The sequence below is a fragment of the Manis javanica genome, chromosome 10 (genome assembly GCF_040802235.1).
Source record: "Manis javanica isolate MJ-LG chromosome 10, MJ_LKY, whole genome shotgun sequence".
Lineage (NCBI taxonomy): Eukaryota > Metazoa > Chordata > Mammalia > Pholidota > Manidae > Manis > Manis javanica.
This window is the reverse complement of record NC_133165.1, coordinates 85,384,618-85,493,851: the sequence shown is the minus strand read 5'-3', so window position 1 is coordinate 85,493,851 and position 109,234 is coordinate 85,384,618. Positions and strand designations below refer to the sequence as shown.

General features: G+C 50.6%; 4 protein-coding genes and 1 long non-coding RNA gene across 5 annotated transcripts; 1 reads left to right on the top strand and 4 right to left on the bottom strand.

Annotated features, from left to right (window-relative positions):
- Positions 1-23,031: 23,031 nt before the first annotated feature.
- Positions 23,032-31,231, bottom strand: KRT71 (keratin 71). Its single transcript, XM_017669827.3, has 9 exons — positions 30,696-31,231; positions 28,983-29,197; positions 28,252-28,312; positions 27,642-27,737; positions 27,129-27,293; positions 26,809-26,934; positions 25,319-25,539; positions 24,624-24,658; positions 23,032-23,836 (listed from the first exon to the last, which is right to left on the bottom strand). The coding sequence occupies exons 1-9, from the start codon at positions 31,140-31,142 to the stop codon at positions 23,628-23,630; spliced, it is 1,575 nt and encodes a 524-aa protein (XP_017525316.3). The 5' UTR covers positions 31,143-31,231; the 3' UTR covers positions 23,032-23,627.
- Positions 31,232-54,358: 23,127 nt separating this feature from the next.
- Positions 54,359-68,614, bottom strand: LOC108402967 (keratin, type II cytoskeletal 72-like). The gene is given in 12 exon segments (XM_073214299.1): positions 54,359-54,909; positions 55,665-55,699; positions 56,334-56,557; positions 58,120-58,187; positions 58,190-58,241; positions 58,870-59,034; positions 59,793-59,888; positions 60,271-60,331; positions 62,904-63,020; positions 63,022-63,092; positions 64,360-64,879; positions 68,592-68,614. Coding segments are annotated over 12 exon segments (1,599 nt in total). The 3' UTR covers positions 54,359-54,742.
- Positions 68,615-69,276: 662 nt separating this feature from the next.
- Positions 69,277-88,095, bottom strand: LOC140843604 (keratin, type II cytoskeletal 73-like). Its single transcript, XM_073213491.1, is given in 11 exon segments — positions 69,277-70,117; positions 70,869-70,903; positions 71,441-71,661; positions 72,028-72,153; positions 74,595-74,759; positions 75,469-75,564; positions 76,211-76,234; positions 85,073-85,112; positions 85,947-86,004; positions 86,007-86,160; positions 87,649-88,095. Coding segments are annotated over 11 exon segments (1,617 nt in total). The 3' UTR covers positions 69,277-69,866.
- On the top strand, positions 76,244-84,984 carry LOC140843605 (uncharacterized). The gene is made up of 2 exons (XR_012121484.1): positions 76,244-84,508; positions 84,587-84,984. It is a non-coding gene; the product is annotated as an uncharacterized lncRNA (long non-coding RNA).
- A 5,270-nt stretch (positions 88,096-93,365) lies between the features above and the next one.
- KRT2 (keratin 2) lies at positions 93,366-100,803 on the bottom strand. The gene is made up of 9 exons (XM_017669853.3): positions 100,217-100,803; positions 98,995-99,209; positions 98,577-98,637; positions 97,705-97,800; positions 96,865-97,029; positions 96,424-96,549; positions 95,417-95,637; positions 94,297-94,331; positions 93,366-94,201 (listed from the first exon to the last, which is right to left on the bottom strand). The coding sequence occupies exons 1-9, from the start codon at positions 100,751-100,753 to the stop codon at positions 93,861-93,863; spliced, it is 1,797 nt and encodes a 598-aa protein (XP_017525342.3). The 5' UTR covers positions 100,754-100,803; the 3' UTR covers positions 93,366-93,860.
- Positions 100,804-109,234: the final 8,431 nt, after the last annotated feature.

Here is a 109,234-nt window from a genome sequence, read left to right as displayed (position 1 = left end):
GAGCAGCCCGATGACACCAGGAAGCAAGGGGAGTTTGGCCAGTGTCCTGAGGGATCCTTTTAGGACCGGGGATATTGCCAACCATCCCAGTACGGAGTACACTGGCCACAAATGGGGAGCAAAGTGAGTCCCCCACTGGCTGTGATCTGCTCTTCTCACTCTTCCAGGCAGGAGATTCAGCACTTGGAAAGGCAACCCTGGCCAGGTATCTCAGCTGTGTGCTGGAGGAGAAAATAGACTTCTGTCCTTTACTGCAAAATTCCCTTTCTTGGGGGTCGTATGTAGTTATCCCAGAGCCCAGTGGGCAGATTCTGCAAGACTCAGTCCAGATGGGCTTCCCAAGCCCAGGCTTCAGAAACAGAGAATGTGGGACACACTCAGCCACAGGAATATTCCACTTGGCTCTCTGCAGGGAGAGAACTCTAAAGCTCCTCCTAATTCTGCATTTTCTGTGACTTTGACCTTTTCCCTTGCTCGATGTTTGGTCTGGGCAGGACCTTGCAGGGGCTCAGCAAACCCAGGGGTCCCCTGCGATCCCTCACAGAAAGTCCTGAGGCTCAGCCTGGCAGTCACGTCTCTCTTCATGGGGAGCTGCTCTGCCCCCTGAGGTGTGTTCCAGCAAGCCCTCAGTTATTCCACTAGGGAAGAAATGAGTCATTGTATCTGTTGATACAGGCTGAAAGCCGTCACAAACACATACCTGCAGGAGCTTCTAATCTCATCAGAAACATGTTGAGGATCCGCCGGCCTGTTATAACGGTGACCCGCCCATTCCAAGCAGCGGGAATTGCCATGCTGTCTCTAAGCTCCAGCCTGAGCTAGAGGAAAACAACTCAGGGCCAGGGAAATGGAAAACAGAAATCTAATTTGCAATTCGATTCTGGACTGTCCTGCCAGATAGCCTAGACAGAGCAAGTCTGGGGGACCAGGCAGCTGGCACAACAATCTGCCACATCAGGGAGGACCCCCATGAGATCCCTTTGCCTGTCCAGGTGGGCTGCGGCCCCAGGTGGAGGAGAGGGGCTCTGGCTAGGTGTTAGCAAGTGTCTGCACTAAACCACACCCCCATTTTTTGCCTGCAGACCTGAGGGGAGCCGCCTCTCTGCCTCCTGAAAACAGAAGCAAGGCTCTAAGTCAGCACAGTGTTAAGAGACGTCAGGGGCACCCCTGGGCTGGGGCTGGAGGTAGAGGTGGGTGGGGATGGGTTTGAAACCTTAGGCCTGAGGGGCTATCTTCTCAAGAGTAAAGAATGAGGGCAGAGCCTGGGCTCAGGAACCTCTACTCAGGGCCTGCAGTTGGCCGTGAGGGAGCCTTGGCTGTCAGGAGACGACTCTGGGATGGTGGGGATCAGAGGAGATGTGCTTGCTCACCAGAGGACTGTGATGAGCAAGCAGGGGATAGGTAAATCCAGACAGATGGATGGATGGCCAGAGCTGGCTTCCCAGGTCTTGGGCAAGGGGGTTGGGGCTGCCTCCCTTTTGAAGCACTCCTGAGACTCTCAGAGATGAATTTTACTGGGTTCACTGATTTCACACCATTTTGCCTCTCAGGGAACAGATGTGAGTGCCTTGGGGACACTGAGACATATTGGGGGACCTTCAGCCCCTGACCGAACAGATCAAAGCTTGCAGCAGATGTCTGGGGACCCCTAGCATGAGCCCTCCATCTCCTCTGGAAGACCACCATCAGGGTATGCCCCCACCCAACACATCCTGGGTGTGGTCCCTGCTGTCCTCAGGGGAACCCCACCCCTTCTGATATGCCAGGACATTCTTCTCCCCATTCCTCCTCCTTCCAGCTGTGCTATGAAAGGAGAAGGGCTCAGGGGAACAGGAATGCATTCTGGCCACTCTGACAATTGCTAGAATGTGCTAAGCTTGGATGGTGTCAAGGACCAAGGTATGTGGGTGGTGAGTAACTGTGGCAGGAAGCATTTGGGTGCCTGACTCAGGTGACACCCTTCTGTCCAAAGTTTGTGGGAACCCTCCTTCAAGCAGGCAGGGTAACCCCTCCCATGGTGCCAGATCTGGACAGGTATAAATAATGGGGAGCCAGGCACCAGCACCACAAGAGTGTGGGAGCGTCCCACCCCTGCCTGGAATTTCATGTGGCATGACACAGAGCTCACAGAACTTCTCTGCTGAGCAGCCAGAGAGGCAGTTACCACGACTTGGCAGGACATGTTAATTAGCTTCTCCAGGCATCTTTTTTCCCATCAGCAAAAGACAGACACAGGGGTAAGTGAGTTACAGTGGCTGGCCCTGCTGGTCTCCCTGGTGGAGGGGGATAAGGACAACTGCCCTGGCCTCCATCGCAGAGGTGTGCAGGGACATGCCTTGCAGACCAGCAAAGGGCAGGATTGGTCTGGTGTCCATGGGGCAAGGATTAGGCAAATCGTGCAATACCAGCCCAGGTCTCCTTCCCAGGAGCCCCCGCCACAATCCGTACGCTTTCAATAGACGTGTGGAATAGCACATGTTCAACATAACACATATTTAACAGAAGATGGTTTTTCACACGTCCCCTTCTAAGTAGGTCTCACCAGGTAGTACACACTCCAAAGATAGAGAACACAGCTGGCTCCACTTTGCACGCTCAGCCCAGCCTGACAAACTGCAAGTGCTCAGCAAACATTTTCTGAATTGACTCGACAGATGTAAGGTCATCTCCCTCTACCTCCTCCCCAGATCTTTGTGTGAGGTCCAGCCCCATGCCAAGCCCCTGTCCTGTCCACCTGCTTCTGTTCTCAGCTTCCTGTCCAGAGAGTGGGTGTCTTGTCCCCTTCACCTTGAGCACCCTCTGAAGACAAGAGTTCAAAGACTTTGGTATGTCATTGACCCTTCTTTCCTTCCTTAGACTTCCCTCCACTCCTCTCTCCCCACCCTGGGCCCTGAAAGTACTGTATGCCTGAGCCCACCTGTAGCTCCCATGTCCTGTCCCAGCCCCCTCCAGGAGAGAAAGAGAGCTGTAGTGTCCTCATCTTTGCAGACCTCTTTCCCATGTGTATTCAGCACAAAACATGGGGAGCAATAGTTGAGGCATGAGTCACCTCTTCACTGGGCCATGGTTGGCAGCCCCATCTGGGGACGCGGGGCCAGCTTCGGCAGGGTGGGGAGGGCAGGTAGAGTGCTGCACCAGCCCCAGCAGCTCCTCGCAGAGCCCTTGCCTCAGGCAGGAACTGAGGGAAGAATTTTCTTGTCTCCACCCAAAGTCAGTGGGCATCCTGCCCGCACCCCAACTCTGGGTCCCAGCTTTGATGTCAGTTGGATTCCCAGGTTGCAGGGGCAGAGAAGAGACTGGCCTCTCTGTGGAAAGGGGAGCTAGATACCCCACCCCTCCCTCATGTGGGGCTGTCTGGCTGAGGCTGCCCCGCCTGGCCTCTCTAGGACTTCAGACCCCGTATCTTAGAATAGGCCTGGCTAGAAATGCAAATGTGTACAGGTAGAGCAACCATCCAGCGAAGGCTGGGGCGGGTTTCAGAGCCAGCGTCCTGCTGCCATTTTTTGGGTCATGGTGACAAGGGGGCCCTTGGACTTGAGTTAGCTTGTGCAAGGGAATCACACATATTGTGGTTCACAGCAACAGTACTGAAGTTCATGGCCCCACCAGGTCTACCTCTTGGTCCTAATCCAGCCATTGACCTGTTGGGACCCTGGACACATGGCCCAGCCTTTTACTGCGGTTTTCCTCATGGGTGCTGGGGGATAAGCAGTCCGCAGATACAGAAGGCAAGGGGCCTGAGCTCCCTGGAGGGCCATGCAAGCTGGACTTGTAATTGTGAGCTGGCTAGAGATAGCAGGAAGGGTGTTGCAGTACACAGGGGGCTGTGGGGCGAAGCCTCGGCTCCCACCCCTCAGATTTAGTAGGCAATTGGTGCTTGTGGGGCGAGAGCTACAGAGTGGAGCTCTCGCTTCCCTCCAACAGGTCTCTGCAAGTCTGGGGAATGTTCTTCCCTCATAGAAGGGTGTTTTGCCAATGACATACCAGTCTTTGAAAATCCCCCTCAGTTGATTGAAACTACCGGCGGGAGATCAACAAATACTTTAATTAGTCAGAAGTATTAAAAAAAGGATATACAGCAAAACCCTCCGAGCTTTGCTTTCTCATGAGGGTGGTTTTATTTTTTTAATAAATGCTCTCATAGGACTTACCATCTGCCAGGCTTTGTCCTACAAACTCTGCATCCATATTTACCATTTTCTTGGTATTTGCTTTGGTCCTTATGCATGGCTGTGAGTGTGCCTGGCCCTTGGAGAATCTGCAGCCTTTCCCTCCAACAGAGAGGCAGGGACGCAATGCATTTATACCAAGCTTCCCTGCTTCTGGGGTTGGAGGCAGGCAAAGAAGCTTTTTTATTTTATCAACCTGCCCATGTTTTCTCCCTGCTCCTCTCTGTTCCCGCCACAGTAGCCACAACTAGGGAAGGAAAATGGAGGTAGAGGCTGCAGCTACCTTCTTGCGATTTCTGCCTAGTATGTCATTGATGCCATCCTGCAGATGCCATCCTGGGGAGGTAGGGCAAGGCGCAGGGGACAGAGCCTTGTTCCCATCTGGCTTTCCCTTTGCTTTGGATGAGCTCCCATCACAGGGGTAAGTCAGTACAGACATGATAATACAATGGGGAAGAAAGGAAAGCAGACCATGGCACTGAGGCTGGTGATGTTACCTTTCCAGGGCCAGCCTGGGGAAACACATTTGGAGTTTGAACAGCCCAGAGGCAAAGGGACGCTTTCCTGGCCCCTCTGCATACATTCATAGTGCCTGTCTTCTCATCCCAAAGGCACAGAGACCACTGTCCTTGCTTGCTCTCCACTGGGCTCAACAGCCACCGTCAAGGGCTCATGAACATAAGTCAGCTCTTTGCAAGGGAGCCACGTCAAAAACAAGTGAGAAAACCCCTGTGTCAATCTTGTAATCATTCCTTCATCAATACGTATGTTTTGAGCAATTGTGGGATGTGATGCGCTGGGCCACCACAATGGGGGTACAGCAGTGAACAGGACAGGCCTGTGGCAGAGATGCAGGGTCTGAGGACAAGCCTGGGTCTCCTGCCTGATCTTGCCAGGCCCAGGACAGTAGCCCATACCCCTCACCTGGTGACGGGAGGGCTGTGCAAAGGCCAGGTAAGGGAATCCTGCCTGACTTGGTTTCAGGAAAAACTCAGTTCCCACAAGCCATCCAAGACAAGCCTTGGCCAGACATTCCAATGGGAATCTTCTGACTCTGATTCTGCCCCAACCTCTCCCAGCAATGCCCAGATGTCCCTTACTGATTCGTTCATAGAGGAGAAGGCTAAGTTCAAAGAAGTAAAGAACTAACCCTCAGCAAGGTGGGCTCAGAGCCAGGGCTAGGGCTGGGCCTGTGCACTGCCCTGCTTTCATGCCAAGAGAGGCAGTTACACGGAGTGCTGCTCTGGCTCTGGCTCTCTGGCTCTTTCCTTCTCTCGCTGTCTCTCTGACTCTTTCTCTCTCTCTCTGTCTTGGCTACTAACACAAAGCATTAGGCAAAGACCCAGATGCTTTCTTGGACATTGTCTTCCAAATGTGTGAGACGTGTCTGATGACCGCTACATAGTGCATCTCTCTAAAATTCTGATCTTTCCATGATCCCAAAACAGCTCACGGCACAGGATGGGGCAGTGCCCAGGCTGTGCTCCGTGGCACAGTAGAAGACAGTAACAAGAGCTGCGCTTCTGTAGCACCAACTGTGTGCCAGGCGTGATTCTGCATTACTGACTCATTTACTCCTCACAACCTCATGAGGCGGGCCTGTTATTACCCCCATTTTACAGATGAGGAAACTGAGTCCCAGACAGGTTGAGTTGCTGTTAAGTGACAGCCTAGATATGAATCCAAGCAAGTGTGACTCCAAAAGCCTTTGTTTTCACCATTGTTGGTGCTCAGGTTGTCAGCACCTGACCCCGACTCGACTCTGAAGAGGACTCCAATAGCAGCTCTGGGCTCCAGCCAACCTGGGAGGGCAGCAAATGCTGAGGGCTGCAGATGCCACCCGGCTATCAGTGTGTCTCAGCATTTTCCAGCAACCCTGAGGGACAGGAAACTCTATCCTTGAGGATAGATAGTGGGGTAGATCCTTGGGGAGACCCTCCCCCCTCCAGAGTGCCAGGACCAGGCGTGGGGCAGCTGAGACTCTGGGGCAGGATTCCAGTGGTTTGACTCACCCTATACAGTATCTCTGAGGATGACGCTTGGGGATATCCTACTGCCCCTCTTCTCCCTACTTCCCTGGCACCAGACGCAGGGCACAAGCCCAGGTGCCTCTGGGGCAGTCCCTTCCAGATGGCCGAGATGTGTCTGACACACCAGTTCCCCAGCACCACAGGTGTGGCCTGGAGTCCTGGTGCAGCTTTCAGCTTTTCCTTCTATTTCTCATCTCTCCCTAGCAACTTCCTAGGGCCTCGGCACCCAGACAGGCCCCACAGAACTTTGCTCCAGATAAGCGGAGACTCTGAACAGGAGGGGATGGAATGGGATGACCCAGCCTGGGGGTTATTAGGCATTTTTGATTCCTGGGATTGGCCAGGCTACCCAGGGGCCTCCTAGGGATTAGACCAACTCTAGACACGAGACTGCCCCACTCAGAAAGGAAATTAACCCTGTTTCTCTCAGATTCATAGTGTCGTTTCTTTTGGTGATTGGGCCTGATTTCCTCCAGCTCTTACTTGAAATGAGCAGCGACTGGAGTCCCACTGTGTGCCTGACACGGTGCTGAGAGTCCACATGCCTGATTTTCTGTACTACTCACATTATCCACAGGCAGTACAGCACTTCTATTATCCCTGTTTTCTGAACCTCAGAAAAGAAATGTGTCTTATCTAAGGTCACCCAGCTTGTAAGTGTCAAACCCGAGATTTGAGCCCAGGTCTGGCTGTTCTTATAACCTATTGTCTCAACCAGCACCTGAGTGGTGGTGCCTAGGCGACCATGAGGAGCCCAGCACCCCCTTACTTCCCATGAGCAGCCCATATACCAGAGCCTCCTCAAATACACGGGCCACCTAAACAAAAATGTGTGCCGCTCTGCAAACTAGCTTTGGGACAGCTGTGCCACACCATCTCCTCTTTCCACCTAGACCACAGCCCCTACACCCCAAGCCCTGTCCATGAAGAAATTCTGGAGGCACCACAAGGACCATCAGCACTGTGATGCCCCTGTGGTGGGACTTCCAACTCTCAGGATCCGTGAGGCCTGAGGGCACTCTCCTCACCCATCAGCTTTCCCAGGCAGGGTGTGTGCCAAGAAACAAACATGTGAACAAAAGCTCCATTTATGATGACCCCCACCCTGCCCCCACTGGGCCCTGCTTCCCTCCTCAGTGGCCCAGGAGTCCCGACTGGTTTTGGAGTCTGCCCCAAGGGCTTGTCCCACCCATCAGCCTCCTCAATTTCCAGGCCTCCCCAGAAAGGACAGGGAGTCACTCGGTGGCTATCAATGCCTTGCAGCCAGAATGTCCTGACCCACCCAGCCTCTTGGGCAGTCTCCAGCCGCCAGGTGTCCTGGGCATCCCTGAGGACTGGGCCCTCTCACTTGGTGCCAGCCAAGGCCTCCTGCAGGTTGGCACACTGCCCTCAGTGGAGAACAATAGCACGTTATGGTCTGTAAAACCTCAGGCAGAACCTGGCTCCATTGTTCTACGTCTGGAAAATGATCTCAGTAACCCTGAGAAGCGGACTTACCCCCAGTCCCTTGGTGCAGTGTGGTCCTGCTTTGTTCAGGGACACACAGTAGCCTCCTGTGGGCCTTGTACTCACCTCCTCATCCCCTCTGGGTCCCTCCTACCATCTCTGGTGGGCAGAATAACGGCCCCCAGAGATGTGCACACTCTAATCCGCAGAACCTGTGGGTATGTTATGCTACAACACAAAGGGAAATTGAGGCTGCAGAAGGAATTCAAGGTCATTATCCTAAAATCCACCTTAAAACCAGGACATTTTATTCTATATTATCTAGGTAGGTCCAATGTAATCCCAAGGGTCCTTAAATGTGGAGGAGGGAGGCAGAAGGTCAGAGTGACATCAAATGAGAAGAACTTGACCACTGTTGCCGACTCAGAAGAAGGAAGGAAGGGGGCCGTGAGCCACGGAGTGTGGGCAGCCTCCAGGAGCTGGTAAAGGCAAGGGGCGGGTTCCCCCAAGCGCCTCCAGAAGGGATGCCAACACCTTGATTTCAGCCCAGTTAGACCCATTTCAGACCCTGACCTCCAGAACTATGAGGTAATAAGTTTGTGTTGTTTCACCGCTAAGGTTTTGGTAATTTGTTACGGCAGTGACAGAAAACAAATACAGAGTGCCCACCCAGATTCTGCGCTGGGCCTGGGAATCTGCTGTGACACTCCACGCCACACCCACTTTACCACTCCCAACTCTAAGACCTCTTCCCTGCCCCTCTACCAAGCCTGCCCCTCCCTCTTTCTGAACCCGGTTCCTCACAGCTCACCTTCAAAAGCGTCGCACTGCAGAGGATCGCTTTTCATCTCCTTTATGCAACTATTCCACATGCTGGACCAGGCCCAGACCAGGTTATGGAACAACCTACATCCACTGTCTCCTGGGGGCCCCTGCTGGATGCGTGTTTTCTGCCTCATGGGATGCATGCATTCTGGGTTTTTGTCCACTGGTCTCAGTTGGAGATTCTCTATGGATTGGGTCCCTCAGTGCCTTCCTCAGGGCTGATCTTTCCCTCCAGACTCTGCCTCATTTCCTGGCACCAAGGCTCAGCCAGGAGCAGTTCCCAGGCTGCTTGGTGAAGAGCTCCACACTTTACCAGGCTTCATTTTTTGTTTTTTTCTTGAAGGGATAGGTCTCTCGGCAGCTCAGGGACCACATTTCCTGGCCACTGACTTCTCCCACCGCCGTTTCTGTCCACCTTGGTCCCCCCCCACCGTTGCCTGCCACCAGCTATGGGTCTTCACACTGGTGAGGCCAAGAAAGGCAGGAGGGCAGTTTGAAGGGAAGAATCTGTCAGCTGGTGAAGAATGTGCCTGTCCTGGAATAGGACACCACAGCTGGCATCTCCTTGAGGTCCTGGGCCTGGTGACAAACGCTGACATTTAGTGGTCCAGCTCCTTGTGAGGGAGGCAGCCCCACCCTTTTCCCAGGCAGTCCCCAGAGAGCTTACCCAGAACAGAATGGGCTCAATCTTCCTTCCCAAAGACCTATAGCCTTTTGGGTGGCGGCACCCTTTGTATTAGAATTCTGACAGAGGTTCTACTCCTTGAGGAGAACAAGGACATGCCTGACAGGCTTATCTCACAATGACCTCAGCTGGGAGCACAGGCTAAAGGCAGCCCTTCACCTGAAAGTAGCTGTGTGCTGCTCAGGAATTCTGCCCTCCCTGTCACCCTGCACCCCCGTGCAGTTCCCCACGGCCTGTGCCCTCTCCACACCCCTCCTGGAATGAGCGCGGCTGGGTTAGGCTCTTGCACTGCTGGAGGACAACCCCAGATGGATGTGGAAGGAGCAGAGTAAGTGACATCTGGGGTTTGTGCCCTGAGGCACCCAGAGCAGCATGGATGGTCTAACACCCAACGGCCAGCTCAAGTTGGTCCCACCTCAGGAGTCAGCCGGGCAGGCACCTCCGAAGGCTTCCAGCACTGTTAATTATCGGCCTCTGTCTTGTACTGGGTTCACGTTGGGCCTTAGGCTGGGCAGCAGATTGGCCACATTCTCCATTCTGATATGCTCAGATCCAGGCTGCGTTTTTTTTTTCCATGGACAAGGATCTTGAGATGTCTGAGGCAGTGTCTGCATGCAAAAATCTGAGGGGTGAGGGAAGGAGTACCTTTGATAGGTTTCACAGATCCCTCTCCATTCTCATTCATGCCACTCCCAACCACCAGAAGAGGCCTTAACCAGTCTGCTAAGCATCTCCCCTCAGGCACATACTGGGTCTGGGGACACCGGCCACCAGCCAACTGGTCGCAGACCCTCTCCTCAGTCTGCTGGCAAGGACGTGGTGGTTGGCTCCCTCCTACCTTCCCTCACTGTGGAAGGTCACACTGAACCTGCTGGGAGGGACCAGAGAGGGCATCCTTCCCAGATCTGCTGCAGGTTCCTGAGGGCAACCCTCTCCTCAGACCCATCTTTTCAGGGCTTCTCCCCTTCGAAGAAAAAGTTCTTCCTCATTGTGAGTTGAAAATGGCCTTCCTCCAACATCACTTCTCAGTCATGGTTCTGCTCGGTTGAACAGCCATGCAGAAAAGGATCAGTTCCTCTTTCCCTTTGCCAAATTTTTCTGTTTGGGACATTTCTAGTTGCTTTTCCCTCTGACTTGGAGGGCACTGACTCCCAGGAGAAAGGGTGGTTATATCCCAAGCTACCTTCACTGTGTAGTTTGGGGTACCTGCACTTCTCACAGCCCCGAGGAGCTGGCCACAGCCTCACAGCCAGCCCGCCCTGCTGGGCTGGGATTTCTGGCCCCTCCAGCTGGTGCTGTTTGCCCCTCTCTAATGTATGTATGACCCAACCTTAGCTCCCAAACTACCATCATTCAAGTGCCACTGTCAGGATTTTGCCCATTTCCACAAACCACGTGTGTTGTTATTTTCCTTACTATTCTTGCTTTAAATCGCCTTGTTTATGTAATATACTTATTTTATAATGCAATACTGTTAACTACTAAAAGGCTTCTTTTCTAATATATATCAGAATAATGCCAGACTAGGAGACAGGCTAGGACACAGCCTGAAGTGACTTGTGTGTGGGCAGTGCTAGTGTTTCTGCTTTCAAACAAACAAGGTAAACGTCTGCAGGGAGGGAGCTGAGATCCTGGGTCCCTACTCACTCCCCTCATCCCCAGGCTCAAGCCTCTGCCCCAGACGTCTTCCTTACGTGCCTCCAGTTTTTCCAGGAGCCTCCAAAATAGGAATAGACCCTCCCGTCTGTTCCCCGGTTCCCTGGCCAGGCTTTGCTCTCTGCTCTCAGGCCTCATCTTGCACCCAGCGAGGAAGCCCCTTGGTGGCACTTAGGAGACAGCTGGGACAGGGGCAACACCTGGTTGGCTTCCCACCTTCAGAATGTCCAGCTGTGAACCCAGACCAGTGTGTACACCTGACCCAGAGTCAGGGAGGTGGTGAAGCCATTTCTGTAATTATACCACTGAGTGCCTGGAAACCACAAATGAGCGCTTAGAAAGCCAAATTACAGTCCTTAGAGGATGACAGGGTGAGTGTAGCAAGTGGCAGTTTCTGACCAGGCAGTCAAACACGTGGGGCTCTGTGCTGTTTGGCCCAGCTGTGTTTCAGGGAAGAGGGAGGGTGGCTGAGGCACCTGCCCACCCCACCTGTGAGAGGTGCTGAGGACCACTCTCACTGACCTCAGGAGAAATCCCAGAAAAGCTTTTCACCACAGGGCCTTTGCCCCCTTCCCAGAACTCTGGGCTCATGACCATGACCGCAGTGGTCACCTGTAACTCCGGGGAGGGGAAATCCCAGGGCAAAATACCTAGCTGAAACAAAAATCAGTCAAGGGGAGAAATAAAGTTCAAAACCTGTTTGTTGCTTATAAGCAGTCATTCCCTGTCTCTCTCTCCTGGAGTGGCTGAAGCCAGCAAATCCTCCTCCCAACCTCTGTGGTCCAGATAAGCCCTTGCTCGCCTAGGCAATTACTCGCTATATGGAGATGGACTACTTCTCTCCACCCCTTGGAAACACCTGTTGATATGGAGATTAATTAAAGCCAGATGAGAGACTCTGGGAATACTGCGATTTTACCCATACCACCCCCTAAGGACGGCCCTGACCATGTGTGCAGCCCAGCCCTTTCATGGCCCTGACCATGTCTGGCAGTCCTGCCCAGTCCACAGTGCTGGCTCTAGCCTCACCTTCTGCCCTCCCAGATCGTTGGTCCCACACAAAGTCCCCAACTTCTCTGGAACCCCTCCCCTAATTCCACTATCTCAGATCTCCTAAAGACAGAGCTAAGCCCTGGAGCAGACACCAGAGGGGGCAGTGGGATTTCCTCTTCCCTACCTCCAGCACACTGCACACCATCAGGGTGGGAAAGAGCACGGGGTCACTTCTGATTGTTGGACCAAAGCACTTTTCATTGTCTTTCTGGCCCTAAGTTCCCTTCTTTCTATATAAAAGGGGGGCTAACGGGATTTTTGATGAAGATTTAATAAGACAACACCCTTAAAGAACCGAGCCCATGTTCTGGCACATGGGATGCAGTCTTCCTTATCCCACGTGTCAAGTTTTGCTCTGTACTTACTTCCCATGTCCTTGTCGGGCTTGGCACTGCCCCTTTGCCTATTCCATCCTCCTGCCATCTGACATCGAGAGCTTGGCCTGGGAGCCTAGTTCCACTCCAGTTGGCATCCTGAGTGTGGGTCCTGTGTCCAGGAGCACCCATATACTTAGTACAAGGGGGCCCTGCTCTGGCTGCTTTCATCTGCCCTCTCCTCAGGAGCAAGGAAACTGCAGGGCCGTGGGGACTGGCTCATCTGGAGCCACATTCCTCTTCTACATCAGTGTAGGTAACTAAAACCCTGGAATTCCTTGTCCAGTGGCCGAGGCACCCCCAGGGTTTTACAGGCCTCTCCCTGGGTCCATCCTCCGGAGCGCAGACTACCTTGCTGGCAGACAATCTTCTAAGCTGTCTGCAGTTGGAGTTGGAGTTTGGAAATGTAGCCTGGGGTTTGCATGAGGTCCCTGCAGTGAGGAGGGAGTCAGGTATAGGAAGGGCAAGGGGCAGGCTGCAGGCCGGGTGTTGCTTGGAACTCTGAAGAGTCCAGGAATACTCCCTTCGAGCCCGGCCTTCCAGTCAGCCTTCTGGGGACTCAAAGCATTCAGCTCCCAGTAGGAACAAGATCATCTCCACCAGCTCCAATAACACCAGCCTGGAGGACTTTGCGGGTGGAGCTTTTGGGCTCAGTGTATGGAGGGCATGGGGGCCTGAGGTGCTGGGGAAGCCTCTGGGGCTCTCAAAAGGTCAGGTGACACAGCCTGCTGACTCTTCTCCTTGACAGTTCAGATCTGTGGGCTCAGGGTTGGGATGCAGACAGGAAGCTGCTGGGGCCTCACCCAATGAGAACAGATGCAAAGCTGAAGTATCCAAAAACCCAGACCCTTTCCCAGAGGCTAATGCAAGCTAATTATTTTATCAGATGTTTTCATTGATTTTTCTCAAGCATTTCATAGTATTCTCCCCCTATTCCATACCATTTTTTGAGGATATCTTTTTGGAAGTCCTGGGCCCAAGGACCTTTGTACAAAGTAAAAGATTTTATGTTTGTATTCATCAGTGGTTATCCTAGACCCAAATATCTGGACATAAGTTGCTGACTGAGATAATTACCTGAGTGTGTGATTTGGGGTGTGAATGCATAAATTACATGTATATTTATCTATGTAGAGTCAAGTAGACATGATTTTTCCACCTTGGGCAGCTGCTTAATCCGTCTAAGCCTCAGGGTCTTCAGCTAGGAGATCTCTAGACAAACTCTTAAGAACACTTCCAGCTCTAAAACTTGGTCCTCACCCTCTTTGCTCTTCCTTACATAGGGAATATAGTCAACAATATTGTAATACTTTGTATGGTGACAGATGGTAACTACACTTATCTTGGTGGGCATTTGGTAATACGTGTAATTGTCAAATCACTATGTTGTACACTTGAAACCAATATAGTACTGTATATCCACTATACTACCATTAAAAAATAAAACAAAACAGTTATCAAATTGAAAATCAGGCAATTTGATGTGTATGGGCTACTTCCCCCACTGCTGGGGAAAAAAAAGAAAAGAAAAATGTAAATGATATATTTGACTTGCATTGAACTTCTGTTGGACAGCCCTGGTCTAGATTTAAGTAAGTGATGGAGAAAATGTTAAGCAGATTACATTTAAAAGTGTGTCATGTCTATAGCCATTACATTAGAAAGATCTAAATATGGACAAAATAATCTTCCAGTATTCAAAAACTATCTGATTCAGCAAAGAAGTCACTCACATCATAGAGGAACTATAGACATTCCAACAGCCATCTTCACTGTTCATTTTCAACTTAATTGTTAGAAGGAAAATATGCACCCACATTCGTGTTGGAGCTATCTAGGCTTATTTGGTGATTGCACCCATAGGCTCGCTATGGATAGGAAAGCTTAGCAAAAATCAACTGAAGGATTTTGTAAGACTCAGTTGGCTTTAGAATTAACAATAAAGACTTATAGAATTTACAATAGAGAGTTTTGTGTATTTTATTATTTGTAAACTGTGCAAATTGGGCAAATAAGCACCAGGCTTATTTCAAAATGAAGTATCAGCAAAACAATAAACTTGTAAAGTATATACATATCTGTACATAGGCATATGTATGTATGTGTGTGTCTGTATATTTATATCTACATTTTTTTCAGAGAACTGGTTGTTAAGTGTTTAGCAACATACCACTGTCTCTGACCTTCCTGCTACCCCCAGCCCACCCCCAGGCCTGGCCCTTTGTGGCACTGACAGACTGTCCCTCTCCATCCTTCACTTCTCAGATCTGCAGGCCTCAGAGGTGTAGACTAGAGGCTCTGCCTTCCTCTTCTAGACACCAACTACCCCCTGCTCTGTCCCTCTTTCTTCTACATGATACCTTTCTTCAGTCTGTTATTCTCCCACCATCCTGGTCCTGGCTCCCATCCCAGCTTCCAGACACCAGCCCTGAACCGTCTGCCACAGTGCCAAGGTGATTCCATTCCCAGGCCTGGCTACTAGACAGCCCTGCCAGACCACTCTTGTCCTGAGACCCTCATGGCTGGAAGTGGGCTGTGGCAGTGACTTGCTGTCACACCTGGCCCTCAGGGATGTCAGGTGGCCATTCACAGCCCCATCAAAAACAGGTCTGAAAGGAGGCAGAGGGGTGGCTGAGCCACAGAGAGGGGTGCATGAAGAGTGCTGTTGAGAGCACAGGGGACACAAATCTGTAGTTTCATGTACCCATCATCATCAAAAACAGTGAGTTCAGCATGTGGCAGTTCTGTCCTGAACACGGCATGTAAAACATCGCACCCCCCAGGCACTGCCCACCAGGGACTCCCAGAGGAAATGTACTATTGGCTGAGACTACAGGAACACTTATGGGTAAAACTAGCAATCCTGTTTAAAGTTAACCTTTAAAAAGGTAAAGTAAACTAAGCAACATACACACGTCAGGAGCAAGGTCTGGTTTTAGGAGGAGATTCCAGGCTTCGATTCAGGGAAAAGTCCAAAGACAAAAGCTTTATTATGGTGGGGAAAGATTGAATAGGCAGCTGTGGGCTCTTAGTTCCCCAGAGGAGGCCAAGTTCAGAAACACGGGCTCAAGTACATCAATCTGGGATACAAGATAAAGAAAAGGAGGAGACGAGCCCTCTTCACACTGGGAAATCAAATCAGGATTGGAAAGAACCCCTAAAAATTACCATGGTTTCTTAAGTCACTATCATTGTCTCTAATAATAGTAATAATAACAATAACAATAACAATACTAGCTGATACTTATTGTGGGCCTGACACTTGATGTCTCAAGTACAACAATGCTAGGAGATAGCTGTTACGATTATTATTACTCCCATTTTCGCAGAAGAGGAAACATATGCAGAGGATAATGACCTCGCTACAAGGCGCAGTCCTGCCCGAGAGGGTCTGGGGCCAGAGCCTTTGCCCTCGACTTTCCTGGTGCCTCGGCAAGATCGTCCTTGTTATCGCTCTTTATGCTGTTTTTCTACAGGCTTGCCCTTCCTAGTCTTTTTGATGATTTTCTCTCTGTTGTGTAGTTGACGGAGTGCATTTATTCTCATTGCTCATATGAGGACCCTGAAATACAAAGAGGTCCCACAGTAAGTGCTGAGACAGGGCCCGCACTGGAAGCAGTCCTCCCTAGTCTGGAGCTAATGGAGCAAAATAAGTGGAATGCAGTCTTTCCTGAGGTTGACCATTTAGTCTAAAAGACTGACCCTATTCTGAGAGTGTATCTTTCCACCTGTTAAGTTCTTTTATGAAATGGAGAAAGCAATAGATTGCTGCTTTTTTACATCCCATTTTGGCAAAAGGAAAGGCTGGCAGCCCTAGCATCTGATTTGGTTTCCTAGCTTTGTTTATTTTATTTTATGCTCTTATTTTTTATTGAGGTGTATACAATACAGCGCATAAATCTTAGTGTACAAGATGAACTTTGATGTGTGTATACACTCATGTCCTCTGATCTGAAATCCCAGTTGATTGCGGACACCCCACACATCCCACCCTGTGGGCCTGGATCACGGAGCTGGCCCAGAGCTTTCTCAAGGCACACCTCTTCATACTCTGGGCATTGGTCTATGCTGCTGAGAATGCAGGAAGGACACTGAAAGGGTAGGGCCCAACCTACTTCCCACCAAGGCCAGAAGATGGTCCCCTTACCCCTGCCTGTGGAGGAAGGAGGCTCAGAGAGAGCCCTGGGCCGAGGCTGACCTCCCCGCTGAGGCTGTGCGGCGGGAACCCTGGTCTTTCTGGCTTCAGAGGGTGCAGTGTCCCCACAACCCTTTTTCAACTTGCCTCAGCCTGCTTGGGGCCACTTTCCCTGACACTCCACTTGCTTGCTTGGGGGAAGAAAATCAAACAAGAGCCTCCCACCACCCATCCTGTCCTATCCAGCCCTCAGGCAATCAAAAGCTGATTCATTCACCTTTTATTTGTTTTGAGGAGTTTCCACCACAACCTAGAGGCCCCTCACTCCTGATCAGGCTGGATTCCAAGACTGTTAAAGAGCTATTCAAACCAACAACAAAAAAAATCGGGACTAAGTGAGGGAGCTAGCTCCTAGGGTAGTAGATGCTTTCTGTTTCTTGCAGATGGAAAGAATCCTTGGATCATCTATGCTTCTGTATTTCTGTTTCAAGGCCTATCCTTCATTTGGGCTAGTTTTTTCTCCCTCTTCCACTAGTCCTGGCAATGGACAGCAATTGCTTATCAGTCTAGAATGGAGTGCAGGGGGGAGTGGGGAGGAGCAATAAGGCAGAGAGAGGAAGAAACTTAGACTTGAAAAACATCTCTGCTCAAGCTGGTGTGGTGATAAGCTCAAGTTAAATGAGGGATGGTTAGAGAACTGGGCCAGGGAGCCCAGGCTACAGGACCTGAGAACCTCTGAGAAGCCCCTGAGAAACCCCTGAGCAGGCTGATGGGTGAGCAAGCCTGATGAGGAACAATGTTTACTGCTGGGCAAGGTAATGCTTATGTGACAGGGTATCAAGGTCCTGTATTGCTGGAGGGGTGGTGGTCAGACACGAAGCAGAACTTTTCTAAGACAAGGTTGTGAAACACGAGGATGCTGGAGTCTCCTCAGAAGGTGCTCGGGAAAAACAGAAATGGTTCTGTCAGGAGTAGTTGCAAAGGTGGTGGCCGTCTTCAACTGACTGGACTGGCTACCACTCTGATGTCTGGGCAAAGGGCAGTGCCCAGAACGGCCCATCAGCATGACCTGAGCCATCTCATTCATGCTTCTCCAAATTCCTCTTCCTGGTCTGGGATTTGATTGATGCTTCTGCTCTCAGAGCAGCAAACCTACTCATACCCTGGCTCTGCGCCCCAGCCAGCTCACCAGCTCATTTGCCTCCATCCTCTTCACCCCCTCCTGGTGCTGCTCCAGGGCCAACACCACTCCACTGTCCCAGTCACCTCTGGCAGGGCTACAAGGGGAGCTTGATCTAGGGGCTGCCTTGTCACCCCCCAGTAACTGAGGAGATCAGCTTCTCTAACTGCCAGGGTATAAGGGGAGGCCTTGGCAGGGAAACACGGTTGGGAGATGAGATGGCTTACATGGCAATCGGTAGGCATAAAGGGAACCCAGCCCAGTGCCCAGGACCCAGAGACATCAGGCTCCAGATGATGAAGTACAAAGGGAGTTCCAAAAGAGGGTGGGCTGGGAGCCAGGAGGACATCAGGGGAGGGTGGGAGCGCACAGCATCTGAGTGGGCAGAGGCAGACGGTTTCCATACTAGCAGGCAGGGCGATGATGATGTGGAAAGAGTGTGGGCTTTGCAGAGACAGACCTCACAGAATCCTGGCTCCATGTATAGCTCCATGTCCCTGGATTTAGCATGTCACTGATTTAGGAATAAAAACACCCACCTCAGAGAGGTGGCACAGGTGATGTGCCCAGCCCAAGGGGATTCTGGCCCATAGTAGGTACTCCATAGACATCAGTTTCCACCCCTCTCCTCAGACCCCACCTGGTTCTCTGGTGCTGGAGTGTAAGAAAGGGCCACATGGATGAGGCTTCACAGATGGAGCAAAGCAGCTGAACAGCAAAGTCAGGAGGCCTTGCCCCTCCTGGCAGAACCCCCAGATGCAAATTGGGGCCCCTTTTGTTCTCCTCGTCTGCCAGAGATGTCCCAAGGGTGCCAGCCTCCACCCTCTAAGGCCAGCTTGATCCTCCCAATAGTCCCCCAACCGGGCTGTTGTGTGGCTCGGCCTGCTGCACGGTCCCCTTCAGCAGGGTGTCCCAAGGGCTGGCTCCTGTCAGCAGCCACCACAATAGCCTGGAGTCAGACCCCATAGGGCTCATCAGCCCACCAGCTTGTGCTGAGTGCAAATGGTGTACCAGGCACAGGAGTTCAAAGGTGAAGATCACTCAGCCCCCATCACTGGCGTCAGGGCAAGTGAGAGAAAGGATGAGAAAGACAGGTTGGGGAGCAGACAAGGGGTCTCAGAAAGCAAGGGGCACTTGCCAGGCATCAAGAGGCTTCATTACCTGCATCTGAGGAAAGTGAGCACACTCTGGCTCCCCTCTCCTCTTCTCCCATAGTCATGGCCAACCACGGCCCCTCACTCCTGGGATGCACCCCTAGACCTGCCCTTGCCCTCAGCTCCACTTCAGCAACCTTTTGTACAAGCCATCTAACCCAGACCACTGAAGCTGTCCAGCTGCTGCTAGTATGTTCTAAGACCAGCCCCCAGCCCAAGATGTCCCCAGATCCTCATCACACCCAGTGGCTGACCCCTGGCGGCTCCTCTCTGCAGCCTCAGAGATCAGGTGGGAGGTGTCAGGTGGACCCCACTTAGTCTCCTTCCCACTGTGGGAGCTCATTTATAGTGTCCTGGGCCCTGAAGTTGGCCCTTTGGTCAGGCTGTGGTACAGCTCTATACCCTGAATCATTCCCCCTCTGTGGCTCCCACTCTGAATTCAACTTCAAAAATACATCTCCTATACTTTATTCATGTGTACCAGTGTTTCCTCCTGCATCATTCGTGGGTGGCTCAAACTGCCCATAGGACCAGTAGCTACCAGAGTGCAGGGGTTATACCTTGCTTTCTCTTTCTCTGCATCCATGCCACAGAGCATCACTTGGCTGTGAGTGGGGAAGGCAGCACAGTGGGACAGATGTGGAGGCAGGACTTGAGGCCCATCACAATGCTTGTACACTGGAAGCTAGGATCAGCTTCCTGTCCTGCCCCTCACCCTCTGCTCATGTCCCTTACACTGTCCTCAGCACATGGCCATGCCTTTCACCTGGCACAAAAGTCTAAGCTATTAGGTACCAGTTTTCTCAACGTTCCACCCGCTGTGTCCCTTTCAGAGCTTGTCCTGCCATCTGCAGTCCCTTAATCCCATCTCCACTGCCTTATTCCAAGACCTGCTACATTTATAGAGCTTTGCGTGCTTGTGCTCCACTCGGCACACCCCTGGTAAACATGCAGTGTGTTCTCACTACCCTCCTCCTCCAAGCTCGCTTTCCTTCATAGCTGAGTTGACTGTGTGCCCCTCTGCCCACTCACACGTCAACAGGCCTTCTGCCCAGTTCTCCTCCCCTAAACCCACCTGGGCAAAAGTCCTCCACCCACCCCCATCACTAGATCCAAAGCCATCTTTGACTCTTGCCCTTTCTTGACTTTGCTGCAATGTTTGCCCATATTGAGCCTTTTCTTCTCCCTGAGCATTTTTTTCTTTCTGGATTCCTGAGAACCTCCTGGTTCCCCACCCACCTCTCCCGTCACTCCTTCTCAGACTCCTCTGCTGGATCCTCTCCCTCCCTCTGCCGTTGCCCCAGGGCTCCGTCCTAGGACTTCTAATTACCTCTCTGTGTATACTCTCTGCCCCCAAATTCTGACACCTCCCACGTTTGAATCCCAGCCCAGACTTTTTTTATTCAGTCATGTACTGGACATCTGACTGTACACAGGCGCCTCCAACTCAGCTTATCCAAAACTGAGCTCCACGGCTTCCTTCAGAACATGACCCTCTTACTCCCTCTCCCCATGAGTGGTATGACTGCCCAGTCAATTAAGCTAGAAACTTCAATATCTGCCTAGATTTTTATCCCCACACCAGCCACAGCAACCGTGGCGGCCAGCCTCTGCTCGCAGCCCCTCCCTCCACCCAAAGGCCAAAGGAAGATTTTATAAAACAAGAATCTAATTAGATTCAAAGCTGTTCTCTACCTCCCCATTTCACAGAATCAAGTTCAAACTTACCGCTGGGTAGCATTCCGTCTGTGAACTAGCCCCATCTCTCTTCCCAGACTTATTTCTTACCAAAGGTCATGCAAGCTCCCTTCTCCAGTCATTGCCGACTGTTTTAAGCCTGTTTAAGCTGTTTTAAGCCTCCTTGCCTTCGTTCCTGCTGTTTCCTCTGCCAGGAATGCCCTCTCTCTTCTCCCTGGGAAGAGTCCCAGCCCCTTGAGAAAATGCCCAACTACCAACATGGGGTGGTTCCACCCTGCAGAAACTTTGTTTCCAGTGATGAAGCTGAAAGGAACCCAAATCTGAAAATGCTGCTCTGGGTGCAAACACCCTACATTTCCTCTATTCTGGTCTTGGCTGCCACAGTGAAATCTCCTGCTGGGACTTGGCTGCCAAGTTAAGGCACAAACAGTTCAGTTACTAAAGTGTTTAATGCTCTCAGGCTGGAAGGGGCCTTGCATCTCATTGAGTCTTTGCTACTCAAAGGGAGGTTCAAGGACCAGCAGCATGAGCACCACCTGGGAGCTTGTTAAAATACAGACTCTTAGGCCCCAGCTGGACCTGATGAAGCATAAGGTGCATTTTAACAAGGTGCCCAGCAGGCTGATGTGCAAATTACAGTTTGAGAGGCACTGGTCTGGCCAAACCATTCATGCAGTTCTGGAGTCCCCCACAATACCCACCAGGAGCTGCTGAGACTGCTCTTGCACACCCTGCCTCTTAAAGCGGTCCATTCCACCTGGGGTACGGGTCCCGGCAGTCCCTCAGCACAAGGTCTCCCACTTCACCCTTGTGTCCTCAGCTCTCCCACTTCCCACCCCTTCCTTTCAGCCAACCACAGCTCCAGGGACTCAATACCCAGGGCAAGCACTCCAGGAATGTACTCCAACCCCAAGTCCCACAGACAGGTACTCAGAAGGTCAAGATCCTGTTTCTGTGAATCAGGCCTCCATCTCCAGCTTCCTACTGAAGGCCCCTCCAAACCCTGAGGGGGCTGAAGGACCAGGGGCCTCAGCCCTACTACAGTGTGAATCTGAACCTTTTTTCCTCTGCCTCAGATGTCTCTGGAGACCCTGTTCCTTCCCTCTGCTCCTCCCGGGCTTCAGGGAGCCAAAGGCTTGGGAGAAGGAGCCGACTGGCTGGGCCTGGTGCACCGTCTGCTTCCCCAGACAGCCTCTCCCCTGCACCTACCCTCGCGCCACCTACCCCTCCAGCCTCCTGACTGGCCTCAGGCACTGCCTGTACTCCCTCCTCCGCCCCACTGAAAGCCACTGAACACCGAACACTGGACCCTTTTGGTGCGCCCCACTCCCTCTGCTCCTGAGGTTACCCTCACCCCTGATGCTCCTGCCCACCTCAGGGACAGGACCCTGTCACCCATGTTGGAGGCCAGGGCCACCCTCCTATGGGTGTGTTGGAAAGAGCACGGGCTCTAGGGCCCGAGCCTGGCTTTGCCCCTGACTACTCTGTTGCCTCAGATGAGGCCCCTGCCTCTCCCCCGGTCTCAGTTCCTTCACTGGTGAAAACACAGAGCAGTTGCTGCCATGCGTGCAGAGGGCCCCCACGTCAGGACATCGGGGCCTTGCCTGTTGCCCAGGGAAGCTAACTTGTTGCTGAGTCCTGCCTGATCTGCTCACTCTCTCCCCGTTCCTGCTGAATGGTGTTAGACTTCCAGGTCAAGGGCAGCCGGGAGGCTCTGGCTGATGATGGGGGTGGGGGAGTGGGCTCCTGGGTGGTGGGGGCCCAAGCTCAGCCCTGTGGCCTTGCCCCAAGCCCCAACCACTGCTCTGAGACTCCGTCTGTCATCCCACCCTCCAACCCCTCTTCCTTCTGTTGGAAACCCCTCAGGCCCCCAAGGACTTCCTGGTGGAGGTTTGCCTGCCTTCACTGGCTGCAGGGGAATCTGTCTGTCCTTCTTATACCCTTCCTCGCCACAGGGCAGGACTGGCCACCACCACAGTGGTTCCAGGGTGCAGGTGTCTGAGGAGGTGCCCAGTCACTGAAATTCACAGCCTATCCTGACCTCCAACTCCCTCCATCCCAGTCCAGCCTCAGGCTCTGAGAATGTGTCCCCTATCTTAGCATTGTGGCAGACAGGCCCAAAGTGTGGGCTCCCCACCAGCTCCACTCATCCTGGTGACACCCCAGGTGTCCAGGCTTCTGAGAAAAGGGTTGAATAAACATAGATATGTGTCTGCCAAGTCCCCACCTTCCCTCTAGGAAAGATCCAGTCCTTAGAAAGAGGCCAGGGTCCCTGTCAGGAGCAGGACCACTTCTGTCAGTGATACCTGTGTTGCAAGCCACAAACCAGGCGGCACATACCCACTTCCTCCGCTTGTCCGTCCTTCTCTCCCAGACTCCTCCCTCCCCCCTCCCAGACTCCGCCCCACGTTCATCTCCCTGCTGTCCTGGTGGTGCTCGTGGCCCCCCTGTCATGTGTGCCCTGAGAGCTTCTTTATCTGTTCTATAGACAAATTAACTAGAAATATGGGCCCCACAGGTGATACATAGAGGTGCATCATGTGTGTCTGTGGGTGTGAGGTGCCTGCTCACATGGGCATCTGGACTGAGTATGTGTCCACACTTTGACTACTCAGAGACCAAGCCATCAGATTGTGCTGTTTATTGAGGATGCAGTGGCAGGGGCTTTAAGAAGAAAGGAGCCATGAACGAGCCTCTTCTTCTCTGCTCTGGATGCAGGAGAGCAAAGCAAGAGATCCTGAGTTGTACTTGGTCCCACCCAGAATGAGCTGTGAGCCTAGCCAGGCTGGGGCAGGGACTGGCTTCTCTTGGCTGTTTGTCCTTCAGTCCTCCTTTTCTTGACCACAGAGCCAGCTCCCAGCATAGGTAGGAGCTAGGCAAAGGCCCCAGTGTGGAGCAGGCCTCTGTCTGAAACCCAGGGAGCCAGACAGAGTAGTTAGTGCTGAGCCAAAGGCTGTACTGCGAGGGAAGGCCAGGAGCCAGGGGCTGCAGCCAATGAAGTGAACGACAGGTGTGTGCAGGGAGGAATTTCACCACGTGTAGGAGTCCACACCTGTCCAGGCTCAGGAAGACAGGCTAGGAAAGGTGGGGTGGCCAAGGCCAGTCCAGAGGTATGAGAGCAGGGCCAGCAGGGTGGAGAGGGGTTGACAGTGGGCTGGGGAGGGTGCATGTGAGAGCCAGAGGGGGCACATAGGGTGGTGCCAGGGCATGGGGCAGCCCTCTCTACCTACTGGCTTTCTTGGAGGGGGCATGCAGGCTGGAGCCCTTCCCCAGCGTATCCTTGTAGTCGCTGGTGCTGCTTCTGCTCCGGGCCTCCCCACCACGGACACTGCAAACCCCAGAGATGCAGCTGCCACTGTTGGCTACGTAGCCGCCACTGACCGAGCTGGGCCGGAAGCCATAGCTGCCGCCGCTGGTGGTGCTGATAATGGCTGCAGAGGGACAGGGGGGTCAGTGCCCTCTAGCCCAGCAGGAGGCTGCTTTTCCCCAGGATGGATGGGGCTCTGCTTGAAGCAACAGGTTGGGTGGGGTTTCCAGTCACAGTTGCACCCCCACTGGGGGAAAACATTTCAGAAACAGCTTCCCTCGTGTCCTGCCCTTGGCTTGCCCAGTTTACACCCAATCTGGATGATTCCTAACTCTCAGAGGCCCGTCTCTTTGATTCAGGTACCAGTGCCCCTAGCTGTCTTTCTGTGAGCCTTTTTGCTGAACTTCCCAGCCTCCAGACTCCAACTGGCCAGCTGCCCCACAGATGGCATCTTTTAAACGCTCTGGTTTAACTCTCTCAGTGCTGTGGAGAAATCCAGAGGTCCAGCCTTGTCAGCTTGGCCTCCGAGGTCCCCCATTCATGAATTCCCTTAGCCCCCCTCTAATTGCCCAGCCCAGGCCTGACCACAGCTGGCACACCTGGCTCCCCAAGCCTCACACACAGCCATACTCTTCCCTCAAAACATGTCCTTCATTTCCCCATTGCCTCAGCAATTGCTTTCCTAGCTGCCATCCCCTGGGAATGGGGGACTGTGATAGAGGGAGGAGCTCTGGGCTGGGAGTCAGGCAGCGTGATTGCTGGCCATGCCTCTGCTATCTTGCTGTGTGATCTCAGGCAAGGTTTTTCCCTCTCTGATCCTTAGATTGCACATCTTCACACAGAGGGTGTGACTGAGGTCCTTTCTGGTCCACAGATTCTACAATTTTAGGAACAAGCATACAAATACTTACAGATGCTAACAGGGGAGGGAAATTCTCCTGACATCCTGTTAGGGAGAGAAATAAAATAAGAACAAACAGTCATCCAACCCACAGTCTACTAACCTCAAAGCTAGTGCCCTCACAGCCCCATTGTGGGTTTCCAAACCCAATGGCACCTGTGGAAATTCCAGGGCTTCTTTGGCACAAGTAGAGCCTGAGAAGCTATGGGGGCCACCCGTGAATCTTTGGGGTAACAGGCTACAACCCAAGTCAAGCAGTAGTTCCATGGAGGGACGGCATACACGCCTCCCAAGGGTCAGGCCTGGGCACTGAGCCTCTCCATCTCTCCAGAACAATGGGGAAACTGGAATGGCAGCCCTGGAACGTCTCTAACAAGCTCTTCTTGTACCTGGACAGGTAAGGAAGGTAGTACAAGAAGGCCTAACATAGTAGTGAGGTTTTATTTGGGGTGGAGGGGAGTGGGGAGTATGTCTAGGAACACCCCTAGAAGTGGTGAGGATTGAATGAGTTAATCCGCCAGCTCAGGGCCAGTGCCTGGTCTGAAGTAAGCACTCACACCTGGGTAGGTATTAATTGCTACTATTATTCCATCATTATCAGCCCTTCACTCCCTAAGAACTCTTTTCTGAATTAGGGCGTGTTAGGCTTTCGCCTTTGGTCCTTCCCCAGCCCTTGGGGTCTTCCGGCCACAGTGTCCCCCTCACCGGCACTCCTCGCCCTCCAGCAGCTTGCGGTAGGTGGCGATCTCCATGTCCAGGGCCAGCTTCAGACTCATGAGCTCCTGGTACTCGCGCAGCATCCGGGCCAGCTCCTCCTTGGCCTGGTGCAGGGCAGCCTCCAGCTCATCCAGCTTGGCCCGGGCATCCTTCAGGGCATTGTCTCCCCGCTGCTCAGCATCAGCAATGGCCATCTCCAGGTTGGAAGCCTAAATAGGGAATTGAAAAAGTTGGAAAACTGGAAGGGGTCATTGGAGTCATCATGACTAAGTCCTTCTTGTTCTTTCAGATTCTGGGACAGAGAAGCCCACCTCCACCCTTCCCAGCCCCTGCTCCTCTTCTGGGTTGGAGCCCTTCTCAGGCTGTCAGGTCCTTCCTGAGTTCTATCTCTGCTCCCTTGTGTTTCAACATTGGTGATGATGAGAAACACTACATCCCGCCCTCCTGAACTGATGGCCAGTTCAGCACTTCAGTTCATTGCAAAGACATTAACTTGGCCACCCTGTGCTGAGGATATGAAATGAGCAAGAGTAAGATCAGCTCTTGAGGTGTTTAAAGATTGGAAGGCAAGATCATTGGAATATGGTGTTGCAGGTACAATGACAGTGGCTGCCCAGATGCATGGGACCATAGGTGAGGGCGCCAGGACCCAGGACCGAGTGCTTACTGTATGCCTGGCACTACATGCAGCTCTTCACCTGCCTTTTACATACTTTAACGCACTTAGTCCTTCCACCACCCTCTGAGTGAGGACAAGTAACTTGCCCAATGTCACGGGGCTACTAAGGGTTAAAGCCCATAGGAGAGTGGAAAGAGCACTGACTGGGAGTCAGGAAACCTTGGTTCAGATCACAGCACTGCTGTGATAAAATGATAGGATCGTCATTACAGATGTGCATCTGGTCTCCCCACCTACTAAAGCTGAGACTGCAGCCTATATTTCTGGGAGCAGCTCTGAGAAAGGTCTTAATAAATATCTGTAGAAGGCACTTTAATGGTGCTTTCAGAGGCCACTTCTCCTCAATCATTTAGTCAACAAAGTTTATTGAGCTGTTGGTATGTGCCAGGCACTGTGCTAGATGCTGGGCAAAACAATGGGGACAAAGCAGCCACTCCCTGCCTCCCTCCAGCCCAGTGGAAAAAGAGACACACAGGTGTGGGGCAATTAGAGATGTGACAAATGCAGAGGACGCACAGGGAGAGCACCCTGACTGTGGTGGAGGGGATGAGGAATGTGGTCCTCGCCCAGCCCGGGGCATGAGAGAAGGCTTCCAGGGGGTTACTTTTCAAAGCAAGGTGCTTGGGGTAAGTAGGAGATGAGTGCCCCAGGGATGTCTGCTCTAACTGTTTGTGCCAGTGACTTCCTTGGCCTCTTTCCTCTCGTGGGCAGAGATTTAGGAGGCTGACATCCTCAGCCAACTCACCCCCGGTCCAAAGGCATTTGTCTGCCCCAGACCACAGGCGGTTGGTCCCCTCACCTGCTTCTTCACATTCTCAATCTCTGAGCGGATCCTCTGGATGAGCCTGGTGAGCTCCGAGATCTCATTCTTGGTGTTTTTGAGGTCATCCCCATGCCGGCCAGCTGCCAGCTGCAGCTCCTGGAACTAGGGACCCCAAAATACGCAGCCATCGGTGAGCATGGTGACAAGTCGTGGGAGCACATGTCTTGGGGTTGGTGATGTCGTGGGACAAGGCATTGCACACTTAAGTGGACATGGCCTCTGGTCTGGGAACGATCAGACGCAGCCCTCATGCCCACTGGCATCACCCTCCCCGGCCCTGCCTCAGCCCAGCTCACCTTGGTCTGGTACAGTGCCTCGGCCTCGGCCTTGCTCTTCAGGGCAATCTCCTCATACTGGGTGCGGACCTCATCAATGATGCTGTCCAGGTTCAGCTCCCGGTTGTTGTCCATGGACAGGATGACAGACATGTCACTGATGTGGGACTGGATCTGAGCAATCTCCTGCAGGGAAGCAGGGATGGGCTCAGGAGTTGACCAGCAGAGGCCAGCAACCTTCTCCAAGCAAAGCGAGCAAGTCCCCATGACACCAGGGCAGAGGCTCTGGATCAAGGCTAGTGCTCTTGGGCAAAGCGAGCTCCCTCTGGGCCCCAAACAGATTCCATGAAGCCAGGGCCTGGTCCATTTCCTTCCCTCCCAGAGGGTAGAGGTTGAGGAGTCTCTCAGAGCTGAGATGGGAGATGAATGGCTAAGCAGGGGGGCCTCCCTGACAGTGGCAGGCTCTCCCAGCCCCTGGAATAGAATCATACCCACTGGCTGTCCTCAGAGGGTGGAGAGGAGAGACAGACTTACAGCTTCAAAGAGACACTTGAAGAACTTGATGTCCTGGTCCATGGAGTCCACTTTGGTCTGCAGCTCCACCTTATTGGCATAAGCCACATCCACGTCCTGAAAGATGCCCCAGCCATCCCTGGGTCACTGCTGGTGCAGCCAAGGAGGCAATGCCCACCCGAGCTGGGTGCCCTTCGTGGGGAAATGGCCAGCCTTTTCTCTTTGGGAGGGTCATAGAAAGGAGGGGAGGGGCAAAAGGCCCAGCCCTGCCCCATCCTCAGCAGCAATGGGGTGCTCCACTAAGGAAAGAGCCCTAGCCAGGTGGCTGTCAGTCACCCCATGACCTGTGAGCCAGGCCCTGCGGCCTCAGGGAGCCCCTGTGTGTCATCCTCTGCACCCATCATTGTGGACAGACCCATCCACACTAAACTCTCAAGAGGTCCCTCAGCCTCCCTTCCTTTCTATCCCCTTTTCTGGATGGTGGCTCATCCTTCCCATCATGGTTTTCCCTAGCCTTTACCTCACTATTTCTGAACCAGTTTGCTTTCTCTAGGAGCAGAGCACACTGGCAGGCTCAGCTCCACCTGCTCCCAGGCCAGCCCCGGATCAGGGCCCACCTTCCCCTCCTCACCTTCTTGAGTAGCACAAACTCGTTCTCTGCTGCTGTCCGCCTGTTGATTTCTTCCTCATACCTGTGAGAATGCCAGGGCTTGGTCTGTGAATATGTCTAACTGAGAACCCTCATTTGCCCAGAGAAGACCCTGAGTGAGGGCAGTGTGCTCATCAGAGGGCACAGATGTTGAGGGGCTGCTGAGTACTGGGCCAGTGGGGCTAGCTGGCCAAGCCAAGAAGGCTTTCTGGAGGACAGGATGTGGTAAGCAAGTTTGAAAGATTATTGAAGATCCAGTTTTGAAAATGAGGAAGGAACATATGGAGTAAACACACTGTGGGAAATCTCAGAGCAAACAAGAAACAATCTCCTCCCTCAAAATTTGAATGAAGCCTAACAGATTGATGGGCACATTTCCATAGTTACTTCTCATAGTAGTTCTGGAGATAGATTAATTTAAGCCCTCTTTACTGATGAGGACACAGCTCTGGGAGAACAGGAGTGGTTTACTCAAGGATTCCCTCACCCCAGAGCCATAGATAATCCTCGAGTCACTGTCCAGCTAACTGGACATTTGTCCCAAGTGCCAGACCAGAGGCTGGAAGAGCATGGAGCAAGTTCCAGGTTTTGTTGGGGTGATTCTGCTCAAAGCTTTAAGCTGGGATGGCTGCCAGGCCCCAAGCAGCCCACTCCTGCAGGACGAGCTCAGAGGGGCAGTTGTCTAGCTGCAGAGGGACCCCCTCCTCACTCACCGCTTCTTGTAGTCCTCCACCACGTCCCGCACGCTCCTCAGCTCCGAGTCTAACCTCACCCTGTCCCCGGACAGCGTTTCCAGCTGCTTCCGCAGGTTGCTGATGTAGCCCTCAAGGATGGGCTCCAGGTTGTTCTTGCAGTTGTTCAGGTCCAGCTGCTGCAGCAGCTCCCACTTGGTCTCCAGCACCTGATTCTGCTGCTCCAGGAACCGCACCTGGAGCCCAAAGCCCAGAAACGCTTGAGGACCCATGGAAATAGTCACGCCTGTCCCTTACCAGGCACTGTGCAAAGTGCTGCACCTACATTTACTCCTTTACCTGTTGTAATAGCTGCCTGAGTTGGTAGAATCACTAACCCTAGCACGTGGAAAGAAGACTGAGGCATAGAGAGGTTTAGCCTCTTTCCAAGGTTCAACAGTTTAATAAGGGGTAGAGCCCAGAACTGAACCCAGACATGTGTCCCTGTAACCCATGCATCTTGTCACTCAGAACCCGCCATGGCCAGACCAACTCAGGCAGGGTGTGCCTGAAAATACTGGGACAGAGTCCAGCTGGGTCCATCTTTTGAAAGGCTGACCATTCTAAAGAAGGGATGGTTATCCAATCAGCATTTTATAACATATCAGACTCAACAAGGTTCAATGGGCCAAGAGCTACTGGGTATTCCAAATTCCTGCTCAGGCCCCAGCTGCAGCTTCCCTCTCCCAAGTGTCCAGCCGCAGCTTCCCTCCCCCAGCCAGATGCTATACCGTGGACACAGCATTTAACTCCATGCTTTTGCTAACTTGCAAAATGGGAACTATAATTTCCTATCTCTCAGAAGTCAGGGGCCTGTCTGGACTGGATGATCCCTAGAGGCCTCTTCCAGACCCTTGATTCCTCTCTTTCTCAACAACTCTCTGGAGATAAAAATGATAGTAACAATAATCACCATTTGAGGAGTACTTAGTATGTGTCAGGCACTGTGCCAAGATCTTCATGTGCATTTGCTTTTATAAACGTGACAACAACCCCAAGAGGTAGGTTATATCTCCATTGAAAAGATGAGGAAATAGACAGGATAAATAAGTCTCCACATATCCACATAGCTGTCTCTGTGGCTGACTTAGCCACATTAAGTCACACAGCTGTTAAATGACGGGCCAGGGTTGAAGCCAGGTCAGACTTCAGAGCACTGTAGACTTCTTCCCCACTGCACTATTCTGCCTCTCAAGAGAGTCCTTAGCTGACCAAAACAAATATCCACCACTGAGCCACCTGTGCATGACCACGCACTGAATCTCCTGATTCATCAGTCAGATGACAGGTGGACGAGATCAGCTCGCAATGGAAGGGAGGAAGACAGCCTCCTTGGTTACTCTGGGGCAGATTCCCTCTCGCTGGCTTTTTTTGCACACAGCTTGCCAAGCACAGTCTTAGCAGTGACACCACACTGACCCTTGAGAGTAAGAAGCAGGGGTTTTCCCTTTAGAGCTCCTGCCAGTAGCCCTGATAAGCCTGTACCAGTGGAAACTAACCTACCTCTGTGTTCTTTCAGGAAAGACTACACAGGGACTCTTATGTAAGTCACACTGATGATAGAAATGCCTGCCTTGTCCATGGTAAGTGCCTCCTCATATCTAACTTCAGTCCTTCCTGCTGTAACAAAAGCTCAGGTTCCAAGAAAAGACCAGAAAAGCTGTTCACAGGTTCCCCAGGTCCTAGAAGACCCACCTTGTCGATGAAGGTGGCAAACTTGTTGTTCAGAGCCTTGATCTGCTCCCGCTCCTGGGCTCGTACTTTCTGGATCTCAGGATCCAGCTCCACGTTGAGGGGAGCCAGGAGGCTCTCATTGACGGTGACCTGGTGGATGCCCCCCGGTGGGCACACAGTCGGGCACACAGGACCCAGGGCCACACTGCCGAACATGCTTCCAGCAAAGCCACTGGCCCGGCCCCGGCCAAATCCATAGCCGCCTGCCCGTCCACTGCCACAGGCCATATTGAGGGAGATGCTCCGGGTGCCCCCCAGGTTATAGAGGCTCCGACTTCCAAAGCCCCCGCTGTGCCCTTTGCCCACTGCCCGGTAGGAGGATGAGCTGCCCCCTGAGAGGACTGCCGAGCAGCCACTGAAGCTCCCCTTGGCAGCAGTCCCCGACTTGCAGGTGAATTGACGGCTCATGATGCTGGTAGAGATAGAGCTCAGATTCAGGAGGGACGAAGGCAAAATCCCACTCGGGTTCTGCAGGTTGCAGTGAGGACTGGCAGGTGCCCTTTCTTATATGTGCTTGGCACTGGGGCTCTTGGATGGGCTGTCAAGAGCTTAATTTGTGGGTTTGGCTTGCCTGGAAGCAAGAAGTCATTTTCTCTATGCTGAGCTAGAGATCAGCCCTCCCCACCTCTAAAACAACATGAAACCTTCAAATTGCTGGGCTTGCAAGCCTTGCTCATGTAATTTGGGTCTTATCTAATTAACCTGCTGTTACAGGGTAATTTGCCCCAGGCCCCAGCCTCTCCAGGGGTATGTCACTGACACTTTACCGTCCCTATCTTGATTAATCTTCTCTGAGTTGTGGGCTTCCTCTTGGGATCTCAAAGGGCTTGGAGGCGATGGATTTCCCTAGACAGGCCAGGCAACTGGGTAGAGTATCTGAGAGCTCCAACCATAGCTGTGTCCTCCTCTTTCTCAAAAAGGGACCATTCGTACAGGCATATCCTCTCCCCTAGGCCTGCTGGAGACACACTCCACTGATGGTCTCTTCACTAACCCACAAAAGACCACAAAGGACAGCAATCTCTCTGCTGGGGTTTTAGGGGAGGAATGCCCCTCTCTCTGGCATGGGACATGAGCAGCCCAGGCCAGAGCAACCATAGACGCAGGTGGCTGCATCCTTCTGCAACTTCTCTGGAAATGGACTCTCCACACTCTGCCTCTCTCAGACTCCCATAATAAGGCAGGCTAGAGGCTGTGCAAGGGACGACAGGCATCCAGGTCTCTTAAGTACTGGATTAAATGAAGAAGAGGAGAAGGGAATGGAGTGAAAGGCTGACCATTCTAAAGAAGGGATGGTCATCCAATCATTATTTTATAACATAACAGACTTATATCAGAGGCAAGTAGCTGAGAAATTCAGGAAGTCAACTGGGAGGAGGAATGGAGACAACAGAAAGAGGCTTGCCCAGGGCCTGGAGTTTGCAAGGACAGACTCCTGGGTGGTCCATTTCATCATTTCTGCCTTTCTTCCAGTGTATGTCTGCTAGTAAGACTAGGAGCAACTTGCAGGCAGGAATCATCTGTTTAGAATTCAAATAAAGAAGCTGCTGCCAAGATGAGACTAAACTCCTGTTGCATCTCTCCAGACCATGCAAACCAAGAATGCAGACCAGTTGGGGCCCTCCCAGGAGTGTGGGCCTCCCTGAGAGGGGTGGCCCACTGAGCTCAGTACCATTCCGTCCTGTGATCCCTGCCCCACACTCTGCCTGCTGTCCTCTCCATCCTGGGTCCCTGGCTCCTACAATGGGCCCCAGTCCTGTCCCATGACTGTCGTTGTTGCTGTGGCTCCTATTCTGCCCATGACTGGCTCTGCCCCTGGAGATTGCTCGTGTCCAAAGAACACAGAACCAGGGGCTCCACAGTGGACTGTGACTCTTGCTGGTGTGGCCGTAGGAGGGAGAAGAATCTAGAGCCAGGCAGTGTGGGGTCTCTAACTTTATTCAGAGGGTTGATCTGGAATTCTCTCCCTCTCCCCACTCTGCACTCCTCTCCACCCATTCCCCTGCCATTTTATCTTCACGGGTCACCAACAATTCCTCTTTCCCTCCCTCTTTCGCACCCTCTCCCTCCATACCTCTTCATCCATCCTCTCCATCTTTCATCCATCCTTCTTTACCTTTCGCCGCCTCTTGCTCTGCCACACCCCCAGCCTGCCCTCTTCCCAGAGGTCTTTCTGGCCAGTGCAGCCCGTGAACTGCATGAGCGCCCCTCAACTCCCTCAGCCCTTAGCATGTTTTCAGCAGAAACTGCAAGTACAGAGACCCTGTGGGCAGCTCCCACGAGGTTCTTCTGAAGGCTGTGGCGCATGGCATCTCAGTTCTGCTTTGTAAGGAGAGCAGAAGGTTCTCCAGATCACAGACCACCTGGTATATTCCTCCCTCGCTCCCTCTCTCCTTCTGGTAAACCTCTATTGAGCGCTTACTGGTGTCAGACACTGTGCCCTGTGCTGGGGACCCGGGAGCTTGGTGTGTAACACTAAAGGCCTTTCACAGCTCTTGGAGCGCAGGCCTTGCACGTGGCCCCCTCGATGGCCGTGCAGGCTGTATGTCTCTCTGACATGCATGGCAGCTCCCCAGCCCAGCCTTTGACATTCCTGCGGCCTCTGCTCTGCCCCTGCCCCACAACCTCCTCCCTTGCTGTTCCTTGCCATCCTTCCTCCACAGATGGACCCAGGAAATGAGTATGTTGTCTGTGAATCCCCCCCAAGTCCCCCACATCCTCCTATAGTTGTGGGCAGGGCACTCAGCCCCAGGCAAGCTGGTTGGAGCACAGTCCCTGGGGAACTTGGCCACAATCAGAGCTCCTCATCTGGGGGGTGGGGGGGCACAGCTATTCAACAGGTTTGCAGCTGGCAAGGCCAAAGGTAAGCTCACCCCAGAGGAACTGGGTTATAAAAGACAGAGGAGGGCTATCCTGCCAGGCACTCAGATCCGCCCCTATCCTGCCAAGTGGGTCCTAGAGAGACCCACTGTGCCTTCCAGGGCAGCTGCATCCCCTCTCTTTCTCCTTGCTCAGCCCCGTGGCTGGTAGCATCTCCTTTGAGCTTTGCTGGCCATCTCCATCCTCCAGCCCCACCCCAAAGCTCTGGCAAAGTGTATGGACCTGAGACTCTGAGGGCCCAGTCCCGGTCCTGCCATGTGACCATGAGCAGGTCTCGCAACTTGCTAAACCTCTGTATCCATACCTCTAAAAAGAGGACACTAATGCCTGCTCTACCTGCAAACCAAGGTGGTTGGGAGGCACCTTGTAAATAATGATGATGATGATGATGATGATAGTTAACACTTCACAGTGTGAGCTCTGCCAGGCACCACTCTGAGCACTTCGTGTCTAATAACTCATTTAATTCTCACAACAGCCTAAGAGGCTGGTACTATTATCATTTCCATTTTGTAGATGAAGATACTGAGGCACACGAAGTTAAGTAACTTACAGAAGGTTGCACAGCTAGTGAGTAGCTGAGTCAGGATTTGAACCAGGTTTCAGCCCAAGTAGCCTGGCCGCAGTCTATGCTCTCAGCCTCTCTGCTGTCTGATTTTCTCATGTACAAACATCCAGCACAGGTGCCTGCCCTATACCAGGCGCATAAGCCCTAGTTCCTAGTCCCTGCTGTCCATCCCACATCTGAACCACAGTGTGAAAGACTGAGCTTACCAGGACTGTCTCCTCCTGCACTTTTCTTCCTGTCACAGACCCTCTAGCCAGCCGGATCTGACACCCTGCTCCCCTCTCAGGCTTCTTTCCTCTATAAAGAAAATTAATGTAATTTCCGGACTTGGATGAAGATGGGTGCTTATGAGATGGCTACATGTTTCTCACAGCATCACGCTCTTCCCTGATGTCACGTTCTGGGCTGTTCTCTCAGCCTCCTGCTGACCAGGTTAGGCATGTCCTCTCCTTTAAGATATAAAAGCAAGACACACCTCCTCTCAGATGCCTCCCCCGGTTCTACCTGACTGCCCTGGATTCCACGCCCTCCCTGTCAGGGTCAGCTGCTCCTTTCTGTGCACAGCCTATTGCCCAGGTGCTTTGTGACTCCCTCCAGCCTAAAATTATCTCATGGGTCCCTCCAAGGTCAGGCAGTACTCTCTGCTCCTGTGGTCCCAGGCTCCAGGGCTTGTGGCATGAATTGTGAGTGCTGCTTGCCAGTTGACAGGTGAGCTCCAACAAATGTCAGAGAACGTGGGTGGGTGCACATCTGTGTGGGGGTGGTCATGAACATGGACGTGATCAGAATGGGTGTCCAGCCAGCAGAGACTGACCTGTCTGGCCCTATTGTCTGTGGCTGACATCCCTACAACCACCATATCCCTATATGGTACCATGGTTGTGCCAGTTGTTAAATATTTGCAGTATCTTCCATAGATGTGAGCCTGTAAGCTGATGAGCACACATCTCTGTGTGTGTATACAGGTTTCTGATGGCAGTCCACCCAATGATGGGCCCCATCTTGGATTAGCTATAGCTTTCAGACCTCCATGCCTCCATTCCTTTCCATTAGTAGCACACAAGCGAGAGCCGATTGTCCCATTTCCATCACATTCTTTGTCAGTAATAGTCCTGGGGGAAAGTGGTGACTCCCAGCTGGTAACTGATTGAGGGAATCAAATTCATTCATTCATTCATTCATTCACTCAATATCCTTGAGTCCATGAGAGCAGAGGAGGCGCTAACTAGTTGGGCCTGAAAAAGCATCCCTTCCCAAGGGCAAGGAGGACGAACAAGGTGACTCCTCAAGGTCACAGAGCATCTTCCTCACGAGACTTCCTTGACCAGTGAACATGGACAAATCAGTTAAAGGCTTTCTCTACACCAAGTCTGGAAGCTAGGGAGAACATTTATAAAGATTGGAAAATGGGACAGTCCAAGGCAGAGGGAAAGACACAGGGAGGAGCAGCAGAAAAGAATGGGTGAGGCTCCAGCAGACAGGGCATAGACATGAAGACTCCTGTCTGCTTTGCATTCTGTGATTCATTCTCCAATTACTGAGCAACCACTCTGCCAGGCATTTGCTACATATTGGGGATAGGGGAAGACAGAGGCCCCCAAGTCCCCTAGGCTTGCCCTTGGCCAATCAAAAGGAAGGTCTTTTATCACTGTCTTCCTGCTGACCCCAACTGCTCTCTTGCTCTGTATTCCAGGTTTCTATTTGCATATGGTGGGAGAGGCAGGGAGCAAAGTCCAGGGACATGATTTTCCTGGCCTCTTCTCTGCTTCCTACCCAACCCCAAATTTTATTTTTTATTTGGGTGAGATAACATAAAATTAACTATGTTAAAGTGAATAATTCAGTAGCAATTAGAATATTCACAATGTTGGAAAACTACCACCTCTATCTAGTTCCAAACGTTTTCATCACCCCAAAAGGAAATGCAGCACCATTTGGCAGGCACTCCTCATTCTGCCTACCCCTGTCCTTACAACCATCAAATCTCTATGGATTTACCCATTCTGGACATTTCGGATGAATGGAATCATACAATATGTGCCTTTTTTGTGTCTGGCTTCTTTAATGCAGCAGAATGTTTTCAAGGCTCATCCACACTGTAGCATGTTATCAGTACTTCACTCCTTTTTATTGCTGAGTAATATTCCATTGTAAAGTACATAGCACTTTTTTTTGATCCATTCATTCACTGATGAACATTTGGGCCATGTCATAGTACTTTCAGGCTGCTCTCACAAATACCACAGGCTGGTAGCTTATAAACAACAGAACTTTATTTCTCACAGTTCTGGAACCCAGAAGTTCAAGGTCAAGGAACCAGCATGGTCACTTTCTGGAGAGGGCCCTCTTCCTCATTCACAGCCAGCACCTTCTCACTATGTCCTCAATGATGGAAAGGGCTAGGGGGCTCTGTGGGGTCGCCACTATTAGAGCACTGATCCCATTCATGGGGGCTTTACCCTCATAACTGAAGCATCTCACAGAGCCCCACCTCCTAATATCACCATCTCTGGGGCTTAGGATTTTCACACATGAATTTGGGGGAGACACAGATATTCAAACCATAGAAGCCTGTTTCCACCTTTGGCTATAATAAACATTGCTATGGACAAGCATGTACATGTATTTGTTAAAGCACCCATTTTCAATCTTTTGGATGTATGTATATAGGAGTAGAACCACTTAGTCATATGACAGTCCCGTGTTTAGCTTTATGAGGAACAGCCCAACTGTTTTCCACAGTGGCTGAACCATTTTACATCTCCACCAGCGATGTCAAAGGTCCCAATTTGCCCATATCCTTGCCAACACTTTTTATTTTCCTTTTTTTATTACTACTGCCACCCCAGTGGGTGCAAATGGCACCTCATTGTGGTTTGGATCTGCATTTCCCAGATGACTTAATCACACTGAGCATCTATTTATGTGCCTATTGTCTATTTGCATATCTTCTTTGAGGTAAGGCCCATTAAAGTCTTTGCTCACTTTTCATTAGGGTTGTCTTTTTGTTGTTGAGCTTTAAGAATTCTTTATATGTTCTGGATACTAGAGCCTTATCAGATACATGATTTGCAAATACTCCCATTCTTTACATTGTCTTTTCACTTTTTTGATCATGTCCTTTGATGTACAGAAGTTTTTAATTTTGATGAAGTCCAATTTGTCTACTTTCTCTTTTGTTGTTTGTGGTTTTTAATGTCATATCTAAGAATCCTTTGCCAAATCCAAGCTCATGAATATTTACCTCTATATTTCCTCTAAGACTTTTGTGGTTTTAACTCTTATATTTAGGTTGTGGTCCATTTTGAGTTAATTTTTGTGTATGGTGAGAAAAGGGGTCCAACTTCATGGTTTCTCACATGCATATCCAACTGCACCATTACAATTTCTTGAAGAGACTGTTTTTTTCTTCATGGATGGTCTTAGCATCCTTGTCAAAACAGCCAGAGATATATGGGTTTTACCTCCAAAAATTTTTTAAACATAACTTAGCTAAATAGGAAGATCCTAGGAACATCATCCTCTGGGTTTCTCTGGGTGAAGCTCCCTTATGTGTCTACTAATTGCAAAGCCCAGAAAAGAATAAGGCCAGTCCTTGCTGTTGGAGCTCCCATGTCTGGTTGTGATGGAATTAATCACACAAAGAGCTCATCTCAATCACATGTGGAAATATCATGGTCAGGGTGAGCACTGGGTACTGAAAGTTCCTAGAAAATAGGCACTCAGCCAGTGTGTTCATGAAGATTTCTAGAAGGAGTGGATACCTGAAAGGGATCTCAAAGGGGCAGGAACAATTCCCCAACTGGTGAATGACAATCCATGTACAGGGACCATGTGAGCAGGGCATCTCCCAGCCAGATGACTCAGCCCTTAAAGGGCCTTCACCGGAGCCAGTGAACCAGATACGTACCACCTATACAATGTGGTTACTCCTTCATTCCCCTGGCCTGCTCTCCAACCAAAACCCCACAACACACCCATTCTTTCTGGTCTCGTTGCCCTGTGTACCTATGGAATTGAAGCTGGTCCGTCCCCATGATTTCCCCTCTTGGGTTTCAAAGGAATCTCTGAACTGAAGCTAGAGCACAGTCACCCCTGTGTACTTCTCAGGATCTTAATTAAGTTTCAGATGGCAGAGACTCTCAGGTGGATAAGCTGAAGTTGTCACTCTGCCCTCCTCAACACCCCAGCACAGAACATGTGGCCTCCGCCCTGCAGGATCACGTCTGCTGAGCCTCTGGGTTCTCTGCCGTGCATCCAGGGCACTCAGACCCTACAGCCAGCAGTCAGCCCAGCCTGCCCCATGACTCCAGAGGAAGCAATTCCACTGGTGGTCCATGGATTCCTCTAAAAGCTATTTTAGGTTGTGGGTCCCATGCAGCCCCTTGCTCCAGTCCCTCTTCCTGGGTCACTGGGAATTTGGTCAAAAAAGCAGAGCATTAGTACTGGGAAAAGCCTGACGAGTATCTGGTTCTGGGGTTCATGACTCAGGGAGTCCATGGATGGGCTTCAAGGGTCTGCATACCTCTGAACATGCAGACATATTCTACACATTTTCCAGGGGAAAAGGTCCACATCATTTGTCAGATCTTGAGGGGGCCCAGACCCACAGGTTAAGAATCACATTTGGTCTGAGTGTAACAGGTGACTGCTTAGTGGCTGAGCTGGACAGAATCTTCATAACTCCTGCAGCGCTATTCCCAATACCCACACAATGTCAACAGAAGGAAGGCATTTGGTCAGAGAGCCCAGAAACTCCTGGGCTTTTGTGCTTCCTAAGGTTTCTTGCATCATGGTACACACAGGTAAGGGCCTTCTTAATGCATGAAAGGCACCGTGAGGTCATGGGGGCAGCAGCTGGGACCAGAGGCCCTGCCCTCACAAGGCCCTGACCTGTTGTTCTGAACGCTTGAAGGAGACACATCTCCACATACCTATAACACAAGATGAATTCAAAAGCTGATCAGAGGGGAAAATGCTGCAGGCCAAAGCTGAGGGCCTCAGAAACGTATCCAGCCTCACTATTGACTTAAAAAATCTAAGCCCTCCCACCCTACACCAAAACAAGCACACAAAATCTGTGCCCAAACCTACTATGATGGCATAATACAAGTCGTCTCTCCAGGAATCTATGTGCCCATCTTTCTGGTTATTTGATCAAACTCTCCTCTGCCTCCAGGAAGCTTTCTTGCTTAGCGTCTTCATTTCAGCCACTTCTAGGCATGGCTGTGCTGGGCTGCCATGTGCACGAGGGCGTGGCACTGTATGTGTAGGTCTGTCTCTCCCATCAGCCTGAGGTCACCTCTTGAGTAGCCTGCTCTGGCCCCCCTCCAGGCTCCTGAAAGGCTTATGCCCATGTGCTGGATGGGGCACGTCATTGGCAGAGGTGGGCAATTTGGAAAGACTGACTCACTGACAGGAGTGCCCCACTGACATGACTCAAGGACAGTTTATTGAATATACAGCAGAAATTCAGTGTCCTTAATTGGAGCCAAAGAAGAACTGGTGTCACCATAAGAATATTTACATCAAGAGTCACACAACTTCTGGGCTGCATGGTGCCACCAGAAACAGATCAAATTCTCCTCACTGCACACAGCTCATGGCAGCAGGAATTGAGAATCAGAAGGCACTGCAGAACACAGCCCCAGGGGAGACCAGAGATGAATACCCCCATCCTTGCCCAAAAGGCAGCCTAATTATGCTGCCCTCAATAAAAGAACCATGAATCTGACATTCCCTTTGTTAAAGAGGTAGTAATATGCCATGGAAAAAACACAGTCCCTGGACTCAGCCAGGCTTGGGCTCAAGTCCTGACTCTGGCACTTAGTGGGAGGCAGGGGCAAGTTCTGCAGCCTCTCAGAGGACACGGCTCCTTGTCTGTCCCAAGGGTGCTGATTATATTTACCTGGCAATTTGGGTGCGAATCTGAGGCAATGCATACAGGGAGCATAGCACATGCTTAACACATGGTAGTAGCTATTGCCTACAATCAAAGAGGCGGGTGGATGACACAAGGTGGCAGAAAATTCCCAATTCTCCCTCACTTGGCTCTATGAACGTGGGTATAGCCAGTGGTCTGACAGTATATACATGTTCTCCTAAATGACGGAGCCCTTCCACAAAGACCTTTTGGAGGGGGCAGGTGGCTGTCTAACTGCTCACCTCCCGGTTGCACATCTCCATGTCCACCCCATATGCTGGCCTACTGGCCCAGGAAGTAAACCTCCCAGACAAGTGACTTGGGCTAAGGGCAGAGCAAGACCATGTCCCTTTCCTTCCCCTCCCTCCCCACTCCCCATCTCCTCCTTCTCTCAGGAGGATCAGAGCTTTCCAGGGACACAAAGGTCATGCTAGCTTGTGCCCCAAAGCCTCCTCCCTGCTGAAGGAAGCAGGGAGAAAGAGAAGTCTGCACGGGACTGGCACTGAGGAAACAGGATGGTACTAGCATCAAGCAGAGCGTGACAGTAAGAGAAGCCATAGTGCCGATGGCAGGTGCACCACAGACAGTCCTAGGGCTCAAGGGTGCAAGATCGGGGTTTTGAGGGCACCTTTGGGCAGGGCAGCTGCAAGGGTATCTCTTCTCTCGGGGCGGAGGTGAGCAAGGCTGGGGGGCTCATCAGGTGGCTTTCCTGGCTGGGGCCCTGACTGGGGAGCTGTTGCCTTGGGAGTCCTTGGGTTCCCCCGCTTGTGCCCCTTTGGTCCTGGCCTGTCTGCCTGGGGTGGTGCTGGAGCTGCTGTCACTGCTGCTGATGACGGCTGAGGCGAAGGGCCAAGAGGAGGGGACAGAGGGCAGCCAGCAAGTGAGCCGCCACCCCCATTCCCCCTCACCACCCAATCCACCACAACCCTCAGCCTCAAGAAACGCCCAGAGAGGAATGGAGCCCCTGTTGTGCGCCAGGCTGCATGCGGGATGAGGAGCACATGGTACACACACGGTCTCTACCCTCCTGGAGATTCTAGAGCCTTGGCTCCCAAGGCCATGCTTTCAACCCTTCCTCCAGATGACAATACCACAGGAGAGAGACAGGAAGAAAGTGGGGTGGGCATGACTTCAGTCACTTTCCAGGGGGACAAAAGGGAAACAGTTTTCCTTGGAAGCTGGAGAACCTCCCCCAGATGGTAACAGAACCTCCCAGATGGGGGCGACAATGAGTAGAAGTGGCGTTCATTCTGCCGTGCCCAGCTTTCCCCAGCCCAGCCCGTCAGAGGGGTACTCGCAGATGCTCTCAGAGGACGGGTTCTCACCAGACGGCCTGGGAGACACAAAGGTGCCGGAGCATAAAACCTCAGGGAAGAGTCTAAGTTCAGCTGAGCCCTGAGGGGTTCCTGCTCTTATATGTATATCATTTTAGTTCATCTTTATAACAACCTGTGAGATGGAGATTGTTGTCCCCATTTTACAGATGAGAAAATAGAGAAGCAGAGGCAGTAAATGATTTGCCAGGACCATACAGTTAGTATGGGGCAAAACCAGCAATTCAACCTGGGTCTGTTGGACCCCACTGGCCTTCTTTAAAACACCCACCATGGTTCATGGTTCACATCTAACCTCCCCTTGCAGGAAACTCCAGCTGAGCTCACCAGTCAAACCACCACCTTCTGCTTTCATGTCATTGGCGCTGCTGTCTTTCATCTTCCCTACCCTGTGTGGCCCCCAGCTCGGCGAGGAGCTATCCACAGCCCCTTGCCCCTTGGCACCACGGCATTCCCCTCCACCCTCACCGGCTCTCCTCGCCCTCCAGCAGCTTGTGGTAAGTAGCCATCTCCATGTCCAGGTCCAGCTTCAGGCTCATGAGCTTCTGGTACTTGTGCAGCATCTGGGCCAGCTCCTCCTTGGCCCAGTGCAGGGAAGCCTCCAGCTTGTCCAGCTTGTCCTGGAAATCCTCTGGACACTGTCCCCCTGCTGCTGCTTGGCATTGGCAATGGCTGCCTCCAGGTTGGTGCATTGAGTGTCAAATCATCAGAACACAAAATAACTTGAGGTCTTGTAGGTTAGGTAGCATGACCCCCTCATTTTACAGACAAGGCCCAAGGTGACAGCAAGTAACAGCTTCAGAGCCAGCACCAGAACATGTGTTGCCTCTGTTTTCTATTGGAGACATTAAAGGAGTTCTGAAAATCTCTCGGAGCAATTGCATTTCATGAATGCAGGAAGAAAATTCAATGTTTGTAAACTTGTCTAGTGCCTGGGGCTGGAGGCCCCAATGGCTATAGGTTCAAAGGAGGCCAGGTACACGCTAAGATTCCAGCCAGGATGCCTCTAAGGACCAGACAGAGTGCCAAGGTGCCACTGTGATCAGATTCCTGCCTGCAGGACATCTCGCAGTAGGGCCCCTTCTACTTGTGAGCACCAAGAGTGAGTGTTTCTGGATTATTCCAGCAACTCTGCAGGGAGGCTCTATCTGAATGCCCCCCAAGTCTGGCCTGAATGGGGGGCCTGAAATTATGTGCACACCCTTAGATACTGGGCCCTGACAAACATCTAGAAGCACTGTGATGCCAAGCACCGATGGGAGGAAGGGTCCTCATGGAGTCTGTGAATCAGCTGCAGGCAGAGTCAGAGAGCTGTCTCCCAGTTCCCCACATTGCCAGGCATGGAGGTACGGGGGCAGCTGGGCAATTCTATCACTAGCAGAGTTGGCCTGGTTCTTTAGAGAAGATACAAGAAGTAGTCCCCACCCTCTAAGAGCAGCTAACATGGTGTTTAAGGTGTGTTGTTTTCAGGTAAGACAGCATCCCCCATGGCACAGGGCAAGGGACCCAGGAGGGCTTCATCTGCTGCCATCACTGCTGGTCACCAGGACCACGCCCCATGCTGAGGGCAGGGACTTCAGGTAGCCCTCTAATGGCATTCGGCCCGTCATGACTCTCCACTCAGAAAATCCCATGTAAACTAGACGCTTCACAAGTGTTTATCCCATAGCTTGCTGGACAAAGCCAGTCACCCACAACTCACTGAAGGAGAGTCTACGGCTTTTTCCTGTGGCCCGTCCCAGCACCCGGAGTTGCTCAGGCTTGTGCTTCAGGTGTTCCTCAGGCAAGTGTTTCTACTGTACCATGAGCCCTTCCCTCTGAGTAGTGCTGATTCTAGCTACTTGTCTTCTTTTAAAAGCTAGAGATCCATCCAGTTGTCCTCCAGAAGTCCATCACTTCTTGCTCAAAGTAGGGCTACCCTTGACCCCACTTCCAATCCTTCTCTGTAAAATCCTCAAAGAAAACAACATTCATTCATTCATTTATTATACATTTATTTATTCCTTTGTGCTACCTAGCTTATAAGTTATGATCCTGAGGCCCAGTGGCAACCTTTCCAGCCACAATGACCTGTCCACCCCCAGGCAGCAGGGAATTGCTTAAATCTCCCTGGACTGATTTGCCCTTCTTCCATGAGACCCACCTGGTCAATGAAGGACACAAACTTGTCATTCAGAGCCTTGTTCTGCTTGCTCTCCAGGGTGTGCACTCTGTGTGTCAGGGTCCAGCTCCACATTGAGGGTGGCCAGGAGGCTTTTGCTGACAGTGACCTGGTGGATGCCCCCTGGTGGGCACACAGGGCCACACTGCCAAACTAGCCACTGGCCCAGCCCACTTCATACCCAGAGCTGGGCTCGAAGCTGTAACCGCCACTCCAGACACCACCACCAGCCATGTTAAGGGAAACACACCGATTCCCTCCAAGACGATAGAGGCTTCGACAGCCAAAGTCAGCCCCAGATCCTTTGGCAGCTGCACTGCCCACAGCCTTCCTCAGCACTGCTGCTGAGTGCCCACTGAAGCCATCCTCGTCACCAACAGCCTTGACATTCAGTTGCCGACTCATGGTGGGAAAGATGGAGTTGACAGAACTGGAGAAAAGCTGTCACTGACAGAGAACACTCTAATGGGGCACCCAGAGTGGCAACTCCTTTTATCCTGGCAAGCCCAGGACACCAGAAAAGGGCGTCTCTCTGCCATCTCCCTTTCTTGCATTGAAGGGCCAGGGGCCGTGGCAGTTCTTAGAGCAGAGATCACCAGAACCTCTGCAGGAACAAAGTGCCCCTGATAGTGAGCAGAATCTGCTGCCCTGGCACATTGGAGTGACCTAACTGGGCGTTCATCTGTGCTACTAGTTAGGGACCCGGAGAGTTATCCCCTTCAAAGATCTCCTAGCTTTATTTGCCAGGGCTGCCTCCTTCTTGATCATCTATCAGCAAGGAGCAAGGGAAATGCCAGAGAGGGGTCATCCAAAAACACCAGGTTTTCTCCCAAAAGAAACCCAACTCCCTATTATCTGTCTGGTTGAGAAGGTGAGGTGCTCAAGCCAGAGAAGAGGAGACTCAGAAAGGGCATGATGGGTGCCTTCGAATATCCGGATCCAAGAAAGATCTTTGGGTCACGCTAAGGACCGCAGCTGCCAGCAAATGGGACAGGCCCCAGGAAGATGGTGGGAATGACCACACAGAGCCTGTCTGGCCCCAGCAGGGGTTTTGTCTGGGGCTTTCTGTGATGGACAAGGCCTGGGTGGTAGAGACCTTGATGTTGCCTTTTCAACAGTGAGAACCTTTTCATACAGCTGGCAGTCCTTACAGCTGAATTTTTCCTCCTAGACAAGGTGACCTGTTCCATCCTAGGAGGTCAGGCCAAGGAACAGCCTCAGGAGCTCAGACATTAGTGCTTCTCTCCCTGGGGAAACACTCCATGCACAGAGGCTAAGGCACAGGAGCCCCTGAGTTTCACTTCTGGGTTCAGAGTGGCTCTTCTCTTGGTTTCCTAATCACTTTAGGAAGCCACTTAATTTTGAGACAGGAAAGATCAGCCCTTTTTAGCTCAGGTAGTCCTGACAGGGTGAAATGTTAAAAAAATTACTTCAAAAACAGGCATCTGCAACTCTCATGCAGGACACTGACCACTTGCTGAAACTAAACTGTGGAGCCTTGACCCATTTGGATCAACCAAAGGATAGCAGACAGACGGTCCAGCTGCTGGGGTGGAGAGAGGGGAGCCAGTAAGCTGGGTAGCAGGCTGGCGTGCAGGCTGGGCGGCTGCCTCAGAGGCCTTCTCTTCCCACCCTGTTCTTCTGGCCGGGAAGGCAGCAAGTGAAGCTTCCTCTCAGGGCCTCGGTCTCCCAACTTCCTGGCAGGGCCCAGCCCTAGGGTGTGGGAGGGCATAACTGAAGTGGTCTCTTGCGGTGTTCCAAACCAGTTTGCAAGTACCAGTGTGTGAGTGTCAACGAACCGCAAGCCCCTTGACCAACATGCGGCCCCAGCCACCAAGGAGCCTGCAGCCCAGTGAGAGCAGTCTGCACAAAGAAGTAACCAGGGCCAGAGCTCCCGAGTAACAGAGGAGCATCAGGAGCAAAGCGTTAGCGGTCCAATGGAAGGCAGGCTAATTGTGATCGGGGATTGTAGGACCTCCGAAGGCCCAGCTTACACTCCTGACAGCAGCCATGTGGGGCTGGCTCGGGGCAGGTGCTCCCAGGCAGTAGGGTTAGAAGTACCAGAGCAGTAACATTGGTGACAGCAGTACTATCAGTTGCAGAGACAGTGACGGTATTAACAAAAAGAGTTAGCACTGACCCTTCACTTTGCCCTGCCCCAGGCACCATGCAAGCACTATGAGGCTTTTTAATTCCACTCTGACACTACTAACTTCACTCTACAGTTGAAGAAATGGAGGCTAAGGGATATTCGGGAACTTACCCGAGATCACTCAGCTACTAAGTCAGAACTGGGAGTGGAATTCAAGTGTGTCTAGTCTCACATTCTGTGTTCTTAACCACGCATCACATGATGGAGATGAACGTTAGAACCAAGTGTGCAGACTCTGATGCACATGGTAGGCATGGCAGCTTTGGGCTCCAGGCCCTTTGTGCTGGCGTTTCTCCTGCACTGTTGAGACCATTTTTGACATGAGGAGGAGGGGAGGTTGCCCCCAAACTGGGGGCTCCCATAAAGAGATTGCTGTAGATGAGGCACCACTCTGGGGCTCAGAAAGAAAGTCAGCCCAAATGCTCATGAGCAGAGGGAAGAAAGGACTCACTTTCATGTGGGGCTGTTTTATTCTAGATTCCCTGTAGTTGGGCCTTCAATGAGGGGCACCAAAGTGGAAATAAACATGTTCTGGTGACGTGCGTCTCTTAGTTCTGAGTCTCAAGTTTGCAACTCCCCTGCCTGGCTGGGTGTTAGCTCCAGTCTGCTAGGGAGCTGAGCCTCTTACCAGGATATCAACAACAAGAGCATTTACAAAGCTGGAAAGGTGTGATCCTGGATCTTCAAACCTGGAGAAGATTTAGTGTAAGTAAAAAGCAGGTTTTCAAGTGCCCAGGAAAATGCTGCCAGATAAACAAAGACTATCTTGCTTTGAAGTGATCGGCTGAGGACAGAGGAACCAGGGCCAGGGATCTCGGCACCCTTTGTCCTCCATCCACGAACAGTGAGGGCCTCCATGTGCCAGGCCCCTTGCTGGAGGCTGCTCAGGATGATGGTGACGATGGTGATGATGGCTGTGGGGGTGGTGGTTGTGACACAGAAGGAAGAAGAGGCACAGGAGAATTTCCTGACAAGTGCCATGACGTGGCCCCACACAAGCACCCCTCCCAGCTGATTCTTAGGGAATTTAATTGCAGGGAATTGTCTTTGGCCTGCACAGTAGGATCTCTGACAGTACCAATCTTCACTGTGTGGGCTACCCTCATTAGTCATCACACTCCACGCCCCAGTGTTTAAGTTTATTGGACTAATGAGTGTCCCAAGGCCTGAGGGGATTGGTTCATTGAATAAATGCAAATTTGAGTACCTACTGTGTGTACTGCTCTATGCTAGACATTGAGAGAGAGAGATATCTAAGACTCTCTCCTTCCCCACTAAGAAATTGAAATTGAACTGGAAGAGATAAAATATAAGCATGTGAAAGTCGTTGTGGTATTATGAAGGGTTCTGGGGGAAGAGAGGCCACAGAGCCAGTGCTTCAGGTTAAAGAACAGGCTCTGTGTTACATGAGGAGAGACATATGGGGAGCCCCAAGGGAGCCCCATATGCACCACAACCTCCTGCCCTCTTGATTAAGGCTATTGCAGGGGTCCCACTCTGCAGAGCACACCACAGTGGAGGTAAATAGAAAGCAGTGCCATGAATAATCCCCAATGGGCATACCAAAGTCATGTCTCCTTGGTTTGAAAATGGATATTAACGGTCGCTTTTCTCTAGTCCATTGGCCTTTTGACTACTCCTGTTCACAGTTAAGGGAACCAGCATTCTGTAGATCAAGGTCACTAATGGAGAAAAGAAGAGGCTTGAAGGACTCCTGAGCTAACTTTGGGGTAACAAGACGGGAAAAACCACAGCACCTTAGAAATGGAAAGGACTTGAAACTGAGTTCTCCGATTTCCCTTTGGAAATGAGCTCAGTGCAGAATCCTAGTGCTGTCAGCCTGTCGAAGCAGCTTGAAAGGAGCCGAGTTTTCCACCCTCATTCATAGTCAGCTAGCTCAAACAACGGAGTTCATTTGCTTTTCTCCCATTCTCCCCACCCCCCTCCCAACACCCTCCACCCTCCTGATCTGAAAGTCTCTGGGTCCTGGAATATCAACCCTGACAGCAGATGGGCTATGCACCTGAGCGGCTGAGCCCACGGCTGCAATCTGGGTCTGTAGCCACAGGGCTGGGGGCAGAGTGGGACAGGATGAGGAGAGAGTGAAGCAGAAAGTTCTGTGTTAATGAGAAGGGGAGGGAGCAACTCTGGGCCCAGAAGATGAGAGCAGACTCTTGGGAGCAGCTGAAGATCGTTTTGTAGGGAGCTCAACTACCCCGATTGTCTGGGACTGAGGGGTTTTTAAGGACACAGGACTTTCAGTGTGGCAGCCTGGACTGTTCCGGAAAACCTGGACAGTTGATCAGCCTAACATCACCCACCATATTGCAGAGTAGAGCACCAAATTCTCCAGGAGTTCGTAGGGCTCACTGAAGTCATACCTTTCCAAGTCTGTTAGACTTGAATACTTGAGCCATTTGCTGGTCTGTCTCCTTCCTCCTAGTCCCTCTGTCGCTCCCCCAACACAATGTTAACAGGAATTCTTCAGATTATTAAGAAAGCAGCTAGCTGCTGTCATCAATTTAGAGTCAGTCCCACTGTCATTTATTACATGCCTGCTCTGTTACCCAGTGCAGGGCTGAGTGAAATTCCAGACAGGCAGTCAACGTGGTCAAAATTCCTATTTCTTGGTGCCACCATCGTGTGGTAAGCCTCTGTTTATTAAAACTTAGCAGAAGGTGTTTAGTGACCTAAAACATGGCAGTGGCTCCCTTATCACCGCCAGTCTCACAGAACTTTCTCCAGCACCCTTCTGTGAGCCTCGCACCCTCTCCTCAGGGACATCTCCCTTCTCCCTGCTGCCATCCAGCTCAGGACCATGCCCCCCACCTTCCTGTATCAAGGGAGAAACATCAGAGCAATTTAACCTAGTGGCTGCAGGGCCCTTCTGGTGCCTTTGGGCAAATTAGAAAAAGGCTTCTCTTCCTCTGGGCAGATGCAGCCCCTCACCTGGGTGCAGATGGATTTCAGCCCCCACTCGCCCCTCACTGGGCCTTAAAGCTGGGCACAACCTATCTAGCCCTTGGGGGAGCCTGGGGCAGCTTGTCTGAATCTCAAGAATAAACTCATGTTATAGAGGGAAGTCGAGACTCCAGCGGAACCCTGCCACACCCGAGATGGGGTCTCCGGCTTGCCCAGTGAGCTCCCCTCCGGCTCTCCAGGGCTGGCTGAGCTCTGTCTCCCGGCCCCCAGGGCCTTTTCCTCTCTGAGCCCCTGGAGGAAAGTGATGGCTTCCCCCCAGCCCAGCCCCCCGCCTGGGCCCACTCTGGGCTCTGTCTACCAGGGGCTCTGCCCAGGCTGATTCCCTCTGACTTAGGGACATGCCCTTGTCCCAGCCTGAGCATTCCTCTGCCTGCAGCCCGTCCTGCCCTGTGTCTCACTAAGCGCCTCTGTTCTTGTCTTTCCCTTTCTTCCTACTCAGGCTCCTATGGCTTCTGTGAGTGGACAGACCCCTCACCCTCTGTGCCGATCAAGTACTGGCAGTGCTCTTTCCTCTTTGTGACAGAAAAACTCTCTGGACTCCTCGCAGCTCCACCCCACCACCTACCTAGTCAGCCCAGGGAGCCTTCCTCTCAGCTCAAGTGCACAGAGCTATGTCCAAACAAGCACAGTCTTGCTCCAGACAGGATGTACTTTCTTCCATTCACTTGTTCTGAAAAGCCACAAAGCCCCCGTCCCTGTATTATTTCATCCCTCCCCTTACCTCAGACCCCTCCACCCCCGGCCACTTCTGGAAGAAGTTTGCAAGGTATTTCCTGGCCCCCAAGCCCCTTTATGACAGGATTCTTTTTTTGAAAGACACAGAGAGGCTGCGGGAAATGCCTTTATCTTTTGACCATGACTGTGAAGTTTGGGGCTTAATCTGCCTCTTCCTTTGCCCAGTTCCAAGGCAAACAAGCAGGCTGAGCGGTGGGCTATCCCCCACTGCAGCATGGCACAACCCCGTCCAAGTGGTGGGCTGGGCTGTGGGGCACCTGCCTCCGGGGTGGGGGGAGTTCCACCCCCTTCCCCGGGTCCACATCATAACTGGGCCTGCGGGCTCCTGGAGAAAGGAGTTAGGAAGGGGCCAGGAGAGAGGGAGAAACACCCGGCAGGGCAGAAGTACCAGGGACCTGGGTGACCACAGGCAAGGTAGGAAGTGGGGGGAAAAATGTAAAAGAAAGAAATACAAGAAATTAAAAGTGGGCATTTTAGGACAAAGGAGCTAGAAAAGACTGGGTCAGTGGGGAGGGATGGGTTGGTCCTGAGGAGAGGGGCTGAGGCATAGAGAAGGTGCAGGAAGAATCCCAAGGCTGGAGGCTGGGGCTTGAACAGAGCCCTCCACCCTGCATGAGAGGCATTTCCATCCAGTCCCAGCCTGTGTGGAAGGGATGAGTTACCTGCCAGCTACAGAGAACCTCCTGCTGTGCAGGGGGCCCTAAGCACCACCCTCCAGGATGCCAGTCTGCCCAGATGGAGGCTCAGGAAGGTGGGGCCTGGGCACTGCCCAATGCTGGCACCTGAGGCTGAGTTCAGAGTGGGAGTCCTTCCATCAGGAGGTGAGACCACAGCTGAGCCCCTTTGAAAAGTTTTGTCCATCTCCCCTCGTAGAGAAGAAGGCATGGAGACTAAAGTCCCCACCTGCCCAGTGTCAAGAGCCCCCGTTGAGGCAAGTGGGACTCTATGGTTGGGCTACACAGTGTGACTTGCAGCTGTGGGTCCTAGAAGCTGGTTGTGAGACGAACCTGCAGACCAGAGAGTAGGCAGGGAATGACACGCACCAGGGTACAAGCGGTCTGGGAGTGTGAGCCAGCCAACACAGCAGATGGGGCCACCATGGCTCCCAGCTAGGGAAAGGGGCAAGGGTGGGGGCTGCACATCATGACAGAGACCGTGGCCGAGAGGAGCCAGCCCCAGTCCCTCTGGGGAGGGGTGTGGGAGGGGCGGGCCAAGGAGAATGCTGGCCAGGGACTGGGACTGACGGGGAGCAAGCCTGGCAGCCATACCTCAGGAGTAGATGTGGGGTGCTCACTGCCAGGGGCCGGCTGGGTATTTGAGTCTTTTCATCCTCACACCAGTCCTGTGAGGCACTCTTATTTTTCCCACCTCACATATGAGGACACTGAGCTGCCCAAGTCACAGTTTTAAGTAGCAAAAGAAACAAACTCTCAACTGGCTGACCACAGAGTTTGTGTCCCTGGGCACTGGGTGACTTCCTACACAAACGTCCCCCCAGCCTGGATGCACCATGTCATGGTTCAGTGCACGAGTTGGAAGCAGCTTTAATCTGGAGTTTGGTGCCGCATCTGGACTTTCAGCAAGAAGGATCTGGACTCCCTGAGAGCCCTTCTGGGAATGGATGGATTGGAAGCAAGAGGGAGAGATTCAGGCAATAAGCCTCTGTGAGGGACTGCATCGCATGGGGGCGTGGTGTGGACTCCTACCAGTCGGGAGGGACAGGCCAGGGTGATTGATGGAAAGTGTTTTGAAGGAGAAGACAGACTCTCAATGTCCTAGGAGCACTTGTCAATATGCATGTAAGGGCAAAGGGATGGTGCCCTAGCAAAGCAATTGTCCTAAAAGCAGTTGTCATTTTGAAGGTGGCAGAAGTGGTGGAGTCCCTGGAAGAGAAATTGAAGGTAGCTAGCAAAGGGCAGTTCAAATATCAGAGCAGCTGCTAAATGTGACCTAAAAAGTCTTTAAGATACTCCCTGTCTCTACAATCCGCAGCCCCTTCACCTCCTTCAAGAAGCCCTCCCAGACTGTGTTTAGCTTAGATCCCTTCCTTCCTTTGCCATTCGGCTGTGCCTGGCCAGGGCCTCTATGCCCGGATCGCCTGCTGGCAGAGGGAAAGATCTTAGGGGGCCCCCTGGCAGCCAGCGCGGGGGTTTGCACAGTGCAGGCAGGGCTGGGGAGTGGGGTACTCTGAGGCGGGGGATCTCACACCCAGGACCTCTGGATCAGCACCGAGATTCTCAGGCATGCACTGAGTAAGCGCTGTCTGAAGGCCCCGACAAGAGGCCTCCTCTGACTGGAGAGGAGGAGGTGAGCCCGCCCTCCCTCCCGAGGGAAGAGAGATCAGAGAGGGGAGGAAGGGGAGCCAGGAGCCAGGGCCCAGGCAATATGGAGGCTGAGGCCTGCCGGGGCACGCCAAGGAGCGAAACTGCTTCCCCTCCAGCTGGCAGCTCCGTGGTGGGCACAGAGTCTGTCCAAAATCATGTCCACACCCTCTCCGTTATAGGGAAGTCTTTCCTCCTGGGAGGGAAGGTGCAGTACCTGGGGCTGATGGCAGAGGGCAGTGTATGCACAAAATACAGACACCAAGTTCTTTCTCCCGCTTGGAAACTTGGTAACTGGATGGAAATGCGCTTCAATGCATCGACCCAGTGCCCTCCGCTCTGCACTTAGCCCATCTTATCCAGGGCTCTGGGCACAGTCCTGCTGTTCACTGACTGATCGTGAAGCAGTGCACAGCAGCAGCAGAAGGCCCTGTGAACAAATCTTCATAATAATTATTATTGTAACAACTAACATCTATTGGTTGCAAACAGTATTGCTTCCATTTCCCTTTTCATAATCTCAGCACTTCTCGATGGCGAGAACTCTGACAGCTAATAAGGTGTTGTGGCTGGAAGCATGGACTCTGGAACTGGACCAGTTCCACTCCCAGCTCTGCCATTTGCTAACGGTGTAATGTTGGATGGATTATTTTACCCTTCTGGGCCTCAATATCCTCATCAGTGAGATGTGCATCATAACAATAATATCTATCAGGTTGTTGGGAGAATTAATTGAGTTACCAGACATAAGGTGCTCAGAAGAGTTCATGCTGAGAACAGTACCTGGCACATAGGAAGCATACATTATAGGCCAGCTTGTGTCAATCTTATTTTGTAAGTTATCTGGCACTAACTAGGCCACAGCTAGACATTAGTATGTTAGACCAAGAGGGGCCATCCTTCCGAGATAGTCCTGGCTTATGGCTGTTGTCCAAGGATCCAGTTTAGCATGTGTCCAGAACAAAAGTTTCCCAGTTTGGTTGACAAATTATGTAAACTACATACACGTGGATGCACATAAAACACAAATTTATCAACACAAATGTGTTTCATCACTTGCATGCCACATCACCAGGACATATACCTTGAGCTCTTTCGCCCAGTAAAGGTGAGCTAGACTAAGTCACACATTCCTGCAGCAAATATAAACTGAGTACTGACTGTAACTGGGCCCAGGGCCCTGGAACAAGGGGCCGTGGGGTGGAGGGGACAGACCCGTGGCTAACATGACACCAGGAAAATAAAACAGGAGGGCTGAAGAGGTCTGGGAACAGTGCTGTGGGTGTGCAGGACACCACTTCCAACCCTGCTGTTCCCCAGCGCTGTGAACTGAGGCAGAGCAATGAGCCATCTGGGCCCCCATTTCCTTGCCTATGAAGTGGGGGGAGGAGGAGAGCTATTGGGCCCCCAGCTATAATGTTCCTTCTCATTTAATGTTATGATGACTTGATGGGGTCCATCCAGAAGGACCAGAAAAACACATAAACATGGACAGTGGCACTGCAGCCAAGCCACAAAGATGGGCGGACTTTTAGTGAGGGGCATGGGCACCTGCAATGAAGATATGATATTTGTGAAGGTCCACGGGCATGAAAAGTCCTGGCCTGCTTGGAGGGACTGATAGGGAATGACATGGGAGGAAAAGGAGGTCACGAGCACCTTGAATGCTACCGTCAAAGGAAGCTCATCCTTGGAAGGTGTCCTTGCCCTTGAGGATCATGCTCTTCGGCACCTCCCCCAAGCCAACTGTGCTAAGTGATTCTGAGACAAAAGCAAGCACCCTGGCAGAAACATACACACACTTCAGAGAGCTCCCTGCTTGCCCACTTGATTTTTCTTCTTAGAATCACCACAACTTGGCAGCACAGTGCGTATTTCTTTGTTAGTTGCCTGTTTTCACTCTTCCTACCAAACTGTAGGCCCTATGAGGACAGGGGCTGGACTGTTTGTTTACTCCTGGATTCCCAGGGCTGAACAATGCCTGGCTCATTGAAGATTGGTTCAAGGAGCCACTACATACACACAATAGATACACATACATCAATAAGCTATACACAAGCAGACCTCAAACTTTAGGGTGGGAAAGAACTGGCTGGAAGAGGATGAAATCAGGGCTGGAAGACTGGAAGGTGGACTGGAAGGTGGGTTGGCAGGAGAGCAAGGAGGGAAGGAAAAAGGAAATGACCATGATGGCAACAGAGACAGCATGGGACACTGGGTGCTTTTGAGATTCTAAGCAAGAAGCCACACTGAAGCTGGCACACCTGACAGTCCTGCATGACGTGGCTCCTTGCCCACAGCAACGCGAGCATCTCTGTAAGAGGGGTGATCATGCCTGTCTCACACCTTGTGAAACAGGCGCCGCAGTACATGGGAAGCCCTGAGCCTGCCTGAGGTGCATCAGTAACAAATCTCAACTGTTTACTAGGAGCAGCTCTCACCCAGCACACCTACCTGGCCAGAACCAGAGGGATGGCCAGGGACCCAGAGGGAAGCAAGAGCTAGAGGGGACAGTGCAGATGTTGACACCCTGGACAACAGATTCGACGCTGAGACCCAAATGGCATCAATCATTTACCGGGGGAGAAGAAGATAACTGGACATGACCCCAAGGAGAGGACTAAGGGCTAAGAAAGGCATGGGAATAGAGGAGCATGCCCGGGGCTGCAGGGAGGCATCCTGTGGATGTGTGTTACCTCTGCCTCTGGGGGCAGTGCCCCAGTGAAAGATGGCCAAGGAGGTGACTGGGTTTCCTGCATCAGATCATCTCCCTGATGAGGACAACAGGGAGAAGGGCTGGGGTTGTGGTTACAGAGGGAGCACTTCCAGACTTGGAGAGGGGACCAGGGAAGGAGGGGGACAAGAGGAGCAGAGGGAGGAGAAGGCTGCATTCTGCAACCATCTGCTCCCAGAGCCACCTGCCGCCTGCCTGGCATCTCAAGGGCTTTTTGCTCACACTGCTGTGCCCCAGGTTTTGGCAAGGGGATCCTTGAAGTCGCTGCCACAGCTGCCTTTGGTGGTGACATCCTCTGCAGGTTTGTAGCTGCAACCACTTGAGGCACCAAAGCCCACACTGAAGCCAGCTGCCCTTGCCCCCGCACCGGCGTTGCTGATGACGGCTGGAATGAGGGAGAGAGGAGCCAGCCCATCAGCCCTCCTGGGACATCCCCCACTCACTTAGCTCTCTGGTGGCTCAGGTGGAGACAGACTCCCTCTGTGCATTTTTAATTTACTGTAGATTCTCATTCAGCATGGATCCGTTTTCGTGCACTCGGCCCCATGTAATTGGCCTCTATCTATTAAGTCTGGGTCAATCTATCATAGCAGACTCTAAGCTTTAGCAAAATCTCTCAGGCAGCTCCCCAAGAGCAAGGCCAAAGGGAGACAGGCACTCAAGGAGGGCAGCAGGCGCTGCTCCTGTAGAAGCGGCTGCTGCAGTAACCCTGCCTCCTGCAAGGCAGACCTCCCTGCACTCTCGCTGGATTTTAAACCTGGTGGGGGTCATTTCAGCCATCTGCTTCCCCCTCTCTTTCTTTCAGGCTCTCCCTACTGCAGGCTAGGGCCATAATACTGGTCTGGCCTCAACAGAAACAGAATGTAGCCATTAAGCATCATTCTTTGGGTTATGCATGGTTGTGTATCATTTGATTTTTCTATGGGTTATACTTTTGTATTTTGTGATATTATTATTTTTCTCCAGCCACTGCTTCTCTGTGATTATTACCAAAGCCAGTTCCCTCTTTGTGCTCCTAAGTGTCCCCTGCACCCACTCTGTTATGCTGTTGTTATGACTTCTCTTTGGTGTCATGGAATGAGAGGGACTTAGACTTCGGGTAGGTGACCAAGGACAGAACTGGGTCCTGCAGGTACTTACAGATGCTTACGGAGTTGGGATATTCACCAGACATCCTGAAGAGGGAGAAGAAAACCAGATCAGCTCTCTGAAAACCATCACCCCATCTCTCCAGGGAGTCATCTCTGCGAATTAGCCCCTCATCTCAGCACTTGCCACCTTCTGCCCCATCCCAGCCTCCTTTCCCAGCAGAACCTTTCAAGAAGTGGAGAGCTAAGATGAAAGATTGTCTATAAAATCAGCTTGTCAAGACAGTCTGCAAGTGGCTTTAGGACTATCTGCTGTGTAGGATGACTGTACTCCTGCTTCTCTTTAGTTATGTTACTGATCTTAGACAATTAAGAGGAATGAGCTCACATCCTCATGGGACCCAGGCCTTGCCAGAGCAACCTTGAACTTAGGCCATCCTACCCCAACCCCTTAACCGTAAGAATGCATCATGAAAGGCCAAGGATGCTATTTCTCAAACATTGTTACATTAGTATTTCCTCTTCCACCACCTCTTTGGGATTTTTACAACATAATCCTTGCTATCAATCTTTGGTCTTTCCTATTGCACCATGTGAAAGCCCATTCTCTATAAGGCTTTATACCTCAGCAGGACCTGAACAGAACCAAAATGTTTGCCTTCAGTCTCCCTGCTAAAGCAGAGAGATAATGCCTCCCGACAAATGATATCTGGCTGCTCACCGGCACTCCTCGCCCTCCAGCAGCTTGTGGTAGGTGGCGATCTCCATGTCCAGGGCCAGCTTGACGTTCATAAGCTCCTGGTACTCACGCAGAATCCAGGCCAGCTCCTCCTTGGCCTGGTGCAGGGCAGCCTCTAGCTCGTCCAGCTTGGCCCAGGCATCCCTCAGGGCACAGTTGCCTCACTGCTCAGCATCAGCAATGGCTGCCTCCAGGTTGGTGCACTGAGGGGCAAACAGATGGGAGTTTGGGTCAAAGCACAGTTCTGAGTTGCTGCTCAGACAACTTCCCTCATTTAGTCCTGAGTAACAGTAAATGCTTTCAGCCCCCTAATTTCTCTATGTCTGCACATCACTAGAGTTGAATTTGTCCTTTCCCCAACTCCAGGCATGGTTCACCAGGCTCATACTTTGTCATGTGAAGGTGGGGCATCCTCACCTTGGAAAAGAGGAGAGGAAGGACACTGAGAAGGTGGGCTACCTGGGCATCTGGCCCCTGCCCTCTTCCTCTGGCTACGTTGACTGTAAGATTTTAATATCAACCCTGAAAAGTCTCTGGATCACTAGCCTTAATTCTGCCCCACAGTGTAAAGGTTTTCTTGGAAGATCCTATAAATCATGAAAAATAAACTGAGGACTAATAAAGTTCTTATTAATAAAATGCCTTTTAAACCTGCCACACTGAAAGTCTGGCCTCCAGAATGCCACAGAGAATCATGCCACATGGCAAGAGACTTAAAAGATATTATTGTACAACAGGTTTTCCAAGTTTACAAACAACTCCTGAGTGAGGCAGATACATGACTTGCATGAGAAAAACCACAGAAGGGCTCTGTGCTGAGTCATGTGAAAGACCCGGGCTGGGCTTCTTGAGCCTTTTAGCCTCAGGTGTGTGTTCCAGCCTCTTGGCTAAGGTTTTGTGGGATCTGTGTATCTGGCTTCTCTTTCTGGTGTGTCCCCTTCCTCTGTAGTCCAATCTGTTTCACTCCAAGGAGAGCAGCTGATTCTGAGGCCAGACAGAATCCTAGACTGTTGTCCAGCTGGCGCCATCCCTCCACTGCCAGGCAGGCTCCCATCCATGCAGGCACCCACAGCATTTTGGGTGAGAGGCTCACTTGGAGGAGACACCTAGGACCCAGCTGCCCGACCATGGAAAACCACGTCCCATCCTAGGGACTGCGGAGGTCTCGTCATTCAGGGGGCAGCAATAAATTGTCACCTGAACTCAATCAAACTGCCCCCTGTTCCTTTTCACCAACCGAGTTCCTTCAGGGTGAACCTTGGGGATTCCAAAAGAGTGTGGCATGAGTTGAGAGGACATGCAGTGTGGGCGTCTTTTGAAACCATTATCACATGGATCCTGTGTATGTGTGGGTGGGTGGGTGTGTTTGTGTGTGCCCGTGTGCAGGGCAGGCAGAGGAGGCAGGAGAGGGGAGGCATGGGGATGGGGTGACTCAGTTTGCCCCCCTTAGATCCACTGTTCCTACTGGCTCCCCCACCAGAGCCCTTCCACTATCCTCCCTGCCTCCTATCCCAGTGTAATCCCTTCTCCTGCAGAAATCCTGACTTGGAACTTCATTCAGCTGGAGCCCCTCTGTTCTACAGCGTGCATGGAGCACGCCACGCCATAGGTAGAAGTCTCCATCCTTCTATACAGGTTCGGACTGTTCTCGCATGAATTATAAATGCCCTGAGGAGGGACCATGTCTTATCTTTTTTCCATATTTGGTCTCATACTGACTGGTGCTCAATAAACCCTGTTAACTGGTTCATTTCATAGAACCCATCTGCTTCTTCATGTTCCCTATCTCTGAATGGATCCTCTGGATCAGCCAGTTGAGCTCTGAGATCTCAGCCGGGTGAGTGTGAAGTCATCGCCATGCTGGCCAGCTGTGACTGGTAGCTCCTGGACCTGAGGCGGGAGGACAAGAGAAGAGGAGCCCCGGACAACTGGTAATTCACTTCTTAACTGTTCGGCATGGGGAGGGGGAAGGTGACCTCACGCTCTTCTCATCACCCAAGCAGTGAAGAACAAATGAAGGAGCATGGGGGGAGGGGAGCGGAGAGAAAGACGGTCCTTCCCTTCTGGATAGGAAGGCCCTTGCCCAGGTCAGCAGGATCCTTGGGCTCCCAAATGTGAGAGCCTTGACAGAGTTCAGATTTCTTGTCCTCTATTTGGCAAAGTTGGGAACAAGACAAAAGCCAAGATTTGTGGATTAACCACAGAGACTTACCAGGGTCAAAGTCTTATGAAGGTTGTGGCTGGTGTGGCCTCCACCATCAGCAAGGGCCATGGTGGGGGAAATGCTAAATCCCATATATTTCCCCAACACATACCAAGACTGTGGTGACCTCTCTGGACCACAGGGAGGCATTTCAACAAGACCCAGCTCCAAGACAAAAGAAGTCCTGGCTCAGCCCAAACACATACACATGCACATGCTCACACATGCATGCATGCACACAGACACATGTGTGCATGCATGACAAGAGGGTGGCAGCTGTGGTCACTGGGCCTCGGCACCCTGGCACCAGCTCACCTTGGTCTGGCACAGCACCTCGGCCTTGGCCTTGCTTCTCTGGAAGATGTCCTCCTGCTGGGTGCAGACCTCCGCAATGATGCTGTCCAGGTCCATGTCCCAGTTGTTGTCCAAGGACAAGATGACAGATGTGTCACTGATGTGGCACTGGATCTGAGCGATCTCCTGGGGGACATTAGAGGAGTGGAGCCAGTTGGAGGGTTCCCACAAGGACAGCATGTCTTCCGATCCTCCCTGGCAAATCTCTCATTGCCCCTCTCTGCCCTTCCATGGCATTCGAACTCTGCCTTGAGCACAGCCTACCAGGACCAGGGCCTGTGGGTGCCCAGCATGGGCCTTCCCTCTCAGTCACACACTCAAGACCACCCCCACCCCTACTGCACACTCTGCAGCAGTGGCCACCCTTCCCCCTAGAATCATGTCTGAACTCCAAGCACTCAAAGCACTTTCAGGAGTCACCCCACAGCACTTTCAGGAGTCACCCCAACCTTCCCTTCCCCAGGCTCCTCATGCTTTAGCACAGCTCAGGCCTCTGCATCTCCACTTGTCCTGCTCCTTCAGGCTGAAGCATCATGTCCTTCTCAGAACCCACTGAGATCTTCCCCATCTTTCTCCAGGAACCTTCCCTGACTGTTCAGGCAGACTTCACCATTCCATCCTGTACAAACACAAAGCTCATTTCCCCGCCAGACTGTGAATTCCTGGAGGACAGGAATCATTTCTTCACCATCATGTTCTCCTCAAAGCCTACATCATTGCTCAACACATAGTACGGCCTCAGCAAATATCCTACCTTAAAATGCATCCACCTGAGTTGAAAGGCTTCTCTACCAATGTTTGGTTCATACAATCATCCAGGCTGAGAACCAGAAGCCACTTGTACGAGGAGCAGATCATACAAAAGAGCTCAGCCAGGTCCTTACCCCTTCATAGAGGCATTTGAAGAATCTGATCTCATCTGTCAAGGAGTCCACCTTGGCCTGGAGCTCAATCTTGTTCATGTAGGCAGCATCCACAGCCTGGGGATCACAGGGAGCGGCCAGCTACCTCCCTTACCCTCCCTCCCTGCCACAAGGAGCCTTGGGCTCCCTCCTCTTTACTCTCCTTACTGCAAGCTTTACAGGGACAGCCCAGCCCCTAACAGCAGACCAACTCACATGCAGTGCAGCAGCCACACCCGAAGCACAACAAATGCCTGGATTCTAAGCAGGCAGGTTCTGGGAGCAGCATGCATCCCAGGCACAGGACTGGAGGGAGGAGCTGGGAAATTAGAATCCCAGTGCCCCTGCTCAAGGGAATGAGTGACCCACAGGGTGCCTTTCCTCAGCCTACAAATATCACTGTGCCAGGTGCTCAGGGAGACCTCTAGGCTCCTTCCATCCCTTCCCGCTCCCCTCTTACCTTCTTGAGCACCACAAATTCATTCTCAACAACTGTGTGTCTGTTAATCTCCACCTCATACCTTCATGGGACAAGAGAAAGGTGACACATGGTCATTGGGATAATCTGGTCCTGCAAATGCTCACTGAACATTTCATCACTTCATTGCCAAGAGCTGCAGGGTGGTGGTCTATGAACTGGGGTTTCTGTACCCTGGGCCTTCCTGAAAGGATGTGACAAGGACAGGTTTAAAGGAATCAATTTCTAGCTCCTTAGTTCATATGCAGTCTACCCTAAAAGGCATCCACCCAGGAACGCACCTGTGGCAGAGATGTCATGAAGGTTCCCCACCCCACCTCCCTTTCACAACTGCTCCCTCCCTTGTGACAACAGAAAAAACGCACCCCTTCTGCCATCTGGCACCATAGTACAGTGTATTAGCCCTGGATACAAAACCTCCAAGGCACCAAACAAAACACAGTCTCCAGGTTCAGACTGTAGGCTACACCTGCTTCATATACAAATTTCTGTTGCAGGTGAAGCAGGGTCTTGGAAATAGGGTGTTTAGATGGGGCTGGGATGTTAATACAAATATATTGTAGATCTGGGAGGTAAGAGTATTGATCATTTCACTTAAAGAAAGACCTCACTATTCCATCCTTTACTATTGTCAAAGAACATATTAGAGGACATTTGTGGCAGCAAATGAAATGGGGTGCTGGAGAGAAGTAATTAATGCTAGAAAATGGCTTTTTTCCCATATATTTTAACATGAGCAATTCTTTTCAGTTTTGTATTCCTTCCTATGGCATGTCAATGACTGCCCCCCCAAAAAAAGGCTTGTTGAATGATTGATGTAGTACAAGTGAGTAAAGTGGGTTATTTAAAAAGTAACTGGAACATTTCCCAAGACGATGAAATTTTTTTAGCTACATTGGATAAAACACACAGAAAACAGTTTATGTAAATTTATCTTGGATTCCATGTATGTTTTCAAAAGATGATTAAAACTTGTTTTTGTCAAATTGTATTATGAAATAGCTGTTTCTATTACAAACTTTACGTATATTTTCCTAGAAAATATTCACTATAATCTTCCTCCTGATAACAGAAATAAAAACATAAGCCTGTTGCAGATGAATTAGTTCTTAACAATGTATATCTTTTTATTTCATAAAATATGTAGAAAATGTTTGATCATGATGGTTATCAAGATTCATGATATTCATCCATTATAAATAATTTTTTATTATTTACGTCTGGAAACCAAGCACAAGAGTTCAATACACTCACTTATATAGGAAAACAATGCATTTAATAGTACTAATGACTTTATAGATAATTTACAATTTACAAAATGCATTACAATGCATAATGAAAAGCTAAACCATGACAAAGTGTGTATTGATACATCATGTTTTAGAACATAGAGGTATTTATTATACTACATCTACATCATTTCAATCTTGAATACTTTCAATAACCTACTGCATGACTAGTCTTTAGTTTATTGCTGAGTGGATTTTATAATAGTCCCCAAAGTGCACGTTTATATTTTTATTTCAATTTAGAAATGAAGCCAGACATTTTCTGACAGAAAGCAACTTTTATTTCTCTGGTTTGACAATAAACACTGACTTCTACAATTAAGCAAATGACAGATGTTTTCTATACATTGAATGAGCTAAATCTGTAACTCTAACTTTTAGAAATGTGCCTATGTGTGGAAATGTATATTAAAAAATGGGATTAAAATATTATTTTTTAAAAATAAAGAATTGGCAAGGGTGTATTGAATACTAACAATAATTTTACATTCCCAGTCCTCTCTGGTCTATTGGACTAAACACAATGCCCTAACGGACAGAGCACATTGTTCACATTAAACATGATGCCATAAGGTCAGAGTACATTGATCATAAACATGATGCCCTAAGGGAGAGAGTCATTTGATCAGTCTTCATAAAGCTATTTTGAAAAACTTCCCAGAAATTTGGAAGGTAAATGACTTTATTGACTAGGAAATAAATCCTTTTTTGCAAGTGAGGTGTTTTTCAATTTTTGCTCTCAAGAAAAAGAAAGAACTGAGTTGTCAGCTGACAGTATGTTAAAAATGATCTTTAATGATGGTCATTATGTGATTTTGGTGTATAATAATTCGCCTCAGAAATATATATTGAATGTGGGGTATTTTATAAGCATTTAGAATAAATCAGTGAACAAAACAAATATCCCTGCCCAGTAGCACAGATATGCTTCAATGTGAAAAGACGTTTTAAAACTCATTTTTGCTTCATTGGTAGGTGTCTTATGTTCTAGGGACCCTTATGGAAAATCTCACTCAGGAGGAGGTACCTACAGTCCATCTGGGTTATCCATGTGGTTTTGAGATACCCCCCCACACCCACTCCAACCATTCCTTCATTTCCAACGTTAAAAATCAAGCACACCATTTCCTAGGCAATTTAGAGCACCCTTTGGGGTATATCCTTTCTTTTGCTAAGTCTTATCCTGTCTAGCTTTCTCTCCCTCCCCTATGGGAAAGAAAATAGCATGGTATCAGCAAGGTCTAAAAGGCAAAAAGGTTGGCTCCAAATTAGAACCTCACATGTAATCAAGACCTGCACTGACGTATTATCTGCCTCTGTACTCACTGCTTCTTGTCCTCTACCAGATCATGCATGCTCCTCAGCTCCGAGTCCAGCCTCAGCCTGTCTCCTGTCTGTGCCTCCAGCTGCTTCTGCAGGTCACTGATGTAGCCCTCGTAAATGGTTCTTCCTGCCATTGTTTAGGTCCAGCTGCTGCAGCAGAGTCCACTTGGTCTCCAGCACCAGGAACCACACCTGGAAGCCAAAGGCAGTCACATTCCAGAATCCCTGTGCTGTTGCTTTGCAAAGGTGGGGAGAATATCCAGACATCAGATGCAGTCATTCTGGGGTGGGCGGCAGGAAAGACCAAGACTCATCAGACAGTGGATTCAGCCAGGGGAGCATACCCATCTGGGTCTCCAGGACAAGAAATTTGATGCAGTCTATGAGAAATCAGGAGGTAGGCTTAAGCAACACTAACTGCCACCATGAGTTATCATGGGACCGAGGCAGCTTCTTTTGCTATAAATGCTGGTGTTTTCAGAGTGAAGGGAAGTGGAAAGCAGAGGAGAAACAGTGATGGGGGAACGACATAGCAAAGGCAGTTCTGGTGGTTAGGTCATGTTCTTGCTCTCTTGCAGCCAAAACTGCCCTTGGTGAGGGACACAGTCAGCTGTTGCCTTTCTGTCACCTTGGCAGCAGTTCTTAGCCTCCCTCTTAGTTTCCTCATCTGCAGGGCAGAATAACAGAATCAAGCATTCTACATTGATGCTACCCCTTGGGGCAGCATCGAGCACTGAGCAATGTCGGCAGTTGTTAGTATGATGTCCCCTATCAGTTGTGGGCTAGACCTTCTGCCCCAGGTGGGGACAGGAGAAGCTTGTTCCTTGTCTCCTCCCCATTCACTGGGGTCACTGCCTCTGAATCTGCAGACATCTTCCCTATTGCCCTGATTTCGAGGTACTCCCCACCCACTAGTGTAACTTGACATGCCCTCTTCCAAATCTTCTCCCCTCAGCCCCACCTTCAGTCTTCAGTCTTTTCTCCCACCTCCTCTAGAAGCCTCCCTGCTTGCACCCTCATCTGCTTCCTACCTTCCAAGTCCCTTCTCATCCACCAAGCATCATGCCCTGTGATACTCCCTGGCCTGTGTTCCTCTGGTGCTCCTGTCCTAGATGTGTGTTCCCCTCTCCTTGTCTGCTGTTGAGAGCCTTCAGGGGGCCCATTGCATATGTCCCCTGCCTCCAATGCACCCCTCTCCTTCCCAGGGAAAACGCGAAGCTCTGGGTGATTGGCAGAGTGTGCCATGCACTGTGTTAAGCACTTTATCTAATTCCTCCACATTACAGCCCTGCCAGGAAAAAACCTTGGTTATACGCATTTTACAGATGAGGAAAGAAGACTCAGAGAGGATACCTTGCTTGCCCAAGTTCCCCCGCAGCTGTCAGTAGCAGAGCAAGTACCCCGTGTGTACCCTGGTCCCCAGTGCAAGAACAGGCAGATGCTCCGAGGACCCACCCACCTTGTTGATGAAGGAGGCGAACTTGTTTTTCAGAGCCTTGATCTGCTCCCACTCCTGGGAACACACCTTCTGGATCTCAGGGTCCAGCCCCACATTGAGGGGGGCCAGGAGGCTCTTGCTGATGGTGACCTGAGGGATGCCACTGGGCTGACACACAGACCGACACGCAGGCCCCAGCCGAGAGCTGCTGAAAACGGGGCCCATGCAGCTACCCAAGCGGCCACCGCCAGAGCCTGTATAGTGGCCCAGCGCGTAGACCCCGGCCTGCTCGGCTGCGCTCAGGAACAGACGACAGCCACCCCAGCGGCTGAAGGGGCTCCTGCTCTTGAAGGCTGCCATGCCCTTGACGCCGGCCCAGAATGAGGCAGAGCTGCTGCTGACCCGGCCCAAGATGATGGCCGAGCAGCCCCTGAAGCCCAGGAGCTCCCCACCGGGGTAGTGGTGCAGCTGGCGGCTGGAGCTCGGAGGACTGCGAGGCCAAGAGGGGCGCAGGTGGCTGGGCTTCCCGTCCTCCCTGCCCCTTAAATGGCCGGAGTGGCCAGGAGACTGGTATCAGCAGTAATTTGTAGGTTGGCAACATCTCAGGCCACATGGGCCTCTCAGGTTCTTCCTTTAGGAAATTACCATCCCCTCTCTTAGATTTTTGTCTCTTCTACCCTCAACTCCCCATAAATCCCCTATAAAATGGCCCAAAACCCTGCATTTGCTTTGCTTACCACCTGCATTATAATAATTTGGCCACCTTTTCTCCTCTTGCTGCCCTCTGATTACTGGGTTTATGGCCACCAGGATCTCCAGTGGAAGGCCTTTCTGGGTGTGGGAGATGGGGGATGGCTGGAGGTGGGGCGCGGGTGTAGAGGAGCAGAGGTCCAGACTGGCTCTGCTTCATAAGGGCATGAACAGGGTCAAGAATATTCCAGAGAATCTTCCTCAGCCTGTTGGCAACTGCTTCCCAGGCTTCTGGACAAGAATAGCTCTGTGCTGAGCACCGACAGAAGTCCTGAGGGTGGAGACTTCCGGCTAGGGTGTGGGGACTTCTCCGTCTGTGGAGGAAGGCCAGGCACAGTCACAGAGTCGAGGCCAGTGGGAGCTCTTGTCACAAGTATTGGGGGTGGCTTTGTGCTAAAGCTAAACGGTTTCTCCAGAAAAGCATTTCTGGAATGAGAGTGGGGGAGATACTAGCTGGGCAGGAGGGAAGAGAGGCCCTGGGCAGATGGCACCGGAAAGCTTTAGGTCTTTCCCGAGGTTTGGGGTTTTTTCCTTTAATAACAGGAGAGGATCGCTCATACAATCCAGGGAGCTTCTGATTAGGATGTCTGCTGCCTTGGTATCTCTGATTCTGGGTCAAAATGTGACTGACTATTAGAAACACTTAAAAAGGACTGAGGAAGACACCTCTGATCTAAAAGTTAAGAACTAGATCCTAGGTCTTCATTCCATGTAATATAGCTCAAGGATATCTTTTTTGATCTAACCCAATTTCCCTTAATTTCATTTCAAAGTTGCCTTTAATTCTTCTCTTCTCTTAGAAATAGCCCCTTCCCTTGCTGCTTTTCTGGCTCCTAGGTGGGGTTCTATTTCATGATTCTTTTTTCTCAATTTGAGTGAGTCCTGGCTGTGTGTCCCATCTCCCACCACCCCGACAGGTCCCTCTGGATTCACCCTTCCCTCCCCAGCTGCCCTGGTGCCCAGCCAGGCCTTGGCACCAGGGACATTCAGGATGAATGTGAAACAGGCTGGTACTTAGGACGAGGCTCATAGCTGTGCTCTGTTATACCCTGAAGACTGGGCTCCCCTTAGGGCCCTTGTTGGGTGGCCAGGTTCTAGCTGGGGGTAATTGGCTGACACAGCTCTGCCGAGCCAGTCACAGAGCACAGTGACAGCCAAGGTGTTTACCTCCTAGGGAAGGAGGCTGTGGGGCATCAGTGAGGGAGGGAGATGGCACCAGCCACAGACGGATAGAGGAGTCTAGGTGTCCCAGGGGGGGAAGACCATAGGCTCTCCATGCTGCCTAATAGAAGATGTTGTGGTCCACTCCCTCTGGAGAGGAGGGGGCAACGTCAGTGTGGCTGGGTTGATCAGCAGGCCCTTCATGAAGCTCAAGGTTATGTTTTCCATTATTTCATGAGATTGCTCCCTTGCCCCATAATTTTAGCCAGTTTTTTTCCCACAAGCACAAGAAAAAGTTTATTAATTGTGGTCACTGAGAATAGAAAAGTAAAAAAGGATTTACATTAAAACAGGAGAAATTTATTTATAATTGGCTTTTGATGGGAGCCATTGAAGTCTCCTTTTTTCAGGAAACTCTAAGAAATCGAGACACCCATTTGAAATCAAGAACTAGGATTTCAAGGAATATAAGAAATACTGAGCATCTCCATTTCACCATTAAATAAACTTAAATTTCCCAAATCCAAACAGATACTAGCTCTAGGACCAAGCCACTGCTGCCCAGGGTTAGGGAACAGGTAAGATAACCTTTTCTTATCTTCCTATGAAGGACTGACTGGATGAATCAGGAATTCCTCAACCCCTGAGCTCACCTTTCTTACAGATTATGAAGAGACAAAAGGGACACATGCAGGTTTCAGATGTGTGGGCATGTGGACAGATCAAAAGGTGGCTGAGGCCTGGGAGGAGGGGTTCTCATTGAACCTGCTTCTGACAGCAGCTTATGGGGTTGCCACAAGTCCTGGTGACCACTCTGTCATTAGTTCTGAGTGAAAACAGCCCCTGGGCTGGGGAACTAGACCAGAAACACTGCCCTTTGAAACCAGGACTCAAGGACATAGGATGGATAAAACCACTCCGTGCAAGGATTTGCAAATATGTTGCCAATTAAATTGGGTCTCTTTTGCCCCAGCATGGTAGTTCTTGGGACTTGAATAGGTATCATATAGAAAAGTGTGGAGATGTATTCCATGCTGGGTTTTTTCAAAAAAAGGACAAGCAGGTATCTTATTGAGAGACTTTTTAGATCTGTGATACAAAACTCAGTATTTTCCACAGATGGTGACTAGAATATGGGACTATAATAAAGGGTTTTTTCCTACTTTTTAATATTTCTGAGTTTTCTCACACCCTAGCCGGAAGTCTCCACCCCCGGGACTTCTGTCAGTGCTCAGGACAGAGCTATTCTTGTCCAGAAGCCTGGGAAGCAGTTGCCAACAGGCTGAGGATGATTCTCTGGAATATTCTTGACCCTGTTCATTCCCTTATAATGTTTTTATCAATGAGTTATTTTTTTTTAACTAGAGAAAGAAAGAAGGCTGATTCTAGTATCAGAAATAAAGTACTGTTCTTACAAGAAAATAAAAACTCAGTGCTTTTCAAACCTTTTTTTGGCCACAGAGCCCTCTTTTTGGTCAAATATCTTACAAGAACTAGGATTTCAAGGAATATAAGAAATATTGAGCAAGTTAGCTCCATTTCACCATTAAATAAACTTAAATTTCCCAAATCCAAACAGATACTAGCTACTACAAAAAACATGGAGGAGACTGAAATATAATAAATATAATACACAGCCTGAGCTAGTTTATGGCAATATGCCTAGGGTTACACTATCTAAACCAAAGGGTGGTTGTTTGTGTGGACTAGAGAGCATGGGCTCCATGCTGCCTAATAGAAGATGTTGTGGTCCACTCCTTCTGCAGAGGAGGGGGCAACGTCAGTGTGGCTGGGTTGACCAGCAGGCCCTTCATGAAGCTCAACGTTATGTCTTCCATTATTTCATGAGATTGTTCCCTTGCCCCATAATTTTAGCTGGGGTTCCCAGCTAAACATCCCAGCACTGCTCAGGTATCTCTACTGGTATATAGTTCATAAGATGGTCTCTTTAAAGTTTGAATTTTGTGAATTGCTTTGCCAGCAGCTAAACACCTCATTCAGTGAGCTAATTTAGTCAAGTTCTTTAACCAAACAGATTGAGGACAAGATTCTGTTTCCACTAACATTTATTATGCATGAACTTTGCACCAGGAATTGCATAACACATCCTCCTGTCCTCTCACTTTAGCCTAACAATGATCTGGAAGTATTACTTTGCCTACTTAATAGCTGAAGAAATGAGGCTCAAACAGGCTGAGAGCTTTGCTCATGATCCCCAGTTAGTTGCAGAGTCTGAATCTGAATTCAGAGCTGTTGACTTGAACTCTAGGACTGTCTCTGGGCCCACTGACCCTGTTCAGATGCACTCTGAGCCCCAGCCTGAGCACGAGTCAACCTCTCACTTGCTCTTTGGGTCCTGTTGCATCCCAACAGCATCGTCATGGCCTGGGAACCTATCGGAATTCTTGGAGCACAAGGGTGTTTGGGAGGTTGAGTGACGTGTGTAACACAATGTCCCCGTTGCTTAAACACAACTCATACACATATACATACACATCCATTCCTCAACCCAGTGAAACTTCACCAAAGTCCAAGAGAACATGGTTCATTACTTGAAAAAGAACCTGTTTTTTCCCCAGAGAACAAAGAACAACCACCACTTGAGCCACGGTTTTCTGTAACTGGCCTTCTGCTGCCTCTTGACCATTTTTAAAGCTTACTGCAAGACAAATGTGGGCTCCCTCTCCCTGCAATAACCTGAGTGTTCGTAAAGACCACCCATTCACTGGAGCATTGGCCTGAGAAGAGCATGACTCAGAATGTCCATCTGCTACAGCTGGGGTCAGAGATGAATCCTGAGTACCAGAAAACCCAGTGGAGGTGATGGTGGGATCCTGCAGTCCATGCAAAGATCTCTTCCCCTCAGACTGAAAGATACTTTGGGACTGCACAGACCACACCAGACCTCTGATGCCCCAGGTTTCAGGTCATTGACCTGCACATATAGAAGAGATGTGGGCTGAGATGAGGATTCCCTTAGGAGAGACAAGCAGCCTAGTCCTGTATGAGTTTCATAAGTTTATTGGTGAGACGCAGAAGCAGGGAAGTGAGGCCTGAATGAGCACAAGCTCTCACATATTGAGGGCACAAATCCCTTTGGTGATAGGACACATCTACAGGGCTGCTCCCAGCTCTGTATACATTCAGGTGCCATGTAACATATAACCTATAGCCAGGTGTTTCACTGAGCTGATGTTGCTCTAATAGGAGACAATAGACATGCAGTCTCACGTACCCGTGGAGCACATGAGCAAACAGCTCCTAAGCCAGGGCATGGGAGGGGCTGCAGGAAGGGAAGATTGGGGTTACCCTGAGAGAAAACCTTCCTCTTCAAGGGGGCATGCAGGCCAGAGAAAGGGTTGCGTCTTCCTCCTTCACAATGCTTCAAGAAGAGGAAACTGAGTTAAGAGGTCTTGGTATGGAGCCAGAAGGATGGGCTAGAATCCTGAGTCTAGATGAAGAAAGACTAAAGCAGAGAAGTAAAGAGAGGAAATGACGGAGGCAAAGAAAAGCAAAAGGGAGATAATAATAAATGTGACAGAGGACTTTCTGGAGAAGGGAGTCCAGAGGAAACCAGGGCCAGGCGGATAGCTTCAGGAAATGGGCTGTCTCCCACCTTATCTTATGGTTTTCTTGGTGGGCAGAGCTGAGGTCTTCCCAAGGAGATCATTGAATTCACTGGCACTGCCCAGCCTGGTTCTGACCTCCCGCCAGGGGCTGCAGTTCCCACTGCCAGTGACACAGCCCCCAGACAGCATGCTGTAGCCCCCACCGACAGAGCCAGGCCAGTAGCCACAGACTCCAGCACCACTGAGCCCAAAGCTGGTCCCCACACCTGTGGTCCCGGCCGTGGAGCTGCTGAGGACCGCTGTGGGGGACGGAGGGTGGAATGATCAGAGTGTGTCCCAGGGCAGGGGAGACCCTACATCCCCGCCAACCTCCCAGCACCAACTAGCTTAAACACCTCCCTCTTAAGCAAACATCTCACACCAACCATGGTCTAATGACATATGCTCAGTTCCTGAACAGCTCAAGCCCTGAGGACAATAGCCAAATCGGGCACCTTCTCATTCTTTACACAAACGGGAATAGCGAGGGCTTCCCCTGAAGAACAGATGATGCCTGAGCCTCACGTGAGCTGACGAGTCTTGCATTTAACTTTAGAATACATTCTCAGTTTTTTCTCAAAGAATTTTCTGATTGCTTATCTGAGAGAGGTTTTGCTGGCCTGAGACCAGGCTGAACCCTGTGGGGCCAGCCTTCAAACCCGTTGTGCATGTATGGCTGTGCAGAGCTCATTACTCTCAGTAAGGAGGTGAACTCTTCCTGCTCACAGCTTCCATCATGCGGACAAGCTGAGGGTGGGGTGACAGAGAGGGTGGGCTGAGAGTTTCATCCCAGCCTGGGTGAGACTGCTGGAAAGGGGCCATTGTGAAATGTCAGCTGGCTCCACTGGGGAAGAGGCAGCAGGTCTCACAAGGGAGGCGATTATGACAATGGTGTGGCCCCAGGCAGGGCCCAGATGCTCCCATGGAGCACCTGGGAATAGGCACCAAGAACACTTACTCTGTGTTCATCGATGAACTAAAAATATTCCCTCAGAGGAATGACATACTCACAAATGCTCACAGAATTGGTGTATTCTCCAGACATTCTGACAGAGAGAAACACACAGGTTAATCTCCATCACATGGAAACCAAGTTACCCTCACACAGCCTGAAATCATCAGCCAGACTAACTCCGCCCCCATGAGCCCTCCAGCTGGCCAGGTGGCATTAACTGTACTGGTGTTAATCTCTAAGGACAACCCCCTCACCCTACTCTTCCCATTTCAGAGATGTGCGAATTCGCAACCTCGGAGGGGCCGGCAACCATCTCCCAGAAGCCCTCCTGCTGGGTTTCTCTTTAGTCCATTTTTTCATTCATGTGAGGCTGCTGCCTGAATAAACACATCTGTGGAAATATTAGCAGCAGGAGTTGCTACTAAGTAACTGTGTGGTTTTAGGACCCATAACCTCTTCTCTGGGTCTCAGTACTAAAATGGTGCTAGGTTAAAACGGTTTTCAAATGCCAGTGCTTTCTGTACCTCCCTCCTAATTGTTGCTATGACCCCTCTCTCTGGGAAACTGAGTCAGGAGATTGCAAAGGTTCTTCCAGCTGTAACATTCTAAGACCCCTCGCACCACTCACCGGCTCTCCTCGCCCTCCAGCAGCTTGCGGTAGGTGACAATCTCTATGTCCAGGGCCAGCTTTGTGTTCATGAGCTCCTGATACTCGTGCAGCATCCGGGCCAGCTCCTCCTTGGCCTGGTGCAGGGCGGCCTCCAGCTTGTCCAGTTTGGCCCGGGCGTCCTTCAGGGCACAGTCGCCCCGCTGCTTGGCATCAGCGATGGCCCTCTCCAGGTTGGAGCACTGAGGGCCAGGAGACAGCATTCCCCCCTTGAGTTCTCAGGCACCCCGAGCCTCCCTTCTCCCAGGCTGGACCCTCATCTGTCCTGCCCCACTTCTTACACAAGGACCCAGCCACACCCATGCTAATGGAGTCCTGTCAACCTGGAACTAGGAGATTCATTATTCTCATCCGTTGGCTTTCTGAAAAGACCCTTCCAATTATTCCAGAGTCAGACGGGAGCCGGTGTGGGGGATGAAAGCAGGGGCTCCACTGGAGGAAGAGGGTTCTGAGATGGAAGGCCGAGAGGAGAGGAGCCTCAGGGAACATGTCTGATAGGCACTCACCCATCCCTTGGGAGTGAGCCAGGAACCCCCACAGCCCTTCACCTGCTTCTTCACACTCTCGATCTCCGAGCGCAGCCTTTGGGTGAGCTGGGTCAGTTCTGAGATCTCGTTCTTGGTGTGTTTGAGGTCATCCCCATGCTGGCCAGCTGCCAGCTGCAGCTCCTGGAACTAGGGAGAGCGGGCAGAGGAGGAACCTTAACTCAGGACCTGGCTGAGTTCATCCTGGCAGATTATACCTTTGCCTTCAGAGTGTGGCAGAAGTGGGAAGGGGTCCCCAACTTCCCCAGGCCTACCAACAGCCTCCCACTCAACCAGCAGTTTACTGGATAGATATATTTGTTTGCTTTAAACACAGCTGATTTCACTGATGGTTAAATTTGGCAGTAAGGACTATTGAAAGTCCCATGAGCTCCACATTATGACTCTACTACACACTCCTATTATGACATTCCTCTACCCTTAGTCCATCAAAGTCAAGGTCAAATTCAAATACGTAGCATGGCATCAAGGTGCTTTGAGGTCTGGCATCTACCAGCCTCTGTAGCCTCCTTCCTCACAGCCCCTGCCAATGACCTACCTGGCTCTCCACCTGTGCTGAACAGATCCATGTTCCCTAAATGTCCATGTGCCCTCAAGTTTCTGACTCTGTGCACGAGTTTCTCCCTCCACCTGGAAAACCCTTTCTCATCATCCTCCCTTTTTTCCTAACTAACTACAAGTCAGCCATGGCTGAGTCACTTCCTCCAAAAGGTTTCCCTGAAGCCCTTGCTGGGTATTCTTCTAGTTCTACAGCCCCTAGCACACCAGGCCATAGGTCTTACCACACTGTACTATGATCGCACATTTCTATGTCTTTCCCATCAGACCCAGCATGACTGGATAGCAGGGACCTCCTCATTTATTTCTGAATTCCCAGTACATAGCACAGTGCCTGGTTGCTACTCAAAAGAGGTCTGATGATGAATGGATGAATGAATGTAGATTCGGTTGTTTGTCAACAGCACTAGACATGAATTCAAGGTCATATACTAGTTTGGGATTATTCCTGCCTTTGATGTCATCCATTAACTAGTCAACAGAGAGTACTCCATTTCTACCTCAGATTTGGGCTGAAGAAGAATACAAGAAAGTGTGACACTCTGAACCCTGTGGCTGTGTGCTGCCTGTGTCTCTCTGGGTACTTGGCTTCACTGGTTGTCTCTTATCTGGCCCAGCAGAGCCCTAGATTCAGGATTCCTCTTAAAGATGCCAGGTCCCCTGGGAGGCAAGGGGGTCTTATCCCTATGCTCCTGTTCTATCTTTGGTGCTAACTATTGGGACAGTAAACACAGGGCAGAACAGGTGGCCTTCTCCTGCTTCTCTGCAAGGCCCTCCCCACACACTGACCAGGACAGAGACACTGGCTCCCCCGGTTCTGACACCAAGCAGTCTCCTTCTGAAGCAAACAGATAAACAACCTTTGCTGTTCAGCTCTCAGCCCCCCTAACTGCTTATCATAAATGCTTCTTAAGCAGAGTCACCACTTGATTTTCTGAACACCATGGAATTGGCAGTCAGTCATCTAGATTCAGATCCAGCTCTATAACTTACCAGCTAAATAACCTCGGTAAGTTACTTAAACTCCCTGAGACCTGACTTCATCTTTAAAAGGGAATAATAATAAGTTCTCATAATTCTGCTGCTAGGATTTTACCAATAAATTCTGTTCAGTAAGTGCTTACCCGTAACTGGAGAAGTGCAGGGTGGGTAACCTCAAACAGCAACAATCCAAAAATCATGTCTGTGCAGACCTACCTAATTCTTCTGGAAGGAGTCTGGATAAGCACTGGCCAGTCACAATCCAGACTGATTAGGCCAAATGGCCATCTCTGACCATGGCTTGCAAATTATGTGGAGGGATTAAGTAAGGGCTGAAGACTTGAGTTTGAACCTTTATCCACAAGCCCTGGCTGTGCTGTCTCCTATGCCTTGAGCCCTTCCTTCCTCCCACCCCTGCATGTGAAATCCATCTATCCCTAGGGTAGCAAGAAGGCAGTGGGAGGGACAGATAAGGTCTCAAGAGTGCAAATTTACCTTGAGAAGGAGCCTGAAAACTAGGAAGTTGCCATCTTGATTAGAGAAACCAAATTATCTGAAGACTCATTTCCCCACCCACAAACCATTAAAGGAGTTAAGATCTAAGGGACTCAACTCCCCCTTTATCCTTGGAGTTGAACTTAAATGAAAAGGCAAGAGTTACCTGATTTCAGATTATACTCAAGAGACCACTTAAGTTATTGTAATTAATGAGAGAGTTGAGATGCTAACCACCCACATCAAAACTCTGCCTCCAGGAAGTTAGTCCTGACCAGCCCCACGTGGCCCTTGTTCCCTAACTTCTGTCTCCCCAGTATTCACGACTCTGTGCCACATACATGTGCACTCAAGAGTGTGAATCCTCCAATGGCTGCCTCTAAGAGGATCAGTCTAAGAGCTTTGTCTTCTCCTTTGGGCTTCCTGCAGGGTCTGGGACAGTGTTGTGCTCCCAGGAAGGGTGTGAGTTGCAGTGCATCATGGAGCTGGACAGGCAGCCCCAGAACACATGACTCTGGGAAGGTCTGCAGCCCCACCTTGGTCTGGCACAGGGCCTCGGCCTCAGCCTTGCTCCTCTGGGCGATCTCCTCGTACTGGGCACAGACCTCGGCGATGATGCTGTCCAGGTCCAGGTTGCGGTTGTTGTCCATGGACAGGATGACAGATGTGTCACTGATGTGGGACTGGATCTGAGAAATCTCCTGCAAGAAAGCAAAGAAGCATGCAATAGGTTTTGTGAGCAAAGCAAGGTGCCCAGGTGATGGCCCTGTCCCAGCAGGAGGCCCCCAAGCCCTCCCCAGCAGAATTAAGCTGTGTTCCCCAAAGCTTGTAAGAATGGAGCTCACTGGCCCGGAGGCTTTAATACCACATCTGAAAACTGCTGAGTGAGTTTGAAGCAGCCCCAGAGGAAAACCAGGCACAGGTCAGGAGTAGAGAAGGTAGAGGGAAAACAGGCTGGCCACCATGAAGGAGACACTAAGGACCCAGGAGCCACCAATGCTTGGCCAACAGGCGGAGGCTTGAAGCCAGATGGTCACAGAGGCCGTAGAAAGGGCATGAGGACTCCCCACCTCCATCCCTAGGGATTCCTGCCCACTACCTGAGGAAACATCCTAAGTAGATAGAAGATAGACAGAAATAAAAATATGCTCGGCTCAAGGTCTATGGAAGTCCCTTGAGGACCCATGGCTTCCTGAAGGAGGTCAGAGCAGGCCATCTCAGGCCAGGCTGGGACTGATGGCACACATCACTTGGGATACCAGGATAGATGTCACTCTCAACTTTGATCTACAAAGCTCCCAGTATCCAAATGCTGGAGATACTCTAAAAGCTACTAAGGAGTAAGTAATGGCTCCTTCACATCTGTCCTTCCAGAAGACAGAGCTGGGGGTGGGGCAAGGGGAGCCTTACCTCCAGATACAGGCCCTTGAAGAACTTCATTTCTTCATCCAGGGCATCCACTTTGGTGTGAAGCTCTACCTTGCTCATGTAAGCCGTGTCCACATCCTAAAGGAATCCAGAGGTCCCCTAATATTGCCCTTCCTCGAGCCCAGATAGGGCTTTTGCAGGAACAGTCACAGCAGCGCCCAACACTGAGGTTAGCTGCCCCAGGGAATGGAGTCAAGACCCGGAGGGCAGGGACGTGACCATCCAGGACTCACTACAGGACCTTAACAAGTTCCTCATGTCTCTGGAACTCCTTCTGCCCCATCCAAAAGTGGAAGCTTGTTACAGCCTCTATTTCTCAGAGAGAAGGTACAGGCAGGAGTGCAATCCCCCACATGGTCACTCGTTCAGCAGTCAGAGCTGATGGCAGCCATGGCGATTTGCAGAGACAGGCAGAGTTGGAACGTGCTTGCAGTTCCTCCCAAAGCATGTCTTGTTCCCCAAGCCAAAGTGGACATTACCTGGCAATTGTTCACATCTGGGCCCCCACCTGTTTACTCAAAATATAGGGACCTGACAGTGATATGTTTTAGAGAAACATCAGGGCATCCCAAGATGTCCCAAGAAGCAAATCTCTCCATCCTCTTCTGGCCCTCTGACTCCAGGCCCTTCTGCAGGGAGCACCAGCCCCCATCCTCCCTGTTACCTCACCCTGCCCTCTGTGCTCCACTCCCTGAGTGACCAAGGGCAGTGCACACCCCCTTACCTTCTTAAGCACCACAAATTCATTCTCAGCAGTTGTTGGGAGCCACACAAAGACAACAAGATGGCCACAGTTCATGAGGTTCCTGCTTCACTTCTTGGAGATTAGCTACGAGCCCGCGCGCGCCAACAAGAAAGCCCGCGCGCGCCAAGAGATACTCTTCTCCCCCTCCTTCCCCATTATCATATACCAATCAGAATGTAACTCGCTGCGCCACCCCTGCTATGCAGCCAATCCCCTGCCTACAAGTATCCTATGGCCCACTCTGCCCCTGAACACTGGTGTATATCTACCCCCGTCTTACAATAAAATTTGAAGGCTTGATCAGAATACTGTCTTGCCTTCGCTCTTCTCTCGCCCCCATTTTCTTTCAGGTCGGATCCCCCTCGTCCCCACAAATAACTAAGTCCCGCTGGACGGGACAAGTGGCGCCCAACGTGGGGCCAGAGGCGCGGATCCTTCGCAGGCGGACCCCCGAGTAAGATATCGTCTGGCCAGACCCCTTCTTGATGAAACAATAGGAGACGCCTTTCGCCGCTCACGGAGGTCGTCGTCCCTGGTGAGTACCGGCCGCCTTATAAGAAAATGGGAACTAGATTAAGTAAAGAAGCGGTCTTCATAAGAGACCTAAAAAGTTCGCTTAGGGAGAGAGGAGTTCGAGTTAAAAAGAAAGACTTGGTAAAGTTTTTTATTTTTGTTGATGAAGTCTGTCCGTGGTTTATTGTTAATGGCCCCGAAATTCATCCTAAAAAATGGCAGAAAGTAGGTAGAGATTTAAATGATTATCTTATCAAAAACGGCCCTGACTCTGTTCCTGTTTCAGTATTTTCCTATTGGAGTCTTATCAGAGATATTGTTGAAAATACTGACCCTGATAAACGTCAACTCTTGTCAGTGGCAGAATATTGCCTCCGCCCCCTATCTCGGGCGGCCTCAAAATCGTCTCTTTCGAGTGATCCCCCTGCTCCAAAATCAGCTAAATCCCCCTCCCCTAGCCTAACACCATCTTTGCTCGGTGCCCTCCATGATACCCCTCCCAAATGTTGCATTTATCCGCCTCTCCCTCGAGATTCGGACTTTGTCGATACACAAAAGGTTTTTCCGGTCGTGACTAAGAGCCAAAATAGCGAACCTTTAGATCCGGGAGACGCGGCCGAACTAGAAGACGAGGCGGCCAGGTATCACAACCCAGATTGGCCCCTTGCCGCCCCGTCGCTTAACCCCCCTTCTTACACTCCCCCTATTCGGCCTCCCAATGTTTGCGCCTCGGCCTTTTTGCCCCCGTCGGCCCCTCCGCTACCCCCTCCGGCTCCCGGTCCTGTTAGCCCCCCTACCAGCACTGAAGACCTAATAGCACAGATAGTAGAACAAAGAATAACTTGCCATCTCCAAAAATTGGTTGTCTCCCAACCAGTTCGTCCCTCATTACCTTCGCAAAGGAGCCTCTCTAAGAAACCGCTTACAGCCACAAAACCTAAAAAACTGCTCTTTCCTGTTCTTACCCGGGCCTCCGCCCGCTCTGGCCCCACCTCCACAACACGTAGTCCGGAAGAGGGCGATCTTGAAAGCGATGGTGAAGACGCCCCTGCTGCTCAGGAATTAGAAAGTGAGGAGGAAGAGCAGGCTGAGCCAGAGCCGGCCGAGCCTGCCGATGGCCCTAGAGAATTTCACAAAATCCATTTCAAAAGCTTAAAAGAGCTGAACGCGGCCGTTAAAGCTTATGGCCCCAATGCCCCTTTTACCCTTTCTGTTCTTGATTCGCTGTCTCGAGGAGGACATTTACTCCCAGGTGAATGGCTGCGTATAGTCCAGGCTGTGCTTACCCGTGGTCAGTTTCTAACTTGGAAGGCAGATTTTGCTGACCGCTGTCAGACCATCGCTGCTGCCAATGTAAAAGACCCTCATTCCCCAACAGCGTCCTGGACGTTTGATAAGCTTACGGGACAGGGCAGATATATCTCTGAAACCAGGCAGCAGCGCCTTCCCCTTGGTCTTTTATCTCAAGTGAAAGATGCCGCTTTGGGCGCTTGGATATCACTCCCTGCTTCCGGGACTGCTAACACTCCTCTAACTAAGATCACTCAAAGCTCGCAAGAAGACTATAGCGAATTTGTTAGCAGACTGTTAGAGGCCGCCGAAAGGACCCTTGGTTCCGCGGCTGCCAATGATAAGATTGTAAAACAGCTAGCCTATGAAAACGCCAATTCGGCATGTCGAGCCGTCCTCCGCGGTAAGACTCGAGACAAAACTCTTGATGAAATGCTGAGAATGTGTAGAGATGTCGATCCTTTTACATCCAAAGTCCAAGCCCTTTTAGCTGTGGGTGCCGCTGTTCAGACTCCCCCGGCTTCTTATCCTCCTTCCTTCCCCAGGGGCGCACCGCCTATGCGTAACTGCTTTAAATGTGGACAGCCAGGCCATTTCGCTCGCCAATGCTCTACCACAGCTCCTCCTCCTAGAGTCGGGTCAGTCCCCGGTATTTGCCCTCGCTGCCATAAGGGGCGGCACTGGGCCAAAGAGTGCCGTAACAATCCAACAAATCCCTTTTACAGTACCACAAATCCTTTCACCCCCCCTTTTCAGGGAAACGGGCTGAGGGGCCAGCCCCGGGCCCCCCAGCCAATTCCATTTCAGCCGGCCTCGGGGAACAGCCTAGCTGTAGCACTCCCGCCCTCTATCGGGCCACACCCGGGAGTGCAGGACTTGACCTCTGTGCCTCCTCCTCAACAATATTAACGCCTGAAGAGGGAGTTACAATTATTTCCACAGGAATTTATGGCCCACCTCCCAAAGATACTTATTTTCTAATTTTAGGGCGAGCTTCCACCACAATAAACGGCCTTATTGTCCACCCTTCCTTAGTTGACAATGACTATACTGGAGAAATAAAAATTCTTGCTAGTGCTCCCCGGTGCCCTGTCAGCATTATGAAAGGTCAGCGCCTTGCGCAGGCACTCCCCCTCCCTTTAAGTACATCTCACCCTGCTATTCATAAGAAGCGAGGCTCCTCTACCCCAGGTTCTTCAGACTTATATTGGATCCAAGCCATTACTAAAGAACGCCCCACTCTTAAGCTTAAGATCCAAGGAAAAGTATTTGAAGGAATTTTAGATTCGGGGGCCGACTCTACGGTCATATCTCAGGCTTCATGGCCCTCCAGCTGGCCCTTACACGCTTCCTTGACCCATCTACAAGGAATTGGACAGTCAAGAAACACCTTACAGAGCTCACAGTTACTAAACTGGGAAGACGAAGAAGGAAATACCGGATTCATTCAACCCTTCGTAGTTCCTGGGTTGCCAGTAAATCTTTGGGGAAGAGATATCCTTTCTCAAATGAAAGTCATCATGTGTAGCCCTAATGAAGTTGTAACACAGCAGATGCTTTCACAGGGTTACCTCCCTGGTCAGGGGTTGGGCAAACTAAAACAGGGAGATCCCAACCCGATACTGGCCACGCCTAAGATAGACCGCTCAGGTTTAGGGTTTGAAAAACATTTTTCGTAAGGGCCGTTGCTCCTCCTGCACTCCAGGCAGACAAGATTACTTGGAAAAGTGATGTTCCTGTCTGGATCGATCAATGGCCCCTTACCACTACAAAATTAAATGCAGCCATAGAGTTAGTGCAGGAACAGCTGGCTGCTGGACATATTGAACCTTCTACATCCCCTTGGAACACCCCAATCTTTGTAATCCAAAAGAAATCAGGCAAGTGGAGGCTCCTACAAGACCTCAGGGCGGTTAATAAGACCATGGTCCCTATGGGCGCATTACAACCGGGAATTCCCTCTCCAATAGCCATTCCTAAAGGGTATGTCAAATTAGTAATTGATCTAAAAGACTGCTTTTTCTCCATACCTTTGCATCCTGATGATTGCAAACGTTTTGCCTTTAGTATACCCATTACCAATTGTGTAGGGCCTTCTCCCCGGTTTCAGTGGAGAGTTCTCCCACAAGGAATGGCCAACAGCCCCACTCTCTGCCAAAAGTTTGTAGCCCAGACTATAGACCCCTTTAGGTTGCTCTTCCCCACTTTGTATATTATCCATTATATGGACGATATTCTTCTTGCCGGTCCTGACCAGCAACAGCTCTATGCGGCCAGTCAACAGCTAGTCACTGCCCTCCGAGATCGAGGACTACAAATTTCCCCAGAAAAGGTCCAGGTCCACCCCCCCCAACTATTTTTAGGCTTTGAATTATTTTCTAATAAAATCCTCACTCAAAAAATTCAGTTAAAGAGAAGCTCCTTAAACACTCTTAATGATTTTCAGCGTCTGCTAGGAGACATCAACTGGCTCAGGCCTTATTTAAAGCTGACCACCGGAGAGTTAAAGCCTTTGTTTGATGTCCTACGTGGAGACCCTGATCCTTCCTCCCCCCGCTCGCTTTCATCAGAAGCACAAAGGGCATTAACCATTGTAGAGCGGGCTATTTCTGAACAGACCATTAGCTACTTCTCTCCACATCTAAGTTTGTGGCTGCTCATTTTCCCTACCCCCTTCTCCCCTACAGGAGTCCTTTGGCAGAACCATCCACTATTTTGGGTTCATTTGCCAGCCTCCCCCCCTAGAGTCTTAGCTACCTATCCTCAATTAGTTGCTGCCCTCTTACGTTTAGGCCGAGAGGCAGCTCTCAAGTTGTTTGGGAGAGACCCTGAAGTTATAACCCTCCCATACAATACATCTCAATTACAATGGCTTATTCAACATGATGATGATTGGGCAATTAGCTGCACCTCCTTCCAGGGGACAATAGACAATCATTACCCTGCAGACAGATTAGTCCAGTTCCTTCAAAAGACCCCGGTTGTCTTTCCCAAAAGGACTAAAACCACGCCAATTGCTGGGGCTGTAATGGTGTTCTCTGATGGGTCCTCCTCCGGTATAGCCGCTTTCAGTATTAATGGGCAAGTTACTCGAATACAGACAGACCTCTCTTCTGCACAACTTGTTGAACTAACTGCAATAATCAAGGTTTTTGAGCTTTTAATAGATGCCCCCTTTAACCTTTACACTGATAGTGCCTATGTAGCAACCTCTGTTCCCCTATTAGAGACAGTGCCTTACATACGTCCCTCTACAAATGCTTCCCCCCTATTCGCAAAATTGCAAAAATTAATTTTAAGCCGCGATGCCCCTTTTTTCATCGGGCACATACGCGCTCACACTGGCCTTCCAGGGCCGCTTGCCAAAGGCAATGACAGGGTTGATCTGGCGACTCAATTAGTAGCCTCTGTCACGCCAGACTCACCCTTGGCTGCAGCCCAACGGGCTCATGAACTACATCATCTCAATGCTCACACTCTTAGACTCAAATTTTCAATCACCCGAGAACAGGCCCGCCAAATAGTTCGACAATGTCAAGGATGTCTAACTCTCCTCCCAGAGCCTCATAACGGAATCAACCCCCGGGGGTTAGTTCCAGGAGAGATATGGCAAATGGATGTCACTCATTACCCTCCCTTTGGTAAATTAAAATATATCCATGTGTCTATTGACACATGTAGTGGTTTCCTATGTGCATCCTTGCAAACGGGAGAGGCAACTAAAAATGTTATTACCCATGTTCTCTCATGCCTGGCATATCTACCACAACCTAAAATCTTAAAAACTGACAATGGGCCTGGATACGCCAGCTCTAGCTTTAAACAGTTCTGTGCGCAGTTAGATATTAAGCACGTAACAGGAATTCCCTATAATCCCCAAGGCCAAGGCATTGTTGAAAGAGCCCACTTAACCCTTAAAAACATGTTATTCAAACTTCAGTCGGGGGGAGAAGTACTCTATCCGAGAACAGGTAATGCAAAGACACTCCTAAATCATGCACTGTTTGTTCTCAATTTCCTTACTTATGACTCCGCGGGTAAAACCGCTGCTGATCGCCTTTGGCATCCCTCCACGGCAGATAATTATGCACAAGCTATGTGGAGAGATCCGATGACCAATACATGGCACGGGCCTGACCCTGTGCTCATATGGGGGAAAGGACATGCTTGTATATATGATGCTAAGGCACAAAATGCCCGATGGCTCCCAGATAGGCTCATTAAACTCCTAGACACAAATAGAGGCAGAAACAATAATAATTCCAGTCCAGGGCATATTAACCCCTGAGAAGCCTTCCCTTTCTGTTTATTTTCAGGAGGCAAAAATGAAGATATGTACACTATTGACCCTCGTCATGACCTTTCGCCCCGTTTGGACCCATCAGATTTCCAATTTCACCTGGACAGTCACCAATGAAGCAGGAGACGTCGTTTTCAGTTCTTCCACCTTAGCAAGTACCCCCCCATGGCCTGTTCTTGCCCCTGATCTCTGTGACTTGGCCGCTGGAGCTTCTGCGGCCTGGGGGACCCCAGACATTTACTTTCCTTTTTCCACCTCCCCTGAGACCTACCCTGAGGGACAATCTACCACCTCTCCTGGGTGTAACAACACCCCTAGGAGAACCTACCTCAGAGAAACAGAATTTTATGTCTGCCCGGGAGCTCATAGAGATCGAGCCCTTAACTATAAATGTGGATATAGAGACTCCTATTTCTGTGACTCCTGGGGGTGTGAGACTACGGGAGATGCTAGTTGGAAGCCTAGCTCCACCTGGGATTATATAACTGTAAGTAGGGCTTGGAATCCCAAGCCTAACTCAACTGTTACCCCAGAATGTCAAAGCACCCAATCTACAAGGGGGCGATGTACACCGCTCTCCATTACCTTTACTGACAAGGGAAAAAGGGCCCCTATTGATGGATGGCTCAGGGGACATGAATGGGGGCTAAGGCTTTATGTTTCAGGAAAGGACCCTGGGCTCACTTTTAAAATCAAATTAATTCGATCCATTCCAAACGCCAACAAGCACGTTGTCCTTGGCCCTATTGCCCCTAAGGCAAGAGACCCAAGACCTTCTAACCCTTCTCCCCTGTCTACTAGTACTGTTTTCCAGGCCTTGCTCCCCCCGGTTTTACCCTCCACAGGCGAAATCCTTAAAGGCCTGGCTAATGTGACTGCAAAATCCCTTAACTCCACTGGATATAGCGAGTGCTGGTTATGTTTCTCCCCCGTTCCCCCGTTTTACGAAGGGATAGCAGTCTTAGTAAACACCTCAGCAGACCTCATACTTACCAATGACTCCAGCAAGACTCGCTGGTCAGACCCCTCCCGTTTTTCAGAAACCTCTCCGGGTCTCACATTGACGCAGCTTTCGGGAATAGGCCTCTGTATACATAGCCCCCTCTTGCGTCTACCCCCTCAGCTAGTACCCATTTGTAACAGCTCCTTCTCACCCCCGCTGTCCTATGAATTCCTTGTCGCGCCCAACGGTACTTATTTTGCTTGCTCCTTTGGCATAACGCCCTCCGTTAACCCGCGCTTATTAATATCTAACAATGAATATTGTGTTTTAGTCATGCTCATGCCCAAGATTTCCATACATCCCACCGAAGACCTCCTTCCATATTACTCGGGCTCTACTCGCACTAAGCGTGAGCCAGTAACCGCCATTACCTTATCTGTATTATTAGGATTAGGAGCAGCTGGGGCTGGAACAGGCATTGCCTCCATAATTACTTCTAAACAACAATATTATGCTCTTAGTCAGGCTATTGATAAAGACATACAAAATCTGCAAGAGGGTTTAGACAGCCTGAAAGAATCTGTTGTCTCTCTCTCTGAGGTAGTGCTCCAAAATCGCCGAGGGTTAGACCTCCTTTTCCTGAAAGAAGGAGGTCTCTGCGCTGCTCTTAAAGAAGAATGTTGCTTCTATAAAGACAAAACAGGGTTAGTGCAGGATAGCATTGATAAAGTTAAGAAAAACCTAGAAGCCAGGCAAAAACAAAGAGAAAAGGATGAGGCCTGGTATAAAAACTGGACCTCTGCCACCCCTTGGTTAACTACTCTGATCCCCACCATCCTTGGACCCTTGGCAGGATTCTTCCTTTTAGTGTCTCTTGGCCCTTGGGCCTTAAGAAAACTGACAGTTTTTATTCGAGAGCAAGTTGACCAGCTCGTCAAGCCAGCGGTTGCTGTTCATTATCACAGACTTACAGCCTGCGATGAAGAGTCTTACACCGAGCCAACCAATGCTCCCGGTCTCCGGTTTTCAACTTTACAGGCGCCTCAACCATGGTACCATCGATTCTGGCACCGTACTTAATGTGGCCTATATGCTGGTCAGCCAGAGCCAGACATACCCCTAACTATGAGGGTATGGGCATCGAGATGAGTGCGAGACAAAGTACCGCAAGGGAGGGTTCTTCCTAGAACCTCTCTGGTCCTCCCTGAGAATACGCCTGGCTTGCATAGAGGTTGGTATCCATATGTACATAAAGCCTTGATATATTAAGGTCAATTTGGCTTTCAGCTCTGCCTCTCCTCCTTAAAAGATACCGAGAGCATTTGCAGGATGTTACCCTGCTGGAGGAGCCAGGCCTCTATTCCCTCACTCGATTAAGGCCCACCTTTCTAAAATAAATAGAAAGAGAGGAGATGTTGGGAGCCACACAAAGACAACAAGATGGCCACAGTTCATGAGGTTCCTGCTTCACTTCTTGGAGATTAGCTACGAGCCCGCGCGCGCCAACAAGAAAGCCCGCGCGCGCCAAGAGATACTCTTCTCCCCCTCCTTCCCCATTATCATATACCAATCAGAATGTAACTCGCTGCGCCACCCCTGCTATGCAGCCAATCCCCTGCCTACAAGTATCCTATGGCCCACTCTGCCCCTGAACACTGGTGTATATCTACCCCCGTCTTACAATAAAATTTGAAGGCTTGATCAGAATACTGTCTTGCCTTCGCTCTTCTCTCGCCCCCATTTTCTTTCAGGTCGGATCCCCCTCGTCCCCACAAATAACTAAGTCCCGCTGGACGGGACAAGCAGTTGTGTGCTTGTTTATTTCCTCCTCATACCTGCAGGAAAGGCATGAGGTGTGAGTGTGTATGTGTGGGGGTGTTCTCATCATGAAAGCAGAAGAGAGATGCCATACTTAGCACCTTTTAACAGGTATTATTCTACATCTTTGCAAATCTGTCCAACTCATTAGGAACATTTGGCCAGCGCTGTGGGCAGGGTTATAAGTAAGCCCCTCCAGGGCCCTGAGACTAGATGGTTTGGAGTCTGGATTCCCTCTGATGCCTGGGAGATGAGCAGGTTCTTCCTCCTCCACTCAGAGTTCAAATCACAGGAATATGCTGCTGCCCCTTCTGGCCATAACTTTGGTGTCACCCAGTTGCCTGATATGCCAACTAATAACTCCATCCTATCCTGAACTTGAGTCCCAAGGAAGACAGACTGTCCCCTGGGATAGGAAGAAGGGGAATGGCCCAAATATCCAGGGAAAGGAAGGATTAGAGGGAAATAAAGGAGGCCCAACAGAAATTCCAACTCCCTGCCCTGCTAGGAGGGTTTCCTAGAAATCTGAGGACACAGTGAGGGAGCTCAGGAACCAAGAGGCTATGGGGTACAATACTCAGGCTCTCTCAAGCGGGGAGCAGTGGAGAGCATGCCGAAGAGGGGGCCACCTGCTAGGGACAGCCCTGCTGCTGCCTGAGAGGCTGGCTGCCCACTGTCCAGACCACCCGGCCTCCCAGAGAAGACCCTCATCTTGCCTGGGCACAGGCCTGGGTCTTGCCTGGGTCACACTCAGCTCAGTGCCCTTAAGCCCACAGGTAAATGTCCCCATGCCTGCTGGGAAAGCCCAGCCCTGGGGGCCGTGTCAGCCTGGGCACAGGGTCCTCACTCACCGCTTCTTGTAGTCCTCCACCACATCCCACACACTCCTCAGCTCTGAGTCCAGCCTCACCTGTCCCCAGACAGCATTTCCAGCTGCTTCCGCAGGTTGCCTATGTAGCCCTCAAGAATGGGCTCCAGATTCTTCCTGCAGTTGTTCAGGTCCAGCTGCTGCAGCAGCTCCCACTTGGTCTCCAGCACCTAGTTCTGCTGCTCCAGGAAACACACCTGGAGCCCCAATCAATAGGCACTCAATCAATGGGGAAAGGCTGTAGGGTTTCCTTTCCTGGAGACTGGCTGTGTTGCTACATAGCTGAAAGGTAAGCCTCACCCTTAGACATATCACTCATGTCCCTCCTCTCCCCAGTGTCTGACTGAGGCTGTCTTTAGGGGACAGCCCCTAAGATCAGACCAGGACTTATCATCTTTATTTCCCTCTAATCAAGGTCTGCTCCCTACACCTGTCTAAGCCTGCCTAGACCAGGGTGCCCAGCCAGCCTGGGCCCCTTTTCTGGGCAAATCCTCCAACACGTAAGCTGGCCTGTACCACCTCCACACTCTTGGGCACCTCTGCTCAGGGCCTGCTGGCTTGGCCTGGGCTCTGCCCACTCCCTGTGTTCTCAGGCCCTGCCTCTCCCAGCCAGCCAGAGGCAAGCACTCAGATGGCAGGGGTCTCAGGTTCCCCTATGTGGCCCTCATGTCTGGCCCTCTGTGATCTCAGAGCATTTCCCTGGGGAGAGAACCACCATTCTCAAGTTGCAGCCTACAAATATCATACCATTTCCTCGCTTAAAACCCTGGCGTTTCCACATTCTCTACAGGCCAAGTCCAAATTCCTTACTGTGTGCTTCCACCATTCACCCAATACCCATGCAAACGCATGTCTCCCTACTCTCCAGACCTCCAGACAAGTCCTATCATGCCACAGGGGACTGCCCCCATCCCTAGGCTGCCTTTCCCCTCCTCTGCCTGACAAACTCCTACTCGTGCTTTACCACCCTACCTCACTATCACCCCTGGTGAGCTTCCCCTGCTCCCTTAGGACTCCCAGGAGGTCTCCACTTCCCAAGATCCCCTTGCCCCTTCATCCCTCCATGGTTCTCAAACTCAAATGTGCATCAGCATCATGCAGGGGCTTCTTAAAACACAGGTTGCTGGCTCCCACTCCCAGAGTTTGAGCTTCAGGAGACATGAGGTGGGGCCTTGGGATTGTGCATTTTTAATAGGTGCCCAGGTGATGCCATTGCCGCAAGTTTGAGGACCACTCTTGAGAAGCACTGCTCTAGTGTACTGCTGGGCCCCAGCTGCCTCGCCTTATAGGCTGTACTAGGCTGTGAGTTTCTCATCTGCGCTGGTCTGAGTCCTGTGAGAGGAGGGGCTGGGTCTCATAGCTTTCTAATACCCTAGGCTGCCATGGACCTCTCCTCTGTCTGGTTTCTAAGCTTCACATGCCATTACTCTCCTGCTTCTTAACTCTAAGACCAGGTCCCCTGCCTCCTGGAAACCTTCTCAGACTGAGCTCCCACCCTTCTGACCACCCCCCAAACCTCAGCACCTATGTCCAGGGTTTGTCCACTTCCTCCCTGCTCTGTCCTCCACTGTGTCTGCATCCTGGGAAGGTGTCCTGCCTTCCTCTGCCTCAGATAGGGAGCCTTCCAAGGGCAGGGAAGGTGGAGGGAAGGGGCTCCCTGCTTGACTTTCTCCAGAAGGTCCCACCTTGTCGATGAAGGAGACAAACTTATTGTTCAGAACCTTGATCTGCTCCCTCTCCTGGGCTCGCACTTTCTGAATCTTGGGGTCCAGCTCCACGTTGAGGGGGGTCAGGAGGCTCTTGTTGACGGTGACCTGGTGGATGCCCCCTGGCAGGCACACAATTGGACACACAGGACCCAGGGCCACACTGCCGAACATGCTTCCAGCAAAGCCACTGGCCCGGCCCCAACCAAATTCATAGCCCCCTGCCCATCCACTGCCACAGGCCACATTGAGGGAGCTGCTCCGGGTGCCCCCCAGGCTATACAGGCTCTGACTTCCAAAGCGCCCACTGAGCCCTTTGCCCGCTGCCCGGTAGGAGGACGAGCTAAACCCCGAGAGGACTGCTGAGCAGCCACTGAAGCCCCCCTTGGCGGCAGCCCCCGACTTGCAGGTGAATTGGCGGCTCATGCTGGTGAGGCCAGAGAGCTGGAATAAGATGCTATCCCTTAGCTGAGATGTGATTCACTAGCCTGTTATCTCAGGCTCCCCCTTTATAGAACTCAGGAGGGAGCCACTGCCCTAAATTGTGGGTTTAGTTGGCCTGGGAGCAAGAAATCATTTTCTCCCAAGAAAATCAGAGACACTGGGTAAATAACCTGAAAACCCCCAAAGTGCTGGGCTTGTGAGCCTTGCTCATATAATTTGAGCCTAATCTAATTCGCATGGGGTGACTAGCCTGGCCAAGTTATCCTCGAAAGATCTTGGCTGGCAGGTTTGTTACAGCTCAACTGCCCTTCCCCAAGGAGCAGGGAGGCTGGATTGCGGGGGTGCAGAAGGAGACCTTTAACTGGCAGCGTCATCTGTGGGAGATCTCAGACTGTACTAGCTAGCATCAGATGTGCCGCTCCGCTGCTTTTATGTGGTTAGGAAGAGACACTGCAGCCTGACTTCCCAGGGCTCCTGGAAGCTGTTCCCCTGGCTGGCCAGGATCATGGGAGATGAGCCCACTAGGAATCCAGGCCCAACCCCTTGGTTGCCAACCCCCACTGTGTTCTCCCAGGTCCTCTGCTTATCTGCACGGCCAGGCTGCCCTGCACACTTTAACTTCTTTGTTCCTGCCTTCTCCCCGCACCACCCCCCTTGACCTTGAAATAATAGTATTGCCACCACTCATGATGGCTGACACTGATACTGTGCTTTACTGTATTAAAAGAGCTGATCACATGTTCGAGTTCATTTACTCTTCTTAGTCAGCCTGGGGAGGAGATATGATGAGCCACATTGCACAAATGAGAAAAACAAGGCTCAAATAGTTGAGGATGGCAAATATTTCATGATCCCTTTCTTCATAGGAATCTCAGGGGTTTCGATACCCAACAAAACACAGGCCCAGCCTTGAGGATTCCCTGGGCTGTTCTTCTGACCCCCCATTCAGAGCTTTGCAGGCCATATTTATCTGTCTGTTTATCCAGCCCCTGGGCTATTCATTCATCCATCCATTCATTCACTAAACAGCATTCTATTGAGGGCTGTGTCCTGGGCACTGTGCTAGACTCTGGGGTCATAAATTAATAAGACAGAAGCTCAACTCTCAATTCTAGAGGGTAGGGCAGACACTTGATTTCATGAGACCCTTGACATTACCAACATATGTGACCCAAGTGTTTCACAGTTCCCAAATCCCAAATATACTCACTATATATAATCTCCACCATAAAAATGTAATTATTTCACTAACTAGAGTGCTAGTTTGCCAACAGGCAGTCTGTCAATCCCACTTTTCTATTCCTGTGCAGAGATTATGGCCCTTTCTGTATTACATATTATAATATAACCATACTACCCTGCTAATATGGTTGCACCAAGCAATTACCAAGGTCAACCTCCTGTTCTTTTTTTATACAAAACAGCTATTTTCTAGTTAAGCATAATCATTTTCTAGGTGGCCTTAGTTTCAGTACCAGCAATGGCATTTGGCAATCTTTTCTTTTTTCACTGGACACAAAGGTTTTATCCCTTTGCAAATTTCTTCACAAGGCAAGATAAGTAAAAACCAGCAAAACTGTGTTGTGATGAGGATCCTGAGTATTCCAGCCAGAATCACTCCATAATTGACTCTTTCCAGCACACCAATGTCGGGGTAGTCATGATTCAGACCTGTGTCTCAGCAAAAATACAAACTGCTGTCACAGGCCTTGAGATCACTCCCTAAGGCCTGAAAGCCTGTGTTCACAATGGGACCGCCAACTCTACAGTGCAGTGAGCGAGTGCAGATGAGAAACCAGCCCCTCGCCCATGTGACCTTCACTCCCCCCATCCAACTCTGGCCTCCCCTCCTCGTGAACCTGTTACAGGGGCACCTGGGAAACCTTCTCTGGTCACATCTCAATCCAGCCACTTCTCTCTGGCCAGACTCCCCAAACTGTACCAGTTGTCTGCTCTAATTCGATGTCTCTACCTGTGTCCCAAGTGTGTGTCAGTCTTACCCAACAGCTAGAAAGGTTCCTGAGGACAAGACCCAGAGCCCAACCTCTCTCTAATTCTCTATTCATTGCCCAGAACTGCAAGGGTGAGGGACTCTCAGAGGGATCCTAAGGACAGGATCCTTAGCACCTGTCTTTAAAACTCTAAGTGAGTTTTCTAGAGTGGCAACCCTGAGAAGGAAGAATAAAGTGGGGGGGATCTCGCTCCCCAACTTCAAGCTCTACTACAAAGCCACAGTGATCAAGACAATTTGGTACTGGCATAAGAACAGAGCCACAGACCAGTGGAACAGAATAGAGACTCCAGACATTAACCCAAACATATATGGTCAATTAACATACGATAAAGGAGCCATGGACATACAATGGGGAAATGACAGTCTCTTCAACAGTTGGTGCTGGCAACACTGGACAGCTACATGTAAGAGAATGAAACTGAAGTTTAACTTTTAAGTCTTTCTCTCTTAATGGCTCATGATTTCAGTGTTTTTATCTAAGAAATCGTTGCCTAACCCAAAGGTCACAAGGAATTTCTCTTATGGTTTCCTCTGGTACGGTTATAGTCTATTTCTGACTCTCTATTCTATTTCATCAAGCTATGCATCTATCCTTTAGCCAACACCACACTGTCTTGAGTATTATAAGTCTTGAAATCAAGTAGCCTGAGTCTGCCAACATTGTTTTCTCAGAATTACTTTGGTTAGTACAATTGCATTTCTGAATATATTTTGAATAACCTTATCAATTTCTACAAAAGAATCTTGCTGTGATTTTGGTTGAGATTTCCTCAAACATACAGATGAATTTAGGCTGAAGGAATCTGTAGATCATTTCATTCCATCTCCTTTAACTGGGGCTGAAATTGAGCCTTGGGAGGAGAAATGACTAGTCCAGTGCCCCACAGAGATTCCCCCAAGATAAAGGTTAGCATTTAAGTCTCCTAATCCCCAGTGCAAGGCCTTCCCCTCTTCACAGCAAGTAGACGCTGGAGTGTTCCACCCAAGAGGGCTTCCTGGATGAGGTGAGCTGTCCAAGTACTCTCATCTGAGTTGTTAGGGAAGAGATGGTGAAGGGGAGAAAAAAGGCTCGTTTGAATTCACACCAGGATTCACAGGCAGAGAAAGGGGGGAACCACAGGAGGGAGGGTATCCCAAATATTCTGCAACATCATCAGGATGTAAATATTTAGCCCCATTCCCTGTGGAAATAGAGCTTGTAAACCCTCCTGCCTGTGCACATCTCTCTGTTGAAGCCCAAGACCTGACAAGTCAGTTATCACATTTGGTGGAAGATGGCCAGAGACCCTGCTGAGAGGGGTGAGACCCGGATTCTGGACAAGTCCCCTGCAATACTTGGGAGGAAAGGCAAATCCGCTCCACCCCCCCTGCCCAGATGGCCCCTCCCTCCAATACCTGCTTAGAACCAGATTCCTTTCACACCTCAGGCCTCTGAGTCCATCTACAAGGCTCACTTTGCTATGAGAGATCAACATGAAAGTAGCAGTTGTCTGAGTAGATCTGAGAAGAAGGCCTCCTTCCCAGGTGGAGAGGCTGTGAGGAGCAGGAACCAGAGAGGGGGTGGAGACTCACGCCCCTGAGAGTTGGCAGTAAGCGCAGTGGGAATAAAAGCTGCCACCTTGCCTGCCTCGCCTTCCTTCCCTTCACAAGGTTACCAGGACAGCTCACCATCCTGAAGCCTTTAAACATGAATCGGGGGTGGAGGTCTGGTTTCTAGGCCCACCCTGGGCCTTAACTGTTTCCTTACCTAAACTGGAGGTTCAAATTCACTGAGTGCTAAAGCTCCCTTCAGGCCCAAATGTCTGGGACACTAGGCCCCATTTAAGGTCATGTTCACATTTGCATGGTATGTACAGCCTAGAACAGCCTGGCCTCCTGTACACCTCACAGCCTTCCCCGCCCGCACCCTCACTTCCGCAGACCTCTCTCACCTGAGCAGGCCGGCGCAGCTCTGAGCCCCTCTGAGCAGCACTTCACCTTAGAGCAGTCAGCCCCGTGTACTGTCACCTTGCCCCCTGAGGGCAGCAAAGCTCTGTGCCCTGCTTCCTCAAACCTGGGGCTGGCTGGGTCTGGGAACAGGTGAAACCATCTATTCTCTATTAATGCCTCATTGTAGCACTTCTCAAACCTCTCTCTACAACTTCTAGGAACAGGAAGACACTCTAGACTCAACTAAGGTCTTATTGAGGTCTTGAAGCACAGGTAGAATGAAAAGAAAAGAATCCCCCAGCATTTTTTTCTGAGCTCTTTGAAGCCACATCTGCTGCCTTTTGAACACTACACACAGGAGGCTTGGCCACACCGGAGCAAAACCACCGGCTCTCGGCTCTCGGCTCTCGGCTGAGTGACTCCGGCCAATCCGATACCAGCCCACAAGCCCATCCTGCCTGCCCAGCCTTTCCTGAGCTCCCAGGGAGCCCCTGCCAGGTGACAAGGCCTTTTTGGGGGAGGCACTGACATCACCGTGACACCCATAGACGCAGCTGCCCTGATTGAGATGTCCGGAGGAGGGGCTCCCACAGAGCTGCTGCCTGAGGGGGAAAGAGGAGCCATTATCAGCTGAATGTGTGGAGGACTTCCTGATGGAAGCAGGGGAGTGTTCTGTGAAGGCTGCAGTCATTTTTCTGGAGATCACTTTAGAGTCCTCCAGAGACGTCCCCAAATACTCTCCTTCAACCTTATTGAGAACCCCCACCTGTGAGGACCTAGAAAGCCCAGGACCTAGGTCAGGTTGAGGAAATTCGGTCTTGGAAGCTCAGAGCGGCAGACAGGCTGGATGGACACATGAGGGGCTCCACTGATTTGCCCGGAGGAGAAAGGGTCTCAGATCAGAGCTCTCCTTGGAAAGGGCAGAGAGGGCTGGCAGTCTGTTGGAAAATGCTTGTTCAAAAGAGTGTCTTTTTCTAGGAGGGAAAATTTTCCACAAATCCTCTTGTCAACCACCTGTCAATATCACATTCCCCAGGTCTGGCAAATACTTCCTGAGAATATCACACCCAGCTGCTGACTCCAGGGCTATCCCTTCCTGTTCATAAAGACTTCCAGAAAAAACACCCTTGTTTCTCCAAGCTACACTGCTTCAGCACGACATATCCCTCCTCCAGGAAGCTTCTGTTTTATCATTTCCAATCTCTCCATTTTCTGGTGCCTTAAGTTAGACAACAATGAGTAACAACATCTCCTGGCTGCCCACTTTTGCCAAGGCTTGACATTAAACACACATCACATGCTATGAATTGCAGATGAAATTTATTGTACAGACACCAAGACCACAGCACTTTAGGTGCAGAGCCAATATGATGGAATATATACCCAGAAACATGATTCCTAGGGAGAGTGCTGGGGAAAGACACAGGCTTTGAGATGAGGTCCTCAACAGACTACCTGGTGGGAAAAGGCCCACCAGAAGGGCAATGTAAGCAGGGGCCAGGAAAGAGGGCAGAGCTGGAAGCACAAATGTAGACAATGCAGATTATTCCCCAGGGGGCAGAGGGTGGCACTGACTCCAATTAATCGAACTGGAGAGAAGAAATTTCAAAAATTGTATGTGGGTATCTCTGTCCCCCAAAATACCATCAGAGATGGATGACAGGTTTAACTTGCTGTCAGTTAAATGTACAGAGACAGGCTTCTACATTCTGGAGTGGGACAGTCAAGGGCAGGACTCCCTCTTTATCCAATAGAGAAGGTCATTCTGTAACCACAGCCTTCACCTGAGCCAGAACCATCCTTTTCAGAGCAAGAGCTCTCCCCCTCCAGAACCAAAGCCTCCTCTGGAGCCACCTCCAGAGCTGTGTCCTCCTCCAGAGCTAGAACCTCCTCGAGCACTGCCTCCAGAGCTGTATTTTCCTCCGGAGCCACCTCCAGAACCGTATCTGCCTCCCAGGTCAGAGCCGCCTCTGGAGGCCCCTCCACCGCCACCACTGGAGATCTGTCCTCTGCCTCTAGAGCCATAACTGCTGCTTCCAGAGCTGTAGCCTCCTCCTCCAGAACTGGATCCTCTACCTCCAGAACCACGGCCTCCAAAGCCAGCATTGGACGCCATACTGGAGGAAACGGTGCTGTTTGTCACCGCTGCAGAGAGAGGTGGTGTTAGCACAGCAGGTCCACTGCCTCAGCCTGCCTCCCCACACTCCACCCACAGGACGGGAGCACTCCTAGACACTTACACACTGTCACGTTGTTGCTGATGTCTCCAGACATCCTGTCCGGGAGGGAGAGAAAACAGCTCATGGCAGAGCACTTGGGTTCTGTGTACGTGTTTTACCACTTCTACCCAAAAAACCAGTCCCCAGTGCCTTCCAGAGCCCACCTCTTCATGCTGCCAGATTATAGAGATGTGGCAAGCCCCACATTTCTGCATCACTGGCATCCTAATCCATCTCAAATTTTTGCTTTGGCAAAAATGATCAAAAAGCAAATTCACTTCTGACTTTGCAACCCATTTTTGTATTTAACTGTCTTTTAGAGTCTGATATTCAGAATCCAAGCCACGCCAGGAATCTTGAAATGAGGCTGCACTATGAGCATTTAATTCAGAAAGAATTGCAGCACCCTCCTGATACCGGCCTCCTGCTCCACCCTCCTCTGCTTCATCTGAAATCTTTCCCACATCCTCTAGCAAGCTGGAGATTGGAGGCATGGCCTAGCAGACAGAAGAGAGCAATAGCCCGAGCAAAGAGGCTTGATCATCCTGGCTTGCTGGTGGCCTGGGGTAGCTTTTCCCAGATTAAATCACCAGGGATGCTGCTAGCTGACAAAGGTCCCAGACCACAGCAGGAGAAAAGGTTCCCCTTTTGGGGGTTAGCAAATGGTTCTGTTTGTCACTCCAGAAACCTACAAAGAACTAGGCTGGCATCTGTTCCAGGTGAGCTGTCAGCCAGTCATGCCTTGGCAGGCAGCACCTTCCAACACACGATCTCCCCACTCTGGGTCACAAGGTCAGGGGAGAAGAGGCTCCTCACCCTGCAGACCCAGAGACCAATGTTTCATTCAGACTGTCTAGGATTAACCTGTCTTCACAGCATTCTGTTCTCTCTTTCAGAAAAGACCAAAATTAACTTATTGCTTAGTTTAACTTAATCTGCTTTGTTAGTCATCCACACTGATGAATCTACGGGCTGTACACTAATGCCTGAATCTCTGCTTGGGGAACTCAGGGATGACAGCCCTCAGCCAGCAGAAGACCCTACCCCACTTCTGCTTTCTCTACCATTGCCTCCAGCCCTGGTTCTAGGAGAGAGGGGAACATGGGCCAGGGTACCATTCCGCCCTCCCAGGGCCCCTCACCGGCTCTCCTCGCCCTCCAGCATCTTGCGGTAGGTGGCGATCTCCACATCCAGGGTCAGCTTGATGTTGAGCAGCTCCTGGTAGTTGCGCAGCAGCCCAGTCAGGTTCTCCCTGGCCGGCTGCAAAGCATCCTCCATCTCAGCCATCTTGTTCTGGGCATCTTTGAGAGCGTGCTCTCCCTTCTGCTCATCATCTGCCATGGCTTCTTGCAGGCTCTTAGACTAGGAGAGAAGGTGACAAGGTTTCTGTTCATACAGAGAGTCTGCCTGGCAGAAGGGGAGAGGAAGCAGAAGTGTTTAGGGTGTGGGAAGCCAGAATCAGCAGCCCTGGAGTGCTGAGTCTCCCTTGAGTTAATGCAAGACAACTGTGCTGAGACTTGCCGCTGTCTCTGGGCCATCATCTTCCCAAATCACCTTTAACTGGCCCTTACACTTCCCCATAATGACCTTTGATCCTCACAGTACAGGCCCAGAGTCATTACCCCATTTTATAGCTGCATAGGAAAACATTCTATGTGGACTGCTTCACAGAACTGCTGCTTAGGGAGTCAACTCTCCACCCCACATTATCTCTTCTAAAGCTAACCTATGGCCTCAGGCCACCTCCCGCCAGCCCACTGGGCCTCCCGTCACACAGCCAGGCAATGCCTAAGGCTTGTGCTAAGCATAGATGGGAAGTTACACCTGCCATCCTCCGCAAGTCAAGTGACCTCTTGCTTCATTTGTTTTTGTTCCCATTCACTGTGCAAACAATCAGAGGTTAACACATTTCTGGCCCTGTCCTCATCCTTACTTTAAAAGGGCTCTCAGACCACTCTAAAATTTATTATAAGCCTTAAATTATGTTACACATGAGGCACTGGGAACAACATATGCTTGCCTTAGTTTCCTAGGTTCTCCCCTGTCCCTCTCTCACACATGCACTCACACCCCTGCATAGAACCTTCACCCCACACTGAGCCCCACTGAGCCCGTGGAGCAGTGCCAGTCCTCAGGGCCATGCCACACCTGCTTCTTCACATGGGTGATCTCCCCTTGCAGCCTCTGGATCGTGTGCTTCAGCTCACCGATCTCCATCTTGACTTCTTTCAGGCTGTCCCCGTGTTTCCCAGCAGTAACCTGGAGCTCTTCGTACTGTGCAGGAAGAGGAGGGCAGTTGCAGCTTGGAGGAAGCTTGGCTTGGGCTGAGGAAAGTCTGATACTGGTCCAGGGAGGACCAACCAAGCTGAATGCCATGGTGCCTTCATGGGAGGTGGGGGACCATCTCACACCCACAGAAGACTCAGTGCCATTTTTTATTGAGGGCATTTGGGGTACTATGGGCACACTTTCTTGGGAATGATGCCCAACTTCCATTAGACAAAAACACCCATAACCTTATAATTTTCTGGCTGGGGTGAAGCCCAGCCTGGTGGCAGGGGCTGAGGCCCCTGCTCTCCTCATACCCACCTTGGTCTGGTACAGGGTCTCTGCCTCGGCCTTGCTCCTCTGGGCAATCTCGTCATACTGGGCACGGACCTCAGAGATGATGCTGTCCAGGTCCAGGCTCCTGTTGTTGTCCATGGACAGGATGACGTTGGTGTTGGTGATCTGCTGTTGCATCTGGGACAGCTCCTGCAACACACGGGAGGTCTGGCCACGGCTTCCCTGCCCACAGCCAAAGGCAGTAAGGAGGCAGCCCCATGCCCAGGCTTAGGCAAATACACAGATTCCTACACTAAGCATGCACTGGGTGGCATTTAAAGCAATATAACCACCATTCTTAGGCCTCTGTCAAGGTTGTCCTGAGAATTATAGGAGAGGAATCTGTGCTTCTGAGCCTCCTATTTAGCAGCCTTCACCATTTATGCTGTTTTGATAAGTTTAATACAGTTTGATGCCCCCAGAAGGAAACCAGCCACTGGCAAATGCCTTCAATTTTATTTCCTGTTTCAGAAGTCACATGCGTGCCTTTGGGCAGAGACCAGGGAGAATATTGCATTTTGATATCTGTAGTACATGGAATCGGAAAAGAATAAGTCTCTTCTTAATGGGAGCTGGACATTTGGGGAACAGAATGAGGGGAAATTGTCCTGGGATTTCCTGAGCCCTACTTGTACGGTATCAGAAGAAAATCCCCTCTCCCACTATATCTACACCATAGAAGCTCCCAAATGGACCAAAATGATAACAAGTTGAAGTTAGGCAGTCCATAAACCCCACTCATGCCAACTTCCCACCAAACGGGAAGGACTTTCCTTTGGTGGGAAGGGTGGGAAGCAAGAATCTACCCAGGAATAGCCTCCTTACCACATCAAAGAGGGTTCTCATGAACTCAGCCTCCTGGTTCAGCATGCCTGCCTTGGCCTGTAGCTCCACGTTGGCCTTGTAGGCATTGTCCACATCCTTCAGGGAAGGTTAGGGGCCTCTGGTAAAACTCATGCCTCCCCCTCCTTTGCCCAGGGTATGGGTCCTACCCTCTCCTGGCCACCCTTCCCCAGCCAGTCACTGTGAGCGGCTCTCCAGCATCCCACGCACCTCAGGGAGCCATGTCCCCAAGGGAACCCATTTGGCCTGGAGTCCACAATGCTGCAGGCTCCATGCCCACTTCACTGGTCGTGTCTCCTGACACTGTCGGAGCTCTAATGGGACCAAGCTTTGTGAGCCATTCTCTCCCTCCAGCTTGAGACACTGTGTTCCCACTGTGGGGCACAATGGTCTCAGTGGCTTTCAGCAGTCCTCAACTCATCCTATCTGTCCAGCCCACCTCTCCCGAATTCTCTGGCTTTTACACCAAAGCCTCTGTAGGCACCAGGCTGAGAACCCACTTGCCTTCTAACTCAAGCCTTTGCCAGCACAACTGACCCTATCAGTTGGCAGGTATTCTAAGAGAAGTCCATTCCTTCCTCAGCCCTTTAGGAGAAAAATTAAGCATTCTCTGTGTTTTTATCTTTCATGATCCAATAGGCACTTTAAGAAGCTTATTGGTGGTAAATGCTCTAGCCAATTTCCAGAACAACTCCAGAAACTTAACCTACAGAGACACTTTGGTTGCCAGTAAAACCAACCATGGACACGCCTCACTCCTTCCCCTGGCTACTGCTTTTTCTCAGCCTGTTTGGACACCATGGGCCCCTAAAACACCCTCATTCCCGCCCCAGCCATGACGTTCTCTCTCTCACCTTTTTAAGGGTCACAAACTCATTCTCAGCAGTCATGCGCTTGTTGATTTCATCCTCATACCTGTTGGGACCCAGGGACACAGCCATTATATTGGTTCTAGTTTGTTGACTCTTTCCCTTTTTCCACTGGACTCACCCCAAATACTTCATCCTCTGGCAATATTAAGCACTCTTTAACTGTCTCAGTTGAAACTATGATATATCAAATGAGGATGCTTTCTATAAATTAACCCTCAAATATGGACAAAACACAACTTCTAAAGCCCTAAATATCTTCCTCACAAATAGTCTACAAAGACTCAGATGCCTCTCCCTTTTATCACCACAAACGCCACTGGGAGATGAGTGGTTTTCTGGGGGACAGATCCAACAACTCAGATCAATATTTTTCTCACTCAGTGTTTACTCTGACACCTACTTCTTCTTAAAATCCTCCACGAGATCCTGCATGTTGTTCAGCTCTGAATCTTGCGATGTTCTTTCTGCCAAGAGTGCATTCAATTGATTTGTCAGTTTTTCAATGTACTCCTGAAAGCTGAACTCCAGGTTGACTCTGTGGCTTCTGACGTCGATTTGCTGCAGCAGCTCCCATTTGGTCTGCAGCACCTGGTTCTGCTGCTCCAGGAACCGCACCTGCAGTGACCAGAAGGACAGTACATGAGCCCTCGGTTGCCCTTCCTGCCAACAGGCCACACCCACCAGAGTCAGCTCTGGTCCAGCTTCCGGATGCAGAGCAGTCTACGCAGCTTTGTCCTCACCAGCTGGTTGCCAGATAATGCCAGGCAGAGCTTCAGAGCTCTCTGCCTCTGCAGCTGAAAAGTTCTACAGACTCCTAAGGTTACATCTGGCATGCTCCATGCAGAGAACTTCTTTTCGTACTTCACTGCCCACTATTTTGTTTGCAGCTACTCCCAAGATTCCAGGCCATTTCCCTTTTCCATCCTAGTTGAATTCCTGGCAAAGGTCCCGTAAATTCTTGGGAGAAACAAAAGCAAGCATACACTGTCACTGCACCTGAAGGTGCTGCATGTGAGCGCGCTGGAGGGCGTGGCTCCTCAGTCTGGTTTTGAGAGCCTTGTAAATTCCTTAGGCAGCTTCATTTGCTTTGAAATAGGAGAAAATGCTACTACACTCCTGAGTGACCCCAATAAAGATGTTATGGGTCACAAAACTTGGAATGCTTCCCTTGAAGGCTGGAATCTCATTCATCTCCAAGCAGATATTTCAGGTTCTGCTTCCCAGGATTTAACAGAGTGGTAACTTCCAAGGAAAGGAAGACTATCTCAGAAGAGGATGTCTTCCCAATCCCTTCCAAACCTGCTCTGTCACATGGCCTGAACTGGCCAGCCAGTTTCTTGTCTATATCAGGGTTTCTGTGATTTTTCAAAATTTTCTCTAAGTGGTATTTATTTAGCCTGAAACCATAAACCCAAAGGCACAAATCATTCCTATCTGCAGGCTGTTAAAGAAGATGTAGCCGCGAAGCCGGCATCTTTCCCATTTGGATGTTGCCGGTAACACAGGCCAGTAAGACCGCAGCAGTGGTATCTGAAAGAAACAGATCTTTGTCATTCACTTTTCAATTAGCCTGGAAGGAGGGTCTCCTGAGCATCAGACAGAGCCATCTTCTCTTGACGCACCTTGTCAATGAAGGACGCAAATTTGTTGTTGAGATTTTTAATCTGCTCCCGCTCCTGAGACTTCACTTTCTGGATCTCTGGGTCAACTTCCACGTTGAAAGGCTGCAGGAGGTTCTTGTTGACAGAGACTTCATGGATACCTCCACCAGGGAATCCTGCAAGCCCCAAGCTCCCAGGATCCCCAAAACCTCCAAAGCCACCACCCCCTCTGAAGCTACCTCCACCGAAGCCACTGCCCCTGAAGCCACTGCCCCCTCCGAAGCCACCTCCTCTGCCCCCAAATCCACCACTGGAGCCTCCTCCAGCCATACTAAGGGAGATGCTTCTGGTCCCTCCAAGCCCAACTAGGCTCTGACTGCTGAAGCCACCTCCACCAAAGCCCCCTCTGCCACCGCCATGGCGGCTCAGGCAGGAGAAACCAGAAGCTGATCTCTGACTCCCACCAGAGACCACGGCCGAGCCTCCGCTGAAGCCCTGGAATCTTCCTCCACCTCCTCCTCCGAATCCCTGAGATTTGTACGAGATCTGACAGCTCATGATGCCTTTGCCCAGCAAGGGAAGCTGAAGATTCCTGAGAGGAGGTAAGGCTGGAGACTCAACTCAGCCGCTGAGACTGTCAGGGTCCTCTTATATACCTGCCAGCGAGGCGTGGGTGTGCTTGGGTGTAGGCCCACTTAACGCATGGGTTTGGTCTGCCTGGAAGCTACTCCTGGTGAGTGATTATCAAGCTAATAACCATTAAAACTCTACTAATAGGCTCCATCCCAAAGCTGCTTTGATTCCAATTTCTCCTGTTGATCTGGGCATCTATCATGCAATTCGATTTCTATGAAATCATCAAAAGAGGAGATCAGCACGTGGGTTTCTCAGTCTGAAAAAGGAACTTCAGCAATGTTGCTCCCTCTTCTATACCAACCCAAGGGAGGGCAGCTAACACTCAGACCTGGGCATCTTGCCACCCAGTTCAGCTGATGAGAGAGACTGTAGGTCTAGAGACTGTACAGAGGCCCTTCAGTACCAGCTTTATAGCTCTCCTTGCTTTTCCCTCTGCTCCAGGAAGACTCTTACCCTCTGTTCCAGGAAGTGCTTTTGCAGAGCACACATGTGATAATGGGGTAAAAAGCATCCTTTTACAGAAGGAAGTTGACCTACAATGCTTCAAAAAAGTTGTCATTTTTCAAAATATCTTGACTCTTTCTTACCCGTGCCACACCAGGAATGAGAGTCAATGAGGAGAGAATTTCATTCCTGTAACCAAAAGTCTTTATAACCATCAACTCTGCCAGTTTTCTACATGAAAACCCAGAAGATGAGGGGCATAAGGGAAGTTTCTCTGTTCCTGAGTGTGTTCCTCTGGGCACCCAACAAAAGGTTGCAATCAAAGGCTTTATAGAGCTCTAAAACCTAAATGTACATTGATTCAGCTAGTCAGTAATCATGTGTTGCCCAGTGATTCTGCTAAGCAATTAGGAAGCTGTACTCCTCAATGACTCCCAGAGATGGGTGACTATCAGAAGTCCCATAGAGTCACTAAGTGCATATGAATATGGGTGCTACAAAAACAGATCCAATAATATACGAATGTGCTAAACAAAGTTGCTAGTTAATAGCAAGACCTTGATAAGTTTTCATCTTCTTGCACCCCCTCCCCCAAATCTTCCATCCATCCCTGAGTGGGACTGAGAGTGGGGAACAGAGAGCTAGCAATTAAAGATATTCAATGTGCAATAAGTGAATACTGAAGGAAGCAAATCCATGTGTCTCCTTGATTTTTTTCCCCCAATCTGGTGTATATAATCATAAGCATGCAAGTAAATCACAAAACTGAAATCTCTGGGGAAAGCCTCAATCCAGAGCCAAATGTGTCATTATCTATGGATTTTTGAACAACACCTTAATTGCCCATTATGCCACGGTGATTCTGCCAAGACCTCATTGGCTTCAGGGGGGTCTTAGTCCCTCTGTGAAGAAAAGGAATGGACCTCAATTGAGCATCTGCCATGCGAAGCAAATCCATGTGTCTCCTTGATTTTTTTCCCCCAATCTGGTGTATATAATCATAAGCATGCAAGTAAATCACAAAACTGAAATCTCTGGGGAAAGCCTCAATCCAGAGCCAAATGTGTCATTATCTATGGATTTTTGAACAACACCTTAATTGCCCATTATGCCACGGTGATTCTGCCAAGACCTCATTGGCTTCAGGGGGGTCTTAGTCCCTCTGTGAAGAAAAGGAATGGACCTCAATTGAGCATCTGCCATGCTCTAGGCTTGTGCCAGCACACAGTCTATGTGTTTTCCTACTCTATAACCCTGCTTTCAGACCCAGTCCCCCTTCCTGTACTCTGCACTGGGCACCCTTCCCTTCCAGATTAGAGCCATTCACTGGGTTTTGAAGGTCAAGTTGAAGAGGGTGAGTCATCCTCTTCTCTCTAAATGTGGAAGGTAGGATTCATGCAATTTAGTTATTATATAACATTTTATTTCCGTTTTTTTAATCTTTACCTTTTACATGATGTCAATGTGCTCGTCTCAAGCACATCTTCTGCCTTTAATGGGGTGAGATGGGAGTTAAGGCTCTGGGTTCTGGCTGTGATTTTGCAGCTGACTTCCACTGTGATCCTCAATTTCTTCACCTCTGAATTGGAAACATTTATTCTGGATCTCACTATCCCACAAGGATGCTGACCTGTTGGTGTAATAGGTTTTAAGCTTTGCTGTCTCTGGAAATAGAACAGGGATCCTGTAGGACAAAAGCCTTCTTGCAACAAGCTGCTGGCAAGCCCAGGCCCCTAAGTGCTTCTCCTCAGAGGTTTTCAGAAGCACATCCCTTGGCCAGTGGAGCAGAAAAGTTAAGTCCCTAGTGCTAAGCTGAGAGGGATGACTGTTTAGCCAGTGGAAAAAAGGATGAATGCTGACCCCAGATTCTCCCTGTGGGAATTACATCCCCCTCATACTCCCTTAGTAGCATGAGTACCTCCTACAGACTCAGCACAGCTTCTTGTGTTACAATGAGCCACCTCACTGGACTTCTGTAGGGCAGGGCAGGTCAGATTTATCTCAACCCCAAACCTCTATCCCCTAGCACAGAGCAGTCACTCAGAGAGTAAGCCTACCACCTGAAAATCATCTCTAGGGTTTGCAGTTTGAAATTGCAGGTTTTCCCTGATGTGGGAATGTGCTGTTAGCAATGCTTACGTCTTCACAGCCTTCTCAGTACCTGTTCCCTAGGGATTAGGGATCCCCCACCCCGGGAAGGTGCCTCAGGGTTCTGTCCCACCCGCCACCCACCCCACCAGCGAGCTAAATTAGTCTCTCCTTCCAAAGCCTCAAAGCATCAGCTGAACAGAGCTATCCACCCTCAAGCCATCTGGTTCACACTGCACTCTGGGCTAACCAAGTGTTTGCCTTTCAAAAACAAAACAGAACAACAAACCCTCCTCTTCCGGCCCCTGCTGCTGAGTTCAGGCCAGCACCCATTCAGAATCCGATCATACTAAGAAAAAAGTCCAGAAAACAATGAGGACAGCTAGCAGCAGACTGGAACCATGCTGCGCACAGGCCTGCAGCAGAAACCTCCCCAGGCAGCTGCTGCCTGGTCCCTGCACCACCTGCTGAGCCCGGCACCTTCTGTCTGAGTAGGCAGGTGCTGCCCCAGAGAGCTCCCAGCTCTAGCTGCTCCAAGGGAAGGTGGCACAGGAGGCTTGCAGGCTCCCAACAGGAGCCACTTGCTCAATAACTCCTCCAGGGAATTCTTTGTAAACAATTATTTTGAAACTGCTCACTCAGTCTTTACTCCCAGCTGCTGACCCAGGCCTCAGTTACAGCCTCGGGCCCTCCTCCTTTCTTACCTAACATGTTCTTTCTCATTTTGTTGTTTTCAGTTTACTCGATTTCATACCACCAACCCTGGAACCCCATGGCTACTGAGTCTAAGGTGCCCTGGCCAAACTGCTTGTAACCTGGAAGCCAGGCTGGCAGGCAGCCAGGCCTACCCCACTGTGAAGTACCCAGCCCCGCACTGTGTTTTGGAATTAGGACACTCCAGGACATACACACCCAGCTCCGCAGGAGAGCAGGCCCTTGCTCACTGCTCAGAAACAACACACACCCCAAAACAGAGGAGGAATGAGGGCAAGAACACCACCTGGGACATGGCAGGGCCTCAACACATGCTGGTTGAGTTAATGACACAACCCAGCAATCGAGGAATGAGGCCTCCAGCACAGTGCCTGGAACATAGTAGGTGCTCAACAATGTCACTTCCTTACCCACTGCTGCGGCCATGGATATCCCATGGAGTTCTCATTTGCTAATTGGGAATTGTCTCATTTCCAGCAGATCTGACCCAGACAATGGGAAGTTACACATCTCAGCCTCGCTGCCTCCAGGTCAGTCCCCAGCTTAACACACCCCGTTCTGTGATGGCTACCTACAACTTAGGGGGCATGTGCTTTGGGTGCTAAAATGCTGTCTAGTTAATGATATCACTCAGACATTTGTGCCTGTATGTTTCCACATGTAACATGTCTTCATCACACAGAAAAAGCTGGAGAAGTGTCTTTGTGACACTTGTGGCCCCTGTACCAAGTGCCCACTGGGAGTTCCGTCAGATGCCTTCTGCTCACTCCTTTCCTCCCTCCTGCAGAGCCCACCTCACCCTTCCCCATCACTTAAACCTGCCTCCATCACATGAGCTCTTGTACTTCTTTCAAGGCTTCCTGTGTTGGGTTGGCTGGGGATAATGGTGGGAGGGGGCAGGTGGAGAAGCACACCCCCAAAAAAATAATAAGAGCAAGAAAAGCGTGAAAACAAATGGAATTATAAACGACCAAACAGTTTCTTATTTCAAGAGATTCCTGTTCCTCAGTGTAGCAACAAATCTCTTCAAGATGCTGTTAGACCTGTGAGAGCTGGGATGCCTTATTTTGGAAGGAATGGCCAAAGGGCTTGATTCTGGATGACCTACTCGCTATAGGAATCCAACAAAAAAAAAGAAGATAACTGTTCAAACCTCTCTGGACAGCTTTTTTCTTTTCTTCACATCAAAAACCATGAGTCTTCCAAACACTTCTTCAAAGCCTTTTAAATTCTAAAAGAGCAAGTGAAATCATTGCTAATTAAACAGTACATGTTTAATAGAGCAAGAACAGTTAGTTACTTATTTCGAATATGCAAAGTTTATGATGCAAATTATATTTTTATGAGCCACCAGCATGTTTCATAACCCATCAGGCATTCAAAGTTTTATATGTGTCTCTGTTTAGCAGTACTTCCGAAAGGAAAACTCTGTGATGAACTGAGAAGAGCATGTTTAGTTGTAAAGGTCAAGTCCCTGTGCCAGGAACTGGCTGTGTGACCTTGGGATGTCACCTCTCTTGCTGGGCCTCCCTCTCCTCACCTGCGGACTGAGGGGTTTGGAAATCAACAGGAGTAGAAAGAGCATTAGATGATGGTCAGAGAACCTGCATTCTATTTGCAGCCCTGTACCTAGCTGACCCCAGGACTAGGGGCAGCCTATAGCCTTGGCTTTGAGCCTTGGTTTTCTCATTTGGGAAATGGAGCTGTTGAACTTCACCCCCCCAAGGGTCCACTGAAGTCATTTTGTGCTTCAAATGGACATTCATAGGAAAAGCCCCAAGGCTGAAGCAAACTCGGGGGGAACTTGGAAAAGAAAACTCATACACCTAGCCCCCACTGTCATTTATTCTCTCACTGAGGGACAGTGGAAGAAATGGCAGCCAAGGGCAGACAGGGGAAGCTAGAGAGACCAAGGGCAAACAGCTATGGCTTCAGCTAAAGAAGGAGAGTTTTGTCCTCAGAGGGGAAACAGAGAAACCCCAGCAGGCTCTGGCAATTGGGGTCTGAGAGGCACAATCTCAATACGTCTTGATTGCCCAACTGTAAGCTCCTCCTGAGTTTATGGCTTTGCTTTTCAAAGAAGCCTAGAAATAGAGTTGATCAATAAACAGTCGCCCCTTTGAAATAACATTTCACCACTTACATACACAGAGCACAGCCGCTGAACCCCAGGTCTGCGGCTCTGCCTTTCATTCTGTGTCTCTCCTTGGCATCAGCTTGCCAGCATACCTGGGAGCAGGCAGAGAACTGCACCTCTTCTTCTGGCGCTCCACGTTAGCCACTCAGAAACATTTTAAGAAAAGTTCATCTGCCTGAGATTCGGAGTCCCTAGGATATAAAATCTCCAGGCTCTTTCTCCTCCCTTGGCCATTTTGGGCATTTGTGTAAACACCATGATTTATTTGGGTTGGCATGCTTTGGTGCTGTGTCTCTGCCATACAGAGCAAGAGCCAAAGATGGAAATGCCATGGAGTCTCTCAAAGAAGATCCTTGGGAAGTGCAGGGTCTGCCTGGACTCCAGATTCCCCACCAGCCCTCCAAGTCAGCATTTTAGCTGGCATGTGAACGCTAGACAGGAACATGCAGGGGCTTCCTGACCCCCGTCTTTCAGTGAGGGCCCCAGACAGCCCCACCTTCTGGTCAGGGCCTTTCCCCTGGAAAACCTTTACCATATCTGTGGTACGTATATTGGAAGCCCCCAGAGCACAGGATTGGGTCTGTACTTCTCTCTGTAGGTTTAACTCTGTGCCATTCACTCCTAAGCAGAAATAATGCTTCTCTGGTAAGGAAGTCGGTAACGACAGAATCTTACAGTGGGGATGCATGGCAGGGCTGTCAGCAAGTTCATGGAACCAGGTCATTGCTGACAGTTGCCATTGCCCTGTTCTGTGCAGACCAGCCAAGCCCCAGTCCTCTCTTCTGCAGACAGCAGAAAGAGGGGACAGCCTCCATGAGCGGGGCCCCTTGGCGCCCCTCCCACTGGGGCAGGAGGCACAGCCGCAGGAGGCACTGACCCGTGGACGGAACAGCAGCAGCTTGTCCACCTTGCTCAGCCTCCCGGGCAGGACCTTGACTAGTGCCCATTTTCACAGCACCTTGTCCTTTGCTAGGTGTTCATTTTTACATTCCTAGCCTCATTTAAATCTGCCAACAATCCCATGAGATAGGATTTATAGGAGGGAAAGCTGAGATTTGGAAGGGTTTACTATAATGATGTAGGGCTTGTGCCCAGAACACATCCCAGGATTCCCAGTACCTGTCCAGATTCCAGAGGGTCAATGGTTTGGAACCGCCACCCTCCCTGGCTCCTCTCACACACCCTCCTAGTTCACCCCAGAGGGAGCGCCTGCTTGGAATCCCACTTTGCTACTGATTCCCCTCACAAGGGGCTCGCTCCTCCTTCACCCTGTCACCCTCCCGCACCTGCACCCTCAGCTCCTTTTACTTCTTTATTATACTGCTTGCTCAAGAGGTCAAGCCATGTTTGGCTGTCTCCACCCACCAACCCTCAAGCTGGGTTCTGAAACAGCAGTGCCATCCATAAAGAGTCCATGGCTGGGCTCTGGGCAGATCTTGCAAAATCAGATGCTTGTGCAGTGTGCACAGTTCCATCAAGGAAAGGGAGCAAAGCCTTTCCAGGTTCTCACTGGGACCATGACCCAAATACATGGACACACCATGATCCTGAGTTGATCTTGCTCCCTTGTGTTTCTTGCCACCTGCCCCAGGCCTTGAACATAAAGGAAATGACTGAAATGAAAGATTGAAATGAAATAATATATGTAACAGCACAATTTCCAGTAGAAATCAAATGTTTCTACTTTCCCATTCTCTGTAGAAGTTGCAGAAAATGTCTAGAAATTCCAATAATTTGGTAATAACATACAAATGACAGCACATCCTAGGCTGCATCTTGCCTCCCGACTATGCACTGTACCTGAGGCTCACAAGTTTGCCTCACAGACCTCCCTACTCCCTGAGGCTCCTGTGCCTTACTGAGCCCCGTTCTCAGCTTACAGTAAGCTCAACCCTCCTCAAGTATTAACCAGCCACTCATTGCAGAGCTGCTGGTAATGGCCTAGGACATCAACCTTCCCCCCAAATGAGTCTTTCTTTTAAAAAGAGGACCCCTGAATGCCTCAAGGCCCATAAGAATGAAGCCATAGGGAAGAATGAGGACTCCACCTTGGTCTCCAGGCAAGCAACCTTTCCCAGGTACTCCGACTACACCTCTGTGTGTGGGTCCCACCCCACATTGAGCACAAGGAAGAACAACAAAGGTAATGATTGCACCCATCATGTAACACTTCAGGTCACCCTCCCAAATATCATTTCATTCGGGGCAATCTCTTTCTGAAATAATCAAGGCAGGTGTTATTATGCCCATTTCACACATGAGCAGACTGAGCCTGTAAGTGCAGAGACCTGCCTGAGATCACCAGATGAGTAACTCGGCACACCTGGGATTGTACCAGCGTCTTCAGGCTCCATACTTCTGTGAGCACCACTTCTGCTCACTCCACCCTCCTCTGCCGAACCCCTGCTCCCAACACAGAGATTCGATGAGAGTGCTGTGCCCCTCTGGAAAGCCCTCTACCCCATTCTCACATCTGCATCAACTAACAGCTCAGAAACACATGAGAGACCACCCACCATCCCTTCACACCAGACTGAGTTCAGTGACTTGCTGAGATCCCATGACTAAAAGGTGATAGAACAAGAACCCAGCCCAGCAGCTCTGCCACTGAGCCATACCACCACTGACAGTGTGGAATTCCAAAGCCCGAAAATACCCTGTTGTTGTAGACCGACAACAGGGGCTTAATAAATAGCACAATCAATGCTCAGTTACCCATGATTCTGGAAAATAGGAAGTAAACAGGAGCTGTGTCCTTTCCAGGCTGCTGAATCTTTCATTGCAGTGCGTCCCCCAGGCTGTGAAGACGTCAAACTGACTGTTCATTCCTATTCACACCCCTGTGGGTGGCTAGGGAAAGGGTATGAAGGTTGGGTCCAGGGACAAGAAAATCCAAGCCATCAGACCCTCATAACCAGAAGTTTGCAACTGTCCTGCCACAGGATAGACTGCATTTCTACCCTGGTCCTGCCAGGTGCGCGCCTCTCCACAGTGGGTGCTGGAAGGTCACAAGTGCCCCT

What these genes read in the sequence shown, in the direction of transcription:
- KRT71 (XM_017669827.3), bottom strand. Translation starts at nt 31,142, where the DNA reads ATGAGCCGTCAATTCACCTGCAAGTCGGGGACTGCTGCCAAGGGGAGC. An exon ending in TCAAGTGTCTCTTTGAAGCT is followed by an intron (nt 27,294 to 27,641) that starts GTAAGTCTGTCT and finishes GCTTCCCTGCAG; the next exon opens with GAGATTGCTCAGATCCAGTC. An exon ending in TCCCTCCCCTGTTAGCATCT is followed by an intron (nt 23,837 to 24,623) that starts GTAAGTATTTGT and finishes GTCCCTCTGCAG; the next exon opens with CCATTATCAGCACCACCAGC.
- KRT2 (XM_017669853.3), bottom strand. Translation starts at nt 100,753, where the DNA reads ATGAGCTGTCAGATCTCGTACAAATCTCAGGGATTCGGAGGAGGAGGT. An exon ending in AGTTTGTGACCCTTAAAAAG is followed by an intron (nt 97,801 to 98,576) that starts GTGAGAGAGAGA and finishes CCTTCCCTGAAG; the next exon opens with GATGTGGACAATGCCTACAA. An exon ending in AGACCCTGTACCAGACCAAG is followed by an intron (nt 96,550 to 96,864) that starts GTGGGTATGAGG and finishes CTTCCTGCACAG; the next exon opens with TACGAAGAGCTCCAGGTTAC.